Source organism: Symphalangus syndactylus, chromosome 14 (assembly GCF_028878055.3).
Source record: "Symphalangus syndactylus isolate Jambi chromosome 14, NHGRI_mSymSyn1-v2.1_pri, whole genome shotgun sequence".
NCBI classification, from domain to species: Eukaryota; Metazoa; Chordata; class Mammalia; order Primates; family Hylobatidae; genus Symphalangus; species Symphalangus syndactylus.
The window spans coordinates 55,636,361-55,777,786 of record NC_072436.2 but is presented as its reverse complement, the minus strand read 5'-3'; the positions used below and the strand labels follow the sequence as shown (position 1 = coordinate 55,777,786).

General features: G+C 47.3%; 5 protein-coding genes across 7 annotated transcripts in view; 2 read left to right on the top strand and 3 right to left on the bottom strand.

Annotated features, from left to right (window-relative positions):
* STARD7 (StAR related lipid transfer domain containing 7) overlaps positions 1-12,313 on the bottom strand; it is a 24,040-nt gene extending 11,727 nt beyond the window's left edge. Inside the window, exon 1 of the mRNA XM_055241313.2 lies at positions 11,388-12,313. Within this exon, the coding sequence (XP_055097288.1) occupies positions 11,388-11,677 (290 nt within the window). The 5' untranslated portion in view covers positions 11,678-12,313. The remainder of the gene's footprint in view (positions 1-11,387) is intronic.
* Positions 12,314-61,748: 49,435 nt separating this feature from the next.
* Positions 61,749-76,359, bottom strand: TMEM127 (transmembrane protein 127). 2 transcript variants are annotated; one of them, XM_055241315.2, is made up of 4 exons: positions 76,228-76,359; positions 75,497-75,848; positions 65,236-65,400; positions 61,749-64,214 (listed from the first exon to the last, which is right to left on the bottom strand). In XM_055241315.2, exons 2-4 carry the CDS (start codon positions 75,738-75,740, stop codon positions 63,907-63,909), a joined length of 717 nt encoding a protein of 238 aa, XP_055097290.1. In that variant the 5' UTR covers positions 75,741-75,848; positions 76,228-76,359; the 3' UTR covers positions 61,749-63,906. The 2 variants fall into 2 exon arrangements, with proteins under 2 accessions (XP_055097290.1, XP_063473776.1); XM_063617706.1 differs by lacking the exon at positions 76,228-76,359 and having other exon boundaries at positions 75,497-75,866.
* A 163-nt stretch (positions 76,360-76,522) lies between these two features.
* Positions 76,523-82,307, top strand: CIAO1 (cytosolic iron-sulfur assembly component 1). The gene is made up of 7 exons (XM_055241314.2): positions 76,523-76,848; positions 77,676-77,824; positions 77,980-78,091; positions 78,191-78,279; positions 78,809-79,010; positions 79,626-79,713; positions 81,779-82,307. Exons 1-7 carry the CDS (start codon positions 76,710-76,712, stop codon positions 82,017-82,019), a joined length of 1,020 nt encoding a protein of 339 aa, XP_055097289.1. The 5' UTR covers positions 76,523-76,709; the 3' UTR covers positions 82,020-82,307.
* A 3,664-nt stretch (positions 82,308-85,971) lies between these two features.
* Positions 85,972-116,268, bottom strand: SNRNP200 (small nuclear ribonucleoprotein U5 subunit 200). Its single transcript, XM_055241297.2, has 45 exons — positions 116,087-116,268; positions 115,400-115,563; positions 113,842-114,013; positions 112,200-112,392; positions 111,677-111,732; positions 109,998-110,096; positions 109,484-109,636; positions 109,272-109,371; positions 108,956-109,092; positions 108,008-108,091; positions 107,734-107,907; positions 107,267-107,404; positions 106,465-106,620; positions 105,399-105,569; positions 105,069-105,262; positions 104,725-104,848; positions 103,502-103,651; positions 103,144-103,254; positions 102,422-102,553; positions 102,066-102,254; positions 101,593-101,790; positions 101,023-101,175; positions 100,833-100,913; positions 100,459-100,542; positions 99,360-99,466; positions 98,936-99,054; positions 98,504-98,658; positions 98,186-98,375; positions 97,847-98,020; positions 96,104-96,264; positions 95,275-95,502; positions 94,730-94,921; positions 94,452-94,630; positions 94,118-94,269; positions 92,731-92,839; positions 90,365-90,473; positions 89,730-89,919; positions 89,468-89,632; positions 89,158-89,279; positions 88,728-88,871; positions 88,460-88,636; positions 88,002-88,162; positions 87,825-87,906; positions 86,498-86,590; positions 85,972-86,396 (listed from the first exon to the last, which is right to left on the bottom strand). The coding sequence occupies exons 1-45, from the start codon at positions 116,129-116,131 to the stop codon at positions 86,253-86,255; spliced, it is 6,411 nt and encodes a 2,136-aa protein (XP_055097272.1). The 5' UTR covers positions 116,132-116,268; the 3' UTR covers positions 85,972-86,252.
* Positions 116,269-135,781: 19,513 nt separating this feature from the next.
* ITPRIPL1 (ITPRIP like 1) lies at positions 135,782-140,990 on the top strand. Of its 2 annotated transcripts, XM_063617691.1 has the most exons (3): positions 135,782-136,050; positions 136,232-136,334; positions 137,130-140,990. In XM_063617691.1, exons 2-3 carry the CDS (start codon positions 136,325-136,327, stop codon positions 138,785-138,787), a joined length of 1,668 nt encoding a protein of 555 aa, XP_063473761.1. In that variant the 5' UTR covers positions 135,782-136,050; positions 136,232-136,324; the 3' UTR covers positions 138,788-140,990. The 2 variants fall into 2 exon arrangements, with proteins under 2 accessions (XP_063473761.1, XP_055097283.1); XM_055241308.2 differs by lacking the exons at positions 135,782-136,050; positions 136,232-136,334 and adding an exon at positions 136,683-136,796.
* The last annotated feature ends 436 nt before the right edge of the window (positions 140,991-141,426 follow it).

Sequence of the window (141,426 nt, the reverse complement as noted above, 5' to 3'; positions counted from 1 at the left end):
GAAGATCACTTGAGCCCAGGAGTTGGAGGCTGTAGTGAGCTACAATTCTGCCACTGTACTCCAGCCTGGACGATACAGTAAGACTCTGTCTCTTTTTGTTTGTTTTTTTGAAACAGAGTCTCACTCTGTCACCCAGGCTGGAAGAGAGTGCCATGATCTGGGCTCACTGCAACTTCTGCCTCCCGGGTTCAAGTGTTTCTCCTGCCTCAGCCTCCCCAGTAGCTGGGACTACAGGCACGCGCTATCACGCCTGGCTGATTTTTTGTATTTTTAGTAGAGACAGGGTTTCACCGTGTTACCCAGGATGGTCTCATCTCCTGACCTCATGATCTGCCCGCCTCGGCCTCCCAAAGTGATGGGACTACAGGCATGAACCACCGCGCCCAACTACACTGTCTCTTAAAAAATAAAATAGGCTAGGCGCGGTGGCTCACGCCTGTAATCCCAACACTTTGGGAGGCTGGGGCAGGCGATCACCTGAGGTCGGGAGTTTGAGACTAGCCTAACCAACGTGGAGAAACCCTGTCTCTACTAAAAACACAAAATTAGCTGGGCATGGTGGCACATACCTGTAATCCCAGCTACTCGGGAGACTGAGGCAGGAGACGCGCTTGAACACGGGAGGCGGAGGTTGCAGTGAGCCAAGATTGTGTCATTGCACTCTAGCCTGGGCAACAACAGCGAAATTCCCTCTCAAAATAAAATAAAATAAAATAAAATAAAATAAAATAAAGCCAAGCACAATGGCTCACACCTGTAATCCCAGACTTTGGGAGGCCGAGGTGGGCGGATCACCTGAGGTCAGGAGTTTGAGACCAGCCTGGGAAACATGGTGAAACTCCATCTCTACTAAAAATACAAAAATTAGCTGGGCATGGTGGTGGGTGCCTGTAATCCCAACTACTCGGAAGGCTGAAGCAGAAGAATCACTTGAACCCAGGAAGCTGAGGGTGCAGTGAGCCAAGATCACACCATTGCACTCCAGCCTGGGCGACAGAGTGAGACTCCATCTCTAAAATAAATAAAAAATAAAATACAGTGTTTGTTATCTGGCACGTAAATAGCCCTCAAATGTTAATTATGAAGGTTTATGGTTTTAAAATGTCAATTGATATCTTTTGTCCGTTTTTTATTGGGTTGTCTTATTATAAGTATATATATTTTTCCCCTTTGTTTTTAAATTGATAAATTCACATACCATAAGATTCATTCTTTTACAGTGTACAATTCTGTACTTGTTAGTATATTCACAAGGTTGTGCAACCATCACCCCTAATTCCAGAACATTTTTCACCCCCAAAAGAAACCTCTATCTATCATTAGTCACTTCTCATTCCTGCCTCCCCCCAGTCCTAGGCAGCCACTAATCTACTTTCTGTCTCTATGGAGTTGCCAGTTCTGGACATTTCAAGTAAATGGAATCATATGATATGCAGCTTTTGTGTCTAGCTTCTTTCACTTAGCATACTTTCAAGTTCAACCATGCTGTACTTTATTCCTTTTTATAGCTGAATAATATTCCACTGTATGGATAGATCCCATTTTGTTTATCCATTCATCAAATAAAATTTGTTTCCACTTTCTGGCTACTGTAATACTGCTGGCCGGACGTAGTGAGTCCTGCCTATAATCCTAGCACTTCGGGAGGCCAAGGTGGGTGGATCACTCTGAGGTCAAGAGTTCGAGACCCAGCCTGGGCAACATGGCAAAACCCCGTCTCTACTAAAAATACAAAAATTAGCCAAGTGTGATGGCAGGAGCCTGGAATCCTAGCTACTTGGGAGGCTGAGGCAGGAGAATCGCTTGAACCCAGGAGGCAGAGGTTGCAGTAAGCCAAGATTGCACCACTTCACTCCAGCCTGGGCGAAAAGACAAAACTGTCTCAAAGAAAAAAAAAAAAAAAAAAAAAAGAATACTGCTATGGACATTTGTGTACAAATCTTCATACAGACATGTTTTTCAATTCCCTTGGGTAGATTCCTAGGAGCAGATTTGCTGGGTCATGGTAATTATGCTTAACTTTTTAAGCAACTGCCAAAATGTTTTCCAAACAATTGCACTATTTTATATTCACATCAGCAATGTCTGAGGATTCCAACTGCTCCACATCCTTGGTTCCAATTGCCCCACTTGTTATTGCCCATCTTTTTTATTCCAGCCAACTTGGTGAGTGTGAAATGGTATCTCATTGCGTCTTGACTGGTATTTCCCTAACCTTTTCAAGTGCTTATACTATTCTTGATAGTATCCTTTGATGCATAAAAGTTTTTAATTTTGATGTTTAATTTTTCTTTGCTTGTTTTTGGTGTTATAGCTAAGAAACCATTGCCTAATCCAAGGTCATAAGAACTTATGCTTATATTTTCTTCTAAGAGTTTTATAATTTTAGCTTACACTAGGTCTTTACCCCATTTTGAGTTAATGTTTGCGTATGATAATGAGGTAGGAGTCTAAACTCATTCTTTTGCATCTGCTTCTCCAGGTGACCCAGTGTCATTTGTCGAAAAGACTATCCCTTCTCCAGTGAACTATCCTGGCATCCTTGTTGAAAACTGACCACAAATGTAAAAGTTTATTTCTAGACTCTCAATTTTATTCTAACAATCTAGATGTCTATCCTTATGCCAGTACCACAGTGTCATTACTGTAGCTTTGTAATAATTTTTGAAATTGGGAACAGTGAGTCCTCCAAACTTTGTTCTCTTTTTTCAAGACTGTTTTGGCTATTCTGAGTTCCTTTCATTTCCATAAAACTATCAGAAGTGGCTTGCCAATTTCTGCAAAACTGCCTAGGATTTTGATAAAGACTACACTGAATTTGTAGATCACTTTAAGTGGTATTGCCATCTTAGCAATATTGTGTTCTAATCTAATCCATGAACACGGGATGTCTTTCCATTTATTTATGTCTTTTTAAATTTATTCCAATGATGTTTTGTTGTTTTTAGTGTTACAGTTTTAGTTGTACACTTGTTAAATTTATTCCTATGTATTTATTCCTTTTGATGCTACTGTAAATGAAACTGTCAATTTTATTTTCAGATTGTTCATTGTTAGTGTACATAAACATGACTTCCGTGTATTGATCTTGTATCCTGCAAACTTGATGAACTCATTTATCAGCTCTAATAGCTTTCTGTAGATTCCTTACTATTTTCTATATATAAGATCATGTCAGATGCAAACAGAAATAGTTTTATTTCTTCCTTTCCAATGTAAATTACTTTCATTTCCTTATGTTGCCTAATTTCATTGGTTATGACCTCCAGTACAATGTTGAACAGAAGTGGTGAGAGCAGAATCCTCATCTTGTTCCTGATCTTAGGAGAAAAGCAGTAAGTCTTTTGCCATTAACTACACTGTTAGCTATGTTTTTTGTAGATGCCTTTTATCAGCTGCAAGAAATCTCCTTCTATTCCCAGTCTGCTGAGTGTTTTCTTTTTTAATCACAAAAGGAGGTTAGAATTTGTCAAATACTTTTTGTGTTTATTCAGATGATCACGTAGTTTTTGTCCTTTTTTCTATTAATATGGTGTAATAAATTGATTTTTGTATGAAGAACCAACCTTGCGTTCCTTAGATAAATCCTACTTTTCATGGCATATAATCCATTTCATATATTGCTGAGTTCAGTTTGTTAGTATTTTGTTCAGGACTGCGAAAGTTGTGTGGTTTTTTTGTTTGTTCTGAGCCCAGGCTAGAGTGCAGTGGCATAATCACAGCTCACTACAGCCTTAACTCCCCGAGCTCAGGTGATTCTCCCACTTCAGCTTCCCAAGTAGCTGGGACTACAGACAAGCACCACCACATGCAGCTAATTTGTTTTCTGTATTTTTAGTAGAGATGGGGTTGCACCATGTTGCCTAGGCTGGTGTTGAACTCCTGGGCTCAAGTGATCCACTAGCCTGGGCCTCCCAAAGTGCTGGGATTACAGGCGGGACTCACCGGCTGCAAAAAGTTTTAAAACATGAAAAACACCACCACATATTGTACTATGTATCACTATTGCATCATTCAGGGGTATATACATATGTATAAAAACATAAGGAATTATAAACAATAAATTGGGATAATGGTGACATCTTGGAGAAAAATAAGAATACAACTGGAAAAACGTACAGAGGAAGCCTAAGTATACTTGTAATATCTTATTTCTTAAAATAGCTGTACTTGCAACACTCGTGTTACTATTTAAACCTTTTTTATATATCTGAAACATTTTATAATAATAATTTTTTAAAACTTGGCTTGTATTTTTCCCATAACCTCTTTTTTTTTTGAGACAAAGTCTCACTATGTCACCAAAACTGGCCTCAAATTCCTGGGCTTAAGAGATCCTTTCACTTCAGCCTCCCAAGTAGCTGGCACAATAGGCGTGTGCTACCATACCCAGCTTCTCCGTGCCCCCCCCCCACCTCACCCCACCCTCTGCAACCTTTAACGAAAGGTTACAGATAAGAAACAAAAATTGCTGGCTGGCTGTCTTATACACTCTATTGCAATTCAAGACTGCAGAAGACCCAAATTACTGCTACCCTGTCTGAAATGCCTTTTCACCCTTCCAGCTTCAAAAAATCACAAGGGTAACTGCTAGGCAGAGTTAACCATATACACCGATTTTTATTCCTTTACACAGGCATATTACACTATAATTAATCTATCTTTATATCTGCTTTCCTTACTAAACTATAAATTCCTTAATAGCCCAGATTCAGTCTTTTTCATATTTGTAGTTCCAGCTCCTAGCATGTCCTGGTAAACATTACATGTCCTGGTAAACATTACATGAATAAATTTAGTAAATCAAAAAATAATAAAATGAAAATAGGCCTCAGTAATCCAAATTTTTATTAAAAGATTGCATTAAGGCCTGGGGCAGTGGTTCACGCCTATAATCCTCAGCATTTTGGGAGGCTAAGGTGAGCAGATCACTTGAGCCCAGGACTTCAAGACCAGCCTGGGCAACATGCAAAACTCCACCTCTACAAAAAAAAAAAAAAAAAAAAAATCACAACAATTAGCTGGGTGTAGTGGCATGCAACCGTAGTCCCAGCTACTGAGGAGGCTGAGGTGGGAGAATCACCTGAGCCCAGGAGGTTGGGGCTGTAGTGAGCCAAAACCACGCCACTGCACTCCAGCCCGGCAACAGAGTAAGGCTCTTAAAAAAAAAAAAAAAAATTGGCCAGGTGCAATGGCTCACGCCTGTAATCCCAGCACTACAAAAAAAATTAGCCAGGCATGGTGGCCTGCACCTGTAATCCTAGCTACTCAGCAGGCTGAGGCACGAGAATCTGTTGAACCCGGGAGGTGGAGGTTGCAGTGACTTGAGATTGTGCCACTGCACTCCAGCCTGGGTGAGAGTGAAATTGTCTCAAAAATATATATATATTGCATTAACATATTGCTGCAAAAGCCAAAAATTCACAGTGGCAATCCAAGATTAAAAGTTTAGAGCAATTCAAAATAATGGCAAGTCTAAAGATTTGTGTTCTAGTCCTGGCTCTACAGACAACCCGCTGTGTGATCTTATTTTATTTTACCTTTAAAGTCATTTTACCTTTAAAGTGAGGACGTTATTTCTTGAAGTCCTATTAGTTCCAAAATTGAATTTGCTGAATTTTAAGCTTTGGACTTAAATGAAAATATTTATATAGGGGAACATTTGTCATTTTGACTGCCTGAAATCCCTTTCTATTTGGAGAGAACCCAAATAGGTGAATGCAGCCCCCCTCCCGCCCACTAGCAGTTGAAGCACAGCTCCTAATTTAAGTGAGGTTAGAGACTTCTAGAAGGGGCTTTGAATCTTGAAGATAACACAAAGGCACAGGATCTTGAGGGAGCTGAGAGTCCAGGGGTACAACCAATCTGGGGGAAAGAATGCCAGCAACACTGCCCTAAGTAGATTATTCCTGTTGCAGGTCTTGGTCAACCTGTACTCTGGCCTTGTCAATATTGAGTGACCTAACACCCTTTTGATTAATTCCTTTTTGGCTTAAATTAACCAAGACCAGTTTCTTTGTTACAACCAAGATCCCTGACCAGCTGCAAAACCATAGAGAAACAGAGAAGGAACCTTAGGGTAGGCATTTGGATGTTGCAGAAGAGAAAGCAAAAGCAAAACCATAGCTAGATTTGCTGAGAACAATCAGGCACCATAGGGCATCGATTACAGCATTTTTGAGGACTATAAAGCATCCTTCAACAATAACTAAGCACAACTCTTGAGTGTCATTCTTTTAAAAAAAATTTTTTCATTGCCCAAGCTGGCCTCGAATTCCTGGGCTCAAGTGATCCTCCAGCCTCCCAAGTACAGGCACGTGCCACAACACCTGGCCCGAATATCATTCTTGCCACATAATAAAGGGGATCATATTTCCACTGGTGGAATGCTAAAACATCAGAGGCTCATTAAAGAATTACATAGTTAATAAAGTTTTAAGAAAATTATTAACTATAGGCAACATTTTTTCATGACCTTCTAAGAATCAAGGTGGTTCAGAGCATCTGACCCACTGCTTAATCAAGCTCTCCTATATAATTAAAGGTTACTAGGTGGCTTTGACTAAAATTATGAAAAGGGACGGAAATGTCTTGTGGAGACACAGTATGAATGCTAGAGCAAGACTGCTTCACGAAAATGTAAATGATCAAGTTATTTTGTCCCAAGGTTTGAAGGGTCTGAACTTCTAAATGTTGACATGACAAGACCCAATTAACATACAGGAGCACAAAGTCACTCACTATCATGTATGTGGAGAAAAGGAAAACCTCTCCTGATACATCTCTTTAGCCTGCTGTGCCAAATCTTGTTTGGATGGGATGGGTGGCTAAACCTTCACATCTTAAGAGGCTTAAGAGAGGACAGAAGGACAAAAGAGATTATTCCCAAAATAGTAAAATCAGCAGATTAGAAAAAGGATCAGGAAAAGAGAGACCATGGCTTCCTTTCTCCAAAACGAAAATCATTTCAATATCTGAAAAAGGCTGGACTGAAAGCTATAGAAACTGAAGGCAAACAAACCATGAAAACAAAGTAAGTGAAACAACATTTGGTTCATCTAGGGGTCCTGCCCTCAGCATGGAGCTTGGTGTAAGGCTCCAAAATTACTTAAATGAAACCATCCCTACAATTAGGAATTTCAGTCAGACAACAGCCTCACTTCACATAATCCTGCTCCTCTTCAAATTCCAAGTTATTGTCAAAGGCAGGGTCTACTGATACAGCACACACCTAGAAATAAAAGACATAGCAGTCAGGCGCAGTGGCTTATGCCTGTAATCCCAGCACTTTGGGAGGCCAAGGCAGGCGGATCACTTGAGATCAAGGGTTGGAAATCAGCCTGGCCAACATGGTGAAACCTTCTCTTCTAAAAATAAACACACAAAATTAGCTGGGCATGGTGGGGCACGCCTGTAGTCCCAGCTACTTGAGAGGCTGAGGCAGCAGAACTGCTTGAAACCAGGAGGTGGATGCTTCAGTGAGCTGAGATCATGCCGCTGCACTCCAGCCTAGGCAACAGAGCAAGACTCCATACCCGCCCCCCCCTTCCAAAAAAAAGACATAGGGCTAGGCGCCTGGCTCTCAGCACTTTGGAAGGCCAAGGTGCGAGGATTGCTTGAGGTCAGGAGTTCGAGACCAGCCTGGCCAACATGGTGAAACCCCGTCTCCACTAAAAATACAAAAAGTAAACAGGCGTGGTGGCACCCCCGCTGTAGACCCAGCTACTGGCAAGGCTGAGGCACGAGAATAGGTGGAAGCAGGGAGGCGGAGGCTGCGGTGAGGCGAGATCACACCACTGCACTCCAGCCTGGGCAACAGAGTGAGATTATGTCTTAAGAAAAAAAAGAAAGAGTCTGGGCACTGTGTCTCACGCCTGTAATCCCAACTTTTTGGGAGGCCGAGGAAGGTGGATCACGAGGTCAAGAGCTGGAGACCAGCCTGTCCAACATGGTGAAACCCCATCTCTACTAAAGATACAAAAAATTAGCCAGGTGTGGTGGCAAGCACCTGTAATCCAGCTACTCAGGAGGCTGAGGCCGGAGAATCGCTTGAACCTGGGAGGCAGAGGTTGCAGTGAGCCGAGATCATGCCAACGCACTCCAGCCTGGGTGACATGGCGAGACTCTGTCCCGGAAGGGGGCAGGAGGGGAGGGGAGGCGAGGACAGGACAGGACATCAATTAGCTCACTGCAGTTCTGGGGCAACTAGTTAATGGTAAAATAATGAAGACAACCTCAAAAAATTGAGGTCTAATTTTATGTAGCTCTGAAGATCTAACAACGGGTTTAAGGGTTTACCAGTAAGATACCCTGAAGTGACAATGGCCCAAAAAAAAAAAAAAAGTTCCTTTAAGGCAAAAGGACTTTATGCGGATCATTTATCTAGTCAATAACACACTGAAGTTTAACATATCCTGAATGCCCTGAAAGACAGAGAAGAGAAAATGGCCAATTTTCTTTATGCAACTTTAATGGCACTTATTTACTCAAATTTCTGGAGCAATGAACTGTAACTTTTAAAAAACTATGAGGAGGTTAATGGAACATTTTCCCCTAGCCTTTCATTTCTTAACATCCTTCCTCTCTTTGTTCCTGTAACTTTTCTTTTTTAACTGTTCCAAAGCAATGAAAAACATGACTACTGTATTTTTCCATTAGATTCACCCTGGAATCACAGAATGCCAGCTAGCACCAAAAACAGCAATCCCAAGATTTTTTTGTTGTTTAATTTAAGACAACTGGGTACTAGAGCAAGTATTAAAAGATCTGATTTCTACATCTGGCCACAGTAGCCAGTCAAAATCACTTCTCAAATTTTCTTGCTGTTGCTTGATTAATAAGACGCTATTTGGTAAGATGTTCTTAAGCACAAAAGACGAGAAGATAAGTTATGCTTTGTCATTCTGAAAAGGACTCAAATAACATAAGGAAAACATGCCACTTTAAGGCACACATTCAAAAAGACACCCTGCACATTCCACCTGCTTAACCAAAACAGCAATGTTAGAATTAGTTTGTGCCAGGACAAGTTGGTACAGAATCAGCACAGATGAGCCAAAGGCTGTGATTTAGGGGCCATGTGACAATCATGCTCTTTTTCCATTAACAATGAAAGAAATGCACTTGAGACACACTCCAACTGTGCTCCATTATGGAAGCTACCCAAAAATCCTCTCACTAGAACAATATCCAAGATGTTCTAATCTAGCTATGACAACCTCAGCAGTGCCTACTTTCAAGCAAATAGAATACTTAAACACAAAGCAAATGAGTTAATCTGTACCCAGAATATTTTAATAAAATATAAACATGACAAGCTATCAAAACAAAGACCTAAGGAACCACTGTGCAACCAAGATGTAGTTGTTGAATAGCATATTTGCCTTCCTATCACATTAAAAAATATTTTAAAAAGAAAAAAATCCTCAACATGAACAACATGATCAAATTTTAATTATATGAAAAACCAAATTCAAGCATGAACCAAACAATGAAATGTTAAATGAGGGCCTTTACTATAACAACCCTAAGGAGGGTCAAAGTGCAGCTTGAAAGTGTTCTGGAGTTCATCTGAACTCCTGAAATTCCAAAGCTGGTTAACTCAGAGCAGTCCCTCTTGAGGAGCTGGATTAGAACCAAGAGTATTTCAATTGCCTCCAGGTTTCAGGGACAGTCTGACCAGAGGCTCAGTCATGAACTGGTCTGATCTCTCTGCCATGGTAAATACTGACTAACTCAAATGCTTACTATGTTCATTTCCTATCTTTTTTCCCCACTAACTCTGTTTAGCACTGCTAAACAGAGGCTCCAGGATCTATTAATGTCATCCATAAAAATGCATAAAATAAGCCAAAGAGTGTCATCTACTATGTAAGCCCCAACACTATTCAACTCGCACCCCCCAACTCTCCTTTCCTCTCTTTTGTACCCAGTAGCCCTTTTTCTGGTCTTTCTCCTCTTTCCCCAACAATTCCAACTGGAGATTTTCCTCTCAAACTTAACTGTGGAACAAGGATATTTCATCATCAAAACTGAAAATTCAAAGTTAATGATAATTTTTCAACTTAAAAGTGGAACACGGGTATTTCATCATCAAAAATGAAAATTAAAAGTTAATGATAATTTTTCAACTTAAAAGTTTTCTTACTATTCTTTTATTTCCCACGCCCAAGAGACTTTGATTATAACCAATGGCCAAGTAGCAAAAGAATACTAATAGGAACTAGGCAAAATACCTATCACGCTTTGATAGCTTAAATTTTTTTGTGAATAAGGTTGTTTGTGGTTATGATTTTAAGTTGCATTTATAAAAGTTATCTTTCCTGCTAGGAAAAGTATTCCCAGTTCTTAAGATAGACTTACATTTACCCACAATTCATAGTGTGGCACAAATAGCTGCCTGGCATCTGGGTGTTACACCTCCCACACAGGCCATGGTATAAACTTTATTGGGGTATTTCCATTTTTAACCTAACAAAAAACGTGGAATAACAGGTTGTTTCCCTGTGGAGGAAACATCAAGAATAAACAAGCTGGTGTGGAATCTGCGGAGGGAGGGGATTGTCTCCGGTTCCCGAAATCACGGCAAAGTACTTTCTGTGCAGGGAGGGCACAGTTTAAGAATATCTGTTGCAAAGAAAATACAAACACAAGGTAAACCAAAAACCAAAGCAAAATTTTCCCATGACATTACCTGGAAACTACAGTCTCAGAACTACAGATTAACAAAAGTAATCAGTGGTACTGGGTTTTTCAGTTTTGATGACCACAGCATGACTTCATAGTCTAATGGGACACTATTCTCAAAGTTCTAGTTAACGTCGCAAAAATCTGACCTAATTCTTACAGGTTCAAATGTCTGGGCTGCTGGTTTGTGTAACCTGGACAAAATCCCTTCCAGGCTCTCAATTCCGCCACGAGTCACGATGACAGAGGGCTCTCCCGGCTTTTCTCACAGGCCTGAGTCCCATCTGGATTGAAGTCATTTTGCAAATAGCAGCCCACCACCCTCAGGCCAAATTTAAAATTTGTTTTGAATTTGCACCTTTCTGGTTGTGTTAAAGATTACAGATTACGTGAACAATGGCCTCCATGCCTTCGATATCTAATTGATTTCTACAGTGTTGTTTCTTTACTGTCTTGCTCGCCCCACTCAGTCTCCCTCCTACACACCAGCCTACACACTTTCAGTTCTATTTTATAACCCGACAAATGCAAATTGACACATAGAGGCAAATAACAACGCGGTTTGCTGAAGCAGGTTCAACCGACTGCATCGCCAATTAAAAGACCACCGGGTAAACAAGGGCCACCGACCACACGGCAGGCCCCAGGGTTCACAAGTCCCCCCACCCCGCGGCCCAGAAAGAGCTCGCCGCAGCGCCCACCTCTGCAACTCCTCCTCCTGGATCCTCTCCTCGTCCCAAACGAAGACGCCGGCGAACGCCGCCATCAAGGCAGAGGCATGGCCAGGACGGCCGTGCAGCCGGCGCCAGAGGCGGCCGAGGAGGACGCGGCGTGAGCTCTCGGAGTAGAGGCGGCCGTAGAGCTGCGCGATCTGCTGCGCGCGCCGCACGCGCAGGCCCGTGACGAAGCGGCACTGATTGGCCAGAAGCGCCAGCAGGCCCCCGCCCCGCGTCCCCGCCAGCCAGGCGGCCAGCAGCCTCCGCGGGAACATGCCGCCTCCCGCAGGGCCCGCCGCGAGCCTCCGGGGCCCAAGGAGCCAGTCCGAGGCGGCGCAGGCGGTGGTCCGCAGCGTCCCCCTAACTGGCCGGCCACGAACCCGTCTCACGGTCCTGCGGCCAGGAGCCGCCGCTCATCTCTCTCTGCAGCCACCGCTGAGGAAGAGTCCCCTCTGAGGGGAGAGTCGGTCATGGCAGCAGACGCCGGGATGGCTCCGCGACCGCTACACCAGGCACTCCTTGGCCCGGGCAGCAGACCAGTCAGCCCTCTGCCTCCTGGGCGACCTCCGGCGGGCGGCCGGGGCCGGGATGCAGGGCACGCGGACAGAAACGAGACAGACAGCTCAGGCCGGGCAGCACGCAGGCTCCCGCGCCTTCCGCTACTGCCGCACGCGCCGCCCGCGCGCACCCTACCCTTTCTCCGCCACCTAGGCCCTGATTGGGCGCGACCTGGGCTCCTGGGTGCTCATTGGCGCCGCCAAGTGCTCGTCACCGCCCCCTCCCGCCCCTTCATGCTAGCGCGGAGGCCGCCTGCTAGCAAGGTAGGTGGCCTGGCGGCGAGAGCCGTCAAGGGCGCCTTGGAGAGTGACCCCCGGACCCCGCTGTCGCCGCCGCCATCTTCCGGCCGTCCCGTCCCAGCCCCGCCCCGCGGAGAAACCCGGCCAGGTTCCTGTTAGAATCCTGCCAGGTGTTAACTTGTTTGAGTCGGGCACGCTCGCCCCCTTCTTTATTAGAGTGCAGGGTAGGGGCGGGGCTCCGCAAGTCTCTGCAGGGGCTGGGGGCTCCCAGTGATAACCGCCATTGCAGAATTACAACTGAGATAGTGAAAGAGATCTGACCTAACCAACTCCATCTTGCTTCTATCCTTGTTCATTCCTGAGCTTAGGCGAACTAATTTTGGGAGGAACTTAGTTTATAGTTTAAAACAAAGAGGATAACAGCCCTTTCCCAAAACAAATCTTCTTATCTGGAAACTAGACTGCCTTTGTAGGACTAATAAGTTAGCCATAAGATTAGAAATTATGGTTTAGGAGTCATGCAGCTGGAGGCTACAAGATCATGATCCTCCCTAGACTGCTCTTAAGAACAGTGCTTGAGATACTTTGCTGACCCCACACTTGATGGATCCTGGCACCAGCCAGATGGATAAACTAGCTCATCTGACCTTGTGGCCCCCCCACCCAGGAACCAACTCAGTGCAAGAGGACAGCTTCAATTCCCTATTATTTCATCTCGACCCAACCAGTCAACACTCTGGACTCGCTGGTCTTCCCCCCCGCACCAAATTATCCTTAAAAACTCTGATCCCGGAATGCTAAGGGAGACTGATTTGAGTAATGTTGAAACAAACTCCAGTCTCATAGTGGGCTCTGCGTGAATTACTCTTTATTGCAGTTCCCCTGTCTTGATAAATCAGCTGTGTCTAGGCAGTGAACAAGGTGAACCCATTGTACGGTTACAAATGTGAGGGTTCGTCTGGGATACCCCTTGTGGTTACCTGTCCTTGGTTCGGTAGCCCCCTCTCTGGTGACAGATCCAGAGGCCAGCCTAAGTGGCCACATAGTTCTCTTGGACTAGGGGCTGACTCTGGCACCATCTCTGCCAGTGGGGCACTGCTAGCCCAATGTGCATGGACTTAATTGCAATGGATAAATAGTCCTGGGGAGACATCCCATAACTGTAGCCCTGTCACAGGGTGTCTGTAGCTCCATGGCGGGGCGCTGTAGCCAGGTCATGGAGTGTCTGTAGCTACAGTCCCATCATGGGGTGTCAGGTTGGTGAGTATCCTAGGTGCTGCCAGTGCCTCCTTCCTTCTCCAGACTGGTTCTGTAGCCACATGGTGGGGTGTCTGTAGCTCCACCATGGGGTATCTGTCTCAGTTTGGCTCCTGGGTCATCTCAGTTGGCTCTCCCTAAGTAGGAAGAGTCTTGGTTTGGGAGACTTCTCACTCAGGAATATTTCAGGGAGATTTGTCAGATGGAGAATAGGAGGATAGTTTGGAAGGGGTACTCTCGGAGTTCTTGGTTAGGGACCTTAATTTGGAAGGCCTTCTGTCTGTCTTGTCTTTGTGCGTGTGTTTCTATATATGGAGGGGATCTCTGAAGGAATTGCTGACGGAAGTCCAGCAGGCCTAACTTGGAGAACACTCCTTATTTATCTAGTCACATTCAGTGAGCCCTGAAAGAAGTTTAACAGGCCTGATTCGGAGTGACTGCTCAGAGACCACCCATTGAATTCACGATTCAATGACCCACCGTGCCTGGCCCTAAAATGATTTTTTCTTAGAAAAAAGAGCTCTAGGCCAGACGCGGTGGCTCACACCTGTAATCCCAGCACTTTGGGAGGCCGAGGCGGGCGGATCACAAGGTCAGGAGATCCAGACCATCCTGGCTAACACGGTGAAACCTTGTCTCTACTAATAATACCAAAAATTGGCTGAGCGTGGTGGTGGGCACCTGTAGTCCCAGCTACTTGGGAGGCTGAGGCAGGAGAATGACGTGAACCCGGGAGGTGGAGCTTGCAGCAGTGAGCTGAGATGGCACTACTGCACTCCAGCCTGGGCGACAGAGCGAGACTGTCTCAAAAAAAAAAAAAAAAAAGAAAAGAAAAAGTTGACTTATAGAGCCAATAAGCCAAAAAATTGACTTATAGAGCCCCTTGGGAAATCTGGCCTCATACTTTGTCAACATAGTCCCTGTACGAGGTTCTTGACCTGTGGCAAGTAAAGAATGTCACTTTCTAACAGGCTCAGGAGACCTAAGTTATCTTGACACCTCAAGAGGAGAGGAATTTACCCAACTCGTAGGTATTCGAGGGTACAAACCCATGGCTGGGCTTGGCTTTAAAAAGGTCTTATCTGAGATTTCTCATGGAACAGAGTTCCATCAAAGCCAATTTTAAAAGCCTATGTGAAGGCCAGGTGCAGTGGCTCACACCTGTTACTCCAGCACTTTGGGAGGCCAAGGCAGGCAGATCACAATGTCAGGAGTTTGAGACTAGCCTGGCCAACATGGCAAAACCCCGTCTCTACTAAAAATACAAAAAGTTAGCTGGGCGTGGTGGCAGATATCTGTAATCCCAGATACTTGGAAGACCGAGGCAGGAGAATCGCCTGAGCCTGGGAGGCTGAGGTTGCAGTGAGCCAAGATAGCACCACCGCCCTCTAGCCTGGGCCACAGAGCAAGACTTCATCTCAAAAAAAAAAAAAAAAAAAAAAAGCCTATGTGAAAAATAATTATTCTTGCTTTGCTTTATGCAAATCATCAGGCCAAGTACAATAAGACTACGGTTTATTTTGTAAACAAATCAGTTGTATCATGATTTGTTTTTAATAAAAATGGGAACTGAGAGAAAAATTATGCTTCAGAAGAAAAACTGTAGTACACCTTTTGTTAACTGTTCTTGAGTTTTTTCTGCAGTTTAAACTAAATCCTAAATTCTTTATGGGCTACAAGTTCCCAGACTAATGCTTTTAAATCTTCACTTTTAAAACTGGGAACTGCACTCCTTACCCTATTACTCATTATTTCCCTTATAGTAGTACACTGTTCCCTTAAACACAGTACTAAAACTATAGGTGACAACACTAAGGCCTTTGCCATGCAAGCCTTGGAACCCCAGTCAGGCCTGCAGGAGTACACTCAGACAGTTGCAAAGTGGTTCCACTCCTCTCACCTTGGAGTCAACACGTACCCCCAACTACACCCCTGGTTAGCAGGACGAAGTTAAGATCTTTGCCCTTTTTCCATCTTCATTAACAACACCTTAAGATAAAGGTGTTATAAACCCAAAGGGAGGGATTTAAACCACCATTGCAAAATTATAACTGAGACAGTTAGAGAGATCTGACCTAACTAACTCCATCTTGCTTCTAACCTCCAAGTTGTCCTTGTTCATTCCTGGGCATAGGCTGAACTAACTTTGGGAGGAACATAATTTATAGTTTAAAACAAAGAGGGTAACAGCCATTTCTCAAAACAAAGGTCCTTCTTGCCTGGGGACTAGACTGCCTTTGTAGGACTAACAAATTAGCCACAAGGTTAGAAGTTAAGGTTTAGGAGTCATGCAGCTGGCGGCTACAAGATTCTGACCCTCCCTAAACTACTCCTAAGATCAGTGCTTGAGATATTTTGCCGACCTTGCACTTGATGGATCAGCTGGCACCACCCAGATGGATAAAATGGCTCATTTGATCTTGTGGCCCCCAACCAGGAACCAACTCAGTGCAAGATGACAGCTTCAGTTCCCTATGATTTCATCTTGGACCCAACCAGTCAGCACTCTGGATTCACTGACCTTCCCCCACCCACCAAAGTCTCCTTTAAAACTCTGGGTTGGGGCCTGGCGCAGTGGCTCCTGCCTGTAATCCCAGCACTTTGGGAAGCTGAGGTGGGCGGATCACCTGAGGTCAGGAGTTTGAGACCAGCCTAAACAACATGGCGAAACCTCGTCTCTACAAAAAATACAAACATTAGTCCGGCATGGTGGTGGGAGCCTGTAATCCCAACTATTTGGGAGGCTGAGGCAGGAGCATCGCTTGAACCCAGGAGGCAGAGGTTGCAGTGAGCCGCAATAGTGCTATTGCACTCTAGCCTGGGTAACAGAGCAAGAGTCCGTCTCAAAAAAAAAAAAAAAAAAAAAAACTTGGGCCAGGTGCAGTGCAGTGGCTCACACCTATAATCCCAGCACTTTGGGAGGCCGTGGCAGGCAGATCACTTGAGGTCAGGAACTTGAGACCAGCCTGGCCAATATGGCAAAATCCTGTCTCTACTAAAAATACAAAAATTACCTGGGTGTGTTAGTGCACCCCTGTAATCCCAGCTATTAGGGAGGCTGAGTGAAGCAGGAGAATTGCTTGAACCTGGGAGGCAGAGGTTGCAGTGAGCTGAGATCACGCCACTGCACTCCAGCCTGGTCAACTGAGTGAGACTCCATCTCAAAAAAAAAAAAATTATCCCCTAATGCTCAGGGATACTGATTTGAGTAATGATGAAACTATGGTCTCCCGCACAGTGGGGTCTGTGTGAGTTACTCTTTCTGTATTGCAATTCTCTTGTCTTGATAAATCAGCTCTGTCTATGCAGCAGGCAAGGTGAACCCATTGGGTGGTTACACCAGGGTGGGGCAGGGGGCAGTGAAGACACCACTGGTGAAGGGGGACTCCTCAGGACTTCGACGCCTGCCATCAAAACCTTCCTCGGCCTCCCCTCCTGGCTCTCCCAGAAGCACCCCAAACATTCCTCTCTGCTAACTCCTCAGTCCAAGAATGGACCCGTGTCACAACCTGAGCGCCCAGGACAGTCCAGAGGGAGTCACGTGGGCAGGTGGCCTGTCGCAGTCTGCAAATATGTCAGCCTTTTGGTAAAAGGGCAACAGAAAAGAGTTTGTTGGGGCAGATGCCCTAGGTCAAGTAGTAGCTGTCCCTCTCTTTTTGACCCAAAGGTGACAGTGTTGGAAGGTAAACAGATTTACTCACCCGTGAGCAACCTGGCTAAATGATCTCAAAGTGTGTTAAATTACTATTCTGTATCCAACCTCATTAAAACAAAGCTGCTAAGTTGTTTCCTTACCTTTTTAAATCTTACATTTAAGTGCCTTATTGACAGAAGAAAACATATTATAAACTGTCTTGGTGTGAAATGGACTGGTGGTTCCAAGGCATTTAGGAATTTTACTAAAGAGTTATGCGATTTTAGACATTCTTAATAAAAGTAACTGTTTCTCCAAAGAGAGATTATGCTTTCCTGGGAACCAAAATTTAGGTCTTTCGTATCCAGCCTGTCCGATTTTAGTTTGGATTAATGAGGTTTTATTTCATCTGGAAAGCAGTGAAGAAGAAATGTGTATGTAACAGAAAGTAGTATTTGACACCGTGTTTAGCCAAGGTTTTTTTTTTGTTTTTTTTTGGTTTTTTTGGAGGCAGAGTCTCACTCTGTTGCCCAGGCTGGATCTCGGCTCCCTGCAACCTCTGCCTCCCGGGTTCAAGCAATTCCCATGGCTCAGCCTCCCAAGTAGTTAGGATTACAGGCCCATGCCACCATGCCCAGCAAATGTTTTGTATTTTAGTAGAGACAGAGTTTCACCATGTTGCCCAGGCTGGTCTCGAACTCCTGACCTCAGGCGATCTGCCTGCCTCGGCCTCCCAAAGTGCTGGGTTTGCAGACATAAGCCACTACACCCTCTCTCTCAAAACATTTTTTATATATGCTTTTATTTTTCCGTGATTACAAACACAGCTGAATATCAAATGCACAAAGTAAGAATTATATGGGGAAAAAAAATCAGATACGTTCATATATATATCACCTTTTCAAGGCTATTTCCATCCAGAATAACCTTGGTTTGCCAGGGCCAATAGAAAGAAGTCACAAAATCGCCTCTAGTCAAATTTGTGTGTTTGCTTTCCTCTATAATTCCAATACCTCCACCATCAACAACTCGAGATAGCTGCCAAGGTGTTACACAATCAGTGCCAGTGTCTTCATTCATTCCACAACGAAGGCTGTCACCTCACACTTGGAAGATTGCACAGCGGCCAGGCAGAGGCGCTTCTCACTTCCCAGACGAGGTGGTCAGGCAGAGGCGCTCCTCACTTCCCAGACGATGGGCGGTCGGGCAGAGACGCTCCTCACTTCCCAGACAGGGCGGCCGGGCAGAGACGCTCCTCACTTCCCAGACGGGGTGGCCCGGCAGAGGCCCTCCTCACTTCCCAGACGATGGGCGGCCAGGCAGAGATGCTTTTCACTTCCTAGACGGGGCAGCCAGGCAGAGGCGCTCCTCACATCCCAGACGATGGGCGGCCAGGCAGAGACGCTCCTCACTTCCTAGACAGGGTGGCGGCCAGGCAGAGGTTGTAATCCTAGCATTTTGGGAGGCCAAGGTAGGCGGCTGGGAGGCGGAGTTTGCAGCGAGCTGAGATCACGCCACTGCACTCCAGCCTGGGCAACATTGAGCGTTGAGTGGGTGAGACTCCATCTGTAATCCCCGCACTTCGGGAGGCCGAGGCGGGCAGATCACTCGAGGTCAGGAGTTGGAGACCAGCCTGGCCAACACGGCGAAACCCCGTGTCCACCAAAAACAGAAAAACCAGCCAGGCGTAGTGGCGTGTGCCTGCAATCCCAGGTATTCGGCAGGGCGAGGCAGGAGAATCACGGGAGCCCGAGGCAGGGAGGTTGCAGTGAGCTGAGACTATGCCGCCGCACTCCAGCCTGGGCAACAGAGGGAGACCGTCGAAAGAGAGAAAGAAGGAAGGAAGGAGAGAGAGAGAAAGAGAAAGAAAGAAGGAAAGGAGAGAAAGAGAGAAAGAGAAAGAAAGAAGGAAATGAGAGAAAGAGAGAGAGAAAGAAAGGTGATGCAAGGAAGGAAGGAAAGCTCTAAAAACATTTTTAAAAGGAGCCAATGAGGCCTGCGCAAGCCCCAACCCATTGGTGGTTTGGGGTTGCTATCTGCCTCATAAAGCAGAGTGGAGGGTTTGTCTTTTGGGAAGACAAAGTGTCTTCTTCTCTAAAAAAGCCTCCTACATAGTTGGCCTTGGCATCTGCCAGGAATAGAAGGGCAGGGCTTGAGGCTTCCTGAGTCTGGGTTTTCAGTTGAGGTCGAGGGTGAATACAGTGATTGTAACCAGAAAACCCGGAGTGGGGTGGAGTTACCTCCGGAACTCATCACTGTTAACTCAGCCTGGACTTTGTGACAGTTAGAGAAGTGGATTTCTTAATAATAATTTTTTTAAAGGAGCACTTTGGCCGGGCGCGGTGGCTTACACCTGTAATCCCAGCACTTTGGGAGGCCAAGGCAGGCGGATCACCTGAGGTCAGGAGTTCGAGACCAGCCTGGACAACATGGTGAAACCCCATCTCTACTAAAAATACAAAAATAGCCAGGTGTGGTGGTGCATGCCTGTAATCCCAGCTACTTGGGACGCTGAGGCAGGAGAATTGCTTGAACCTGGGAGGCGGACATTGCAGTGAGCCGAGATCATGCCATTGCACTCTAGCCTGGGCTACAGAGGGAGACTCTGTCTCAAAAAAAAAAAAGGAGTAATTTGTGGGTTTGATTTTATATGTACACATAAGTTTTCTACCAATATCCTATAAACCAAACGAATCCTCAGAAACTCCAGCTGAGCCTCTCTAATGCAGCCATTTTCTCCATCTCTACTGCCTGTTTCCCATCAGTACGTAAACATAATCGAGTTCATCTTCAGAAAAGGCTTTGGGGATAAAAGTCTTTAAAAAGAGGCTTTAACTCTTCCCCTTTCTAGATACCACTTCTCTTTCCACAGCTAAGGTTTTTTTTTTTTGTTTTTTTTTTTTTGAGACGAAGTCTTGCTCTGTTGCCCAGGCTGGAGTGCGGTGGCTTGATGTTGGCTCACTGCAACCTCTGGCACCCGGGTTTAAGCGATTCTCTTGCCTCAGCCTCCAAAGTAGCTGGGATTACAGGCACGTGCTACCATGCCCTGCTAATTTTTGTATATTTAGTAGAGATGGCGTTTCAGCATCTTGGCCAGGCTGGTCTTGAACTCCTGACCTTGTGATCCACCCGCCTCAGCCTCCCAAAGTACTAGGATTACAGTCTTGAGCCACCGCGCCCGGCCTAGATTTTTTTTAAAAACAATGGCATATACAGGTGGCCCTTTGTATTTGTGGGTTCTGCATCCAGGGATTCAACTAATTGTCGATGGAAAATATTTGGGAAAAAAATTGCATCTATACTAAACATGTACCCACTTTTTTGTCATTATTCCCTAAACCAGTGGTCCCCAAACTTTTTGGCACCAGGGACTGGTTTCATGGGAGACAGTTTTTCCACGGACGGAGTAGGATGGTTTTGGGATGAAACTGTTCACCTCAGATCATCAGGCAATAGTAAGATTCTCATAGCAACCTAGATCCCTAGCATGCACAGTTCATAATAAGGTTCGCTCTCTGATGAGAATCCAGTGTCACCGCTGAACTGACAGGAGGCAGAGTTCAGGTGGTAATGCGCTGTGAGCATCCCTCCCCTAAACAATACAGTATAACAACTGTAGAGCATTTACGTTGTATTAGTTATAAGGAATCTAGAGATGATTTAAAGTATATGGGAGGATGTACATAGGTTATGTGCAAGTACTGTGCCATTTTATATCAGGGACTTGAGCATCCACAGGAGGTCCTGGAACAAATCCCCCGCAGATACCAAGGGACGACTGTATGTTTCCTGCCTCTATTTCTGTACCTCCCTATCATTTCTTCCTGTTTAGAAATTAAAAAATCAATTTGTTGACAGAATTCTGTCACTTTTTTTAAGGTTCTAATAGTACCGTCTCAGATGATCTCCCTTCAAATCAACCAGTTTTTTTTTTTTTGTTTTTTTTTTTGAGACAGGGTCTCACTCTGTCACCCAGGCTGGAGTGCAGTGGCTCGAGCTCTGCTCACTGCAACTTCCGTCTCCCAGCTCAAGCAATTCTCCTGCTTCAGCCTCTCAAGTAGCTGGGACTACAGGTGCATGCCACGAAGCCTGGGTAATTTTTTTATTTTTTTGTAGAGACAAGGTTTTGCCATGTTGACAAGGCTGGTCTCGAACTCCTGGGCTCAAGAAATCTACCTGCCTCAGCCTCCCAAAGTGTTGGGATTACAGGCGTGAGCCACGGTGCTCCACCTGTTATCAACAAACTTTGTTTACTTGTGTATCCCCAGAACAATGTTGAAAAATTATATCCCCACTTTGCATTTTTTAAGGTGATCCAAGATTATGAGTTTAGATGATTGCACATTACAGCATTTCTGGATTGTTGTAAATATTATTTTAAAATAAAGTTGTCACATCATTTTCAAATGTATCCAATGGAATCTGTATCATAGCAGTTTAGTACCTATCATTATTCTTTTTAACTTTCTTTTTTTTTGTTTTTTTTTTTTTTTTTTGCAGTTGCAGGATTTAATAGAGTGAAACAGAGCTCCCATAAAATGGGAGGGGACCCAAAGGGGGTTGCCGCTGCCTGCTCAATTGCCTGGGTTTATATCCCAATCGTTGTCCCTCCCTCTGTGCTCTCAGGCAATATATGATTTGACTATTTCTTTACCTCCTGCTTTAGCCTCATTTGTATTTTAGTGAACCCTCTTTACTAGCTGATTGGTAGGGTGTGAGCTGAGTTACAAGCCCCATGTTTAAAGGTGGGTGCAGTCACCTTTCCCAGCTAGGCTTAGGAATTCTTAGTCGGCCTAGGAAATCCAGTTAGTCCTATCTCTCAGTCCCCCTCTCAACAGGAAAACCCAAGTGCTGTTGGGGAGGTTGGCCGACGGCCGCTCTGCTTCCTGCTGAATTGGGGCATAGTAGGGGCCGTGCTGTTGAGATTTCCTCAGGAGGGGTGCCTTCAATGTCATTAACATCGGAGCATGGGCTAGCAGGCCGATCCAGGGGTCCACAGTAGACCTTAGTCACGGACTGCATCTGGGGCTCCATTTGAAGAATGATTTGTAGTTTTACAGCTTCGATTCTGGAAGAGACAAACTTAACAAGGAGGTTAAAGATACAGGGATTGAAATGTGTAGCCTGAAGTGCAGGGGCATATGGGTGTGGACAATAAAAGTGGGGTTTCCGCAACTTTAGAAAAACTCCTATATGGTGGGGCATCAATATTTCCAGGAAGCTGCATTCTTCATAGAAGCTCTTGGTAAGGGGAGCTACTGGTAGTACAGCGGCATACAGGGGGTGCAGTAAGACTGAAAAATTTGGTGAAGGGTTTTAAGTAATTTCCATTGGTTAGCTGCAGGCAAAAGTATTTTTCCTTCTTCGGTGGCTAGCCATCCTGAGGGGAGGAAACAATGTCCTCATGAGGTTCCCCATTCTATTTCTTCTGCTGAGTACTGGGGCTTGGTTTCCCGGAGGGGATTACCCCATACTAGGGGTCCTTCTTATAAGCATTTCTAATGGAGGGTCCTGCCTTCTGGATCTTTGGCTTTAATATCCACTTGGCAGTTCCCTTCTATTTCCCTTTCCTTTCTGATGACCCTGGCAGTGTAAGACTGCCACCTCTTTAGGTTTCTGTACAGCCAAGAATAATCTCCTAATGGCTTCCTGATGTTTGACAGGTGTTCCCTCGGAAATTAGGAATTCCCTTTCTCTCCATATTGCTGCGTGGGCATGGAGGACTAGGTAAGCGTACTTAGAGTCTGTATATATACTTACCCTTTTATCTTCTCCTAATTCTGGTGCCCAGGTGAGGGCTGTTAGTTCTGCCAGCTGAGCACTAGTTCCTGGAGTGAGGGGATTACTTTCAAGTATTCCATTATCACTGACCACTGCATACCCCGCTTTTCAAAGTCCTTTTTCTACAAAGGAATTTTCATTAGTATACAACTTGAGGTCGGGATCAATCAAGGGAACCTCTAGAAGGTCCCCTCGAGCGGCATAGGTTTGAGCAATCACCTGTTGACAGTTGTGTTCTATCTTTATTGTTTGGAAGAAATGTGGCTGAGTTAAGAGTTTCACAAGTGTGCAGTTGCAACACTGGCCCTTCAAGTAATAGAGCCTGATATTTAAGCAAACGGTTGTCTGACAGCCACAAGTCTCTTTTAGCAGTGAGTATGCCGTTCACATCATGAGATGTCCACACAGTAAGATCTCTTCCGTGTATTATTTTAACTGCTTCAGATACTAAGACTGCTACTGCCACCACTACCCGTAAACAGTGAGGCCAACCCTTTGCCACTACATCAGTTTCCTTACTCAGTATGTCACAGGTTGCAAGCTGGTCTCTTGGACCTGTGTAAGGACTCCTAGAGCTATTCCTGTTTTGTTTTGTTTTGTTTTGTTTGAGACGGAGTCTTGCTCTGTCACCCAGGCTGGAGTGCAGTGGCACCATCTCGGCTCACTGCAAGCTCCGCCTCCTGGGTTCATGCCATTCTCCTGCCTCAGCCTCCCAAGTAGCTGGGACTACAGGTGCCCGCCACCATGCCTGGCAAATTTTTTGGATTTTTAGTAGAGACGGGGTTTCACTGTGGTCTGGATCTCCTGACCTCGTGATCCTCCCGCCTCGGCCTCCCAAAGTGCTGGGATTACAGGCGTAAGCCACCACACCCGGCCACTATTCCTGTTTTTTTTTCTGTGACATATAAAGAAAAGTCTTACCTTGTTGGCAAGCTTAACACTGGGGCTTGGGTTAGGGCCTTCTTTAGGGCCTGGAAAGCTGCTTTTGCTTCAGGTGTCCATCTTACTAAATGGGTATTGGCTTTCTGAGTTTCCTTAATTAGTGTATATAATGATCTGGCTGTTTTGCCTTACCTGGGAATCCATATTTGGCAGAAGCCTGTTATGCCAAGGAACCCTCTTAGTTGCTTTAGGGTTTTGGGATGAGGATAAGCCAGTATAGGCTGGTTACGTTCCTTATTGAGGGCCCTGGTGCCTTTGGGTAATTTTAGCCCTAAGTATTTAACCTGCTGTGAGCAGAGCTGAGCCTTTGGTTTGGAAACCTTGTAGCCACAGGTGGCGAGGAAATTTAAGAGTGCTTGGGTGGCTTGATGGCACAAGGTTTCTGAACGGGCGGCTAAAAGTAAATCATCCACGTACCGAAGGACGAGAGTGTCCAGGTATCAGAACTGGCTGAAGTCTTGGGCTAATTCCTGGCCAAATAGATGGGGGCTATCCCTGAACGCTTGGGGTAAAACAGTCCTATGTTCAGGTGTATAATGGCCCCTGCTTTTGCTAGGGAGTGGGGTGTTCAGGCATAATTAGAAAAGCATGTGAAAAGAATAAATTTTCCCCAGTCACAACTTAGTGGCTGGGAGAAGTATCTAGTGACTAGTTGTCCTAGGACCCCTCGGATAGTGACAGATCTGGAGGACAGTTGTCCGGGACAGGAGAATAAGACTGAGAAGGCCGCACCAGTGTCCAGGAGACAGTTAACCTCCTGGCCCTCAGTGGTCAAGCATACCCAGGGCTCTGTGAGGGTGATAGCATGGGCTGGCACTTGCCCTGGGCACCCTCAGTCCTGCTGCTTGGATCATCTGGTTAGTGGCTTCTGACTCAGAGGACCTTCATCCCCTGGGGCAGTGGGCCTTCCAGTGATTCCCTTGAGATAAGGGGCATGGACGAGGGGGTGGCTTATTTCTATTTGGACAGTCTTTTTTAAAGTGTCCTTGAAGACCGCACTGGAAGCAAGCCCTATTAGGCATGCGATTTGCCCAGCCTTTCCATGTTCCAGAGCCTCCAAAGTCTGCTTGCCTGAGGGCCATGACTAAAGTGGTGGCCTTTTTCTTATCCCGTTTATCCCATTCCACGTGCTCCTCCTGATCTCTATTATAAAAAACCAAGGTTGCCAAGTTCAATAGGGTTTCTAAGTTTTGCTCTGGGCCGAAGGTGGACTTTTGAAGCTTTTTTTCTAATGTCTGCAGCTGAATGAGTGATAAACTTATCATTTAAGATTAGTTGGCCTTCAACAGAGTCAGGTGACAGAGAGGTATGCTTCCTCAATGCCTCCCTTAGTCTCTCCAGAAAGGCAGTAGGATTTTCTTCCTTTCCTTGTGTTATGGTGGACATCATTGAATAATTTATAGGCTTCTTCCTAGTTTTCCTTAGTCCTTCTAGCATGCAAGTTAGTAAAGGTCTGTGGCACCAGTCTCCATGTTCTGACTCTGCGTTCCAATGAGGGTCTACACTGGGAACTGCCTGCTGGCCTGTGGGGAATTGTTCTTTTTCCTCTGTTGTCATCCTATCATTGACCTGACCGAGATACCAGAGATCGCCAAACTCTCAGGCTGCAGTTATGGTGGCACTTCTCTCATTTGGGGTTAGTGTCTGATCTAGCAGTAACATTATATCTCTCCATGTCAGATTAAAGGATTGTCCTAACCCTTGTAAAACATCAATATAGCCATCAGGGTTATTTGAGAATTTACCTGGGTCTATGTTAATTTGCTTTAAGTCTGACAGGGAATAAAGGTACATACACTCTGACTGGGCCGAATTCTCCAGAATTCATCTTAGGGGCATTTTTGCCTTGGGGTGAACGTTTCCCATCTGAAAAAAGAACATAGGGATGCCAGCACCCCTAGTCATTTTCTAATGAGCGTTAGTCCTAGAGCGTCCTCTATGGTCCTAATGCTTATCCTTTCCAGGGTGTAACCACCCATGGAACTCTGCTTATCGAATTAGTTATGCTCACCAATGTAGCAGTCCTGCACCTGTTTTCCCACCTTTCTTGACTGCAAAGAAAGAGGTCCGGGCTGCCGGATTCTAGTGGTCCTTTACCAGTGTGCCCAACATTGCCCTTGCGCTCAGGGTGAGTTCTAGAGCTGGGCTGGGTTCCTGAGTATTTCATAACAACATGCATTCCCTTAAACAACAGTTCTTATGCAAATTCGTTTCAGAGAGGGTGTAGGTAACCTTTTGAGTAAGGATTGAGATAGAGTTTTTTGATTCTGTAAGTACTTTAAGGCTTGGCTGACTGCAAACAGCTTGCACATTTGAGCAGACCAATTATTAGGCAATTTTCCTAACTCTGCTTCCACAAGAGTCTCCCTATCAATTACTGAATACCCATTGTGGTTTGTTTCTCAATCATCCGGGAGGAGCCATCTATAGTCCTGTCCTGAAGGGAGTTCCTCCTAGGTCTGGTCGGACCTTTGTATGGTAATTGAGATTTAAATCCCCTATCAGGAAATCTGCTGGGTTAAGGGAATTTTTAGTCGTTAATGTTAAATCACCTTTTTCTAACAGAATAGCCCCATACTTTAAGATTTTTGAGTTAGTAAGCTACCTTTTTGCTTTTTTGACTTAGAATAATTCTGAACTGGTGAGGTGTGCTCACAGTAAGGTTTCCTCTAAAAGTTACTTTTCTACTTTCTTCTGTTAGCAAAGCAGTTGCTGCTACAGAGTGAATGCATTTGGGCCATCCATGGGTTCCTGGGTTAAGGATTTTTGGTAGGAAGGCTACCGGTTGTCAGTGGTCTCAGTGTTTTCAGGCTATCCCCTTGTTTACACTGACAACAAGGTAGTATTGGAGTGTTATAGGGTCACAGAGAAGACCTTCAATTATCAATTACAGGCTTTAAATTTATCCTGGCTTTTAAAGGAATAGGGCACACTGTTTTTTCTTTACTACTTCTGTCTCTTTTTTTCCCTCTCTCCCTCTCTTCTCTCTTTTCTCTCCCTGTCTCTCTCTATATATCTCTTCTCTCCTTGACTTACTCAATTTGCTTTCATTCTGATCTATTATGTTGTCATAGACCCAGTTCCAGTTGTTAAAGTACTGGGACATCAGTTCTAAGGCCCTGGCCAAGGAGCCAAGGCTTGGAGATTGCATTGCAGAGGGGTAAGCTGGGTAGAAATGGGTGGAGGAGAGCATCTTACACAATGGGAGAGCAATCCTCCTAGCCATTTACAAACTTGGGGCCTTGGCAAGGGTGGTAGGGAATGGGTCCCACATAACTGCCCATGTTGAGAGCTGTATGCCTAAATTGGGAGGAACACCAGGAACAAAACTCCCTGGGTTCATAGCCTAGATGCTTAAGGACACAGCGTAGAGCTTCCTTAGATCCCTTTAGAGATACAACTTGCTCTAATACTTGGGAGAGGAAATGAAAGTCTGAACCATTAGTACCTAGGAGGCAGGGATCAGAGGAAGTAGATTCAGAGGTAAGGAGAATTTTGGGGCTACACTTTCAAGAAAGTCGTGGTCGGGACCCAGGAGGTATGGGTCAGAAGGAAAGGTAGGGGTACACTTGTACGCATGGATGACTGTTGAGTAGAGACTTCTGGCTGCGCCATGAACTCAACCGGCTAACGCCGGGAGTTTGAGATGACAGCTTTCTGCCTCTAGTAGGCCCTCGGCTTCCCCAGGAAAATTGAAAGCAGACTCTGGTTCCAGGCAGACCAATGCTCCCAACCCAGAAGAATTGGAGGTTGTTAGAAAGCCCTTTCCCAGACAGCCTCACACCTGAGTCTTAAGTCTGGCGGCCACACTAATCGTTTTTAACTGGCCGACAGGTGCCTGGTATTTTCCTCCAATTCTAAGGAAGCATAGGACAGAATAGCAAGTGAAAGTGGTCCAATATTACTCACCGCTTCGGAGGTCCCTTCGTGGTCACCAAAATGTTACCGGGGGGGGGGGGGGTGGTCCTTGTTCTTAGAGCTCCAAAGATGGCGGTGGGCCGCTTCCAAGGTGGTGGCAAGCCTCATTTTCTCTGACCTGGGGTTCTTGGCCTCACAGATCCCAAGGAATGGAACCTTGAGCCATGCGGTGAGTGTTATAGCTCTATTAGAAGCTGTGAGTCATGGAAGAGAACCGTGGAACCCAGTGACTAGTGTTCAGCTCAATTAGGACAAACCCGGGCACTTAGCCGTGCAGGAACAATAGTGAGCCTTTAGCCTGATCAGGAGAGGCAATGGGCGCCTCACTGAATCAGAAGCACAGTGGACACCCTGCTGGATCCGGAGGGCTGGAAGTCAGCAGCAGGTCTGCGATGGTGGCAAACAGCAGTGGGTGGACAGTGAGCGAAAGGTCAGCTCGAGCCGTAACAAACACAGACCAGAAGAGTGTACGGTTGCAAGATTTAATAGAGGGAAAACAAAGCTCCCATAAAATGGGAGGGGAACCAAAGGGGGTTGCCCTTTTTTAACGTTTTTTAAGAGACAGGGTCTCGCTATGTTGCCTAGGCTGGTCTTGAGCTCCTGGGCTCAAGCACTCCTCCTGCCTTGGCCTCCCAAAGTGCTGGGATTACAAACATGAGCCACCACACCCAACCCAAGTCATTATTCTTTTTTTAAGAGTTGCTAATTTTACTTTTCACCTTCATCTGCTTACCCCACAGAATTTTATCCTAATGAAGTATATGTACACCATAAATTCTTTTGTTCTTTTTGTTGAGACAGAGTTTCGCTCTTGTTGCCCAGGCTGGAGTGCCATGGTGTGATCTTGGCTCACCACAACCTCCACCTCCTGGGTTCAAGTAATTCTCCTGCCCCAGCCTCCCGAAGCTGGGATTACAGACATGCACCACCACGCCTGGCTAATTTTTTGTATTTTTAGTAGAGACAGGGTTTCTGCATGTTGGTCAGTCTGGTTTTGAACTCCCGACCTCAAGTGTTCCACCCGCCTCAGCCTCCCAAAGTGCTGGGATTACAGGTGTGAGCCACCATGCCCAGCTGGCATGATCTTGGCTCACTGCAGCCTCCACCTCCCAGGTTCAAGTGATTCTCCTGCCTCAACCTCCTGAATAGCTGGGACTACAGGTGTGCACCATCATGCCCGGCTGATTTTTGTAATTACAGTAGAAATGGGGTCTCACCATGTTGGCCAGGTTGGTCTCAAACTTCTGATGTCAGGTGATCTGCCCGTCTTGGCCTTAAAGTGCTAGAATTACAGGTGTGAGCCACTGTGCCCATCCATAAATCTTTATTAATTCCCCATCATATGCTCCTGTCTCTCACACACAAAATAGAAATTCAATTTTTAAAAAAATTTCTTATAAGTCTCTAAGGGTTGATTATTTTTCTGGACTGAATTTTTATTTCCATTATTAGCATACAAGATTTTTTTTTCTTTTTTTATTATTATATTTTAAGTTTTAGGGTACTTATGCACAACATGCAGGTTTGTTACATATGTATACATGTGCCATGTTGGTGTGCTGCACCCATTAACTCGTCATTTAGCATTAGGTATATCTCTTAATGCTATCCCTCCCCCTTTCCCCCACCCACAACAGTCCCCGGTGTGTGATGTTCCCCTTCCTGTGTCCATGAGTTCTCATTGTTCAATTCCCACCTGTGAGTGAGAACATGTGGTGTTTGGTTTTTTGTCCTTACGATAGTTTGCTGAGAATGATGGTTTCCAGCTTCATCCATGTCCCTACAAAGGACATGAACTCATCATTTTTATGGCTGCATAGTATTCCATGGTGTATATGTGCCACATTTTCTTAATCAGTCTATCATTGTTGGACATTTGGGTTGGTTCCAAGTCTTTGCTATTGTGAATAGTGCCACAATAAACATACGTGTGCATGTGTCTTTATAGCAGCATGATTTATAGTCCTTTGCGTATATACCCAGTAATGGGATGGCTGGGTCAAATGGTATTTCTAGTTCTAGATCCTTGAGGAATCACCACACCGACTTCCACAATGGTTGAACTAGTTTACAGTCCCACCAACAGTGTCAAAATGTTCGTATTTCTCCACATCCTCTCCAGCACCTGTTGTTTCCTGACTTTTTGATGATCGCCATTCTAACTGGTGTGAGATGGTATCTCACTGTGTTTTGATTTGCATTTCTCTGATGGCCAGTGATGATCAGCATTTTTTCTTTTTTATTTTATTTTCTTTTCTTTTATTTTATTTTATTTTATTTATTATACTTCAGGTTTTAGGGTACATGTGCACAATGTGCAGGTTTGTTACATATGTATCCATGCGCCATGTTGGTTTGCTGCACCCATTAACTCGTCATTTAGCATTAGGTATATCTCCTAATGCTGTCCCTCCCCCCTCCCCCCACCCCACAACAGTCCCCGGTGTGTGATGTTCCCCTTCCTGTGTCCATGAGTTCTCATTGTTCAATTCCCACCTATGAGTGAGAACATGCGGTATTTGGTTTTTTGTCCTTGCAATAGTTTACTGAGAATGATGTTTTCCAGTTTCATCCGTGTCCCTACAAAGGACATGAACTCATCATTTTTTATGGCTGCATAGTATTGCATGGTGTATATGTGCCACATTTTCTTAATCCAGTCTATTGTTGTTGGACATTTGGGTTGGTTCCAAGTCTTTGCTATTGTGAATAGTGCCGCAATAAACATACGTGTGCATGTGTCTTTATAGCAGCATGATTTATAATCCTTTGGGTATATACCTAGTAATGGGATGGCTGGGTCAAATGGTATTTCTAGTTCTAGATCCCTGAGGAATCGCCACACTGACTTCCACAATGGTTGAACTAGTTTACAGTCCCACCAACAGTGTAAAAGTGTTCCTATTTCTCCACATCCTCTCCAGAACCTGTTGTTTCCTGACTTTTTAATGATGGCCATTCTAACTGGTGTGAGATGGTATCTCATTGTGGTTTTGATTTGCATTTCTCTGATGGCCAGTGATGATGAGCATTTTTTCATGTGTTTTTTGGCTGCATAAATGTCTTGTTTTGAGAAGTGTCTGTTCATGTCCTTTGCCCACTTTTTGATGGGGTTGTTTGTTTTTTTCTTGTAAATTTGTTTGAGTTCATTGTAGATTCTGGATATTAGCCCTTTGTCAGATGAGTAGGTTGTAAAAATTTTCTCCCATTCTGTAGGTTGCCTGTTCACTCTGATGGTAGTTTCTTTTGCTGTGCAGAAGCTCTTTAGTGTAATTAGATCCCATTTGTCAATTTTGGCTTTTGTTGCCATTGCTTTTGGTGTTTTAGACATGAAGTCCTTGCCCACGCCCATGTCCTGAATGATATTGCCTAGGTTTTCTTCTAGGGTTTTTATGGTTTTAGGTCTAACATGTAAGTCTTTAATCCATCTCGAGTTAATTTTTGTATAAGGTGTAAGGAAGGGATCCAGTTTCAGCTTTCTACATATGGCTAGCCAGTTTTCCCAGCACCATTTATTAAATAGGGAATCCTTTCCCCATTTCTTGTTTTTGTCAGGTTTGTCAAAGATCAGATAGTTGTAGATATGCGGCATTATTTCTGAGGGCTCTGTTCTGTTCCATTGATCTAGGTCTCTGTTGTGGTACCAGTACCATGCTGTTTTGGTTACTGTAGCCTTGTAGTATAGTTTGAAGTCAGGTAGCGTGATGCCTCCAGCTTTGTTCCTTTGGCTTAGGATTGACTTGGCGATGCGGGCTCTTTTTTGGTTCCATATGAACTTTAAAGTAGTTTTTTCCAATTCTGTGAAGAAAGTCATTGGTAGCTTGATGGGGATGCCATTGAATCTATAAATTACCTTGGGCAGTATGGCCATTTTCACGATATTGATTCTTCCAACCCATGAGCATGGAATGTTCTTCCATTTGTTTGTATCCTCTTTTATTTCATTGAGCAGTGGTTTGTAGTTCTCCTTGAAGATGTCCTTCACATCCCTTGTAAGTTGGATTCCTAGGTATTTTATTCTCTTTGAAGCAATTGTGAATGGGAGTTCACTCATGATTTGGCTCTCTGTCTGTGATTGGTGTACAAGAATGCTTGTGATTTTTGTACATTGATTTTGTATCCTGAGACTTTGCTGAAGTTGCTAATCAGCTTAAGGAGATTTTGAGCTGAGACAATGGGGTTTTCTAGATATACAATCATGTCATCTGCAAACAGGGACAATTTGACTTCCTCTTTTCCTAATTGAATACCCTTTATTTCCTTCTCCTGCCTGATTGCCCTGGCCAGAACTTCCAGCACTATGTTGAATAGGAGAAGTGAGAGAGGGCATCCCTGTTTGTGCCAGTTTTCAAAGGGAATGTTCCAGTTTTTGCCCATTCAGTATGATATTGGCTGTGGGTTTGCCATAGATAGCTCTTATTATTTTGAGATACGTCCCATCAATACCTAATTTATTGAGAGTTTTTAGCATGAAGCGTTGTTGAATTTTGTCAAAGGCCTTTTCTGCATCTATTGAGATAATCATGTGGTTTTTGTCTTTGGTTCTGTTTATATGCTGGATTACATTTATTGATTTGCGTATGTTGAACCAGCCTTGCGTCCCAGGGATGAAGCCCACTTGGTCACGGTGTATAAGCTTTTTGATGTGCTGCTGGATTCGGTTTGCCAGTATTTTATGGAGGATTTTTGCATCAATTTTCATCAAGGATATTGGTCTGAAATTCTCTTTTTTGGTTATGTCTCTGCCAGGCTTTGGTATCAGGACGATGCTGGCCTCATAAAATGTGTTAGGAAGGATTCCCTCTTTCTCTATTGATTGGAATAGTTTCAGAAGGAATGGTACCAGTTCCTCCTTGTACCTCTGGTAGAATTCGGCTGTGAATCCATCAGGTCCTGGACTCTTTTTGGTTGGTAAACTATTGATTATTGCCACAATTTCAGAGCCTGTTATTGGTCTATTCAGAGATTCAACTTCTTCCTGGTTTAGTCTTGGGAGGGTGTATTTGTCGAGGAATTTATCCATTTCTTCTAGATTTTCTAGTTTATTTGTGTAGAGGTGTTTGTAGTATTCTCTGATGGTAGATTGTATTTCTGTGGGATCTGTGGTGATATCCCCTTTTTCATTTTTTATTGCATCTATTTGATTCTTCTCGCTTTTCTTCTTTGTTAGTCTTGCTAGCGGTCTATATTGATCTTTTCAAAAAACTAGCTCCTGGATTCATTAATTTTTTGAAGAGTTTTTTTGTGTCTCTATTTCCTTCAGTTCTGCTCTGATTTTAGTTATTTCTAGCCTTCTGCTAGCTTTTGAATGTGTTTGCTCTTGCTTTTCTAGTTCTTTTAATTGTGATGTTAGGGTGTCAATTTTGGATCTTTCCTGCTTTCTCTTGTGGGCATTTAGTGCTATAAATTTCCCTCTACACACTGCTTTGAATGTGTCCCAGAGATTCTGGTATGTTGTGTCTTTGTTCTCATTGGTTTCAAAGAACATCTTTATTTCTGCCTTCATTTCGTTGTGTACCCCATAGTCATTCAGGAGCAGGTTGTTCAGTTTCCATGTAGTTGAGCAGTTTTGAGTGAGTTTCTTTTTTTTTTTTTTTTTTTTTTGAGATGGAGTCTCGCTCTGTCGCCCAGGCTGGAGTGCAGTGGCGCGATCTCGGCTCACTGCAAGCTCCGCCTCCCGGGTTCACGCCATTCTCCTGCCTCAGCCTCTCCGAGTAGCTGGGACTACAGGCGCCCGCCACAACACCTGGCTAATTTTTTGTATTTTTTAGTAGAGACGGGGTTTCACCGTGGTCTCGATCTCCTGACCTCGTGATCCACCCGCCTCGGCCTCCCAAAGTGCTGGGATTACAAGCGTGAGCCACCGCGCCCGGCCGAGTGAGTTTCTTAATCCTGAGTTCTAGTTTGATTGCACTGTGGTCTGAGAGACAGTTTGTTATAATTTCTGTTCTTTTACATGTGCTGAGGAGAGCTTTACTTCCAACTATGTGGTCAATTTTGGAATAGGTGTGGTGTGGTGCTGAAAAAAATGTATATTCTGTTGATTTGGGGTGTAGAGTTCTGTAGATGTCTATTAGGTCCTCTTTGTGCAGAGCTAAGTTCAATTCCTGGATATCCTTGTTAACTTTCTGTCTCGTTGATCTGTCTAATGTTGACAGTGGGGTGTTAAAATCTCCCATTATTATTGTGTGGGAGTTAAACAAGCCAGACGTGGTGGCTTATGACTGTAATCACAGCAGTTTGGGAGGCTGAGGTAGGCGGATCACGAGGTCAGGAGTTCAAGACCAGCCTGACCAACATGGTGAAACTCCATCTCTACTAAAAAATACAAAAATTACCCGGGCATGGTGGCACGCGCCTGTAATCCCAGCTACTCAGGAGGTTGAGGCAGGAGAATTGCTTGAACCCAGGAGGCGGAGGTTGCAGTGAGCCGAGATCATGCCACTGCACTCCAGCCTGGGTCACAGAGCGAGACTTCGTCTCAAAAAAAAAAAAAAAAAAAGACTAAAACGACATGTATATGTATCTCAAATGTCATTAAAAATCATAAAATTGTGTCCATGTGTGGTGGCTCACGCCTGTAATCCCAGCACTTTGGGAGGCCAAGGCAGGCAGATCACAAAGTCAGGGGGGATTGAGACCATCCTGGCTAACACGGTGAAACCCTGTGTCTACTAAAAATACCAAAACTTAGCAGGGCTTGGTGGCGGTTGCCTGTAATCCTAGCTACTCGGGAGGCTGAGGCAGGAGAATCACTTGAACCTGGGAGGCAGAGGTTGCAGTGAGCCGAGATCATACCACTGCACTCCAGCCTGGGCAACAGGGTGAGAGTCTGTCTCAAAAAAAAAGTTATAAAAATATGTTGGAGACTTCTCATAATGAGATAGGTAGAACTGATCATTCTTTTCAATTAGTATTATTAGTTGAATATTATTAGGCTAGAAAATACAGTGTTGGTCATCAGATCTCCTATTTTTCATTTTTATTGAGATAACACTAAGAAAAGTTACATAAGTAAGTCCTTTGTAATGAAGGATGGTTCTTTAAATTTTGTGTGTGGATACCGTATTGTTCTATTGTCAACTTGGTCAAACTAGGTATTTCCCAGAATTCTCCTCCACATATACAGTTGGCCAAACAGAAACTTGTTTGGAAAGCAGAAATGAAACAGGGCCATTATACTATTGGAAACTCTGCAGTCAGATGGAGTGATAAATAAAGGCAGAGGTAACTGGCTCATTCCAGCTTGTACTGACTCTTCTCTGCTTTAGTTCCAGGACTTCTTCCTGTATTACGAGCCTAATGACCAGCAAGGGCCCCAGACCCACAGAGGGAACAGCTTCTCAAACTTCTCTATGACTTTCCAACTCCTTGTCCTCAACTCAAGGAGTCAGTTGGCCTTCACTTGGGCTCTCTCTTCCTATGCTGCGAAAGGAAAACTCTCCAGGCAGTCAAGGGGGTAATCATAGATTCACTACCACAATTACGCTGTGAAACATTACATTACCATCATTGTGAAAAGTTCCCTGTACCCCTTCGCAGCCAGTCCCTTTCCCCAACCCCTGGCCTTTGACAGCCATAATCTGCTTTCTATCACTATAGTTTTGCCTTTTCTAGAATTTCATATGAATGAAATCATATAGTATGTTGTATCTGGCTTCTTTCCATTAGTGTAATGGTTTTGAGATTCATCTATTTTGTTGTATCAGTAGTTTTTTGCTTATTATCCCATTGTATGAATATATTGACATTTGTTTATCCATTTGATGGACATTTGGATTATTTCCAGGTTGGGTTGCTATGAATATTTGCATGCAACTCTTTCAGGTAAATACCTAGAAAAGGAATTGCTAGGTTGTATGGTGTTTCACTTTTTTTTTTTTTTTTTTTTGAGACGGAGTCTTGCTCTGTCTGTCACCCAGACTGGAGTGCAGTGGCGCTGTTTTACCTTTTAAGAAATTGCTAACCTGCTTCCAAAGTAGTTTTACCATTTTGTATTCCCACCAGCAGTGTATGAGAGTTCTGATTATTCTGCATCCTTGCCAGTACTCCATATTGTCAGTTTTTAAATTTATTTATTTATTTAGAGACGGAGTTTCACTTTTGTTGCCGAGGCTGGAGTGCAATGGTGTGATCTCGGCTCATGGCAACCTCCGCCTCCTGGGTTCAAGTGATTCTCCTGCCTCAACCTCCCAAGTAGCTGGGATTACAGGTGCCTGACACCACATCCAGCTAATTTTTTGTATTTTTAGTAGAGATGAGGCTTCACCATGTTGGCCAGGCTGGTCTCGAACTCCTGACCTCAGGTAATCCACCCACCTCGGCCTCCCAAAGTACTGGGATTACAGGTATGAGCCACCACACCCAGCCTTATAGTAGTATTTCATTGTGATTTTTCTTTTGGTTGGTTTTGTTTTGTTTTGTTTTGTTTTGTTTGCTCTGTCACCCAGGCTGGAGTGCAATGGTACGATCTCAGCTCACTGCAACTTCCACCTCCCGGGTTCAAGCGATTCTCCTACCTCAGCCTCCCAAGTAGCTGGGATTGCAGGCATGTGCCACCACACCCAGCTAATTTTTATATTTTTGGTAGAGACAGGGTCTCTCCATGTTGGCCAGACTGGTCTTGAACTCCTAACCTCAGGTAATCCACCTGTTTCAGCCTCCCAAAGTGCTGGGATTACAGGCGTGAGCCACTGTGCCCGGCCTCATTGTGGTTTTAATTTGTACTTCTTTGTTGAGTAGTCTTGCTAAGCACTTTTTCATGTGCTTATTGACCATTCGTATCTCTTTTATGACTTGTTTTTTGAAATATTTTGCCCATTTTTAAATTTAAAAAATTATTTTTTATTATTTAAATTGTTTATATATTCTGGATACAAGCCCTTTATTCAGATGTTTTGAAAATATTTTCTCCAGTTCCGGGCTTGCCTTTTCATTGTCTTACTTGTGTCTGAAGAATACGAATATTTCATTTTGATGATGTTCAGTGCATCAAAAAAAAATTTTAATGGTTTTTGTCCTATCTAAGAAATCTTTGCTTATCCAAACATCACAGAGGTCTATGTTTTCCTTTAGAAATTTTATGGTTTTCATTTTTACACTTATATCAATGATACATATTGAGCTAATTTTTGTATATGATATCAGGTAAGGATGGGAGTTCATTTCTTCCCCATATAGATATCAAGTTGCTGTGACATAATTTGTTGAAAAGATTGTCTTTTTCTCCCCATTCTAAAGGCCTTTGCACTTTGTTGAAACCCAGTTCACCATATATGTGTGGGCCTACTTCTAGACTGTTTCATTGATCTGTATGTCCTTATGCCAGTTTCACCCTATCTTGATTAGTGTAGCTAATAAAGTAATTAGTGTAGCTATAAAGTAAGTACTGAAATCAATTAAATATAAGTCCTCCAACCTAGTTCTTTGTTTTGCAATATTTTTTGCCTGTTCTGAGTCCCTTGTGTTCCCATATACATTTTAGAGTCACCTTGTCAATTTCTACCCCAAAAAAATGCCTGATGGGATTTTGATTGGGACTGCATTGAATCTTTAGATTAATCTGGGGAGAATTGATGTCTTAGCAATATGGAGTCTTCCCAATTCATGAACATAGCATATCTCTTATTTATTTATTCCTCCATTTAACTTTCTCAGCCATTTTTTTAGCTTTAGTGTACAGGTCTTGCATGATTTTGTTTAATTTATCCTTAAGTGTTGTTCTGATTTTTGGTCCCATTGCAAGTGGTATTTAAAATTTTTCAATTTCCAATTCTTCAATGCTAGTATATAGAAATATAAAAGTTTTTTTTTTTTTTTTTTTTGAGACGGAGTTTTGCCCAGGCTGGAGAGCAATGGTGCGCGATTTCGGCTCACCACAACCTCTGCCTCTTGGGTTCAAGTGATTTTCCTGTCTCAGACTCCCGAGTAGCTGGGATTACAGGCATGTGCCACCACACCCAGCTAGTTTCATATTTTTTAGTAGAGACAGGGTTTCTCCATGTTGGTCAGGCTGGTCTCGAACTCCTGACCTCAGGTGATCTGCCTGCCTTGGCCTCCCAAAGTGCTGGGATTATAGGTGTGAGCCACTGTGCCCAGCCAAAATATAATAGTTTTTATGTTGACTTTGTATTCCACAATCTTTCTTTCTTTGTTTCTTTCTTTTATTTATGTATTTATTTATTGATTTTGAGACAGGGTCTCACTCTGTCACCCAGACTGGAGTGCAATGGCATGATCTCAGCTCACGCAAACTCTGCCTCCCAGGCTCAAGCGATTCTCCTGCCTCAGCCTCCTGAGTAGCTGGGATTACAGGCGTGTGCCACCATGCCTGGCTAATTTTTGTATTTTTAGTAGAAACAGGGTTTCACCATATTGGCCAGGCTGGTCTCGAGCTCCTGACCTCAAATGATCCACCTGCCACAGTCTCTCAGTGTGCTGGGATTACAGGCATGAGCCATTGCGCCCGGCTGTCCCACAATCTTCCTATTAGTTCTAATAGCTTATTTTGATAAATTCCTTAGAGTTTTTTACATACACAATTATGTTTTCTGCAAATAAAGACAATTTTGCTTCTTCCTTTCCAGTCTGTATGTATGAGTCCATTTTCTGTTGCTTATAACAGAATACCTGAAGTTGGGTGATTTATAAAGAAAAAGAAGGTGATGGTGACACTAAAAGTTTAGACTTCACCACTATGCAGTATATTCATGTGACTCAACTGCACTTGTATCCCTTACATTTATACACATTTTTAAAGGGAAAAAAAGAAAAAAGATTTGTTTCTTATAGTTATAGAGGCTCAAAAATCTAAGGTCGAGAGGGCATATCTGGTGAGAGCCTTCTTGCTGATGGGGACTCTACCGAGTCCTGAGGTGGCCACAGGGTGTCCCATGGCGAGGGGGCTGAACATACTAACGTGCTATGCTCAGGTCTCTCTTCCTCTTATAAAGCCACTAGTTTCACTCTGATGATAACCCATTAATTAAGTAACCCTTTAATATATTGATCTATGAATTAATCTATTCATGGGGGTAGAACCCTCTTGATCCAATCACCCTCAAAGGCCCCACCTCTCAACACTGCCGCATTGGGGATCAAGTTTCAACATGAGTTTTGGAGAAGACATTCAAGCCATAGCACTGTACTTGTTTCTTTTTCTTGCTTTATTTCACTGACTAGAACCTTCAATACAAGGTGTGGTGGCACATGCCTGTAATCCCAGCTACTCGGGAGTCTGAGACAGGAAAATCACTTGAACCCAAGAGGCAGAGGTTGTGGTGAGCCGAAATCGCGCACCATTGCTCTCCAGCCTGGGCAAAACTCCGTCTCAAAAAAAAAAAAAAAAAACTTTTATATTTCTATATACTAGCATTGAAGAATTGGAAATTGAAAAATTTTAAATACCACTTGCAATGGGACCAAAATGGATAGAAGTAGGGAGAGTAGACACCCTTCACTTGCTCCCAGTTTTAATGACAAAGCATTCAAACTTTTACCCTTTTCCAATCATGTTCCTCTAATGTGGACCATCTCTCCTTCTAGGTAAAATGAGCAACCAGATCCACCACTCAAAGTTTTGCCCACTCGGAAGATTTCCTTTGACCAATGTTCTCAGGACCACCTTGAGTGGGGTTATAGCAATATGTGATGCAGAAACATCTGTAACAAGGAACCAGACTTGAATTTTTTTTTTTTTTCTGAGGCAGGGTCTCACTGTCACCCAGGGTGAAGTGCAGTGGCACGATCACCACTCACTTCAGCCTCAACCTCCTGGGCCCCAGTGGTCCTCCTGCTTCAGCCTCCCAAGTAGCTGGGATCACAGGTGCACGCCACCGCACCCGGCTATTATTATTATTATTATTATTATTATTATTATTATTTTGTATAGATGGGATCTTACCATGTTGCTCAGGCTGTTCTCGAACTACTGGCTCAAGCAGTCCTCCCGGCTGGGCCTCCCAAAGTGCTGAGATTATAGACGTAAGCCACCGTGCCCAGCCAGACTTGAATTTTTTTTTTTTTTAATTTTTACCTCCTTGGTCAACTGGTGATAGGGGATTCCCCATGAGGCCATAGATGTGGGTTGAGAGAGAATAGGCAATGTAGCAGAAGTAGTTACGCAGAGAACTTACTTCTGCATTTAGGACCTGCTCAGACCCAATCTCATTTATACCATTTCCATTTCATAATGACTCCATCATTAAGTAGATGGAGTGCAACCTTCTGGCTTGATGAGTCATATAATACCCAATTTAATTTATCATTAATAAATAATGATATTTAGGCTTAGCTCAGGACACTGATAATTTGGTGGCCCACAGCCAAGGGCTTTAGTGTCCACTAGGGCCAAGTGACATGCTCGAAGCTGTATCTCAAAAGAATAGTTACCTGCAGAAGATAGTATTGTGTTTCTTCTGATTTCATCTTGAGGCCTCTTTCTGGAGAGTGGCTGTAAATTCTAGCCCTGTCCTGACTCCAGGGCCCCAGGGCCATGGATGTTTGCAGTGCGCCATTGACAGGATACTTCATTATCTGGCAGATGGCCTAATTCCTAAGTGTCAGACCCATGACCAGGTGTCTGTCTCACAGGAAACTTGTTGATACTGGCAGACGCCTGTGTGGCTCTTGTCTGACTTGTGTCCAGTTTATTCCTACCAAGATAGCCATTCTGTAGGAGAACCCTCTATGGAATGAGAGTTGGGTTCAGGTGTGATGGTCAGGTGAGTTGCAGAGGAGGCAACACAGCAAAACACATGAAGTAACAGAAGCAGTGTATTGCTTACAGATTTCTTACAGAGAAGAGGACAGCATGCCTCTCAGGGCCAGTGGGGAGAGGAGAGCCGGCCAGGACATACGTGCTTAGCTGGGGAGCGGGGAATGAGAGAGAAAGCAAGGGGCCTGAGGGCTAATGTCTGTATTGGGTCCAGGCCATTACCCAAGCAGGTTTCCTGAGAGGAGTTTTTGTTTTTTTGTTTGGTTTTTTTTGGCGGGGCGGGGGGGTGGTTTTTTGTTTTTTTTTTTTGGTTTTTTTTTGAGACAGAGTCTCACCCTGTCGCCTAGGCTGGAAGGCAGTGGTGCCATCTTGGCTCACTGCAACCTCCGCCTTGAGGGTTCAAGTAATTCTCATGCCTCAGCCTCCCAAGTAGCTGGGATTGCAGGTGCCCGCCACCACACCTGGATAATTTTTGTATTTTTAGTATTGACAGGGTTTTGCCATGTTCCCCAGGCTGGTCTCAAACTCCTGACCTCAGATGATCCTCCTGCCTTGGCCTCCCAAAATGCTGGGATTACAGGCATAAGCTGCCATGCCCAGTGGGTTTTTGGTTTTTTGAAACAGAGTCTCATTCTGTTGCCCAGGCTGGAGTGCACTGGCGCTATCACAGCTCACTGCACCCTCTACCTCTCAGGCTCAAGCAATCCTCCCACCTCAGCCTCCTAAATATCTGGATCACAGGAGTGCGCCACCATGCCTAGCTAATTTTTAAATTATTTTTGGTAGAGACAAGGTCTCGCTATGTTGCCCAGGCTGTCTCGAACTCCTTGTCTCAAGCAGTCCTCCCAACTTGGCTACTCACAGTATTGGGATTACAGGCATGAGCCACTGCGTCTGATAGGAGTTCTAATTGGTAAGTTTAGAGCAAGCAGGCACAAGTACCATGGGGTCATGCTGTGACTCAGAGGTGGTCACTGCAGCATGTCTGGGCAGTCCATCTGGGGCGAGGGGGTTGGTGGAGCAAGTCACGTAGGTAGTATCTAGGTGTGCACAGGGAAACGGTCATCAGGAGGTGGTTGTATAAAGCAGGTATCTAGATTGATCACACTGAGGAACTAGGAGGAGGTGGAGAGCTGGAAAGTGTGCCAAGGGTGACTGAGTCCTGCTTTTTATACGAGAAAGCCTAACACTAACCTATATTTAAAACGGATGCTGAGGCAACATATAATTACAAAAATTTCACCACGTGCAATGGCTCATGCCTGTAATCCCCACACTTTGGGAGGCCAAAGCTGGAGGATCACTTAAGTCCAGAAGTGTGAAACTAGTCTGGGTGACATAGCAAGACATTGTCTCTACAAAAAAAAAATTTTTTTAAGTTAGCCAGGCATGGAGGCACACGCCTGTAGTCCCAGCTATGTGGGAGGCTGAGGTGGGAGAAAGGCTTGAGCCCAGGAGATCGAAGGTGCAGAGAGCCATGCTTGCACCACTGCAGTCCAGCCTGGTGAGATAGAGTGAGACCCTATCTCATAAAAAGAAAAGAAAATATCCTGAGTCACAAATGCCCTGAATACACCTAACCTACAGGATATCATAGTTTAGCCTAGCCTACCTTAAACATGCCCAGAACACTTACATTGGCCTACAGTTGGGCAAAGTGATCTGTCCAGACAGCCCACCATAGAGTATTGGTCATCCAGCCTAGTGATTCTGTGGCTGGCAGAGCTGCATTCAGCTGCCCAGCATCACGAGAGAGCGTCGCACCACATATCACTCACCTAGGGAAAGATCAAAATCCATCATTCGAAATACAGCTTCTACTGAATGCACATCGCTTTCACATCATTGGTGAAGTAAAAAAATTTAAGTTGAACATAAATCAGGGATTGTCATGACAATGTCATCTTTTGTTCTGGGCCCCACTCAAAACTGATAGCCTTTTAGGTTATTCAGAAAATGGGTCAGAGAAGAACATTCAAATGAGGTATACATTGCCTCCAAAATCCAAACCCACTGGGCATTGTGCCTCTTTCTTAGTGGTAGTAGGGCCCAGCTTAACATGCCCCAGACCATTAGGCCCCCCAGAAGTTTCACTGAATGTTTGTGGGATTTATTTCCCACCCTCTGGCACACATATGTCTCGTCAAGGTGGCTAGAATAGTTACTACTTCTAATCAGCATATTATCAACACATTAGACGAATGTGATGTCCTGTGGAGTAGAGAAGAGGACAAGGTTTCCGCAAACTAGATGATGACAGATGACTGCGAATTGATACAGTCCTGAGTTTGGATAACGAATAGGTATAGCTAGCCCTGTCAGCTCAAAGCAAACTGCTTTTGATGATCTTTACTAAAAATTACTGAGGAAAAAAGCATTCATCAGATCAACAGCTGCATACTTTGCTCCAAGGCATGCATTGATTTGCTTCATGAATGAAGGCACACTTAGAATAGCAGCTGCAATTGGAGTCACAACCTAATTGAGTTTATAATAATCCACGCCATTCTCTTGGATCCATCTTGGATCTGCACAGGCTAGAGAGCTAAGCTGAATGGAAATCATCAGCTCTGTGTCTTTCAAATCATTTATTAGTGGTGGCACTAATTTCTGCAATCTCTCCAGGAATGCAGTGCTGCTTTTGGCTCACTGCTTTTATAGGTAGAAGCTAATATTTATATGGTTTGTCTTTTTTTTTTTTTTTTTTTGAGTGGAGTTTCGCTCTTTTTGCCCAGGCTGGAGTGCAATGGCACTATCTCGGCTCACTGCAACCTCCGCCTCCCAGGTTCAAGTGATTCTCCTGCCTCAGCCTCCCAAGTAGCTAGGATTTCAGGCATGTACCACCATGCCCAGCTAATTTTGTATTTTTTAGTAGAGATAGGGTTTCTCCCTGTTGGTCAGGCTGGTCTCGAACTCCCGACCTCAGGTCATCCACCTGCCTCGGCCTTCCAAAGTGCTGGGATTACAGGCGTGAGCCACCTCGCCCGGTGTCCATTTTTTTTCAATTCAGCATAATTTGTATTGTCTCTGAAACTTATCTTCCTCATCTGTGAAATACAGATAATGATGCCAGCCTTAAGTTGTGTTCAGAGGTTGTTGTAAGACTCAAATGAGATTGTGTAAGTTAAAATACATTACAAACTATAGAACCCTCTATGGGGTATAAGGAATAAATGCTAGAATTATTATTACCTCCTTCCATCCCCTCTTATATAGAAAATTTAGATTATAGTCTCCTTGTTACTATTTCAATCTATGTTTTTTGTTGTTGCTTTTGTTGCAAGTACTTGGAATCCACTCAGAGTAGTTTAAGCATAAATATGGAATCGAATTTGAAAGATCCAGGAGTGTCTCAAGAAGCTCAGAATTCACAGGCAGGAAAGGCACTTGTGCATCATGAGGTGGTAGAAAAAGGAACTGAAAAGGCATTGGGAGCTGTGGCCATGAGAGTGCGCTGCTCACATCTCTGAATGCAGGGAGCGTAACATGGCCGCCTGCTGCTGGGCAATGAAATTCTGTCACTGCATTTGCACTGAGACCACCCTTCCTGTGAGCTGCTCCCACCCAGTGACTGAGTGCAGGCCTGCCATACTAAGGCAGGCCCATTTCTGGGATATGGGGGACTCCTCTGACAGGTGGCTTTGGCAGAAGCACACCTCATCAGCTCTTCCAGAGCTTTCTTAGAAGTACACTACATTCTAAGCTGGGCATGGTTATGCACGTGTAGTCCCAGCTACTCAAGAGGCTGAGGTCGGAGAGTTGCTTGAGCTCAGGAGTTTGAGGCCAGCCTGGACAACAAAGGGAGACTGTCTCTGAAAAAGAAAGAGCTACACTGCGTTCTAACACCTCCTCAACCCAGCCCTCCTCCCTTCCCGTCTCCTCGCAGGGGCTACAGCTGCATTGCAGCTCTCCCAGGCTCTTCCAGCTCCTTCCTATTCCCTTCACAAGTGTTTTCCCAGCACATCTCTTGCACATTTAGTCCTATCTGGGCATCTTCTCAGAGGACTCAAACCTTAGGACAGGAACCTAAGTAATTCCTCTTTTGCAACTCCAAGTCTATGTGGACTCTTATTTTCTTTCTACTTTTCTACTTCCTTTCTGCTTTACTCTTTCACCCAACCCCTGCCTAATCTTCTCAGCTTTTCCATTTATATAAAGAAAAATGTCTGACCCAGTTTCTAAATTTACAAATCTTTCCAGTTTGAGAACTAATTGACACTGATGTCTTTGAATCCTCACTTCAAGCTCCCAAAAGAATCAAGTGCCTTCACTTGGATTAGGAGCTCATCCCTGGTCCGGTTGTGGTAATTATGGCCAAGGAGACAGGTCTCATGATACAGACAGTATTAATGAGATTCACATCTCAGCTGATGACCTGCTTTGTTTAATGAGAAAATGGAAGCAACTCAGGCTAGGTGCAGTGGCTCATGCCTGTAATCCCAGCACTTTGGGAAGCCAATTCACTTTGGGAATTCCAGGATCACTTGAGCCCAGGAATTTGAGACCAGTCTAGGCAACATGACAAAACCCTGCCTCTACCAAAAATAATTTAAAAATTAGCCAGGCAGGGTGGAGCACTCCTATGATCCCAGCTATTTGGGAGGCTGAGGTGGGAGGATCACTTGAGCCCAGGAGATTGAGGCAGTAGGAGTCAGTGAGCCATGATCTCGCCACTGCACTGGGCAACAGATTGAGACCCTGTCTCGGAAAAAAATAAATAAATAAATAAACAATTAGACCAGAACTGCCTCATTTTCCCACCACCAAATCTACCAGCCTATACCTGGACACACACTGCCTTTGTTCCTTTTAAAATGAAAGCCCACCAAATGAGTGTGCTCCTTGGGGTGATCTGTTATTCCACAGTAGACAACTAATACAACCAGCCAACATAAGAAAGAAAAGGCAGACTGGGTACAGTGGCTCACACCTGTAATCCCAGCACTTTGGGAGGCCAAGGCAGATGGATCACTTGAGGCCAGGAGTTCAAGACCGGCCTGGCCAACATGGTGAAACCCCATCTCTACTAAAAATACAAAAAAATTAGCCTGGCATGGTGGCACACACCTATGGTTCCAGCTACTTGGGAGGCTGAGGCATGAGAGTCATTGAACCCGGGAGGCAAAGGTTGCAGTAAGCCAAAATCGCATCACTGCATTCTAGCCTGGGCAACAGAGCGAGACTCTGTCTCTAAATAAATAAAAATACTGCATCCCAGGGGAATGGCAGAGATTAATGCCACCTTAAAGAACAAAGGATGCAGGGGTAGTGCCCCCCCTCGAATCTCCATTTAATTCACCCAACTGGACCCTATGAGATCCAGGTATGTCCTGTAGTGTGAAAGTAGACTACAACAAAAGAACCAAATATCCCAATTGCAGCTACTGTGCCAGATGCATCCATGATAGAGTGGATTTACATAGTCTACACAGTGTAAGGGAACTGACCACTGATGTGGCAAACGCACGATTTCCCATCCCCACCAAAAGGAAGATCAGAAACAGTAGATTCACTTGGAATTGATAAAAGTATATATTTATGGTTTTCCTACAGGGCTGTGTTAACTCTGTCAAAATACAGTCTAAAAACATGAGAACTGTCTGAATATTTCTTAGAACTTCATATTAGTTCCTATGTTGATGATATCATATGCATCTTGGTAATGAGGCCAGACGAGCAAGAAGTGTCAAGTACTTTGGGTGAGACACATACACTCTAGAAAGTGGAAGAAACGTCCTGTGATATACAAGAGCTTGCCTCATCAGTGAACTTTTTAGGAGTCCAGTGATCTACGCGTGCTGAAACATTCTAAAGCAAGGAACAAATTACTGCAACTCATACCTACCACAAGGAAGAGGGAAGCACAACTTCTAGTAAATCCATTCATATTTTAGAGGCGGCATATTCCACAACTGGGAATATTGCTTAACCTAATACCTGGTAACACAAGAGGCTGCCATCTTTGACTGGGGGGCCCAGAATAGGAGAGGGCTCTGCAGCAGGTCCAGTTGCTTCAAGTGGCAGACCCTGCAGTCTTGATGTTTTAATTGATCCTCATCATTTCTCTTCCTCTACTGTCCATTTTAGATTCCCCTTAACCTCAGGAAGCACCTCTGCTAAGGATCTGGTCATTCCATTATATTACAGTTATCCAAGGTAGAGTTTCTAGCAAGCCCCAGCAGGACAATTATAATATAGGTCTTCAGGGTTCTGGAGCAAGACCATACTATCTGCAGCAGAGAATTAGACACCTTTTGAAGAATAGCTCCTGGAGGGCTACTAAACCCTGGCAGAGATGGAACATTTCACCAAGGGGCACCAAGTGACCATGTGTCTAGAACCGTTCGTTATTAGTTAGGTTCTGCCTATCAAACTCACCAAGACATAAAGTTGAATGGGCCTAGCCATAATCCATAGTAAGATAGAAATGGTATGTCCAGAACTGAGCATGAACAGAGCTACACAGTCTGGTGGCCTAGACACACGTCACCTGCCAGTGTAGCACCAGTGCTTCTCCCTCAGCTCATGCCTGTGGTTGCACAGGGGGCAAAGTCCCTTTATGATCAGCTGACAAAAGAGGAAAGCCTTTGCTTTTTCTTGATTCACAGATGGGTCAGACTGGTATGTGGGTGCAAGCCAAAAATGAACTGTGACTACAATACAGCCCACCACAGGCTGATCTTGACAGACAGTGGCAAGGGAAATCCCCCCAGTGGATCAGTCCTCTCAGTGGTGCATCTGTTCATCCACTTCATATGGAAAGACATGTAGCCCAAGGGTACACTTTATATTCATTCATGGCTACTAGCAACTGCCTTGACGGGTTGATCAGGGCTCTGGAAGGAGAAAGATTAGAAGATCAAGGACAAGGATGTCTGGGACAGAGGCATGTGGATGGACTATTTGAGTAGCTAGGAAGTGTGAAGAGGACCACCAGAGAGCATCTAACATGAAAGAAACACCAAACAACCAGCTAGACAGAATGATTTAGCCAATTTCATGTCAGCCAGATGCCATCAGCCACCCCAGAACTGACACAATGGGCATGTGAAGGAACAACTATGGTGGCAGGGATGGGGACAAACACATGGACCAAATAGCATGGGCTGTCACTCACAAGGGCTGATGTAGCTACTGCCACTGCTGAATGTTCAGCCTGCCAGCAATGCATCAGTGCTGATCCTCGGAAATGGCAGTAGCTCTCAAAGTAAATAAGTAGCCACTTGATAATAAGTTGACTACAGTGGGTCCCTTCCATCCTAGAAATGGCAGAAATTTATTTTGACTAGAATGGACACATGGTTTACCTTTTCTGCCTGCAGGGCCTCAGCCAACGCCACTATCTGAGGGCTTCCTGAGTGTTTTACCCACTGACATAGGATCCCACGTAACATCACATCAGACCCAAGGGCCCATTCATTGCACAGCAAAGGAGGCATGACAATGGCACGTGACCATGGGATCACTGGTCCTGTCACATTCTGCACAACCCAGAAGAGACTGGCTTGAATGAAGAGAAGAAATGGGTTGTTGAAGGCATAGCTGAGATGCCAGCTCAGAGACGATGATACCAAGTAAGGAGGGGGCACCACCTTCCAGGGCACAGTGTACACTCTAATCAACAACCAATAAGGCGCTATGTCCCACTGGGAGGAATATATAGGTCCAGGAACCAAGGGGTAGAGATAGGAGCGGCTTCACTTTACATTAATCCCATTAGGGTATTTCTGTTACCACAACTCTAAGCTTTGAGGGTTTTAGGTTCTGGTTCCCAATAAGGAAATGTTTCCATCAAGGGATACAGCAAACGTACACCAAGGAACCAGTAGGCAAGAAGCAGGAGCCACCATCCTGGCAGAAGTAGTGGACCCTGCCCACCAGGAAGAGATGGGGCTGCAGTTGCACAGTGGGAGCCAGAAGGAATATGTCTTTGTACACTCTTGCCCCTTGTTGATGGTAAATGCACAGGTGCAGCAGCCATGGCCTGAAAAGGGTATGGTGGCCAGGGGCTCAGCTGAGGTGCTTCCTGCAGGGAGGAGAATCTAAAATGGATAGAAGCCGAGGCGGGCCCAGTGGCTCATGCCTATAATCTCAGCACTTTGGGAGGCCGAGGCGGGAGGATCACCTGAGGTTGGAGTTTGAGACCAGCCTGGCTAACATAGTGAAACCCTGTCTCTACTAAAAAAAAAAATTACAAAAATTAGCCAGGCGTGGTGGCATGTGGCTGTAATCCCAGCTACTCAGAAGGCTGAGGCAGGAGAACTGCTTGAACCTGGGAGGTGGAGGTTGCAGTGAGCCGAGATGGTGCCATTGCATTCCAGCCTGGGCAACAGAGTGAGACTCGGTCTCAAAAATTAAAATAAAATAATAAAATAAAATACATAAAATAAAATAATAAAATAAAATGGATAGAAGTCCGGGTGCAGTGCTTCACACCTGTAATCCTAGCACTTTGGGAGCCTGAGGCAGGAGGATCACTCAAGCTCAGAAATTCAACATCAGCCTGGGCAACATAGTGAGACCTCATCTCTTAAAAAAAATTAATTAGTTGGGTGTAGTGGCACATACCTGTAGTTTCAGCTACTCAGGTGGCTGAAGCAGGAGGATCACTGGAGCTTGGGAAGTGGAGGCTGCAGTGAGCTGTGATCACACCACTGCACTCCAGCCTGGGCAACAGAACAAGTCTCTAAATAAATAAATAAAGATAAAATGGATAGAAGAGGGAGATGAGGAGTATTGGTGAGGCCTCAAGAACAGCTGCAGTGGTGGGGGCTGTGGTCATCTGATGAACCATTAGTTTGTTCCAGAGAAAGATGAGCTGCCCCCAGAACTTACCCAGAGGAGTGGATCTGAGTGGCACGAGAAGCTGTGGAGCCCCGATACACAATCCAGATCCCCCTCAAGACAGAGGCTCTGCCCCAGCTGCTGGGAGGATTGCTGGCTCACAGCCCTCCTCAGCAATTGCCCCCAAGTGAAGACAGCTTCCCCACCCAATGTCCCACCACCCCTCTGGGGACAGTATGCACCCAGTGACTGGCTGAAGCTGGGTTACAAAGGTCTGGCCCCTCAGCTCAGTGTGGGCTGGGGGCATCTGAAGCTGGGACAGCCATGAGACTTTTCTAACGCTTCAACACCCTCCATGGGTTCAGCTGAGGGGTGTGTCGAGACTGCCTTGCAGCCCAGCTTCTCGCTCTGAGCAAATCTGCTTCCTTCCCTTCTCCTGTAGGTGCTGAACCTGAGCAGCCCCAGTACACTCCCTGCATGCGAATCTCCATCTCAAAGTCAGCCTCCAGGGAGCCCGCCCTGAAACAGATTCTGTCATGGAACTCGACAGAGTATCCTGGTGTGGATAACCAGTGTTGGGAGTTAGAGCATGGACTCGCTCCACCTGCACGGTGCTGGAGCTCTGCACACCCCCTCTGCAGCCATCCCTCGCTGCTGTCCCTTAGCTGACGTCCTTGCCCTCTGTGTATCCTTCCTCATGGCCTGCAGGTTTCAGATCCCAAGCTACAGATCATGTCTTCTAGTTTGGGCTCTGGCAGAGAGTTCAGAAGCACCTGTTTATTATCTTAGCAGCAGCATGTGTGGAAATCATTTCTCATTACAGCAGAGGGCAGGCATTGTGCAGAGGGTTAAGTGGGCCTGCTTGAATTTGGTTGTTGTTAGCTCTCATGTCTATGCCTTGGTCCCTTTCCCCGCAGGACTTGGAGAGCAAGCCGTTTGAGTCTGATGCCACCCCTGGGCTTCAACTATCATGCCAAAAGGCAGCAAATAAGTGCCTTTTCTTCCCTTCAGAATACATGGACAATCCAAAGCTCTATTCGTCTATTATTCAGAATGAAAAGTGTTTACAATATTCGTCCTCTTACTCCTCAGTATGTGAGACTGTTCCTCATAGCAGGTTATTTCTTCCGAATTCAAAAACTCCTCATGGAAGCATCTGTTTTTGTCATCAAGGAGGGGGCTGTATGTGGAATTGCAAGGCCAAAGACACCTCGGGTCAACTCTTCTCAGGACGAGATCCGAGTCGCCAGTGAGAACACACATTCAGGCAGCCTCCACCAGTGCCCTGCCTCAGGAGCGAGGCTCCCTGCTTCATGTGGGCAAGAGTTGCCCCTGTTTTCCCAGCAGGCAGTCGGGGGTCTGGAGCCTAGGAAGCAAAGTGAAGCACACACTCCTGCTTCCTTCCTTCCCTGCAGTTGACGAGTTTCTGGCTCAGTTTAGGTTAATATCATCTCTTCAGCCTGGCCCAGTTTACCACTATGGGAAGGAGCCCAGCAGCAGGGGCTGCCAGACCTGGAAATAGATCTGCTCATTGCAGTGTGGCAGGTGCAGAGGAACAGAGCCAGCTATAGCTGGAAGAGAATCTTAGGGCACAGAGTTGCACAAACATGTATGAGCAAGTCGAGACCCAAGTACCAAGCTGTAGAGTTACTGCACCGTAGCAACCGAGGCCAGGAGGCAAGGCAAGAGGGCAGTTATTACAGAGAGCCATGGGGCAAGAGTGGAGCCACCTTGACAGTGGGGGTGACCAGAAGCCACATCTAAGAGTGTTGGCCCAGAGTCTCTGCATTTCCTCCTGCTCAGGACCTTAAGAGAGGCCCATCTTAAATGCCACTGTCTCCACGAGCTTTTGGAAACCTTACCGGTTTCCTCCCACGTTCAGGGAGCTCCACTAGGGTAACATTCCTGCCTTCTCTCCACCCCTCTATTACTTTGCCCCAGGGAAAATAAAAGATGACTGCTTGGATAGGTAGGTGGGAAGGGGAAACTGGTCCTGCGTAGGCCAGTGGGCCCCTCCATCGCCTTGGGGGTGAGCCGCATGCAGGGTACAAAATCCCACTGCTCTGGCTGAGGGGGCTGCACTCCTGCAGGACTAAAGGAGGCTTTCTGTGGTTGAGGGCTGCCCTGGCTGGGCGGGTGAGGCTGCCTCTTAGTGGGATTTGCATTAGCAGCTCACTTAGTTCACAGGTCTAAAGCTATGTCCTCCAGCCCAGCCCTCTAGCAGTAATAAAGAGGATATTTGGGTTCCTGTTGCCACTCCTTTGTTTTATTTCTCAGGGCCCTCAAAGACACCCCAGAATAGATTTCCTGTCCCCTTCAATCTTGCCCTTCTTTGAGTCCCCATTGCATTTTGTGGTATATTTCTAGCATGACCTTTCATTCTTTCAGTAATTACCTCCTTATTTCCTTCCCCCCTTGCATTTAAAAAAATTTTTTATAGATGAGGTTTCACTCTGTCAACCAGGCTGGAGTGCAGTGGTGCAATCATAGCTCGCTGCAGCCTTAAACTCCTGGGCTCAAGCAATCTTCCTGCCTCTGCCTCCCAAGTAGCTGGGACCACAGGTGCACATGACCATGCCCAGCTAACTTTTTTTTTCTTTTTTGTAGAGACAGAAGTCTTACTTTGTTGCCCAGGCTGGTCTCAAACTCCTGGCTTCAAGCAGTCTTTCCACTTTGGCCTTCCAAAGTGCTGGGATTACAAGCATGAGCCACCATGCCCAGCCTCCTTCCCTTACTAGCTGAGAACTAAGAGAAGACACTCTGGAGACAGGAGGAAACAATGACGATGCCACATGATGAATATACATAATGGAGGGTGAAGACAAGGCTCCGTCAGGGGCACCAACGAGGGAAACCCAGTTCTGTGGGGAAGGTATGGGGTGGCTTCACAAGCCCAGTGTCTGCTCCCTTTGTGGGAGACGTGTTGTTTCAGCATCCATTTCCCCTTCTTTTAGGGAAAGTGCTTGAATTTCCTTTTCATGGAACCACCCACCTCCCTCTCATCCATGCATTCTATTCCCAGCATCAGGGGTAGACAAGTGACTTCAGGCTTGGCCAATTAAGGTTCTGACTCTTGGTCAAATCGGAGTGAATCCTGAGTCATTTGTAAACTCCAAGGAAAGGGCTTGCTTTGTTTTCTGTTGAATGCAGTGCTCTGAGATAGCCGGAAATGAAGTTGCTTTCTTGCCACACTGAAGGCTAGAGAAGGGCCTGGCCAGGAAATGATGCCAGTGATCAGGGGTGGAGCTGGAAGAGGGGGAGCGAGGAGGCCCAGACATCTTGGGAACCCCGAATTCACCTCAGGATTTAACTTCTCCTCTGCTCAGCCAATAAATTCCTTTCTTCCATGACTAATTTGAGTTGAGTTTTTAGTTTTTGCAACTAAAACAGCACTGACTAATACCCCCTTAGGTAAGATTAGAGCAAGAATTTCCAATATCTGTTTTCTTCATCCTGAAATTTGGTGAGGATATCTAAGGTTCTTTTGTCTTTTAAAAGAATTCTGTTGCAATGGAAAGTATCAACCCATATGTTTCCATTTCTCCAGAATGTTTTAGTGTATATCTACGGGGCACAAACTTATCTCTGTAGGCCCTCTGCCATAGTTGCTCTGTGCCACTTGATAAGGGGCTGGTATCTAGTATAAAGAACTCTTAAAACTCAGCCGGGCGCGGTGGCTCATGCCTATGATCCCAGCTCTTTGGGAGGCCAAGGCAGGCAGATCACCTGAGGTCAGGAGTTTGAGACCAGCCTGGCCAACACGGCGAAACTCTATCTCTCTAAAAATACAAAAATTATCCAGGCGTCGTGGCTCACTCAAGACTGAGGCAGAAGAACCACTTGAACCCAGGAGTTGGAGGTTTCAGTGAGCCCAGATGGCACCATGGCACTCCATCCTGTGTGACAGAGTGGCACAGGATGGCAAAAACAAACAAAAGCTCTTAAAACCCAACAATGAAAGACAACCCAATTTAAAAATGAGAAAAGGGCCAAGTGTGGTGGTAATCCCATCACTTTGGGAAGTTGAGGTAGGTAGATTGCTTGAGCCCAGGAGTTTGAGACCAGCCTGGGCAACAGGGCAAAACCACATCTCTACAAAATACAGAAAAGAAAAAAAAAAAATTAGTCGGGTGTGGTGTTACACACCTGTAGTCCCAGCAACCCGGAGGCTGAAGTGGGAGAATCGCTTAAACCTAAGGAGATAGAGGCTGCAATGAGCTGTGATTGTGCTACTGCACTCTACCTTGGGCAACAGAGGAAGACCCTGTCTCAAAAAATAATAATAATGAAAGATGGGAAAAGAATTTATTTCTTTCCTTCTTCTTTTTTTTTTTTTTTAGACAAGGTCTGGCTGTGTCCCCCAGGCTGCAGTGCAGTGGTGTAGTCTTGGCTCACTGCAACCTCTGCCTCCCAGGTTCAAGAGATTCTCCTGCCTCAACCTCCCGAGTAGCTGGTACTACAGGAGCAAGCCACCACACCCAGCTAATTTTTGTATTTTTAGTAGAGACGGAATTTCACCATGTCGGCTAGGCTGGTCTCGAACTCCTGACCTCAAGTGATCTGCCCACCTCGGCCTCCCAAAGTGCTGGGATTACAGGTGTGAGCCACTGAGCCTGGCCTTTTCTTGCTGCTGTTGTTGTTTTTTGTTTTGTTTTTGTTTTGAGACGGAGTCTCGCTCTATCACCCAGCCTGGAGTGCAGTGGTTCAATTTCAGCTCACTGCAACCTCTGCCTCCTGGGTTCCAGTGATCCTCCTGCCTCAGCCTGCTGAGTAGCTGAGACTACAGCCGAGACACCACCACGCCTGGCTAATTTCTTTTTTTTTAAGTAGAGATGGGGTTTCACCATGTTGGCCAGGCTGATCATGAACTCCTGACCTCAAGTGATCTGCCCACCTTGGCCTCTCAAAGTGCTGGAATTACAAGCGTGAGCCACTGCACCTGGCCTTTTTTTTTTTTTTAAATAGAGATGAGTACAATGGACTTTAGGGACTCAGGGTAAAGGGTGGGAAGGGGGTGAGGGATAAAAGACTACACACTGGGTACAGTGTGCACTGCGTAGGTGGTAGGTGCACCAAAATCTCAGAAATCACCACTAAACGACTTATTCCTATAACCAAACACCACCTGTTCCCCAAAAACCTATTAAAAAAAAAAAGAAAACTCACATAAGTAAATAGAGGCCAGCGGCAGTGGCTCATGCCTGTAATCCCAGCACTTTGGGAGGCTGAAGTGGGCAGATCACCTGAGGTCAGGAGTTTGAGACCAGCCTGGCCATCATGGAGAAATCCCGTCTCTACTAATAATACAAAAATTAGGTGGGCGTGGTGGCACACGCCTGTAATCCCAGCTACTTGGGAGGCTGAGGCAGGAGAATCGCTTGAACCTGGGAGGTGGAGGTTGCAGTGAGCAAAGTTCATGTCATTGCACTCCAGCCTGGGTGATGAGTGAAACTCCGTCAAAAGAAGAAAAGAAAGAAAGGAAAGAAAGATGTGGTCTGGCTGTCTTGCCCAGGCTGGAATGCAGTGGCTATTCACAGGTATGATCATAGTGCACTGCAGCCTCAAAACTCTTGGGTTCCAGTGGTCCTCCTGCCTCAGCCTCCTGTGTAGCTGGTACTACAGGCTACAGCTAAACTGCTCAGTTCCTCAGTCCTTCTTCATCTCCCACAGTGGATACAGAGCGTGGCAGCCCCCTCTCAGGAAGTCATAGATCTTTATGGCTGACAGGACTGTAAAGTCACCCAGTTCGGCCCCTCATTTATATATAGGGAAACAGTCCTATAGAGAAGGCGTGCCTTTTTAAGTCACACATTTGAGCAAATAAATAATTATCTCCTCACACATTTAAGATTGCTATTACATCCTTTTCTCTAGACCTTTTCTTTTAACCTTTCATCCACTCAGAATGCTTGCCTGGACGACCCTCTCCAATTTCTCAATATCTTTCTTTTTTTTTTTTTTTTTTGAGATGGAGTCTCGCTCTGTCACCCAGGCTGGAGTGCAGTGGCGTGATCTCTGCTCACTGCAAGCTCCGCCTCCCGGGTTCACGCCATTCTCCTGCCTTAGCCTCTCGGAGTAGCTGGGACTACAGGCGCCCGTCACCGCGCCCGGCTAATTTTTTGTATTTTTAGTAGAGACGGGGTTTCACCATGGTCTCGATCTCCTGACCTCATGATCCGCCCGCCGCGGCCTCCCAAAGTGCTGGGATTACAAGCATGAGCCCCTGCGCCTGGCCTAATTTTTGTATTTTTAATGGAGACAGGGTTTCACCATGTTAACCAGGCTGGTCTCAAACTCCTGACCTCAAGTGATCCACCCACCTCAGCTTCCCCAAGTGCTGGAATTATAGGCGTGAGCCACCGTGCCCAGCTCAACATCTTTCTTAAGTGGGCCCAAGGTTGGGGGAAAAATCTCACCATAGAGATATTTGTTAGATATCGAGCATGTGCTGAAGAAGGCATCTGTGATGGTTAATTTTATGTGTCAGTTGGACTGGGCCATGGGGTGCCCAGATATCAGCTTGAACATTACTCTGGGTCCATCTGTGAGGGCGTGGGGCAGGATTGGCATTTATGTTGGTGGAGCAAGTAAAGCAGGCTGCCTCCCTAATGCGGGGGATCCTCACCCATCAGCTGAGGGCCCAAATAGAACAAAAGGCTGAGTTGGAGGGCGCCTCTCCTGCATGACCAACTTTCAAGTGGTGACATCAGCTTTCTTCCTGTTTTTGGACTTGAACTGAAACATCAGCTCTTCCTGGATCTTGAGCCTGCTGGCCTTCAGACTAGAACTACACCCTCAGCTCTCCTGGGTCTCGGCTTGCCGACTCACCCTGCAGAACTTGGGACTTGTCAGCCTCTGCATTTGTATGAGCCAATTCCTTATAATGTCTCTTTCTGTATATATACATATATCTCCACATCTTATTGTTCTGCTTCTCTGGAGAACCCTGAGTAATACAGCATCATTCCAAGATCAGCAGAATGCTGAGGAATTACTGCAAAGGGCACCTGAATAGCAGCACATGCTCTCAGTACCCCCGCCTTCCGTTGTCTGCCGTTGCCTGCTCCCTCCCCACCCTTTGGGTTGATTTCAGGATAGAGATATGGGGATGGGACTGGGGTTGGGTGTGCAGTTACCCAGAATAGCCAGGATGTGTGCACACTGTGACCCAGAAGCATCAAGCACTGCTCAAGCTGCTTGGAAAAGAAAACAAAGTCAGGAAAGTGAGGAGCTGGGTGGGCACTGGAATGGAGCAGGAAGAAATGGGCAAGGGTAGGAGAGAAGCAGAAAAAACAATCCCTGAGACAGAGCTGGTGTAACCAAGGCTCTGTTTCCCCCACCGTTTGAGAGTGGGTGAGCCTGACTTCAAGGCCCAGCTCTGTTCAAAGATAGGACACTGATTTTCTTCAAGAAGGCAGAGCTGGTGAGTGGCCTCATGTCTTACCATCATGGAAAGGGGAGGGCTGGGGGGGAGTGAAGGGGCAGCCAGGGCCTCAGAGTGGTGTAGGCCTCACCCTTGTGCTCACATGTCCCAAGGACTGCCAGCTGTGCCACCTCTGAATCCCAGACCCATGTAACCATCCTCTACCTGGACCACAGGAGGAAGCTCCACGTTCTTTGCCACGGTTCAGGGTAAGGGGCATGATCTAAGTTGGGCAAAAGAGAGTCATCCTGGTACCTTAAAAAAGAGTCTAGGGTGAGCCCCAGTCTGCTGGTGGCCATCTTCACCACCTTTGGGGAGAGATGGCCTGAGCAGACACACAAAGCAAAGAGGTGGAGAGAAACCGTGTCTTTGTGTCATTGTTTGAGTCCCTGGACCCAGCCAAGTCCCCCAGACTACCCTAAACTTTTCAACTGTGGAAAACAATAAATTCCATTTAGTTAAGAAAGTTTCAGTTCTGTGTCTTGCAGCTGTGAGCATTCTGACAACCTTGATGTTCCAGGCCCTCCTGAGCTAGGTCCATGAGCTAATTGCTTGCCCCGCACCTCCAGTGGGAAGGAGCTGCTCACATCAACTCAGTGTTCCCCAAAGCCACGCCCTTCTTTTCCTGCTTTCACACCACTGACTACACCATGCTGTCATGAAGGCCTGCTCCTTCTCCAAGGCCCAGATCAAGTCTCTCCTTTAGGAAGTGTTCCTTGGCTGTCAGGTTTGGGTGTTATCACGTTTCCTCTTTCCTGGTGGCTGGATTGAAAGGCCTTAGAGGGCAAGGATCATATGTGTTAGAATCTCTGCATCCTCCACAAGGCACTTGTGTTCAGTGTATTTGCTGAATAAATGTCACATAAAAAAGCATGACCCAGCCGGGTGTGGTGGCTCATGCCTGTAATCCCAGCTTTTTGGGAGGCCAAGGCAGGCGGATCACCTGAGGTCAGGAGTTCAAGTCCAGCTTGGCAAACATGGTGAAACCCCATTCTCTACTAAAAAATACAAAAATTAGCCAGGCGTGGTGGTGTGCGCATGTAATTGCAGCTACTCAGGAGGCTGAGGCAGGGGAATTGCTTGAACCCAGAGGTGGAGGTTGCAGTGAGCCAAAATCACACCACCACACTCCAGCACTCCAGAGTGCACTCTGTCCACTCGCAACAGAGTGAGACTCCGTCTTAAAAAAAATAAAAACAACAACACATGACTCCTGGCCTAATGGACTGATAAGGTAAATAAGAAGAAAGACACAGGCCTGTACACATAATAGAAATTGGGTGTGTACCAGCCTGGGCAACATGGCAAGGCTCTGTCTCTGCAAAAAATAAGTTAGCCAGAGGTAGTGGCTCACACCTGCAGTCCCAGCCACTCAAGTGGCTAAGGTGGGAGGATCACTTGAGCCTGGGAGGTTGAGGCTGCAGTGAGCCATGATTTCAGCACTACACTCCAGCCTCCAGACAGAGCAAGATCCTGTCAAAGAAAAGAAAGCAAAAAGAAAAGAAAGGAAAGAAAGAAGGAAGGAAGGGAGGGAAAGAAAGGAAAAAGAAAGTGAGAAAGAGAAAAAAAGAAAGAAAGAAAGAAAAGGAAAGAAATTGCATGTGTGTACATGCCAGCAAATTTCCCATACCCTGTTAGAATATGAGGAAGCAAACAGATGGAAAGAATCAATAAGGGGGCAGGGCGCAGTGGCTCACCCCTGTAACCCCAGTATTTTGGGAGGCCAAGGCAGGCAGATCACCTGAGGTCAGGAGTTCGAGAACAGCCTGGCCAACATGGCAAAACCCCATCTCTACTAAAAATACAAAAATTAGCTGTACATGGTGGTGCATGCCTGTAATCCTAACTACTTGGGAGGCTGAAGTTGGAGAATTGTTTGAATCGGAGGTTGCAGTGAGCCGAGATCTTGCCACTGCATTCCAGCCTGAGCAACAAAGTGAGACTCCATCTCAAAAAACATAAGTAAAAATGAATGAGACATTCTTCCTTTATTAAAATAAAACCCATCCACCACCCCAAGGTTATTCCAGAAGGAAACTCCACCAATAGTGGTGGCACTAGACATATACTAACAGACCCCCAAGAGGGAAGTAAAGCCCATGGGGGCATCTGGGGCTACATGGTCTATCTCACCACACAGGGAGGCCCTTTACAAGGCTAGCTGCCATTTTCTACCAAGACAGAAGGACAGGAACCTTCCAAACAGGGCAGCCTGCAGGCCCTGCACCTTCAGGCCCCATTCTCAGATACCCGTACAACCCCTTAAGCCAGACGGACTCACAGCTGTCTCTGGAAAGTTCTTCGTTACCTGACTCTTTAGACACATGGTTGGCTGGAGGGGCCTCTCCCTCACCTTGAACATCTTATGAAGCCCCTTGCCACACACTGTGTTGCTGTCCCACTCAGCTGAAAGACTGGCCAGTCCCGCATAAACCCTCCAGCTCTGAGATCAGCCAATCTTCCCTGGACACTGCTATCTCCCCCAGCAAAAGAGCCAAGAATTTTCCCCAAAGCTTATGGTGAGGAATCGGTCGTGTGTGTGTGTGTGTGTGTGTGTGTGTGTGTGTGTGTGTGTGTGTGTTTGAGATGGAGTCTCACCATGTCGTCAGGCTGGAGTGCAGTGGCACGATCTCGGCTCACTGCAACCTCTGCCTCCCGGGTTCAAGTGATTCTCCTGCCTCAGCCTCCCAAGTAGCTGGGACTACAGGCACCCGCTACCACACCTGGTTAATTTTTGTATTTTTAGTAGAGACGGGATTTCACCATGTTGGCCAGAATGGTCTCGATCTCCTGACCTTGTGATCCGCCCACCTTGGCCTCCCAAAGTGCTGGGATTACAGGCGTGAGCCACTGCACCCGGCCAGAACTGATCTTAATTCTCAAACCAGTGACCCTAATAAAGTGTCTTCATTTCAGGTGGGCTCATTCAAAACGACATTTTCAGGCTGGGTGCAGTGGCTCACGCCTGTAATCCCAACCCTTTGGGAAGGGAGGCAGAAGGATTGCCTGAAGCCAGTAGTTTGAGACCAGCCTGGGCAACATGGTGACACTCTGTCTCTACCCACCCCCACAAAAAAGACATTTTCTCTTCTCCACGAACCCCCTGCCTCCCATTAAAATGTCACCCCCCCAAAAAAATGCAGAGGAAGAGGTAAGATTGCAGACTATTTGAAAACAGGGGCATGAAGTTTGTCAGTTCCCTTGTGTCTCCCCACAGCATCTGTGTTCCATTAGTGTAGTGGCTGACAGCGTGGATATTTCAGGCGAGATGCCAGCTGAAGACTCTCTAGTCATCTGGGGAAAGCCGCCCTGCCCCAGATGCACCACCTCTTCCTGTGTCCCAGGGTCCTCTCCTTACGGCCCTTCACATCCCATGGCTTCTCGTCTGTGGGCCCCTCTTCGCCTGTGCAGTTGATGCCACCTTCCAGCTACCATGTGACAGGTGGGCAGAGACTGGGGCTCCCGCATTCCCAACTCCAGCACCTGGCTGAGACACTGGGCCCTGGGATTGACTGTGACTGCCCTCTTCCCCTTTGGCAGGTCCCGTCTCCCACTTCCAACACCCTCACTTGAGGCCAGGCAGACTCCTTCCTACTGTCACCAGTCATTAAAATAAGGCTGCATCCCTCCCTTCCCTTCTCAAAATCCTTCCAGGGCTCCTTCTGCTGTTAGTGCCTTAAATGAGCACCCCTCACCTTTCTAACCTCGGCTCTTACCACGTCCTGGCCACCAGTGTGCTTTTGCTCTTGCCATTCTCTCAGCAGGAGTGTCCCTACCCCAGTTCACTCCCACATCAAGTGTGGCTCAAGCTGTGTCGTCCAGGAAGCCTTTTATTTATCACTCAGGTCAGAACTGGCTCCCTTCTGGGCACAGCACTTTTCCGAGCCAGCCGCCCACTTCACTCTGCCTTTCTGTGGACAAGTCCATCTCCTGAACTAAGGACATAAAATCCTTCCAGACAGGGTCCTGTCAGTCACTGTGTATTTCATGGTGCCTAATGGTGCGTTGTCTGAATGGACATGAGAGAGAACACACTCCCAGCTTCCAAGAAAGATGTGTATTCTCCCTAACAACAACAAAAAGAGACCTAAATGGGCTGCTCCCTGAAGAGAGCCCTCAGCTCTTTTACCGTGATGCACACTTGGGGCTGGGTGTAGGCTGTGTGACCGAATGTATGAAGGAAGAAGGAATGGAGAGAATGTGGGCAATCAAGGCCTGGCACTGCCCTACAGGAGGCTTACAGGTCACACTCCCAGAACTGTCTCTATCCCCATGCCTCTCCTAGTAAGATTCATTGCCTATGATTTCAAAGAAAGTGCAGTTTCTAGGGAGTGAAGGAAAACGTGAAATACAGAAAGAGAGAAAAACACACAAATTATTAAATAAAATTTTAAAAATAGAGGGAAAAAAAGTGTAGTTTGTTCTGCAAGCCACAGCCCAAAGAAGTCTATTTCCTCCCACAGGATGGCTAGAGTTCAGAAGCCGCGTTCTCTTCTATAGCTCACCAGAGGACGCAGCCTGAAGAGCTCAGGGTTTTAAGGTAGGGCCTTGGGCAAGAGTCAGCTACTATTTCTAGCTGTTCTAGAAAGACCTAGAAACTTCCTGTGTGATTAGGAAGCTCTGGGGGTGAAAATGCCATGCACGGAGCTGGCCCATGCCAAGTCCCTTCTAACTATTTTAAATTACATCTTTGGCCAGGCACGGTGGTTCATGCCTGTAATCCCAGCACTTCGGGAAGCCAAGGTATGTGGATAACCTGAGGTTAGGAGTTCCAGATCAGCCTGGCCAACATGGTGAAACCCTGTCTCTACTAAAAATACAAAAAAATTATCCGGGCATGGTGGCGCACACCTGTAATCCCAGCTACTCGGGAGGCTGAGGCAGGAGAATCGCTTGAACCCAGAAGGCAGAGGTTGCAGTGAGCTGAGATCATGCCACTACACTCCAGCCTGGGTGACTGAGCGAGACTCTTGTCTCAAAAAAAAGAAAAAGAAAAAAAATTACAGCCTCATCAATGTCTCCTGCTTCTCTGAGATGAAGGGAACAAACCATATCAGGAAAATTGTGACAGAAAAATGACAGGCAGCCATTGTCATTTCCATTGTTATTCGTGGTTTCTGGTTTTTTGGTTTTGTTTTCCTTTTTAATTTTTTTCTAGAAAAAAAAAAACACAACCAGGGGAATTTATATGACAAACTATCAGTGTCAGGATGGCAGAGGAAAAGAGAAAGAAGAGGAAGGCCAGAGACATGGGGAGTGAATAAAAAGTGGGTTCCAGATCGTGCGGAACAGTCCACAGGGTCATGTACAGGTCCTCAGGAGATGACCGCTCCCTTTGGCATGCATGTCCGGTGCCTGGTCTTCTGGTCTGCCTGCTCAGACACCCAAGGGCAGAGAAAGCTGGCCACAAGTAAACCTGCCAATGACAAACTCAGGACTTAACAGACTTAGTTCAGCTCCTTGGCTTTGTGCTCAGGCATCACATAGCAGGCAGCCGGCAGCCTTTCTTGCCTGAGAGAAGAGTCCAGAAGAGCAGGAGAGTCACTTTTGAACACACTCTGGCATCACAGCAGTGAATTGCAAGCAGCCACCGGCTCGTGTGCAGATGTGGCCCTCGCCACCCATGCAGGCATCTGTCCAGACATCCCCAGTCAATCTGGCCAAAGGATGGGACATGACAGTCCCTTTCTAGCCACAGCTTCATAGTGTTGTCCATTCTCCAGTCTTGCTCAAACTATCACCTTAAAGGTTGGAAGAGATTGGAATCCATTTCCTTTTCAGCTCAGCAATGGACACTGATTCCCAAGAAGCAAGTAACTTAACAAGGACAGGTTGGCCATCTGGATCTACACTGAAGGTCTTTCAAGTTTCATCCACTTTATGCCCAGAACTCAGGGCAGAAAATTCAGCCAGACCCAGAGCAAACAGGGTGGCCAGAGTGATGGCTGAGCAAGAAAGTCTCAGCAGCACACTGCAAGACCAGAGTACATTCAAGACAGGAGAGGGCATGCGGCAGGCTGCAGTCCCGAGTCAGAGTCTAGGGCAGCACTGGGTCTGAAGGACACAGCCCGGCCTGCTGGGCTGATAGGGTGGGTCTGACGCCTCACGTGACGGGGCCCCACTGGTTGTATTTCTATGTGGAGGGTGGTGGGTTCCTGCCCTGTTGTGGCCCCTGTTCCTAAACTGAGGCCAGGTTCCATCTCAGTGCCGCAGTCCTGAGGAGCACCACGCTGGCCCGCCAGCCAGGCCACAGTCCTCAACCCCTCTGGGTTCTACGAGAAGGCCTCCGGGAGCCACCGTCACTGGGAGGGAAGGGGCCAGGGAAGGGAGGCTGCATTCTACTGGGAGAGACTCGGGGAGGGACTACCACGGGCTTGGAAGGAGCTACAGCCCCAAATATTGCAGAGCCAAAAGGAATGGGATACATGTCTAAAAAGTGACAAGTCTTGTCCCTATTTTAAAAACAGAATATTGTTGCTGTTGCCTGGTTTCGTTTTTTTCCTTTTAAAACCACTCACATTTAAAAGGTGAAGGGCTGGGAGATGTAGTCCCCTTCACTCTGGTCCTTGATAGGCACCAGGGGGCCTCAGTCTCACGCTGGCTCCTGCTTTCCTTGCCTGGGTTCCAGCCACATGAAGCAAGGGCAGAGAGGGTAGCAACTGCTCTGCCTTCCCAATAGCGATTCCCTCTCCCCATAAAACCAGGGCACACATGAGAAGAAGTCCAAAGAGTAAAGTGCACAGAACTCCCCGGAGCAGGTGGCCTGGGGGCGGGTCACTCCGAGAAGGACGGGGTCTGGGGGGCATCAGCCCAGAGCTACAGCTGTGGAGCAAACACTGATCCCTGTGAAGTGAGCCTGCAGGGCACAGTCCCCTTTCCCTTGGGCCCTTTGACACTTCTTTCTGGGACTGTCCACTCTCAGCAGCTCTCCAAGGAAAGTCTCGGTCCCAAAGATATGGCCCATGCTGGAGGAAACTTGGATGACCTTCCCTGGCTGGTAATGACTCGTGAACATGAAGGGGGCAGCATGTGGCAGGAGGGAAAGAGTACATTATAGAAAACCAGTGGACCTCCGGTTCTGAGAGCAGGGATACTTGGATGACCCTAAAGGCAGAGTATCTCCTGGGGAAGGTTTGGAGAAGATGGTCAGGATCCTACCAGTGAGGCCTGCTGGGGAAAGGAGCTCCTCTGGGTGCAAGAGGAGCTGCAGAGTTGAGGGAGGGGCTGCTGAGGAAGAGAGCCCAAGGCTGGCATTAGGGTGTGTAGGCAGGGGGTGGCTGGAACTGGTTGATGACCTCATATTCCGCCGGGTAGGGTTCGTTCTCCTCCATCTCTGAGAGCAGCTCCAGCGCCTGCTCCTCTTCCTCTGTGGGGTAGTGGCGCAGGAGGTTGGCTGCCGTGGCCAGGATTGAGGCTCCACCAGCTCCTGCCACCAGGTAGAAGCTAACGGCGAAGGTGACATAGACCTGGGATCCATGGTACTTCTTATGCTGCTGCTGCTGGGCCAGGATGAGTTCAGAAGCCCAATAAGAAAAGCCAATGACGGTGGCACACTGCAGGACTAGGGGACAGAGGGACATCACAGAAGGGGAGTTAGTGAGCACTCCACAGCTAGGATGCTTGAGGACCCAATCACAGCCTCTCTACCCAAACCCCATTCTCAGAGAACCTGCCTGGCCCCAGACTCTGCAAGGAGGAGCTCTCTTGGCCATGGGATTCCTGGCCTGAGGTTGGGGACAGCAGTCTGACCTCATCTAGGCCAGTCAGATTCTCTCTGTCTTAAGGAGCAAATAGGGTCATGCAGCTTGGGAGCTGGAGTAGGCACACCACAATTCAAACCAACACAGCAGTGCAGGCATGAGGGAGGAGAGCAGCTACATACAAGAAAAGGCGGGTCTGGCCGGGCGCGGTGGCTCAAGCCTGTAATCCCAGCACTTTGGGAGGCCGAGGCGGGCGGATCACGAGGTCAGGAGATCGAGACCATCCTGGCTAACACGGTGAAACCCCGTCTCTACTAAAAATACAAAAAAATTAGCCGGGCGTGTTGGCGGGCGCCTGTAGTCCCAGCTACTCGGGAGGCTGAGGCAGGAGAATGGCGTGAACCCGGGAGGCGGAGCTTGCAGTGAGCCGAGATCGCACCACTGCACTCTAGCCTGGGGGACAGAGAAAGACTCTGTCTCAAAAAAAAAAAAAAAAAGAAAAGGCAGGTCTGTAGGGAAGCAGGAAGGTGGAGAGGAAAGAATCTGACCAGGAGCTCCAGGGGAGACACGGGAGATTGCCTGGTTCCTTCTTCACTTATATCAGTTCTGAGCTTCAAATGCCATTTTAGAGAGCTGTGAGCTTCCTTGTGGAATTTCTAGCAACATTTCCCCTCTACAGCTGGGCTGAGTGACCCTGGCAAGTTAGCAGCTAGACTGGAGCAGGCTGCTGACACCCTGACACTCTGGGAAAGACTGGAGCTTGGCACATGAGCTCCTGAAGGGTGTCTACTCAGAGAAACCAGAGCCCCCACCGGCAACTCAGACAGGATGCCCCCGCCCTGTAGCAGTTCCTCCCCCAGTGTGAGCAGGCTCACGGCTTACCCGTGAGGATATGGGCGAAGGCATAGCGACGAGTGATCTTCAGGGCAGGATGCTTGGGCCCAAAGACATCCAGAAGGAAAGCGGAGAGACTACACAGGATGCCCAGGAAACAGAAGGCGGCGATGACCCGCAGGAGCAGCACTGTCTGGGGATTCATGCAGAAATCTGTAGGGGGAGAACCAAATTTTCAGGGCCCCAAGTAACATCTGGTGCAGAAAGTCCCCACCTAGAAGGAGTTTGATTCCCCTCCACCACAGTCCTGGGAGCCAGGGCAGTTCTGGAGGACACTGTCTTAGCCCCTGCTCCTAGGTGGTCTGCATGGGAGCTGGAACAAATTCCACATTAGCAAACAGAAGCCCTCTGGGTCACTGCTCTCCTGTACCTCAAGTCCTTCTCTTTCCAACAAGACTAGCCTAAGTGCAGGATTCTACTTCATTGTGTGTGCCATGCCCTTCTAACCATTTTTAAAGACACTGACAATTAACTTGACATGTTAATGCATTCTGCTAAAGGATACTTTGAGCTGGCAGGAAAAGCCTGACTTTGGAGCTGAGACAGCCAGAGAGGCTAAGACCATACAGGTCAATTAATGCTGATTCTCCATTTACTCACTCATTCATTCCCTTTTTGTTCCAAAAAGAAGTTAAACTTGAAGATACTATACTAAGTGAAATCAACCAAATGTAGGACAAATATTTTATAATTCCACTCATATGAGATACGTAGAATAATCAATTTATGAGACAGAAAATATAATGGTGGTTGCCAGCAGGTAGGGAGAGGGGAGAACAGGAAGTTATCATTTAATGTGCACAGAGGTTCAGTTTGAAATGATGATAAAGTTTTGGAAACAGATAGTCATGATGCATGTGCTTAATATCAATGAACTCAACACTTAAAATGGTTATTAATACTTTGGGTGGCTGAGGCAGGAGGATTGCTCGAGGCCAAGAGTTTGAGATCAGCCTGGGCAATATAGTGAGACTCCGTCTCTTTGAGGAGAAAAAAAAAAAATTAGCTGGGCATGGTGGTGCATGCCTATAGTCTTAGCTCCTTAGGAGGCTGAGGCAAGAGGACTGCTTGTGCCCAGGAGTTACTGTAAGCTATAATCACACCACTGCACTCCAGCCTGGATGACAGAGAGAGACCCTGTCTCTTAAAAAAACAAAATATTGGCCAGGTGTGGTAGCTCACACCTGTAATCCCAGCACTTTGGGAGGCCGAGGCGGGCAGATCATGAGGTCAGAAGATCGAGACCATCTTGGCGAACATGGTGAAACCCCGTCTCTACCAAAAATACAAAAATTAGCCGGGTGTGGTGGCATGTGCCTGTAGTCCCAGCTACTCAGGAGGCTGAGGCAGGAGAATCGCTTGAACCCAGGAGGTGGAGGTTGCAGTGAGCCGAGATTGCACCCCTGCACTCCAGCCTGGTGACAGAGTGAGATTCTGTCTCAAAAAAAAAATGTTGGCAGGGCACGGTGGCTCACACCTGTAATCCCAACACTTTGGGAGGCCGAGGCGGGTGGATCACCTGAGGTCAGGAGTTTGAGACCCGCCTGACCAACATGGTGAAACCCTGCCTCTATTAAAAGTACAAAATTAGCCGGGTGTGGTGGTGCATGCCTGTGATCCCAGCTACTTGGGAGGCTGAGGCAGGAGAATCACTTGAACCTGGGAGGTGGAGGTTGTGGTGAGCCGAGATTGTGCCTTCACACTCCAGCATGGGCAACAAGAGAGAAACTCCATCTCAAAAAAAAAAAAAAAAAGTTAAAATGCTAAGTTTTATGTTATGTATATTTTACCACAATAAAAAAAAAGTAAAATAAAGAAAAGAGGACGAAAGAAGTTGCAGCAGTTTAGAGAAATGTGCAGCTACAAGAAAGTATTACATAGATTAGGAAAGTCGGTAGACTATATCATCACATTTAGTTTAGCTCCCTCCCTGAACTCTACGAGAACAAAAGAATTCTTTTAAAAGGCAACCCACACAAAAAGAAAGGGAGGTATAAAACAAGGTTCCCAAAACTGGAAAGTAAAGGGACAAAGACCTACCTAAAAGGGACTCAGCAGACTGGGCAGAGCTGGGGACAAGCCATCAACAGGAAAAGCTAGGAAGCCACCACATTTATACCACAAAAGCCCCAGAAGCCTTGGACAGTGCCAACGCGCACACGTCAAGGGCATAAATGAAGGAAAAGGAAGAGGCTGAAAGAAAAGACACAGCACTCAAGGGGTTCCTGGGAGTCATGGTGCAGGGAGAGCCCATGACAACAACCACACAGCAGACACACACAGCAACTTGTATTTCCCTCCAGTACTTTAGCCATTCTTTAAAAAAACATTTCAACTAGACGACACTGCTGGGCGCAATGGCTCACGCCTGTAATCCCAGCATTTTGGGAGGCTGAGGCGGGTGATCACCTGAGGTCAGGAGTTTGAGACCAGTGTGGCCAACATGGTGAAACTCCATCTCTACTAAAAATACAAAAATTAGCCGGGCGCGGTGGCGTGCGCCTGTAATCCCAGCTACTCGGGGGGCTGAGGCAGGAGAATCGCTTGAACCCTGGAGACGGAGGTTGCAGTGAGCTGACATCGTGTCACTGCACTCCAGCCTGGCAACAGAGCGAGACTCCATCTCAAAAACAAAAAACAACAACAAAAAAAACTAGACGACACTGTCTGTCTCCTTTGATAACTATGCAAACTGCAAAAGCTCCCAGAAGCATAGGGTAGAATAAAGGCTGAATCAAAAAGAAACCAGGCCGTGATTAAGTATTTTAAGCTTTAATAAAAAGTGGAAATGGGGTCGGGCATGGTGGCTCACGCCTGTAATCCCAGCAGTTTGGGAGGCCGAGGTGGGTGGATCGCCTGAGGTCAGGAGTTTGAGACCAGCCTGACCAATATGGTGAAACCCTGTCTCTACTAAAAATTTAAAAAATTAGCCAGGTATGGTGGCGTGCACCTGTAGTCCAAGCTACTCAGGAGGCTGAGACAGGAGAACTGCTTGAACCTGGGAGGTGGAGGTTAGTGAGCCAAGATCACATCACTGCACTCCAGCCTTGGTGAGAGAGTGACTCCATCTCAAAAAAAAAAAAAAGTAGGAAATGGGCCTTAACTTCCTCTCCTTCTTCTGTTACAGGCACTGGCAAGTTCTTCTTTTATTTAGGCCATGGGTCACCAAGTGATTTGGGAAAATTTGGAAAGGGCTGGCAAGACTCAGGCTATATAGTGTCCTTTCCTGAACTTGATCTCAGGCTGAGAGGGTGTGGGGCGTGATCATCAATCTCTAGGGCATACCCAAATCACTGGGGCACTGTCTGAAAGCATGTTCCCAGGTCCCCAGAGAGTCTGAGTTCTAGGTCTGGAGCAGGGCCTAGGAATCTGGATTTTAACAAGCAGCCCAGGTAATCCCCATGCAGGTGATCCAAGCCCCACACTTCAAGAAACACTGGTTCCAGACCTCAGAGAAAGGTGAACTGATGGGGGAAAGTCCAGGAACCTGGGGAGGGGACCTAAACCCAGCAAAGCTGACACAGCCCAACAGATGCCAGCATCACAGGTTCTGGGTAGAGAGAAGCCCTGGGCCTCTGGGATTGAGCATGTATACCCTGCCTCAGGCTCAGAGTTCGCCCGGCAGAGGCTGGCTGGGCCCAGACAAGGCTCATACACCTCTGTCTGGCTTTGGGTCACCCACGAAGCAGCCCTCAGAGCTAATTGTCATGATCTCTTGTCTGCTGACCACCTGTTTTGGGCCCAAGCACCCAGCCTGGGTAACTGTCTACTGCCAGAAAGCCTGCCTGTGCGTGAGCCCTGCCAGCAACTGGGACCAGCCTTCACTGAACCCAGCCCTGCAGAGCCATAGTGCATGGGGCCTCACTGAAAGAAAAGCTCTAGGAGACAGGGGCCATCTCCTGGCTTTATTTTAAATCTTATTAAAACTAAGAGAGTTCTTCTTGGGGTCCACATGGCATGTGGCAGGGATGGGGCAGTGTTCTTATAGTGCTTCCAAGAATAACCTGCCAGAGGTCACATGCTGCTCTGCAGCAGGCCGTGTCAGATTCCACTCACACTACTAATGAGGCCTGGCACTTGGAGTAAGAAAAGTAATACGTGGGGGCTTCAAGGAGCCTGTATTGTTTCTTTGGCTGGATGGTGAGCACAAGGATGTTCATTTGATTATCCTTAAAAATATACATCCATGACATATACTCCTATTGTCTTATGTTTCATTATACATGAGTTTTAGTAGTAAGGAGACACGTACATGATAAAAAGCTTCTGAGAGGACGTTCCTCCCCTTGCAGATGTCCACCTGCTCCTCTCCAAAGGCAAATATTGTTGGAGGGGCCTTGTATACCCCTCCTGGAACAGCCTGTGCACACAGATGGGTCAAGTGCCCCCCTGGGGGATTTACCACACAGCTCAGATGAGGAGTCGGGGGCTCCAGAAGGTGAAGTGGCTTCCTCCAGGCCACACGCTGCAGAGCTAGATTCCAAACCATGATCAGGCTCCCCTACACTGTGCTGCTCAGAATCACCAAGTACCAGAGTCGGCCACTGTATTTTTTCCCTGGAGATAATCAATCAATTCCTACAGAGCTGTGCATGAATGAGGGGTCAGAAGCTAACAGGAATACTGTTGGAGCCATCCTCAGAGCCAGCTGCTAAGCTCACTAGAGGAACAGCTTGAAGCAATGAAATCTCTCAAAGAAGCAAAAAAGGTTTGGGTCATTAAGTCCTCATATGGGGAATTATTGGGCAAAACCTGCCAGGCATGGTGTCTAAGCTCCTGCAGCACTGCAACCATCAGAGCCTGCTCTAGGAAGTGGTCAGGACACCAGAAAGGCTTGGGACCTGGCACCGAATCCTAGCTCTAGCAGAGACTGTGTTACTTTGAGCAAGTCCCTTGAGTGCACTGGACCTCTGTTCTCTCATCTATCAAATGAAAACAATAACATCTGCCCCACCCACCACCAGGGCATGCTGGGTCAGCTGACACCGTGCCCATGAAAGAGCAGCCACCTGTACTGTTATTAACCAGAGGTTGTTTCAGCTGGGCCAGTGTGTCACCTCAGCATGCCTTTCCTTCTTCCACCAAGACTTCCTTGACCACACATGTCAGCCCGTGTGGACCAAAGCCTACTAAAGCTAGACTAAGGGCCTACCCTACAAGTGTGACAATATGATAGAGAGAAGAGACTTTTGACCTAAAACTCCAATAGGTTTTGTTTCAATGTAACTAACTGCCTTTCTCCACTCCAAAGCTGTGAGTTAACAGATACCCCAGGGGCCTGCCCCATGTGACAGGTGGACTTTCCTCAGAGGGTCTCAGAGCACACCGGAAGAACAGGCAGTTATCCTAGACAGGCTTGGAGCCCAGCTCAGAGACTCTTCTGGAGTCAGTATCTCAATGTCTTTCTCTCCTCCCTTCCTAGACATCGGTACAGCAGGGAAGGCAACAAGCACCTGCTCCCATGAGGGGATTGCTAAAGAAAACCCCTGAAGGTTATGTATGTAGGATGTTATTCGAGAGAGAAATGGCATGCAAGGCAGGACCCTAACTTGAAATTCAAGCCAGTGGTGTAGTCCACGATGCCCTGGCTAGACACAGAACACCTCCTATCCTCCAGCTGTGCTCTGGCCTGTTGATTTTGGTAAACACTGCTTGGCGGTGCCCTCTAGTCATCAGGGAAGCAGGCAGCTGTAATAGGATCCCATGGAACTGACTTTGCTCAAGGTCACTGGTGAGTCACCCGGCTAGATTTGTTTTGAAGGTCCTGCCTCTTCCTGTCTATCTGCCCATTGCTCTAACCATACCTGACCCAGTCTGCAGGCAGAAAGGCTTAAAGGGACTTCTGTCCCGCCCTGCCTCCCTCCTTGCTGGAGTCCCTGTGAATTAGAGACACTTCCCCAATGCCCCAATCCCTCTTTATGCATCTGTGCAATCTGCTCAGCCTCTCCTCACTGTGACCTTTTTAGCTTCCAGAGAGGCCTGTGACACAGGCCTCTTAACAGAGCCCTCTAGTGCCCAGCCAGGTTATCCCACAGATACCAACAGGCCCCGCAGGACCTGGCAGTGTCAGCTGCCTCAGTCACCACCTGTCAGGCACACAGGCTCTCCCTGGAAGGCCCTTGATCTTCCAGTGGCTGCTGTCAATTGTGATTCACCTGACTTCTACTCCCCAACTTCCTCATTCTCCAAAGATGCTTCCTGGGGCTGTTGCCAGTGCCCTTTGGTGGCCACACTTGAGAGGCAGAAAGGATCAGAAGAAATGACTATCTGCGGCCCCTCTTTCTGGGGCCTAGAGGTGTGAGCCTATCTCCACCCAGGGCCAGGTTGAGAGCTGTGTGAGAAGCAGGCACCGCTTGCAGGGGCAGCGGAGAAAACCCAGGATGAGGTCTTTTTTTTTTTTTTTTTTTAGAGAAAGGGTCTCACTCTGTCATCCAGGCTGGAGTGCAGAGGCACGATGATAGTTCACTGCAGCCTTGAACCCCCAGACTCAAGTGATCCTGCTGGCCTCCTGCTTCAGCCTCCCAAAGTGCTGAGATTACAGGAGTGAACCACCGCACCCAGCCCAGGATGGGGTCTTTGGAGCCAGCCCTCATTGGCTAAAGCCTCTGAAGCTTTGTGAATGACAACGGGAGAGTGGCTTTGCCCTGGGATCACCAACTAAAGCCTCAACACTGAGGTGATGAAGTTATGACAAAAAGCACAGCTTTGGCTGGGCTTATGATAAAACTCAACTAGAAGAGGAAAGTGATAAGCCTCAGGCAGCTTTGAAGGGAAATAAACTCGGAGCTCACTAAGGTGTTGCGGTAAGAGTATGGACTTTGGAGTCAATGTCCACTCGGATTAGCTGAGCAAACTACCTAGCTTCCCTGAGCTGGGACCTTTGTGAAGTGGGGCTGATAACAGTACCTACCAAATAAAGATGCTGTTTAGGAGGAAAAAAGCAGGCATGGGGTGTGCTTAGCATAATGTCAAAATGTGGCACTCAGGCACGGGCTGAGAAATGGTAAGGCTGCTCCAGGGCCTGCTGGCTGCCCGACTCCCATCACCTGCAGAGACCTGGCAGGGTCTGTTCTCCCTCTGGAAGTATCTATATGTGGCCAGGAGCAGTGGCTCATGCCTGTAATCTCAGCACTTTAGGAAGCCAAGGTGGGTGGATCACTTGAGGTCAGGAATTTGAGATCAGCCTGGTCAACAAGGTGAAACCTCATCTCTACGAAAAGTACAAAAATTAGCCGGGCATGGTAGAGTACCTGTAATTCCAGCTACTCGTGAGGCTGAGACAGGAGAATTGCTTGAACCCAGGAGGCAGAGGTTGCAGTGAGCTGAGATGGCGCCACTGCACTCCAGCCTGGGTGACAGAGCAAGACTCTGTCTCATTAAAAAAAAAAAAAACAACTCTATATGCACCACATCTGTGCTCGACAGCTCTGCTCCCTCCTGAGATGTGGAATACTCCAGGCTCCCAGGTCAGGACATCTGTTAGGCCCCGAGGATCAGCACAGTCACACAGGATACTACATGTCTGAAGGCCCACTGGGTACCAAAAAACCAATAGGCAAAAAAGGGAGAGAAGACGCAATCAAGGACCTCTGGATTCCTTACTGATTCTTCTGTGATAGCTCATGAGGCACCACTGCCAACTCTCCTATTAATGGGCACAAAGTGCTCTTAGGAGATGGTCACAGGCAAGCAAGTAGAAACTATACATGGGTTAAGATCTCTAAATATGTGAGCAAATGTAATGTAAAGGTTAAGAAAACATGCTTCGCAAAAGACAAAACAGAGCCTGAATAATTTCTTTTTTCTTTTTTTTTTTTTTTTTTTGAGATGGAGTCTCACTCTGTAGCCCAGGCTGGAGTGCAGTAGTGTGATCTGGGCTCACTGCAACCTCACCTCCCAGGTTCAAGCGATTCTCCTGCCTCAGCCTCCTGGGTAGTTGAGGCACCAGCCACCAGGCCTGGCTAATTTTTGTATTTTTAGTTGAGATGGGGTTTCACCATGTTGGCCAGGCTGATCTGACTCCTGACCTCAGGTGATCCATCCGCCTTGGCCTCCCAAAGTACTGGGATTACAGGTGTGAGCCTCCAGGCCTGGCCTGGCCTGAATAATTTCTTAGAAAGGGTAAATACACATGTGAACAAAGAAGAACCTGCACCAAGAAATTTACTTTTTTTTTTTTTTTTTTTTGAGATGGAGTCTTGCTCTGCTCTGTCGTCCAGGCTGGAGTGCAGTGGTGTGATCTCTGGCTCACTGCAACTCCTCCACTTCCTGGGTTCAAGCGATTCTCCTGCCTCAGCCTTCAGGGTATCTGGGACTACAGGTGTGTGTCACCACACCCAGCTAATTTTTGTATTTTTAGTAGAGACAGGGTTTCTTTCACCATGTTAGCCAGGCTGGTCTCCAACTCTTGACCTCAGGCAATCCACCCGCCTCGGCCTCCCAAAGTGCTGGGATCAGAAGTGTGAGCCACTGCTCCTGGCCTTTTTTTGTTGAGATGGAGTTTCACTCTTGTTGCCCAGGCTGGAGTGCAATGGCGCGATCTCAGCTCACTGCAACCTCTGCCTCCCGGGTTCAAGCGATTCTCCTGCTTCAGCCTCCCGAGCAGCTGGGATTACAGATGCCTGCCACGATGCCCCGCTCAAAAATTTACTGTTATTTTTAACATGCCTTCGACAAGGATACACACCAAAGTGAAATAATTATGAGATTGTTCCTTATGACAGCTGAAGTAAAACAAAGGATAAAAACCATAAATGACACAGCAGCATTTTATATTGGCATCAACAGATGTGGGGTAGTCCCAGCTCTGCCACCCCCAACTGGGTAGCCTTGGGGAGATCCTTCATTTTTCTGAGCCACAGCTAAGCATACCCCATGCGGTGCTAGATTTTGAAGATCTAGCTTTCTAGATCTGATGGGTCTAGTGGTGGGAAGGTGGTATGTGTGCTTCAAAGAAAGCAAGTACAGGGCAATGTGCTAAAAGAAAAACCACCAAGACTCACTCAAGCTTAATGCTCTTTGTGCCATTAGCAACATGACAGAGAAAAGGCTGCATACAAGGCCTCTGTCATGTGCATAACTTTGGCTTTAATGAGCCAACCCAGCAAAGAGTACCATTAAGGTGAAATCTGGAAACAACCAGTTGTCCCCAATCTTCTACAAAATCACGCTACAGCTTCTAAAACTCAAGAGAGATGCAAAACAGTAACAGAACACTCAGAGAAAGGCAACATTTGGCCACAAGGATGAGGCTTTTCAGCCTAGACCTGCAGAAGCAGAGTATGGTCCAAGGCACAGCGGGGAACTTGGACCTTTTCGCCAAATCCCAGTGCCTGAATTCTTCAGGAGGTAACACGCAGATATCTAACAGGAAGTGCTTCTGATAGGCGGTGCAGTAAACATCTGGAATGCATCACAGCCAGGGAATAGCACAGAGAGGATAGCACAGAGAGGATATAAGACCTTCAAGATGGCTCAAAAGACCTTGGGGTTGATGAACTATGCTGTTACTAAGGACTGTTTGGGGTACATTGATCATTGTTAGGGTAAAAAGCAGGTGACACAGTCCAGTCCTGTCCTCACACTTCACAATTTTTACTGGAGGCAAGACTGGGCAGGATAAACTATGGGGCCCATAGGACCCTCGCATAGTCTGCTGTCTATCTGGCCGGAAAGCATGATGATGAACAAAGCAACCTTGCCTCTGTCAGGCACACTTATAATGGTTCCAAGAGCCACATTCCAACTGTTGTACTGCGGGTGGCAATGGAACGGTCTTCCGATTACCTAAAATGCCACAGATTCCCTTCTTCTTTAATACGCATCCAATTACCATGGAACTCTAAGATATCTTTTAAAACCTAGTCATATTAAAAGTTCCTTTTTCTCCATCTATCAGTCTGCCCCAAAGAAGCTTTTCCATATCTCACAGGCTCCTTAGAAGGGGCCAGCTAACTTTGATACCTAGCACCCTTATCTTTTCTCGATACACAGCGTCCTTCCTCCAACAGAATCCTAAAATAGCAGCAGTCCGGATTAACATGGCTGTGAGGAGTAGGTGCTTAGCTGAATAACATCAGAATTAATGAGGGGCCGGACCCCAAACAGAGCCACCTGGTGGGCATGAACACCAGGCAGTTATGGGGCCGTTTCCTTCAGCCAAGTGTCTGGTCCCTGGCTATCTCTGCTTCAGCCAGAACACATTCTGTCCCCCACCGAGGCCTAAAGGGCCAGCGCGCAGCACCCTCACCTTTCAGCAGGTCCGGGTGCACATAACCCAACACGTCGGAGACCCCCAGCTCCTGGCGCGAACAGGTGCCTCCGTGGATGTGCAACCAGGCGGGCTCGGCGAGGGCAGTGCACAGCGCCGTGATAGACAGGGCGCCAGGCAGGGCCGAGGCCAGGCTACGCTCCGGCTGCTTGGGCAGAGCGCTGCCTCCCGGGCTCCTCCGCCGGCGCCCGCCGGGCAGCCCTGCGCCTCCGGGGGCGTACATGCCCGGGGCCGCCCGCCGTCGCTCCGCAGTCGCTGCTGGTCGCCGCCGACCTCCGCGGGGCGCGCAGAGCCTGACAGTCCGGTGAAGGATAGCAACGCTCCGGGTTCGCTGCAAGTGAGGCCGGCACTGGGCTGTCAGGGTTGACACCAGAGGATAGCGGGGTGGGACCCAGGGCTGACAGAGACGGGGAGGGCTGCGGGGATTCGGGGGGCGGAGACAGGAGACTCCGGAATGGGACTGCGGGACGACAACCGGAGAGGGCCAGGGGCCAGATGGGGTCTGGGCAGACTCAAGTGGCGGGCGGAGGGATCGGGGATCGGCTACTGCTAGAGCAAAGACCCAGAGTCAGGGTCTCGGCCAGAGGATGCTGAGGGGCGGAGGACCGGGCTGGGCCGCGGGGATCGGGGACCCGTGATATGGGACCGGCGGTTTGGGGTGCGACCTGTGGGCAGAAAAGACCCTCCCCACGCCGCCCATTGTTCCTCACCAGTCAGCAGGCCCCAGGGCTGGGATGGTGCCGCTCAGCCCAGTCACCGGCTTCTCGGCTGCCGGGGACCCAGCGTTCCCAGGCCTCAATCCCTCAACGCCCGGACAGACCCGGGTACGATGCACTTCCGACTTCCTCCTCCTCTGCCTCCGCCTCCTCCGGCTCCCCGCCCAGTCCCCCGTGCGCGTCACAGCCTGGGCGCGCTGCCGGCCCTGCGCAGGGCCTCACGGGACTGGTAGTTCGAGGCGGTCCCGCGATGCTTTCCCTGCCGAGGTGAGGGGAGCGACTACAACTCCCATAGGGTATCGCGGTCGCAGCAGTTGGGAGTTGAGTTCCCGGGGTGACCCAGGTCCTTCGGCGGAAGCGGGAGCCTCTGTCGGCAGCAGAAGCCTGGAGTGGGCGGTGCTCAGACGCGCGCAGTGAGACACGCTGTCTGCGCAGCGGACCCTGCCCGCCCCCACCTCCCCGTGCGTGAGGCCGCCATGAAGGACTCGCTGGTGCTGCTGGGCCGTGTCCCGGCGCACCCGGACTCCCGCTGCTGGTTCCTGGCCTGGAACCCCGCGGGGACCCTGCTGGCCTCGTGCGGCGGCGACCGGAGAATCCGCATCTGGGGCACGGAGGGTAAGGCCCAGCCTGGCTGCGCGGCCCTCGGCAGTGAGGGCTCCGCCTGCGGGTAGGGCGGGCGCTCAGCCTGCAGGGGAGGCTGAACCTGTTCCTGGCGGAGGTAGAGTCGGATGTTAGCCACCCCGAGAAGGGCTTTACAGGCAAAGAAGTCTGAGGCTGTTGGGAGGAAAAACGTCAGCAGACAAGCTGAAATGTCAAGGGAATTGTGTTAGCTGCTGAGGCAGGAAAATGGGAAAAGAGAGGTGTTAGGAAAGTGGCCTTCAGAGTAACTTGCGACTGGATTGTCACATTTTATCCCGAGGGCATTGGGGAACCAATAAGCAATTTTAGATCAGATTTGTTTTAGAAAGATGCCCCAGAGGTTGGGCGCGGTGGCTCACGCCCGTAATCCTAGCAGTTTGGGAAGCAGAGGCAGGTAGATCACCTGAGGTCAAGAGGTCGAGACCAGCCTGGCCAACATGGTGAAACCCCGTCTCTACTAAAAATACAAAATTAGCTGGGCGTGGTGGCGGGCACCTGTAATTCCAGCTACTCGGGAGGCTGAGGCAGGAGAATCCCTTGAACCCAGGAGGCGAAGGTTGCAGTGAGCCGAGATTGTGCCATTGCACTCCAGCCTGGGCATCAGAGCAAAAACTCCGTCTCAAAAAAAAAAAAAAAAAAAAAAGACTCCAGAGGAAGTAGATTCAGTTGCATCTTTGTAAAAGCTGTGAAATACACTCCCTCAGCTTTCCCCCACTAGCTTGACTCCAGTGCTAGCCCCCGATATTGAATGGCTTCATGGTGCTGCACCCAGCTCCAGAGCCTGGCCTGCGCTCCACCTTTAGGTGACAGCTGGATCTGCAAGTCTGTCCTTTCTGAAGGCCACCAGCGCACCGTGCGGAAGGTAGCCTGGTCCCCCTGCGGTAATTACCTGGCCTCTGCCAGCTTTGATGCTACCACTTGCATTTGGAAGAAGAACCAGGATGACTTTGAGGTACCCAGGCTGGTTGGGACCAGAATTATTGCCTGTTTCCTCCCCAGGGCTGGTTCAGGAACCTGAGCCAACCTGCGCCAGTTGTGCTGTACCCATGGGAAGGGCCTTAGGGGTGTTAGCTGCTGTTAATTCTCATTTTCCTTCCCCTTTCACAGTGTGTAACCACTCTCGAGGGCCATGAAAATGAGGTCAAGTCAGTGGCTTGGGCCCCATCTGGCAACCTCCTGGCCACTTGCAGCCGAGATAAGAGCGTTTGGGTCTGGGAAGGTGAGTCCAGGTCCCTCCAGGTGCATTGGGAACCACCCGACAGCCCCCTCCGTGTCCCTGACAGGGTCAGCTCTTGGGTCCCCTTTTTCTCTCCCACAGTTGATGAAGAGGATGAGTATGAATGTGTCAGTGTTCTCAACTCTCACACACAGGACGTCAAGCATGTGGTTTGGCACCCAAGTCAGGAGGTAAGAGTCAGGCAGGGTCTCTTGTGGGAAGGGCTCTGGTGTGCAGGCTTGTGCCCAGCCTTCCTCTGCTTTTCAGCCTTAATCTAGCTTTTACAGAGACCTTCATCTGTGAACAAAAAACATTAGTCCCTTTATAAAAACAGATCCGGCTGCGTGTGGTGGCTCACACCTATAATCTCAGCACTTTGGGAGGCCATGGTGGGTGGATCATCTGAGGTCAGGAGTTCGAGACCAGCCTGGCCAACGTGATGAAACTCCATCTCTACTAAAAATACAGAATTAGCTGGGCATGGTGGCACATGCCTGTAATCCCAGCTATTCTGGAGGCTGAGGCAGGAGAATCGCTTGAACCCAGGAGACGGGGGTTACAGTGAGCCGAGATCGTGCTGTTGCACTCCAGCCTGGGCAACAAGAGCAAACTTCGTCTCAAATAATAAAATAAAATAAAAGCAGATCCCCGGGACTGACCTGTCCTTTACTTCCTGGGCCACACAGACACATGTTGGGTTTCCTTTCCCTCTTCCCCCAGCTCTTAGCTTCTGCCAGCTACGATGACACAGTGAAGCTGTACCGGGAGGAAGAGGATGACTGGGTATGCTGTGCCACCCTTGAGGGCCATGAATCCACTGTATGGAGCTTGGCCTTTGACCCGAGTGGCCAGCGCCTGGCGTCTTGTAGTGATGACCGTACTGTGCGCATCTGGCATCAGTATCTACCAGGCAATGAACAAGGTGAGATCCATTAGTAGAGCTAAAGAAGACCCATCTCTCAAGAGGTTCACAGTCTGCTAAGACACGTACATGAGTCAGAGCAAATTAGGGTAAAAGGTAAGATGTGCCACAAGAGGGCTCTGGATAGAGTGCTGGAAGAATCAGGAAAGCTTTGTAGAACGGGCCGTTTCATCTGAATTTAAAAGGGTATGTAGGATTTTAACATGAGAATTTTACGTGAGAATTCAAGTGAAAACTCAACAGTGTGAGTAAAGATGATGGTGGGAATGCTTAGACTTACGTGAGGGGTGGTAATTCATTTAAATGGGGCATAGGACATCTAGGGTTTGGAGAGGAATAAAGTGGGTTGGGTCGGCTGGTGGGTGGCCTTTACAGGCACACAAAGTAGTTACATACAATCTGCAACAGAACAGGGACGTTTCCTTCTCCGAATTCTGCTTGAGAAAGGCCAGTCTGGCTGTAGTGTGTAAGGCAGACCAGTGGGGATGGGGACATGAATGGAGACGCGGACTCATAGTCAGTTGAAGATGAGGGTGAGGGAAGGTAAGTTAGGTTCTCCTTTGAGGTGCCCAGGACATAGGAACGTCTTAAGGATAAGAGAAGTCTGTCTTGCAGGGGTGGCATGCAGTGGCTCTGACCCCAGTTGGAAATGTATCTGTACTTTGTCCGGCTTCCACTCAAGGACCATTTATGACATTGCTTGGTAAGACTCCATCCCCCACCCCCATCCCATCCCCATAAATCAGGGATTTTAGAGAAGGCATGCCCTATGCAGTCCTCTGCAACCCTGGGGGAGTGCTTGGGAATTGAGGGCAGCCACCCCCATTCCTTATCAGGCCTGACTCTACCATGCTGGTTTAGAGCTGGCTGGGCTGGCATTCACAGGAGCAGAGAACAGTCCCAGGCTGTGAGGGCAGCACCAGTGCTAGGGGTTCACACAGCTCGTGCTGTCCAGAAGTTATTATTGAATCTGTGCATTCATGGCTGAGGTTTTTGGGTTTTTTTTGTTTGTTTTTTTGTTTGTTTTTTGTTTTTGAGACAGTCTCACTCTGCAGCCCGGGCTGGAGTGCAGTGGTGTGATCTCAGCTCACTGCAAGCTCCGCCTCCCGGGTTCACGCCATTCTCCTTCCTCAGCCTCCCAAGTAGCTGGGATTACAGGCACCCGCCACCACGCCTGGCTAATTTTTTGTATTTTTAGTAGAGACGGGGTTTCACCGCGTTAGCCAGGATAGTCTCGATCTCCTGACCTCATGATCCACCCACCTTGGCCTCCCAAAGTGCTGGGATTACAGGCGTGAGCCACTGTACCTGGCAGTGGCTGAGGTTTTTATGGGTAACACTGACTCTGCCCTTGTGGAAGCTGGAAAAGCTGCACTATTCATATAGAAGAGTAGGTCAGAGGGTAGTTCTGGCCCTGAGAATTGATCCCTAGGAAATCCAAAACAGTGAAAAAAACTGAGCACTTAAGCTTGCTTTATATTAGCAAACATTTGGGAATCACCTATTCAACAAAAGTGAACTTAAGTAAATTATGGTAGGACTCAGCTTGTTATATCATTGTTTAAAGAAAGGGGTTAAGAATACTTTATGATGGGGCCGGGCGCGGTGGCTCACGCCTGTAATCCCAACACTTTGGGAGGCCGAGGTGAGTGAATCATGAGGTCAGGAGTTCAAGACCAGCCTGACCAACATGATGAAACCCCATCTCTACTAAAAATACAAAAATTAGCTGGGCGTGGTGGCGCGCACCCAATCCCAGCTACTCAGAGGCTGAGGCAGGAGAGTTGCTTGAACCCGGGAGGCAGAGGTTGCAGTGAGCCGAGATTGTGCCACTGCACTCCAGTCTGGTGATAGAGCGAGACTCTGTCTAAAGAAAAATAATAGTTTATGATGGCCGGGCCCCATGGCTCATGCCTGTAATCCCAGCACTTTGGGAGGCTGAGGCAGGTGGATCACTTGAGGTCTGGAGTTTGAGACCAGCCTGTCCAACGTGATGAAACCCTGTCTCTACTGAAAATACAAAAATTAGCCTGGCATGGTGGCACATGCCTGTAGTCCCAGCTACTCAGGAGGCTGAGGCAGGAGAATCGCTTGAACCTGGGCGGGGGAGGTTGCAGTGAGCCAAGATCATGCCACTGCACTCCAGCCTGGGCAACACAGCGAGACGCCATCTCAAACAAAAAAATAGGCTGGGCGCGGTGGCTCACGCCTGTAATCCCAGCACTTTGGGAGGCCGAGGCGGGCGGATCACGAGGTCAGGAGATCGAGGCCATCCTGGCTAACACGGTGAAACCCTGTCTCTACTAAAAATACAAAAAATTAGCCGGGCAAGGTGGCGGGCGCCTATAGTCCCAGCTACGTGGGAGGCTGAGGCAGGAGAATGGCGTGAACCCCAGGGGGCGGAGCCTGCAGTGAGCTGAGATCACGCCACTGCACTCCAGCCTGGGCGACAGCGAGACTCCGTCTCAAAAAAAAAAAAAAAAAAAATACTTTATGACATGGGAAACTGCTTATGCCAAGTGAGGAAAGTGCAGTTCATAATTGCATATCGTTTTTTAGGATAATCATAGTAGGGGAAAGAACTAGATTGCAGCATCTGAAGATGTAAGTGGGTGATATTTGTGACTCCTTATTAGTTAAGGAAACATTTTAATAAGAGGTTTTTAGCTGAGTCCTGAAGTTAGGGAAGAGAACAGGCCAGGAACTATGGAACAGGTCTCTCTGGCCTAACTAGTCAGGTATACCCACTGATGTCACTTTCCTTCCAGGTGTCAGCTGACAGGGGCTCTGGCCACAGCTTGTGGGGATGACGCGATCCGCGTGTTTCAGGAGGATCCCAACTCGGATCCACAGCAGCCCACCTTCTCCCTGACAGCCCACTTGCATCAGGCCCATTCCCAGGATGTCAACTGTGTGGCCTGGAACCCCAAGGAGCCAGGGCTACTGGCCTCCTGCAGTGATGATGGGGAGGTGGCCTTCTGGAAGTATCAGCGGCCTGAAGGCCTCTGAGCTACCTCAACTTTGGACAGAGTAATGACTCCCCAGAAAACATAAGACTTTACCAGCCCCTGAGACGACCAGGAGGAGCATCCTTGACCTTCATTTAACTTGGCTCACTTCTCTTCAGACTTGGGTAGAAGTGTGGAGCCACAGAATTGCTCTCCTTCCCCTCCTTTTGACACGATGCCTTCAGTAAAGAGCTACAGAACATCAGTACATTGTTATACCACAGATTTTTCTTGCATTAGGGCACAGTGTTAAATTTTTTGGAGGTAAATATACTATTTATAATCACTATATGTGTCTCAGGACTTTCTGAAGTTGCAAGACTTAAATAATCCATCTGCATCCCAAGTCCTATTTTATAAGGATATTCATAAAAATTCCATGGTGAATCATTGTCTGAAATAGGTCCTGCCTTCCCAGTTTCTGTGTAAGTCTTTGCATTTAAGACATCCAATCAATAATGAAGGAAATTTTTTTCTTTTTTTTCTTCTTTTTTTTTTTTTTTTTTGAGACGGAGTCTCGCTCTGTCGCCCAGGCTGGAGTGCAGTGGCGCAATCTTGGCTCACTGCAAGCTCCGCTTCCTGGGTTCACGCCATTCTCCTGCCTCAGCCTCTCTGAGTAGCTGGGACTACAGGCGCCCACCACCACGCCCGGCTAATTTTTTTGTATTTTTAGTAGAGACGGGGTTTCACCGTGGTCTCGATCTCCTGACCTCATGATCCGCCCGCCTTGGCCTCCCAAAGTGCTGGGATTACAAGCGTGAGCCACCGCGCCCGGCAAGGAAATTTTTTTCTGAATGTAGGTTTGAGGGGCACCTCTGCTTTCCCTTAGAAACCCTCATATACCTCCTGCACCGTTGTTATGCTGTGATGGCAACTGGGGATAGAAAAAAATGGGGAAAGACAGGAACCCTAAAAGGGAGAGTTATTACTGGCCACAAGCCCTATATTCTCAACAGGGATGCAAATTGGTTCTTCAGTAAGGATAAAAAAAAAATCAAGACAGTTGTTTGTGGCCCTCCTAAGGCCCACAACACATATAGTGTGGCTGTGATATTCCATTTTCATGGCAGGGAGTGATCAGGAAGAAGGCTCCCTAGGGAACTGGCAATGAAAACCAGTTGAGAAACACTGCCATCAGCAGGCAGTTTCAGGCTCACTCAAGTCTCTTTGACAGTCACTTCTCAATGGGTTCTAATGTGACAATGGCCTCCAGAACTACAGCCTTCCCTTAAGTTTAAGCTGTGACCTTAGATTTTAGAAAGATAGTGGGGCGGTACCTAGAGTAGTGGTTCTCAAAGAATGTAGTCTGCAGATCCTGGGAGTCCCAAGACTCAGGATCTGTGAGGTCAACTGTTGGCACTGCGGCATGAATCAAGGTGGTGGCAGCAAACTTCCAGTAGTTTTGACATGTCCTTGATAGAACAAATAGCAATGGTTAACTATTAAATGTTGACCTAGCCAGCGCAGTGGCTCACGCATGTAATCCCAGCACTTTGGGAGGCTGAGGCGGGCGGATCACCTGAGGTCGGGAGTTCGAGGCCAGGCTGACCAACATGGAGAAACCTCGTCTCTACTAAAAATACAAAATTAGCTGGGCATGGTGGTGCATGCCTGTAATTCCAGCTACTCAGGAGGCTGAGGCAAGAGAATCGCTTGAATCCGGTAGGTGGAGGTTGCAGTGAGCCGAGATCACACCATTGCACTCCAGCCTGGGCAACAAGAGTGAAACCCTGTCTCAAAAAAAAAAAAAAGTTGACCTTGAGAACTTAAAATATTCTGAGAAAATTGGAAGCATGCTTCATACTTCATACTGCTGTGCACTAAAGTATGGGTGCCTTGAGGAAAAGCAGTTACACAATTGAGTTGCAAGCTGAATTGACTGTTCAAGGCATGCCCTTTAGAGTTGAAAGAACTAGCAGATTACGGTATTTAGACTTGAATATTTGGCTGATACTTTCAGGAAAATGAATGGAATGAGCCTCTCACTTCAAGGGAAACAACTGATAGTGTTGCCAATGACAAAAGAGAGCTTTCAAGCAAAAATTAGAATTTCTGAAAATCTGTACTCCACCATGAGCTTTATTGTTGAGGATATTAACAAATGTGATTTGTATAATGAAATGCATTTCATTTGGAAGAATTCAATGAACCATTTTTCCAAGTGACCAGTACATGATGTTACAAAATCATGCATGGCTCAAAGATTCATTCAAAAGTGTAAGGCCAGTGGATTTTAATGTATTAACAATATAAGTGCATTAAGTTTTCGGAGTCCACATTGCCTTTAAGAAACTATGACTTGTAGTAAGCTGGGCGCGGTGGCTCACGCCTATAATCCCAGCACTTTGGGAGGCCAAGGCAGGTGGATCACAAGGTCAGGAGTTCAAGACCAGTCTGGCCAATATGGTGAAAGCCCGTCTCTACTAAAATTACAAAAATTAGCTGGGCGTGATGGCAGGTCCCTTGTAGTCCCAGCTACTCGAGAGGCTGAGGCAGGAGAACAGCTTGAACCGGGGAGGTGGAGGTGGAGGTTGCAGTGAGCCGAGATCGTGCCACTGGACTCCAGCCTGGGCGGCAGAGCAAGACTCCATTTCAAAAAAAAAAAAAAAAAATCGCTTGTAGTCTTGGTGTGGTATCAAAGAATAGCCACAATTAGCTGAAAAGGCTATTTTAAAAACTTTTCCAACTGCATATCTGTGTGAAGTCAGCTTCAACAAAAAACAGTTTGGATGTAGAAGCAGCTGTAAGAATTCAACTGTTTCTTATTATAACAAGATACTAAAGAGACTGTAAAATGCCACCCTTGTCCTTGGATTGTTTTGGAAGTTATTCTTCATAAAAAATGTTAACGTGGGCTGGGGGCATGGTGGCTCATGCCTGTAATCCCAGCACTTTGGGAGGATGAGGTGGGCGGATCACTTGAGCTCAGGAATTCAAGATCGGCCTGGGCAACATGGCTAAACTCGGTCTCTATTTAAAAAAAAAAAGTTAACATTATGATTTAAAAGTGCATTAACCTTAACCTAGATAATAAAAGTTTTTTGGGGCAACCTCCAGAACTGTGAAAAATAAATTTGTTATTTAAAAAGAAAAAAAAAACCTCTTTGAGTTTATTAGTTTTTAGTAGTGTAAAGAGGTCCTAAGACCAAATCATTTGAAAGCTGCTACCCTGAGGAAACTGCCCTTCAGAATCATCTTTCAATTTTGTGTGCATTTAATCTAAAGAACAGAAGGTAAGAATTTGAAGACAGTCGGAAGATCTGGATTAGAAAACCTGTTATATTAAGACTGGGTCACATCCAGCTGGTACATTTCGTGCCCTTTTTTTTTGTTTGTTTTTTTTGAGACGGAGTCTCGCTCTGTCGCCCAGGCTGGAGTGCAGTGGCGCAATCTCGGCTCACTGCAAGCTCCGCCTCCCGGGTTCACGCCATTCTCCTGCCTCAGCCTCTCCGAGTAGCTGAGACTACAGGCGCCTGCCACCACGCCCGGCTAATTTTTTGTATTTTTAGTAGAGACGGGGTTTCACCGTGGTCTGGATCTCCTGACCTCGTGATCCGCCCGTCTCGGCCTCCCAAAGTGCTGGGATTACAAGCGTGAGCCACTGCGCCCGGCCTTCGTGCCCTTTCTGATGCTGCCTCCCAGGAGCAGACACCGCAGATTTCAGAACCCCCATCTAGAGAAACCCCTAACCTGTGATCTAGCTTCCGAGGCTCAGTGTTGGTTCTTGTGGTAGTGCTGATGTGTGGGTACCACTGAGGCCAGGCCACAGTCGCATGTTCCCTCCTCCGGGCTGACTCAAGGCTACAGGGGACAGCACACCTAATGAGCAGGTCTGTCCTCCAGACGTACTCATTACAAGCACGTTCCTGGCTAAAAAAAAAACCACATCTTTTTGGCCATGCCCTCAGGATAGAGAAAGAAAACTTTTAATTTGGAATCACTGCAAAGACGAATGGTTTCTACAAATTATTTTATTAGAATGTCAGACTCAAAAGAACTACCAGGAACATGCCTGAAAATGCTATATATGATTTATGCTTGACCCATGACATCTGCTGTCACTGGATCCAGAGTGAGCAAGGGAAAGGAAGTGGAGGTGGGCGGGGACAGCACCAGCCCTGGCTGGCCAGACCTGAGGCCCATAGACCTGGTCCCCACAACCAGGATCCCTACAATGTACACATTCCTAATTCAGGCTCTACTCTCCTTTACCCAAAAGTAAATGCCTCGGGACTCAATCTGAATCACTGTCCGTCTCAGCTTCTTTCACATCCACGCTGAATTTGTACTCCTGGTCACATCCCATGTAAGCGTCACTCATGAAGTACAGAGTGTAGTTGTGGGCACCAGTGGCTGGGGCCACAAAGTCCAACTTCACCTAGAAAGAGCAGGCAGAAATCAGGATGAGCATGGACACGAGAAGCATTCTCACCCTTCCCCCATGCCAGAACAAATGCTGGGGCCAGTGGACACACTCACCTTGGCCTTCTGCTGCAAGGTCAGCCTCTTGATGGAGATGAGGCTATTGGACTTGGCGTCTCCAATCACCACCCACCAGCCCTCTTCACGTTTCTGCAGTGATCCAAAACCAAGAATTTCAGCATGTAAAACTTGATGACCATAGGCAACCATGAAAATGGTACAGTTACAAAAGAAAACAAAAATCAGATAGCTTTCCAAAGTTTCTTCCCGAAATACAATTAGATATAACATTTTAATACTATCAAAAGTTGTCTCAAACAGACTTAATTTTTTAAGTAGATGAACTCATTTGTTGGTTCTGGCTCATTTCCTTGTGCCAAGGTACCTTCTCCCACTTAGTACCTGCCACTAAGTCCAAGGTACTACTATTAGAGGTCTAGTCTTTGAGGCCTAGTAGCTTTGAGTTCCTCAGAGATACTTTTAAGTACAAGGCAAATCTGCCAGATGAGAAAAAGCTTAACAAAGAGCTGAATGTGCAGAGATGATCCACAGCAGGCCTTGCAGCCCTGTCTACGGGCCACCCCACTGTCACAAAGACCAAGAGTCCCAGTTAAAAGCACTCTTTACTCAGAGCCTATGAAACAATTAGTTTACAGAATTAAACATGACAGTATCTGGTTTCTGCTGTCAACCTTCAATTATTCTCCCATATAAAGAGAACCAGAATTTATTTCTGGTGGTAAAAAACCAAGCACCCAGAAGCACAGTAAGTGGCAGTGAGAAAAAAGAAGAAACAACCAGGAAAGCCCAAGTGTCCTGGAGCCATCGGAGTTAGACAAATGCATCTTAAATAGTCAGGGAGATGGACAACACGACACAACTGACGGGCTTAACAATGACCAGTCATCTAAATTGTGTGTGTTTTTTCTTTTGAGACGTCTCACACTCGGCTGGTGTGCAGTGGGGCGATCTCAGCTCGCTGCAGCCTCCATCTCCCGAGTTCAAGCAATTCTCCTGCCTCAACCTCCCGAGTAGCTGGGACTACAGGTGCCTACCACCACACGCAGCTAATTTTTGTATTTTTAGTAGAGACAGGGTTTCACTATGTTGGCCATGCTGGTCTCGAACTCCTGACCTCATGATCTGCCCGCCTCGGCCTCCCAAAGTGCTGGGATTACAGGCGTGAGCCACTGCGCCCGGCCCTAAATTGTTTAAGCAGAAACAAACAAAAAAAAACCCATAGCCTCAAGATTAATTCTCAGCCTCGTGAGCTCATTATCAGTCTAAAGTTTCCCTCCCTCAGGGACAGTGTGCCCTTGTACCAAGCACCTAGCCAGTGGATAGGGTGAGTTGACACTTGGCAAAGCCAGCTACCAGGACGCACCTGCGGGAAGAGAGGCGCAATGACAGGGCCTGTGACTTCTTCCTCTCGCTCCAGCTGCACCAGCACCACAACTGGCCCGCCACTGCAGGGGGAGAGGAGGGGCGCACATCAGCAATGGGGCAGTGGGCTCACAGCATACTATCATGCTGTGCCCAACAGGCACCACCTCTGGCTTACCTGCGGATGCTGTCCTTATCTACCACCTCATAAGATAGTTCGATATTAGGGTAGCGGTTACAAAAGCGAGCCACATCTGCAATCTGGCTGTCAGTCAGCTGAAGCAATGCATTCCGTTCTTCATCCTCCATCTCCATGATGTCGAAAACACTCTCCACTCCCTACAGTGAGTATTCAGACGTCAGGAAAGAGAGAACACAGGTCAAGAGCAAATGACACAGGCAGCAAAGAGCTGCTAATTTTACCTCCTGCACTATCCAGTCATCTAGATAAAACAGCTGCAGAAAGAACATGGCCCGCAGTTGGCAGCCTCTCTAGCATCTCAACAGGGAGCACCTTTGGAGGAACCATAACTAAAAGTTTAACTTACTGAGACTCACCTCCCGCAACCCACCCTCGGTCCACAACACTAGGCTCTCAGGCTCACCCACCCGACCCTCTAGGCTGACCCGGCTCACCTTGTCTGTGCAACGTTTGATATGCTCAGAGGTGAAGTGTGGCAGCTGCTTCAGGTATGAGTCCTTGGACCACATGGCTTGGGTGACCATCTGGGCCAGTTCCATAGCTGCCAGAGCAGGGCTGAGCCACCCATTGCTGGAGAGGACATCCACGCAGGCCTGGATGAGCCGGATTGCCTGAACAGGAAAAGGTGTACAAAAGTGGGCGGAGTTGGAGCTGAGATGTTTAGAGCACCACTGGCCCCTCTGCCCCACACCCACACTCTACCTTACTAAGGATTTCCTCCGTATCTGACTGCAACTCAGCACTCAGTTGCATGCGGGACAAGTGAGCCTGCAGGAGCAGGTTGGTCTTGACGTGCGGATCATTGAACTTAGGGTTATTCAGCTTGTGGGGGACCTTCTGAGCCAACTACAAAGTGGAAGAAAAATAGCTGGTGATGAACAGGTGACCTTGCCTGAGACCAGCTCAGGCCAAAACACCACGTGGCCCAGGCTCACAAATCCCTTCAACACCCTGAGGCATGTGGGTGGTAATGGGATGGAGATGGGTGTCAGGGAGGTATGGAGGGGGGGGACATATGGCGGGGGTCAGGGGATGCGTATGGGGGTGTTGGTGGCAAGGATGCCATGTGCTCTGGGCACACAGGCCAAGTTTGTTGTTCCCAGAATGTTCTCCTGAAGTCTGCCGTCCTCACCTGCCTCAGGAGGTTGTCTTCATGGTGCCGGATGGGAATGTTCTCATACTCTGCTGCATTGGAGATGATCTCGATAAGCCCTCGCACCTTGGTCTTGGCATTGAGGGACATGCTGAAGAGCTCTGACAGAAAAAAGAAATGTGAGAGAAGCTAAATGCAGGCAGAGAAGGAGCAGAACTGCCTGGGCTCCCCTGCTGTCCCCTGCAGTGTCATCCCGCTGACAAACACAGGCGAACCTCTCATCCCAGTGAGCTCCTGACCCATGTGAGAAGGTTCCCACAGACAGGACACGGGCCATGCCGGGCCTCACCAATGGTGGTGTAGTTGATGTAATAGTAGGCGGCGATCATGCCTAGGTTCAGAGGCGCCACGTCCATCTCGTCCTCGATGCTGATGCACTTGGACTGCTCCAGGTCACTCAGGGTCTGCTCCACCAGCTCTGACAAGTGGTCTGACAAGTGACGATGGGAGATGCCTATGGAGGTGAGAGGAGAGTGGGGAGCCTCGAGAAGATGCCCAGCAAAGACTGTGAGAACCACCAAAGGATCACGTGTGCTCCCAAGCCCACTGACCCTGCAGGTTGTAGTAATTGGGGTTCTGTGTCATGCGGCGGTACAGAAAGGTCCAGGTGAGATAGTCCACAGCATCCTGCTTGTTCTCAATGGTCTTGGTGACGATCTCAGCGTTGAAGTGGTCATGCATACAGTGGTCCAGGTGAGATTCTACTGGCAATGGCTCATATAAGAACTTCTTGAAGAAATCCTGTGGGTTGGAGAAGGAGAAGGAGTAATAAAGAATTAGTGACAACACAGTCACAAAGGGCCAAGGGCAAATCAACAGGGCATGGTCCCTCTGTGAGACCTAACTAATACCAAAATGGAAGAAGTCACACATTTAGAAAGTGCATCACTGATGACAATACGCAGTGGGAACAGAAGTACAGCAAGTTACGAGGGCAGAGCAGTGAGCAGCCCAATGAGGGAGGGAACCAAGTAGAGGGTGAAGACCTCAACACGTGGAGCCAACGGCAGCAGCAAAACCAAAAGGCAGCAAAATTCCACGTGGGTGGCAGGCTCGTTACAAAAGAATTGTGTAAATAAGAGAGGCAGAAGTTAAGAAACTAAAGTTACTGAAGACATCTATCAAAAGATTAAAGAATCCATTCTGAGGCTCCGGATCCAAGAGGCTACATGAGTCCAGGACTGACCTTCTTGGAGCCCTGACACATGATGACACAGCGCCCCTCATCGTCCTGCAAAGGGCGGTTGGCGTGGCCCACCATCTGAAGCACGTCGTAGATGGGGTAATCCACATAGCTGGTGACAGAAGCAGGGAAAGAAGGAAAACCCACCTTAACACAGAGACCACGCTGAGGAGGCCCAACTCCCTTCACCAAGTAAGAGTAAAATGTAAATACAGGGAGACATGGTCAAATCACAGCACGACTCTGTTTATGAATCTCTGCACTTAGAACTAGCTTCACTGGCTGGCCTGTACATCATTTTAGTATTCAGTGTAAGGGCCATGAATTTGCTGCTCAAGTGCCATGAACTGAGCTACAAAACTATCTAATGCCAAAACCAAAATAACTCCCTATTCGAGGATCAAATATGTAAGTCAAACTTCCCAAACTTTTCTCCTTTAATTAAAAAAATTATTATTGTTTCTATTTGTTTTTTGATACAGGGTCTTGCTCTGCTGTCCATACTGGAGTGCAGTGGCACAGCCACGGCTCACTGCAGCCTTGACCTCCTAGGCTCAAGTGATCCTCTCACTTCAGCCTCCAGAGCAGGTGGGACTACAGGTGCATACCACCACACTTTCCAAACTTCATAGCTGTGTATTTCGTGAGTCATCAAGTCACCTGACTTTAACCCTACCTAGAAGCAGGTTCAAACATTAAAAATGAACCCGTAAATAAAATTCATTTCAAACTAATCTGCATTTCAGGAAAAAGTTATTAAGTGTTGGGCCAGGCACCATAACTCATGCCTGTAATCCCAGCACTTTGGGAGGCTGAGGTGGGTGGATCACTTGAGCTTAGGAGTTCAAGACCAGCCTGGGCAACATGGTGAAAACCCATCTATACAAAAAAAAAAAGCAAAAATTAGCTGGGAGTGGTGGCACATGCTGGTAGTCCCAGCTACTTGGGAGATTGAGGCAGGATGATTGCTTGAGCCTGGGAGGCAGAGGCTGTAGTGGGCTGATATCATACCACTGCATTCCAGCCTAAATGACAGAACAAGATTGTCTTAAAAGAAAAAAAAGTATGCAGGCTTTTTTCTGAGAATGATTGACTCTTCTAACTTTTTTTATTTTTGACATGGAGTCTCGCTCTGTGGCTCAGGCTGGAGTGCAGTGGCGCTATCTCAGCTCACTGCAACCTCTGCCTCCCGGGTTCAAGCGATTCTCCTGCCTCAGCCTCCCAAGTAGCTGGGATTACAGGCGCGTGCCACCACATCAGGCTAATTTTTGTGTTTTTAGTAGAGACAGGGTTTCACCATGTTGGTCAGACTGGTCTCGAACTCCTGACCTCATGATCCGCCTGTCTTGGCCTCCCAAAGTGCTGGGATTACAGGCATGAGCCACCACACCTGGCCTTTTTGTTTTGTTTTGTTTTTGTTTTTGAGATAGGGTACCACTCTGTTGCCCAGACTGGAGTGCAATGGCACGATCTTGGCTCACTGCAACTTCTGCCTCCTGGGTTCAAGTGATTCTCCAACCTCAGCCTCCCAAGTGGCTTGAACTACAGGCGAGTGGCTTGAATTACAGGCATCTGCCATCAAGCCCGGCTAATTTTTGTATTTTTGTAGAGACAGGGTTTCGTCATGTTGGCAAGGCTGGTCTTGAACTCCTGATATCAGGTGATCTGCCCACCTTACCCTCCCAAAGTGCTGGGATTACAGGTGTGAGCCACCACACCCAGCCTTTTTTTTTTTTTTTTTGAGTTGGAGTCTCACTCTGTTGCCCAGGCTAGAGTGCAATGGTGGGATCTCAGCTCACTGTAGCCTCTGCCTCCCAGGTTCAACTGATTCTCCTGCCTCAGCCTCCTAAGCAGCTGGGATTACAGGCACCTGCCACCACACTCAGCTAATTTTTGTATTTTTAGTAGAGACGGGGGTTTCACCATGTTAGCCACACTGGTCTTGAACTCCTGACCTCAAGTGATCCGCCCACCTCAGCCTCCCAAAGTGCTGGGATTACAGGTGTTAGCCACTGCACTCAGCACTCCTCTAGCTTCTTACTTGTCACTATATAGATGTATGACCTTGACCAAGTCACTTTTCCTCATCTACAAGATGTTTGAGGTTAATGACACAACGTCAAACATTCCTCCTGGCTCTAACTTCCTACCTCTCCCAACTGCTGAATATGGAAGCACAATGACTAAAAAGCAAATGTGAGCCTAGGTATTGAGACATAAAACTCTCAAACACTTGGCTCTGGTGGCATCTCAGCTATTAACTTCCCTAACACCTTTTCTTCATCCTAGCTTACTTTCTGTGTATCTGCAGATTCACATTCATTTTAGGAAGGAGGTCTGTGCTAACACAGAGCACCAGTTGTACTCACGCGTGGATCTTGCCATTGTAGTACTGGGTGTCCATGATGATTACCAGGTGCGCAGCCACATTCATGCCCCAGCAGAGACTCCGAGAAGCCACCACCACCTGGATAGCCCCTGAGCAGTAGAGGGGAGAGGAAGGCTGAGGGCAGGGGTCTCTGGGTGAAGCAGGCTCACTGCCTCATGGGCAGGCCATGGCTTACCCTGTGCTATGTTTCAGAACTCATAGCAAGGCTGGCTAGGAACAAGGTCTAACATGAATGAGAGCTAACACATTGCTATGAGGTAGCTCCACGCTGCTGGTGCCTTGCTCTGGGACTATCCAGGAGAAAACAAGTCATCGTAGAACAGAACCCAAAGCCCAGGAACACCAAGGCAAAACTACTGCTGATGGACTGCTCCTCTGACCAGAAAGTGCTAACACTCATGTAGCCACAGGCTGGCTCAGCCATGCCAGCAAAACAGAGATCACTCTAAGCATGCCCCAAACAGGCAGATTCAAGGGCCAAAGAGTGACAGGAAGTGATTCTGGCAGGAGGATCTCCAATGAGGCTCCAATAAGCCGTGTTAAAATGTAAATCTTTGCACAAAATGCCACAGGGCAACAAGGGACAGTGGCCACCAAGAGTGAGCTCAAGGGAGAATCAACTCTCCTCTGTGCTAATCTCTAAAGTCTAACTATCTTGGTGAGATGGTTTGGATCTGTGTCTCCACCAAATCTCGTTGAACTGAAGTCTCCAGTGTTGGAGCAAAGGCCTAGTGGGAGATGACTGGCTCATGGGGGCGGAGTTCTCATGAATGGTTCAGTACCACCCACCCTTGGTACTGTCTAGTGAGTGAGTTCTCACAAGATCTGGTTGTTCAAAAGTGTGTAGCACCTCCCCACTCACTCTCTCGGTCCTGGCTCCTGCCATATAAGATGCCTGCTTCCCCTTTGCCTTCCCTGAGGCCTTCCCAGAAGCAGATAACACCATGCTTCATGTACAGCCTGCAGAACTGTGAGTCAATTAAACCTCCTTTCTTTATAAATGACCCAGTCTCAGGTATTTCTTTATAGCGATACAAGAATGGACTAATATACTTGGGGAGTCTGGTATCCATGGAGAATCAGCAGTCTGGTGGCCAAAGGTCCTGGACTCTAGAAAACCAGGTTCTGAAATAGCACAACCTGATGTGTCTGCCTGTTTTCTCACCTGGCAAGTAGGGATAGTGTTTGTCTCACCTGCCTCATGAGGTTCTTGGGAGGATCAAATGAGTTAACAGCCAAGTGTCCTAAACAGTATTTTGAAAATGTCTAGTATGCTGTAGAGAAAACACTGCCACCCGCACCTCTCAAGTTTAACACTACCACTTGGTGATACCCTTGCTATGCTCCCCTTCCGTGGCCTGACTTACCTGAGCTGAAGAGCTGCTCTACCAGGCGTCGCTCCATGGGGCTGAGCCCCTCATGCAGGTAGCCCACCCCATTTAGCAGTGTTTCCTTGAGAGTGCTGTCACTTAGCTTCTCCAGGTATGGAATCAGATCCTTCTCGGTGCAGTGCAAGAACCTGTGCGGTACGGGCACTGGCTCAGCTCAGAGTGGTCCAATTCCTGGCAGACACCTTGCCAGCTGTGCAGAACCCGGCCCCGAGCAACATGGGCTAACCCCACCCTCATAAAGAGGACACCCTTGGAGTAGGCCAGCCTCACTTAACCTAACCCCAACCCCCAGAAGCCAGGCCCCGCCCACCTCTGCCGTTGGATGTCTGCCGCACAGGTGGTGAGGATGTCAATGGCAGTGAGGCGGGTCTGCTTGCGAGACGGGACAAAGACAATGACAGGCTTCTTGGGCGAGTGCTTGGTGATAGCATGGTACACAGGCTTGGCCATGGAGAGCAGGCGGGTTTGTGTATGGCTGATGTTGAAGCCCTGGCGACCGGGAAGAAGAAAAGACACCAAGGTTATCAGACCTGGGTCACTCAGGATCTATGTGAGACCCCACAGACGGATGAGGAGAGTGGGTCCTACCTGGATGTGCAGCTCCAAGGGGACGGGACGCACATTGGGATGGAAGTTGAAGGTGGAGGTGGCACTGCAGCCCAGCCAGTGGGCCACATCCTTGGCATTGGAGAGCGAAGAGCTGAGTGCCACAATTCGAATGGGCCGCTCAATCTGGGAGGAGATGTAGCGCATTCGGGAGCAGATCACTTCTAAGACAGGCTGGAAAGAGGGAGGGAGGGAGGGTCACTGCAGGCCGAGGCTCCCATCCTCTGCCTGGAGGTCCCCTTTGTGAGCAGCCCAACAGCCTCAAAATGACCTCATTCTTCCTTCTAACTAGGAGCTCTCACGTCTTTGGTTCTACCTCCTCCACAGCAGCCAACCTCCACTAAACAATACTGTTTTCCTAAAGTACTACCAAAAAAGTTAACATTGTCCCTTTGGAATAGGGCAGCAGGCAGAATCCTTTGGGGAGAAGCCCCGAGCCTCTGTCCTCAGACCCAAACATTAGGCCCAATGCCAAGGTCACTTGGTCAGTCCCAGTCCCTCATCTGTGCTGCAAGGTCACGCCATACCCCATTCTCGCCCCCGATAAGGTGGACCTCATCCACCACGAAGAGGTTGATGTTCTGCACGTTCTTGCGCTGCTTCCATCGCCGGGAAAGTATGTCCCACTTCTCAGGGGTGCTGATGATAATGTTCCCTTTGCCTAGCAGCTTCAGGTCTGTGCTGGTCTCGCCTGTCAGGAGTACCACCTTCTTGTTGAGCCTGTCCTGGAACTTCTCATACCAGTCCATGTATACCTGGCAGGCAGAGGAGGGAGGCAGAACAACACTAGGTCATACCAGGCATCTTTCACTTACATGAGGAAAACCTGAGATGCCAAACAGAGAGACCTGTTGACCTGCAGATCTCAAGCTACATTCTAATCCCACAGCAGCCTCTATGCGATGCGATGGGGCAGCTTTTTCTTTTTTTTTTTTTTTTCTTTTGAGATGAAGTCTCGCTCTTTTTGCCAGGCTGGAGTGCAGTGGTGTGATCTTGGCTCACTGCAACCTCTGTCTCCCGGGTTCAAGCAATTCTCCTGCCTCAGCCTCCTGAGTATCTGGGATTACAGGCACACGCCACCACACCCAGCTAATTTTTGTATTTTTAGTAGAGACAGGGTTTCACCATGTTGGCCAGGCTGATCTCGAACTCTTGATCTCAGGAGATCTGCCCGCCTCAGCCTCCCAAAGTGCTGGGATAACAGGTGTGAGCCACCACACTTGGCTGGGGCGGCTTTTCTTTAATACACAAACTGAGGAAATGACCCTGCAAATTTCAGGGCTTAGAAAGCCTTTATACGGAATCACAGATGCAATGCTTCTTGGGAAATTCACATGACACAGCGCCACATCATACCTGCTCTGCCAGGGCCTCCATGGGGGTGATGTACACACAACGCCCCTCCGAGCTTTGCAGCAGCATCCGCAGGATGGCAAACTCTGCACAAATGGTCTTCCCACTGCCCGTGGGGGCCCCCACAAACACGTTGTCGTCACTGTTGTACACAGTGTTAAACACTGGAAACCAACAGAAAAAAGCAGTGTGAGTATCAAGAAGAAGAGACGGACTGGGACGTGGATCACTTGTCAAAACAAAGGACAACATAAGAAATGAAGTCAGGCAGTTCTGGAGTGCAGACAGAGGAGCTATGGCATCCAAGCCTCTAACTCCCAGCCGGCCCTACTGTACCCCCTCACCTGCTCCCACTTAACAGTTAAAGGGGAAGAGGCCAAGATCAAGAGCCCAGGTCCCCTGGAGATGTGTAGGATGACAACAAAAGCAAAGCAAAAGAAGCCACACATTCTTCTTTGCTTCTCAGGGACTAGGATGCGGGACAGAAAGGAACTGGATCCCTTTCTCTGCCCCTTCAACACTCTCCTGCATTTCCTAGAAATAGCCTAAGGTAGAAAGTAAGAGCCTTAGCCCTGGCATCAAGACTGAATTAAGCCGGGCGCGGTGGCTCAAGCCTGTAATCCCAGCACTTTGGGAGGCCGAGGCGGGCAGATCACGAGGTCAGGAGATCGAGACCATCCTGGCTAACACGGTGAAACCCCGTCGCTACTAAAAATACAAAAAATTAGCCGGACGTGTTGGCGGGCGCCTGTAGTCCCAGCTACTCGGGAGGCTGAGGCAGGAGAATGGCGTGAACCCGGGACGCGGAGCTTGCAGTGAGCCGAGATCGCACCACTGCACTCCAGCCTGGGGGGCAGAGCAAGACTCCGTCTCAAAAAAAAAGACTGAATTAAAATCCAAGTTCTACTATTTATCAGTTGGTTCAACTGGGGCACCCTCTATGCCTCAGTTCCTCGCCTATAAAATGGAACACTAATGGCAGTATCTCCAATAGAGATTCCTTTTAGGCTTGGTGGGAGGAATAAGAGAGAAAACACCAGTGACGTACTCAGCCAAGGACTGAGGAAACAGTGCCTGCACTGTGAATGTCCCCGTTATTTATCATGATGTGGGGGAGGAGGCCTCAGTGCCACCCCGTGGTTCTGGTTCAATACTTGAGCGCCAGGGGCAGGCCTCTAAGCCTCCTGGGCCCAAGAAATGACCATGCCATGTAAGGCCTTGCTCGGCCGGGCGCGGTGGCTCACGCTTGTAATCCCAGCACTTTGGGAGGCCGAGGCGGTTGGATCACGAGGTCAGGAGATCGAGACCACGGTGAAACCCCGTCTCTACTAAAAAATACAAAAAATTAGCCGGGCGTGGTGGCGGGCGCCTGTAGTCCCAGCTACTCGGAGAGGCTGAGGCAGGAGAATGGCGTGAACCCGGGAGGCGGAGTTTGCAGTGAGCCGAGATTGCGCCACTGCACTCCAGCCTGGGTGACAGAGCAAGACTCCGTCTCAAAAAAAAAAAAAAAAAAAAAAAAAAAAAAAAAGGCCTTGCTCTACTGCCCCTCCACAGTGACACATGCAGAGCAGCAAAGCAACCAAAGGCTTCTGACAAAGGAAAAAGTCCTGGTGGGTCCCAGGGGTCACACTGAGGAGCTCCCAGGCCTACCAAGTGCCTGAGCACCCCCACTCCCCTGCCTGCCACAGAACACATCTGTCTCCTGGTGACTTCAAAAGCCTCCAGAGGAGGGATGGAAACACTTACCCTGGGTCTGGATGGGATTGAAGAAAGGAAATTTATCTTGGTAAAGACTCTCAAAGGCACTGTTTCTCAGAGCAGACACGGGCAAGGGCTGCAGGTCCAAAAGTTCAGTTGGAGGTGGGTACTTCTCCGGCAGGATCAGGTGCCGGAAGGAGACAGGCAGCTGGGTCTCACAAGCTGCCAGAAAAGAAACAGGAAGGATATAAGCAGTGCTCTCTTTACCTCACTGGCCTCTAGATCCCCTCCATGAACACTGGAAACCTAGGCAGCATATGTATCACTCTGTCCCCAGCAAAGGCAAGCCCAGGACAAAGTGCAAGACATTCTTCTACTGTCACTCACAGAGCCAGCGGTCAGACACCACTCGGATGAAGTACTGAGGGGGCAGCGGTTCAAAGACAGGCACGAAGAATGTAATGAGGTGCTCGTCCTGGGCGTACTTGGCCTTGAGGAGAAAATACTCATGGTGCAGAATCACCTCGCTGTCCACGTCCTCCACCAGAATCCAGAAAGCCTCGGATGAACCATGCACCTGCCAACAGGAGCAAGGGTAAAAGGAATGTGAGTCAACGTAGACTGAGCGCCTCCAATCCAGCTCCTCTGCCTGGCAACATAGACTGAGCACCTCCAATCCAGCACCTCTGCCCAGCAAAGCCTCACCTTTTCATCCCACTGGAAGTCTGGCGTGATGGTCAGCTCCACCTTCAGGGTGGAGCGTGTGATAGGCTGCAGGTGCACTGACAACTCCAACTTGGGAAACAGATGGACATATTTGTGGATGGTCTTCCCCATCTTTGGCATGCGGATAAGCTCCCCTACGAGGAAATGAGAGTACTGAGGCTGCAGCCCAGCCTGCCTACTATACTGCAAACTGGGCCTGAGGGCCACTGTGGGAAAGGGGTAGGGTCTCCCTTTATGGTCAGTGGAGCCCAGGATTCCAAGTCCCTAGACCAAGGGCCAGCCTGTACTTCAGTGGGACTTGGGGAGTGAACACAGGATACTAATGCACAGGCCTAGGAACAGGAAGACTGCATAGGCAAACTGGGAGAGACACCCAAGCAGTGAGGACAAGGGCAAGAGCGTCCCACACACCGATCTCATTATGATTCAGGTCATACAGACGCTCAAAGGGGAAATTCTTCTTCTCAATCTTCTTCACTACTTCCTCAGGGAGTTTCCGGAACTGGCGCAGAGGACACATGGACTGCCACCTATCCAGGAAGGAGGCAAAGCTGTTGGTCCCTTCTGCAGGGATGTGACAAACCACCCACTTCATGGCTTCCAATAGTTTAGCAGTGACTACACAAAACATAGTCATTAAAGGCAGACACTGACACTGTGCCAGCCCTGGCCTCCACCACAGAGGGCCTTCCCTCTTCTCAATGTGCACCAAGGTTCAGGTCATACTTCCGATGTCAGGTCTGGAGATCAGATGCACCCTGAGGCTTTCCCATCAGACCCTTGGGTTGGGGACCCCCACTCATGATGACCAGCATCCAGCTCACTGGGTCCTTACATGCGTTTGTCGATCATCTTGCAGAGGTTCAGGGTCTTGTCTGTAAGCTGTGCCCAACCTCGGTTCAGGACAATTTCAAATATCGCTCGCATCAACCGGCCAGCAGACTAGGCAAAGAAGCAGCATTCCCACTGTTAAGTCTCGACTATCCCCAGGCCTAGTGAGCCACTCTACACGTGGTTTCATTACCTCCAGCTCTGACACAACCACCCACCCCAACTCAAAGGCAAAGTCCCCTCTGTCTTTACGCCTTTCTCCGTTCCATATAGTAGATGCTTGCCGAATGGGGAACAATTAGAAGAGTGCGGCTCAAGGTCACTGCACAACATTTTAACTTAACGTTCACTGCATGATTTTTTTTTTTTTTTTTTTTTTGAGATGGAGTCTCGCTCTGTCGCCCAGGCTGGAGTGCAGTGGCACAATCTCGGCTCACTGTAAGCTCCGCCTCCCGGGTTCACACCATTCTCCTGCCTCAGCCTCTCCGAGTAGCTGGGACTACAGGCGCCCGCCACCACACCCGGCTAATTTTTTGTATTTTTAGTAGAGACAGGGTTTCACCGTGGTCTCGATCTCCTGACCTCGTGATCCAACCGCCTCGGCCTCCCAAAGTGCTGGGATTACAAGCGTGAGCCACGCGCCCGGCCTCACTGCATGATTTTAAAGCTTTTGACTCATTTAGCATTTAGAGTTCTAGAAAGAGTTGAGGGTACCAGTGACCTGTTCTTAGAGGTAAAGATGAAGAGCAGCTAATAAAACCCTGTGCCATTTTTGGATTTATTTACGAGCTGTGCAGCAACAGTGGGAAATCACTACGCTGCTGGGAAGCAGACACTGTGTGCTGTGGCCCTTCCTGTCTCTCTGAGGGCCTGTGGAGCCTCGAAGCATTCCCTCTTAAGGTCTTACCTTTCCCACGTGCTCAAGATGTGTACTACAGAGTGGCTGCACCACACATGCACCAACCAACTACCCGGCAAGAGCAGAACTAAGCACTCCTCCCATCTCACTAGGGTCAGGCCTCCTTTTCCCAGGATGCACACAGCACACAGGGATTGAACTGTTCAGGCCCCTTCTCACAGCTGCCATACAACTCCGCCCTCACCTGTGTGACATACACCATGTCAGCCATCAGTGCAAAGCCCTCCAATTTCAGCTGTGAGATGAAGGCTTGCAGAAGAACGTTGATCTGTAAAGAAGCAAAATCAGCCAGCAGGAGACCAATCACTGAACAGTCCAAGAAAGGGAATTACATTTCTGCTCTGAGCATCCAGGTCAGGTGAGATTTTCTACAGGTCTTGATTTACAAATACTAAATAATTGTTATTTCATATAAAAAGAACATGCGAGAAGGCTGCAAAAACTAGGAGAACTGAGCAGGAAACTACAAATGAACCCAAATTCAAGGTTTATCTTTTAGAAGATTATGAAAACCACTTAATCCTCATCCTGATCAAAGCAAAGAGGAGAGGAGCTCACCTTGGCACTGGGTTCCTCAATGCTCTCCTTTACAGGGATGGGCACCCTCTCCAGCAACTTCTGCAGCTCCAGCTTCTCCTCCTGCCACAAGGAGGAAAAGGTCAAGGGAAAGCCTTGTGGCCGAGGAGGGACACCATTCAGTGACTTGGTGAGCACCAACTCCCCACCCCATCATGCTGCATAGGCTCACCTCTCTCACTGTGATGTTCTTGAACTCAGAGGACAACGAGAAGACCCTGAAAAGCTCAATCTCACTCAGGGTGGGCTTCAGCAGCTGGTTGTAAGTCTGCACTGTATCATTGGTGATGTAGTAGTGGCTGGCTATACGGCCCAGTTCTGTCACCTGGAGAGAAGGTAGACTCAATCCAGTGCTGACTATTAATGAGCTCCAACCTCTAACTGTAGACCATAAGTTACTGTCCTACAGGTTTTTTGTACTTTTTTTTGGTAAAGTGTATGACCCAATGTCATTATTGTCCTAATAGGACAACTGGATGAAGTCACAGCAGTACAACTGCCAGGCCCAGGCACATGAAGAAAAACAGCACAATAAGCTGACCCACAGTGAAATGATGTCTGCACAGACAAGACAGCTGAATTATCCACCTCAAGTTATGGGAAAAGCTACCCATTTTTCTGCTGTTCTAAGCAACAGGTGATTAGATAGGCAGTACTCACATCAAGAGAGCAATCTGAAAAATTTTCTCCTGGGCAACAACTTCTACTGAGACCTTTGCCTCAAAACCCTCACCCCACGCACCTGGAAGTTGCCCGTCTTCTTGTCATACTTGACCAGATTGTTCTTGTCCAGCATCAGGGCAGCTGTGTGAACCAGATCTAGTCGGCGCTGATCCAGCAGGGGATCTCCCTTGAGGTCATCATGAGAGATGCCATAGAGGGTTGGGGATCGCAGCATTCGGATATACAGGTAGGCATAGCCCAGCCAGTTCACCGCATCCTACAAGACACAGCTCATGGTTCTTAGCATGGAGAAACTCTTGATGTCCAAATGAAAGGCTCCCATGAATTGCTTAGAAATTAATTCCCAACTACCAGGATGCATATTACATCATATTCTTAATGTTTTTAGCTTTTCATTATTAAAAAGATCTAAACATCTTCTAAGATCTTGGTAACAAGGGGAACTATCTGCCATACCCAAGATGTGGGTGCAGGGATGGAGGGCCTCGGACGCTGCTGGCCCGCAGCACAACAGGCAGAGTCCTCCCCTACCTTGGCATTCTGGACATTTCCTAGCACGATTTCTGCGTTGAGCATGTCAGGAAGCTTCGAAACCATCTGGCTTTCAATAGGAAGTTGTTGATTGAGGAGGGACAGGTAGTACTGTAGCTCCCCATGAGATGTGATGAGTATGCCTTCGCCCTTGGTGTCATACTGGGGTCTTCCGGCACGTCCCAGCATCTAGATGAGAGACAGCAAACCAGGAATGCTATGGCAAGAGAATGTCTGATTTTGATGCAGGGATCTACATTACAGAACCAGGCCTCTGATCTGCTAGCTTTCCAGCATCCCTGCATTTCAGGCAAGGACACTGATCCCCACTGAGAATAAACTCAAAGGTTCTGTACCTGCAGAATGTCCAGTGCTCCCAGTTCTGTCCAACGCCCCTTCTCTGGACTGTACACCTGGGTGCCTTTGATGATGACTGTATGTGCAGGGAGATTCACACCCCAAGCTAGAGTTGCTGTGGAAACTAAAACCTACAGAGGCAAAACAAGGTAATGAGGAGAACAGATACCACCACCAGGGGTTAATATCCCTGGCTTCTCTAGGCAGTTGGCCTCAGAGCTTCTATCAGGACTAGCTGGTAGGGCGCGTGGGGTCCCACTACTTGTCAATGTGACACCAGAATAAAGAGGAAAGGTTTCCTTGGGTTCCTCATCTATTCAGGAATGAACATTTCAAAGTTCCAGAGGCACAAGTGCAGACTTGTATTAAACAACCTTAAAGTTACTAGAAAAGGTAAAACAGAGGCTATCCGGAAAGAGGGAACGACAGGGGCACGCATGCCCCCATGAGACACTGTTTGGAGCTATCTGAAGTCTCCAAAGTGCTTGCTTCACTATGCTTCTCAGACTGTCCTAAACTCACTCATCTTCCCTCATGCAAGGTGTGAAGAGTTGGGAGAGTAGCATAAGGTTCTATTTATTGTATCCACCACAACCCTCTGACCTGGGCTAGCTGGGCCAGAAGCAATAAAGTACCACAAGCAAACATGGCACAACCTTGACATTGCCTGTCTTCTGAAGTATGTCCCACCTGCTCCTCCAAACACTTTGCACCCCCTCACCTGAATATGTTTATCAGCAAAAAGATCCTCCACGAGTGTTCGGTCAACCCTGGTCATGCCTGCATGATGAATAGCAAAGCCATAAGGCAGAAGATCCTTCAGCTCTAGGTTCTGTGGAACAAAGAACCAGGGATGAGGCGAGCCTTCCTGTAGGACTCATCCAAGGACTAAGGAAATCTCTTCCCATGAGACCCTGCCCCTTAACTATTATGTGGAATAGTAATAATCACATCCAGACAATCAACCTTAACCCATGGGAAACAATAATACCACAGTAAGTCCTGGAGGAGCTGTCTGGGGCCTCAGATGGACACAGCTGCCAGGTAGGAATGAGAGAACCCAGCCGGCCCCTCCTCACCTTGCACTGCTCAGCTTCTGTTCGCAGGACTTCCGTGGAGGCTGAGCCCTCCCTCAGAAACAGACCCAGAGTGTCCTTTTCTAGGCACATGTCCCGGATGGCCCTGGCTGTCTTTCCAGTCTCCTTCCGGGAGTGGACAAACACCAGCACCTAAGGAGAAGCCACAGTTTGCCACAGTCACGAGACACTCACAGCCCCAGGGCACCTGCAGCAGGAAGCAGAAGTTGCACCATCACCATCAGAAGCCAAGGTCCTGGAGAGAAGCAAGGGCAGGAATGTGTGCAGGCTCAGAGGAAGCCTAAACATGGCTGGAAAGACTTTAAGGGAATGCATCCACCAAGTTCACAGTCCTGGAGCTGAGAAATTAAACCAACTTCAACATCCTATCTTGAACAGCAACTTTAAATAGACTACGACTACAAATTCAGGCCTCTCAACTCAGAATTTATGTTCAAGCACCCAACAAGAGTCAAAGCTGCATGAAAATGTGTCTGCAAAATAATAGCAAAAACATTACACTACTTACAAAAGGATTTAGGAAATAAGTCTGAGACTAGTACAGTGTTGTAGGAAATGAAGTCTTCCTAGTATTTAGTGCCAAGAAAAGATCTGTCTCTTCATATAAATTCATATGCTTCATCAGACAAAAAGAAATACAAAACCAGTCACTTTTCCTTATTTTTTGTCTTAGTTAACATTGCTCAACTCGACTTTCGATTTAAAAATTCTATCACACTGTCTAGTAAAAAGCCCTCTTCACTAGTTTTTCATTTTCCTCTTTTTATTGTCTTGCATTTTTGGTGTAAGCGACCCCAAATCTTCTATGGAGGGACCCTGGATAACGTGAATGCACAAAATGATTATCTGGGACTGGGGATTGCTTGCTGGGGGAATTTTTAATTCTCCAAACTCTCTAATAGTTGTAGGGCTCTTCATGCTATCTATTTCATCTGGGCTGAGTTTTGCTAGTTAACTGGTAGTTGTTGGAGAACTGGTCCATTTCTTCTGAATTTTTAAAGTTATGAGCATAAAATTACTCATAGTATTCCCTTATTATCCTTCCAGTGGCTATAGGTTCTGTAGTAATATTCCATTTCATAGCTGATATTGGTGATTTATGTTGTGTCTTCTCTCTTTTAATTTCTGTCAATCTTCCCCAATTATTGGTGAATCAAACATTCGAAAGAATGGGGTTCAAGAGTAACCATAAACTATAGGCAAACCTGATTTTTTCCAGCATGTTCCATGATTTTTTCATAGACGATTTCATTCATGATCTGGAAACGCTTGATAGCTTTTTTCTCTGTGATACCCACATATGTCTGTTCCAGAGGCACTGGACGGAAGCTAGAAGTTCAAATGTTAGACAAATGAGGCTTTGGCAGAAAATACTGCGGGAATAAACAGTCTTTTTCATTGCCCCAAGAGCAATATTCCTCCTTTATGATTCACACCACATCAAAACCCAAAGGCCCTTCTAAAACCCAACCCAGTAGCACTTCTTGGAAAAGGGGAAGGAGAGCAGGATGGTCACCTTGGCAGAACTTTGCCCAGTCTTTTCTGATACCTGTTGTCAAAGTAAAAGAGACCCTTGGCAGGGTCAACACGTAGAAAGGTGGCTACATCTTCGTAGTTAGGTAGGGTGGCACTGAGACCAATGAGTCGGACATCCTCTTGGGTCATCTCAATGTTTCGGATGGCCCTGGCCACCAAAGCTTCTAAGACAGGACCTCTGTCATCGTGGAGAAGATGGATCTCATCCTACGGAATTGGAGGACTAGTCATTACAAAGGCTAGTGCCTACAGAAAAGGCAGCAAAGAAACATTTCGCATGAAAACCCAGCAAACCCGCCTTGACGCAACTGGCCTCTATATTCTACGAGTGCTCCCAACTCACCAGAATGATGAGCCGCACCAGCTGGGTGTAGGTGCGCTCGCCACCCTTGCGGGTGATGATGTCCCACTTCTCGGGGGTGCAGACGATGATCTGAGTGGCACTGATCTCTTCTTTGCACAGCTGGTGGTCCCCAGTCAGTTCAGCAACAGTGATGCCATAAGTGGCCAGGCGCTGTGAGAGGAAAACTACATTAGGCAGGAATGCTTGAAGGGGCCAGGACACCGTGCTCTCTGTTTGGGCAACTGGAGTGTAGGGCATTGGGAGCAGGCATCAACCCATCAGGTGAATACAAGGCGAATCAGATCTTATGAACATATCTTCCTCAAACAAATCCAAATTTAACTCAGGCAAATAAAGCAGACAAAAGATCTCTGGGGGCCAGGCACGGTGGCTCATGCCTGTAACCCTAGCACTTTCAGTGGCCAACGCAGGCAGAATGCTTGAGCCCAGGAGTTCTAGACCATGGTGAAACCCTGTCTCTACAAAAAATATAAAAATTAGCTAATCTAGTTGTACTTGTCTATAATCACAGCTACCAGGGAGGCTGAAGTGGGAGGAGCACTTGAGCCTGGGAAGTTAAGGCTGCAGTGAGCCATGATTGTGCCATTGCACTGCAGCTTGGGCGACAGCGAGACCCTGTCTCAAAAAAAAAAAAAAAAAAAAAAAAAAGATCTCTGGGAACTCTGTACACAAGAGGAAGAAATGGCAACTTGTAGATAACAAGACCTACAATAACACCACTAGGTCTATTATCATCCACATCCATTTGATGTTTCATAAATACTTCAATAACACAAATGATACCAACTGCAGAAAATTGCCACGGAGAGGATGAAAGAAAGATGCTAACCCTTGCAAAAGATGGCTCAGGACATTCTTACTTCAGAAACTCTGTACCTGGGTTACGTTCCATCTTGGAAATGGGGAGAGAAAAATAAAAAATAAAAACAATCCCAGGAGGCATTCCAGAGATGCCCTAATACAAGAAGCGGTGAGGTCCAGGCCTGTCCACAACACTTTGATAGCTGTGCCCAGTATCCTCTGGAGGAAAGTTCTACTCCCTCACCTTTCCAAAGCTGCCCACCATCTCCTGCACCAAGGAGCGCATGGGGGCAATGTAGATAATCTTGAAGTCATCCACATTGATGGTGCCGTCCATGTTTATGTGTTTCCCGATCTCTCGGAGCATGCACATCAGGGCCACGTTGGTCTTCCCGGCACCCTACGGGAGAGGTCAGGGATGAGAACACCTATTCACCTGGTTATTCTCACTGTCCTAACTTCCATGTGCTTATTTCCCAAATAGAGACTAGAGCTTGTCCTGGGCACTTTATCCTACTATTTAACCTCTCTTCCATCAAAGGACAAAGAATTAGGGGGTGGGGGTGGAGACAAAAAACAATCTTGCAACGGAAACTCCACACCACATTCTTTTTTTTTGTTTTTTTTGTTTGTTTTTATTATTATACTTTAGGTTTTAGGGTACATGTGCACAATGTGCAGGTTTGTTACATATGTATCCATGTGCCATGTTGATTTCCTGCACCCATTAACTCGTCATTTAGCATCAGGTGTATCTCCTAATGCTATCCCTCCCCCCTCCCCCAACCCCACAACAGTCCCCGGAGTGTGATGTTCCCCTTCCTGTGTCCACGAGTTCTCATTGTTCAATTCCCACCTATGAGTGAGAACATGCGGTGTTTGGTTTTATGTCCTTGCGATAGTTTACTGAGAATGATGTTTTCCAATTTCATCCATGTCCCTACAAAGGACATGAACTCATCATTTTTTATGGCTGCATAGTATTCCATGGTGTATATGCTCCACACCACATTCTACAAGAAAAAAGCAGGCAGGGTGGCGCTTACAGTAGGAGCACACAGCAGCAGATTCTCATCCGTCTCAAGGGCAGCACGGTAGAGCTTACTCTGGATCCGATTCAGTGTTTTGAAGCCCTCAAACCCAGCCTGGGCATACTTTGGCAGCTTTTCCACTGGAAGCAGTTGCTAGAAGAAAAGAGGTGCCATCATATCATGTTGGCAGCATCCTTGAGCAGACTGTTATTGTGGGATTGCCAGGATTTTGTTCCCTGGCAATCTCTTTGCATAACTCTCCATTAAAGATTCCCTGGCAATCTCTTTGCATAACTCTCCATTAAAGGTCAGTCCAGAGATCAATATTGTCCCCTGGGCTCAAAATCAGAATGGGAAAATTCTGTTGCAGCTTTCACCCCTGAAATAAACTATATATGAAACTAGGCTACATTCTGGTCAACGGTTGAAACCCAAACCAGGAGGTGAACTGAGCAGAGAACTGAGGAAAGCAATTCACTTACTTCTTCTGAGCCAAAGGGCTTGGGCTTCAGAGCAGGCACATGCACCTCTTCATAGCCCTTACGCTGGCGACGGAAGGATCCATCAGGAAGCTGACAACGTTTATTGGCCATAAAGTGGCTCCCTTGGGTAAAAACCAGGTCCTCCAAGTCCAGAACCTGCCGTGGAGCCAGTGCCTGGGAATGTGAAAGACAAAAACGCAAAGGAAGTAAGCAAGCCAAGCAAGCGAGTTTTCCATCCATCAAGGCCTGGGAAATAAATTACCCTGGATCCTACCTCTCCACCCTGGTCGAGATCCATGGTTTCCAGATCTGTGTCCATTCGAGACTGACGCACTCGCTCTCTCCGGGACCTTTCCTCCTGTAGTGGACAAAGATAAAAATCACAAAAACAATTCATCAGTATCATAGGTTCTTGTCCTTTTCTGTCCCTGCTTAGCTAATACTTGAGTCACAGGTGCTGACTAGTAAGTCGTCAAACAGAAAGACAATGCTTTACATGGGGACCACCAGAATGATCAAAGCAAACAAACACTTTCAAAGGGGCAATGCGCAGTACAGGGATGCCACAAATAGACATTCTATAATTAAGTACAAAAGTAGCCGGGCGCGGTGGCTCACGCCTGTAATCCCAGCACTTTGGGAGGCCGAGGCGGGTGGATCACCAGGTCAGGAGATCGAGACCACGGTGAAACCCCGTCTCTACTAAAACTACAAAAAAACTAGCCGGGCATGGTGGCGGGCGCCTGTAGTCCCAGCTACTCCGGAGGCTGAGGCAAGAGAATGGCGTGAACCCGGGAAGCGGAGCTTGCAGTGAGCCGAGATTGCGCCACTGCACTCCAGCCTGGGAGACAGAGCGAGACTCCGCCTCAAAAAAAAAAAAAAAAAAAAGTACAAAGGGCTACCCCTGAGGGGTAGAAGTGTGGGTTCCATTAAGCAAGCATATGTGTTCTGTTACTCTATTTTAGTAAACACCATGTATTTACTGTGTAAATAAACAATAAAGGTCCCCACAGTGCTGGTGAAAGATAGCAGCAGGTCACTTGTCTCATGACCAAACCAATGTGGATGTGTTGATTCTAACCTGTATGCACTGATAAACCCCAAAGAATTTAGAGAAATTACTTTTTCAACTTCCACTTTTAACATGAATTTAGCTTCATGCTGCAATCTTCTAGCCACCGTTAGCTCAGAAATCAGACAGATAAACCAACCCAGTCCTTACTCGGATCAGATCCTCCTTCTCGGTTTCATGAAGCTGGTAGAGGAACTTGGATAGCTCTGGGTCAGCTTCCATCTTTCCCATAATCCTTTCCTTTTCAGCTTCACTTTGTGCACTGGCCAGCAAGGTACAGTATAAAACTATCACAACAAAAGAAACAAAGGAAAAGTGAGGAGGAGGAAATAAGGCAAAAAACCATCCTTAGGGTAGAAAGAAGAAAAATAAAAGAAGCACTTAGGCTGTGAAAACAACAGAATCTCTATGTCACACATGCACACATATGTACTCACTCTGCAGGAAGACCCCAGCATATACTCACTCATCATCCTGTGCTGCCGCAACACTTTAATGAAATCAAAGGTGTTGAAACCAAGCAGCAGAACCAGCTGATTCTCACATTCCCGATCATCACTGGCCGTCTGCAGAGAGAAGGTAACACCACCAATAAAGACAAAGCCATCTGCCACTTCATATGCTGTCCCCACGTGCTCAGATACACTAAATATACAACTATTGTCATCTTGGTCATACCTTCAAAATCTCCAATACTTCATCTGCCTTCTTCTGCGACACGATGGCATCATCATAGAAACGACTGAGCTGCCGCTGTAGCCAAAATGCATCAATATCCCGAGGGTGCAAATCCTTCTTCTTGGAACTCATCAGTTCACCTGAGGCTACGAGCTATAAAAGTAACCAGGCATTTAGCTCACCAGGTCTCTGCCAGCCTCGATCACTTTGCCACTACCCTGCAACCAAGTTCTACTTGCCACCCCACAGCCCACCTTCTTATGAGGACTTTCCAGAGGGAAAAACTCTGGAATATTGAGTTCAGAAGCACACCAGACTAAGATTCCATCAACATACATCTTTGGGAAGGAAGAAAACCAACTGAAATCTTAAGAAACTCTAGACACTAAGTGTTTATTATAGTTCACTCCAGCAAAAGGTGGCTCAATAAATGTAACAGGACCTGGGCACGGGGAAGAAGCACTAACACCCAGAAGTAACCTTGTAGCAATGAGAAAGAGCAAACTGAACTTACATTAGCCGAGAGGGTGCAGCGCACGACAGCCTCATCCCCTTCCATGTCATCATCAGATGCCTCTTCTCGAACCTCCCCGTACACATCTTCATCACCTTCCTGTGGAAATGGCCCCAACTCAACCATGATCTGGAGCTGATCCTGCATCACCACAGAACCTCTCCCTCAAGACACCCTAAATTAGCTCAATGGGTAGAGAAATGGCTTTGGGGTGAAATCGAGAGCCTATTGGAACCAAGGTCAGCCTTATTCCAGTGGACATAGAATGACTGCTTAGCACGACTTATTAGATGCATCTACTTTCTATTTCTCACCTTAGGCTGCTACAATGGCAATCAACTGGATCATAGCCTCTCTCTAATACACACACAATCAACACTCAAAAACAGTGATCAGCTAAGGAGAGAAGAGCTATACAGAGGCATGCCTGGGAAAGCAGGTGGTGACTCAGGAATGAAGAGATCACACTTAGCCTGCTCACCACTCTGTTTACTCATACACTGCACATTCGGCATACTTGGCATAGTGTCACAGTCAAAGCAGGTACTTCAATAATGAGCACTGTTAAATGAATGAACTGCTAAAAGCAAAGCAGTTTGTTGCTACTTAAAATCATCAAATCCTATTAACTATACTGTAGGAAGAGGCTTAGCAATCACCTATTGAAGTGGCCTCATTTTATAGAAGGAGAAACTGAGGCAAGATGACCTGCCAAGACACAGGACTCAAATTCAGAACTCTTGGCTCCTAGTCCTCTGACTCTCCCCGTGCGACCCCTTCTTCCAGCCCTGGTATATATACTGGGGCTCCATTTTCCCTTTCAGGAGCCACATCTACTCACTGAGAACTCTAAGGCACTCTGTAATTTTTTCAAAGTACCCCACTTATTCCTATTTAGTTATATTCAAGGAATTCTATTAGACAGTAAACATTAACCCCAGTGATTTAACCATGTACGAACCATGTCTGTGCTCTAGGGCAAATGTGCAATCTTTTAGTCGGTCACAGTAATGAAAAACGGGAAAATATTGTAATAAGGTTAAAATGCAGTAAAACATAGCAGATACATTCTCAATGAAAGTATTCACTGTACTTTATCTTTTTTTTCTTTCTTTTTGCTGATCCACTTGGTATATTTTAAATAATTATATTACGGCCGGGCATGGTGGCTCACACCTGTAATCCCAGCACTTTGGGAGGCCGTGAGGGGCGGATCACCTGAGGTCAGGAGATCAAGACCATCTTGGCTAACACAGTGAAACCTCGTCTCTACTAAAAATATAAAAAATTAGCCGGGCGTAGTGGCAGGTGCCTGTAGTCCCAGCTGCTCGGGAGGCTGAGGCAGGAGAATGGCGTGAACCTGGGAGGCAGAGCTTGCACTGAGCCGAGATCGCGCCACTGCACTCCAACCTGGGCGACAGAGAAGACTCCGTCTCAAAAAAAAAAAAAAATTATATCGCTTTACATTTGTTAGTTTAAATTTGCGATAGCAAAGTTAAAAGATAACTGCATTTTTTTTTTAAGCAAAAGAACATATAATGCCCAAGTCTGAAACCCATACAACACCATAAAATTTATCTGGTTTAAACTAGGGAGCTTCTTTACACTAGAAGGGGTCCCTTTACTGTAATCAACTTCAAAAACAAGAACGGACTGGGTCTGTTTGCTTTATCACTCACCTCCTCATCAGACTCAAACTGCACATTCACACCGTATGTCTCATCAATGTTGTCATCTGAAACAATGAAGGATTAGAAAAAGAGGACAGTGAATGGCTAGTAAAACAAGGCACTCTGGAGCCAATGTCCTCCCCAACTACCTCTCCTCAGGAAAGATCTAAGTGCTAAGGACACATACAGACACTTAGATGATCAACATGAGAGAGCCACCTATGCTGCCACTGCCAAGACCTTCTCCACCTGCCAGCCTTGGAGTCAGCCCAGCTCTGCTTGCCCAACCACTTGAGCCCCCAAGGCTCTGCCCACATTTTCTCATATTCCACACAATAAAAGGGTCTCAGAGTAAGGAACAGCTGCTGGAATCTAGGGATTCTGGTGTCCATCAATTGTAACTCTTCAAAAAACACAGAACAGATTATGGGAACTCACTGACATTAAGGTTTTTAAATGAATGATGCTAGAAGATGCATGTTTAGGGGTCAACAACCAGTGAACATGATCAGGACATAAAGAGCTCACTTACCCATATTTTGGATTTCCTTGTCTCCACCATAGTCTGTGATCTTTTTGCCCAGGTTCACTAGCACATGGTATCTGGTATCATCTGTTTGACCCAGCAGCAGGTCAATCTCCTTTCGCCTTTCCTTGTCCCGCAGCTTTTCATTTTTTAGAACAGCTAGAACTTCATCAGCGGCCCCACAAAGGATATCACGTGGCTAGTGTCAAGAAACAACCAACCAATATTGAGAATGATGACAGGCAAAACATCACCAACCAGGTGCATGTGGCGGCAGGATGTAAAGAGCCACACCTCTTCAAAACCTGCCGCGTACTAGGCTCTGACCTTTCTCATTAATGCTGATTTAAAATGCCACAACTAAAGGAAGACTTGTCTGTTTTTAAAAAGATTAGCTAGGTGGTCTCAAGCAGCAGGACACAGCTTCCACAACAGCTTGCCACGTCTCCAGGTGGTAGTCACTTGGCAGACCTCCTCTAGCTTGCCACACTTTTGTAATTCTTTGTCCTCACTTCCTCTAGCACCCACCTCAACAGAGCTCCTCAGACTCATAACGGTCCCCAATCTAATCACACATGTGTAATTGTTAGGAACATAGATTCTAGAGATAAACTATCTGGATCATATCTTGGCTCTGCCAAATACTACTTCTGTGACTTGGGAAAATTACTTAACTATTCTTGCCTCACTTCTCTCTTCTATAAAATGGAAAATGAATATTAACAGCACCTATTCATGGAGTTATGTGTGTGAGGGGGGGAAGACACGTGCTGTTCCACACAAATCGAGTGCTCAGTAAATATAAGCCACTTCTGCCAACCAGTGCAGCCCACAAGAGGATCCAGAGAAAAGGTTCAGTCTCCCAGCTGTGACCCTCTCCCTTTCTGACACATGGTCTCATCATCTGGCCACCTCGCTGAGAATACAGAAATAAAGCAAACTCGTTTTTTTCTATACTCTCACAACAATTAACACAGAAGGCTTCTGTGACAATTCCTCCCCACCAGCAACCAATCCAAAAATTGTGCAGTGGACACAAGCTGGGGGTCCTCAAATTCAATTCCGTTCCAACGCTAACTACCTGGAGATAGGGTCAGATCCCAGAGGCTGAGGACTCAGTCCCACAAGCCTGCCTCCCACTTCATGATGCCAGTCACAAGCACAGGTTGTTTGACCTGTGCTTCTCACTATACAGCTATAAATCGAGGTTTCCACAATCCCCTTTTGGGGTTCAACTAATTTGCTAGAGCAGATCAGGGAAACACTTATTTTTACTATAAGGCATATTACAAAAGATGCCTACCGAAAGACAACAGATGGAAGAGGTACACAGGGAAGGCATGTGGGAAGGGGTGTGGCGCTACCAGGCCCTCTCAGGTGACCACCCTCCAGAAACCTCCATGTGTGCAGCTATCCGCAAACTCTCTAAACCTAGTCCTTTTGGGGTTTTTATGGCGGCTTAATTATGTAGGCATGATTGATTCAATGACCAGCCTCCATTCTGAACTACCTAGGTGCTGCCAGCCATCAGTCAACTCATCAGCATACAGAAAGATACTTATCACTTCGAAGATTCCAAGGATCTTAGAAGCTGTATGCCAGAAAATGAAATAAAGACCTAATATATATTTCACAATATCACACTCACCTGGTCCCCAAGAGCAGCCTGGATGAAGCTGAGCAGCACCTCATAGGTCTCCCGGGTCTCTTTAGTTTTGGGCTTGTAGATGATGCCCACCATCTCATCAATGCCCTCCGACAGCAGAGTATAACCCTTCATCTTGTTGATGTCATGCCGGTCCTCATCACGCTTTCTTCGCCTAATGGATGAATGCAATGTGATATTGAATGGCAGAACCTTTTGTCCCTGACGGAAGACTGGATCAAGCCCACCCTCTTCTCCTCAGCTTCATGGCAAGAAGTTAATACCTGAAAACAGGTACCTGAGCCTCAGTAAATGATTCTGTTTGGCCTTAATCACTTGTAGGAGTATTTCTTTATGGGACACAGTGACAGAAAGAAAAATTCCCTATCATCTTCTCACTAGATGCACTAAACATTACAATGAGATTATGTTTCTCATTTAAAAAATACAACCCTTCGGCCAGGTGCAGTGGTTCACGCCTGTAATCCCAACATTTTGGGAGGCCAAGGCAGGCGGATCACCTGAGGTCAGGAGTTCAAGACCAACCTGGCCAACATGGAGAAGCCCTGTATCTACTAAAAATACAAAAATTAGCCGGACACAGTGGCGAGTGCCTGTAATCCCAGCTACTCAGGAGGCTGAGGCAGGAGAATTGCTTGAACCCAGGAGGTGGAGGTTGCCGTGAGCAGAGATCACGCCACTGCACTCCAGCCTGGGTGACAGAGTGAGATTCCGTCCCAAAAAAAAAAAAAAAAAAAGTACAACCCTTCATACGTTGTATGAGACAATTATATAATAGGATTTTAACTAGTTTTTCACCTCTCAAATGCATTTTCCTTTTCTAGCTAGAGAAACAAGCTCTAACAGAATCTACTGCTGTTGACTATCAACAAAGTATAACAAAACTGGAAAAGAAGATATAGCACACAGTAGAGATAATGTATTAACTCATTTCAAACATAACTACTTTAATCAAACTAAGCCTAGGAATTTTGGAAACTTCATCATAGGAAAGGGAGCAAGACACCAAGATATTCAAGATCAAAAGATAATGGTGAGGTAAAGGTAAGTTTTGAAATATATCCCCAAGAAATCTTAAAAAAAAAAAAAAAAAAAGAAAGGAAAAAAATGCAAACTAAGAAAGAAACCTATCTTTCATACTATGGATGCTTAAATTAGTTTGTAACAACAAAATAGGTAGGAAGTGGACAAGAGTAAAGGGAAAAAGCAGGGGTAGGAAGTTAATAATGGAAAAAAAGGAAAAAGAATTACTGGGACATAGGAATAGCAAGGGTCTTGAAAACACCCTGAAGAAAATTAAGATCTGTCTATGGATCAGAAACACACATGTAAGAAAAAGGTACCAACAAGTTATTTTCCACTTGAGATGCACTTGTTAAGGCCAAAAAATCTTTAAACTCTCCTGGTCTGTTTTTACCTTCACTAAATTGTTTTAATGCCACTGATCTTACACCAAGCACTCCAGCAAAAATGTTGCTCGAATGTTAAAGGGAAGAGACTTTGGATCTGAAGGAAAAAATAGTATCCCCTCGGCACTCACTTGGCTCTTCTTTCCTCCTGCATCTGCGGTTTGGTCCGCTGAGCCTTGTCTCCCATACGGGTGCCCTCCAGCTTCCCAACAAGGGACAGCACCTCTCCTGTGGGTTCATCCCGGCGGGTCCGGTCAATGAGAGAACGGTCAGCTTGGAGCACAAGATTCGAGTTCTGAAAAGATCAAAACATTATTGAAGCTTTGACATGAGCAGGGCCAATTCCTACTATCATAGTTACCCCAGCTGATGGAAAAATCGTAGTAACTAGTTGCTTATAATCACTAATCGTAATAAAAATATATTTTCCTTAAGAATTGCATGGTATAACGCTGTGCAGAAGCATACAGCTGAATAAGTCTTATGGGCTGTCGAATCAGCTAAACAATTCTTGTTCCTAACAGTGCCCATCATAACCCACACCTGTGAAAAGTGGTGAGTGGGTTGGGAGTGACGTGTGGAAGGGGGCAGGCTTAGCGTTGAAGGGACTCGAGAAACTCCTCCTAGAGAGATCTTAGCACTCCCCAGACCCCAGTAGGTTATTCACGTCATCGTATAACCCCCACCTTCACCCCGATTCCATTTCCCCTCCGTTTTCGTGGCTCTCCTGTAGGCCTTCAGACTGAAACTCCCTTTTTCAGCCTCCCCCTCCCCATCGGACTCCAGAGCCTGGAATCCTCCCCCGAGCCCAAACGCACCGCCTTGTACTCGTACTGCAGACTACGGGCGGTTACATCCGCCATAGCCGCGGCTGCTGGGAGGCTTCAGACCTCCACGCCTCCCTACCGCAAGCTGCAAACAGCCGAAATCTCCGCTCCCGCCGCGCCGGAACGACGCAGAAAGACGCACTGGGGAAGGAAAAGAAACGGGTTCCCTTCCGCTTCCGGGTCGCGCCCCAGAAGTGCGGGGCGGGGCGTGTCCGGGGCGTGTCCTTGGCGTGTGCGCGCGGCTTCCCGCAGCCTTCTGAGCGGGATGTGTGGGCCTAGTGCGTCTGGGTTCCCGAATCCCTAGACACCCCCGCACTCTGGTTCCGTCCGCCCGCTGGCACTAAGGACACAGGGCCCGTGCTCTCCCCGACCTCAGTCTCCAGCCTCCGGCACCCCTCACATCATAACGAATGCACGGCTGCTTAGCCCCTGTCCTGTCCCAAGACCTTTCCTTCTGGTTCCTTCCTCTTTGGCAACAGTCCCATGAGGTAGGCAGGAAAAGAGGGGCTGAAAACCCCATTTCCGTTTGAGGTAACTAAAGTACCCAGCGAGCAAGGTGACTTGCGCGTGTGTGTCTGTGTTTGTGTGTTTTAATGATTGGAGCCTTGCTTTGGGTTTCTCTTCTGTGTTCAACGATTGAAAAAGAAAGCTACTGTCCCCCACCCATCCCACCCAAACCTGTGCCTCCAAGACCCTCGTTTTCACCCAGCTGAACGAACAGGGCCGGGGCCCCCATTTGCTCCCAGTTGTCGGTAACATTCTATGGTAGGGCCCTCTCTGCCGCCCAGGGAAACCAGTGAAGGCAGGGCCAAATCCTTGGTGACAATGACTTAATTTTTTCCCCAGCTACAAAGTCTTCCCTGTCCCACATTCCCCACCACTTCTCGCCAGTAGAATGGCGCCTTATGGCTGAAGGTGACCTCGCTCCTCACTTAGAGCATGTTTGCTTTTGAGAAGATGAATGAACAGGAGGATGGGTGTTAAGCCAAAGGAATTCATCCTCAATAGCAGTCCCCTAGACCAGATTTGTTCTGTGGTGGTGTCGTGTTTGGCTTACTGTTGGCTCCTTCTTTAAAAATTGGGATAATTCATGCAAACTCTGGCTCTCCCCCATCAGTTGAGAAACTAGAAAATCAGCCACATGACACCTACACTGCTGCATGGCATTACCTGCTGCTGGTCAGCAGCTGCCAAGGTCGGAGAATAGACAAGTCCTTCGCACTGCTCCTGTTTTCTCATGCCTGCCCATCTCCTTATTTTTACTTGCCCAGCCCCTGTAGGTATGGAGTTTGCTGCTTTGGTGGGTGTTGTTTTTTTTTTTTTTTTTAATATCTTAACTCGTCTTCCCAAGGGACAGTCGAGTCCTCGTAGCTCTACTCCTCAGTGGCTGTGTGACTTTGAAGTAGCTAGCTACCTGGCCTCTCGGTGAGCACCATTTTCCTCATCCTTAAAACTGAGGCAATTGGCTGGACACGGTGGCTCACACCTGTAATCCCAGCACTCTGGTAGGCCAAGGCAGGTGGATCACTTGAGGTCAGGAGTTTGAGACCAGCCTGGCCCACATGGTGAAACGCTGTCACTACTAAAAATACAAAAATTAGCCAGGCGTGGTAGTGGGTGCCTGTAATCCCAGCTACTCAGGAGGCTGAGGCAGGAGAATCACTTGAACCTGGGAGGTGGAGGTTGCAGTGAGCGGAGATCAAACCCTGCATTCCAGCCTGGACGGCAGAGTGAGATTCTGTCTCAAAAAAAAAAAAATCAAGGCAATAAAACCTTCCTCCCATTGTGATTAAATGGGATAGTGTGTTTAAAAGCACCTAGCAAAGTGCCTGACTCAAGGTGGGGTTCACTGAAAGTTATTGAAATCTGAATCCTTAAGGCTGACTTTTATTCCATGATCAGGCTGTGGCCCACCCACCTGACACGAAAGGATCTCAAAGGTATTTCAGGGATTCCACTCTGTTTCTGTAGAAGGAGCATTCATGTTCACAGATGCAGCTGGGCTGTGGGCAAACCTGTGAAGCAAGAAAAAAAGGAAACTTTCCCCATCTTTTCTGTTCCTCTCTAATCAGGCTCTACCAAATGTAAATCTTGCATTTAGTCATTCAGATGGACTTGTAAGTTTCCATAGTATGTTAGAACTGGAAGGAGCCTTAGAGATGGAGTAATCTGGTTCCCTTATTTTCCACATGAGGAGACTGCAGCCCTGGAACAATCGTCACACTAAAATGTAAATAAGGAAGAAAATAATTATGATTTCGAAAAGAAAACAACAGGCTGGGTGTGGTGGCTTATGCCTATAATCCCAGCACTTTAGGAGGCTGAGGAAAGAAGATTGCTTGAGGCCAGGAGTTTCAGACCAGCTTGGGTAACATAGTGAGGCCCTGTTTCTACAAAAAATAAAAAAGTAGCCAGGCCTGGTAGTGTGTGCCTGTAGTCCCAACAACTTGGAAGGCTGAGGCAGGAGGATTGCTTGAGCCCAGGACTTCAAGGCTGCAGTGAGCTAGGATTGTGCCACTGCACTCCAGCCTGACCCACATAGCAAGAGTCTTCCCTCAAAAAATAAAAACAATTTTTAAATTAAAAAGATAGAAAAGAAAAATGACAGCCGTGCATCCTCACTCTGGGGAAGGGGCCCAGGGAAACTTCCTAGGCCAACTTGTTGAAAATGGGGGAAGGGGTCTAGTGAAGACAAGTCAAAGGAGTCACTGCCCCACATGAGAAAGGAAAGAGGAGCTGGGGTTAGACTGGGGTGTAGAAAAGGGAAGAGAAAAGTCTTCAGGAAGCAAGAGAGGCCCAGGAAAATGACAGTCAGCCAGGACCTAAAGGAGCCACAAGCAAAGAGAAATTTATTTTACTTTTTTTTTTCTTTTTGAGATGGGGGATCTCACTGTTGCTCAGGCTGGAGTGCAGTGGCACGATCATGGCTTACTGCAGCCTCAATCTCTTCAGGCTCAAGTGATCCTTCTACTTCAGCCTCCCAAGTAGCTGGGACTACAGGCACACACCACACCCAGCTAATTTTTTGTATTGTTAGTAGAGACGGGGTTTTGGCATGTTGCCCAGGCTGCTCTCGAACTCCTGGGGTCAAGCGATCCACCCACCTCAGCCTCCCAAAGTGTTGGGATTACAGGCTGAGCCACCTTTCCTGGTCTGGGCAAAGAATTTGAACAGACATTTCTCCAGAGAAAATATACACGTGGCCAATAGGCACATGAAAAAATGCTCAACAGCCATGCATGGTGGTTCACACCTGTAACCCTAGCACTTTGGGAGGCAGAGGCGGGTGGATCACGAGGTCAGGAGTTTGAGACCAGCCTGGCCAACATGATGAAACCCTGTCCCTACTAAAAATACAAACATAGCTGGGTGTGGTGGCGTGAGCCTGTAGTCCTAGCCACTCGGGAGGCTGAGGCAGGAGAATCACTTGAACCCGGGAGGTGGAGGTTACAGTGAGCTGAGAGCATGCCATTGCACTCCAGCCTGGGCAAAAAGAGTGAACCTCTATCTCAAACTAAATAAATAAATAAAAATAAAAATTAGCTGGGCGTGGTGGCACATGCCTGTAATCCCGGCCACTCGGGAGGCTGAAGCAGGAGAATCACTTGAACCTGGGAGGCAGAGGTTGCGGTGAGCCAAGATCATGCCATTACACTCCAGCCTGAGTGACAGTGCGAGACTCCTTCTCAAAAAAAAAGAAAAAAAAAAGGAAGTCAAACATAGAGTTACCCTATGACCCAGCGATTCTACTCCTAGGAATCTACCCAACAGAACTGAAAACATGTCTACACAAACATTTGTACATAAATGTCCATAGCGGCACTACTCACAATAGCCAAAATATTGCAACAACCCAAATGTTCATCAGCTGATGATGGATAAGCAGAATGTGCTATTTCTATACAATACATTATTCAACCACAAAAAGCAATGAAGTACTGCTGCGTGCCACAACATGAATGAATCTCAAAAACATATTAAGGCCAGGGACAGTGGCTCACGCCTGTAATCCCAACACTTTGGGAGGCTGAGATGAGCAGATCACTTGAGGTCAGGAGTTCAAGACCAGCCTGGCCAACATGGTGAAATCCTGTCTCTATTTTTTATTTTTTGAGATGGAGTCTTGCTCTGTTGCCCAGGCTGGAGTGCAGTGGCACCATCTTGGCTCACTGCAACCTCCACCTCCTGGGTTCAAGCGATTCTCCTGCCTCAGTCTCCTCAGTAGCTGGGATTATAGGTGCGCGCCACCACACCCAGCTAATTTTTGTATTTTTAGTAGAGACAGGGTTTCACCATGTTAGCCAGGCTGGTCTCGAACTCCTGACCTCAGGTGATCCACCCGCCTCGGCCTTCCAAAGTGCTGGGATCACAGGCGTGAGCCACCAAGCCCAGCCCCCTGTCTCTATTAAAATACCAAAATTAGCCAGGTGTGGTGGTGCGCGCCTGTAGTCCCAACTACTTGGGAGGCTGAGGCAGGAGAATTACTTGAACCTGGGAGGTGAAGGTTTCAGTGAGCCGGGATCCTGCCACTGCACTCAAGCCTGGACGACAGAGTGAGACTGTCTCAAAAAATATATATACATATATTAAATTAAGGCCTGCTGCAATTGCTCACACCTGTAATCCCAGCACTTTGGGAGGCTGAGGCAGTAGGATTGCTTGAGGCCAAGAGTTTGAGACCAACCTGGGCAACATAGAGAGATCCCTGTCTCTACAAAAAAAAAAAATTTAATTAGTTGGGCATAGTGGTGCACACCTGTAGCCCCAGCTACTCAGGAAGCTGAGGTGGAAGGATTGCAAGCCCCAGAGTTTGAGGCTGTGGTGAGCTATGATCTCGCCACTGCACTCCAGCCTGGGGCAAAGAGGGAGACCCTGTCTCAAAAAACAAAAACAGTTTTTAGAAACCATATTAAATGAAAGAAGCCAGTCACAAAAGACCACATATTATGTGATTCCACATATATGAAATGTCCAAGGTAAGCAAGTCTATAGAAACAGAAAGTAGTGCTTGCCTCGGGTAGGAGGTTGAGGAGGAGAGAGAGGGAATAACTACAAATGGGAACAAGTTTTCTTATTGGGGTGATGAAGATGTTCTAAAATTACACTATGGGGATTGGTGGACAACTCTGAATATATGTTAAAAACCACTGAACAGCATATTTATTTATTTATTTAGAAACAGGGTCTCACTCTTGCCCAGGCTGGAGTACACTGGCACAATCCCAACTCACTACATCCTCAAACTCCTAGACTCAAGTGATCCTCCTGCTTCAGCCTCCCAAGTAGCTGAGACAACAGGCATACACCACCATGCCTGGCTAATTTTTTTTTTTTTTTTGGTAGAAACAGGGTATTGCTATGTTGCCCTGGCTGGTCTCAAACTCCTGGCCTTAAGTGATCCTCCCACCTTGGCCTCCCAAAGTGCTGGGATTATAGGCATGAGCCACTGTACCCAGCCCAAACAGTACATTTTAAATGAAAGAATTCTTAGGCCGGGCGCAGTGGCTCACACCTGTAATCCCAGCACTTTGGGAGGCCAAGGCGGGTGGATCACGGGGTCAGGAGATCGAGACTATCCTGGCCAACATGGTGGAACCCCGTCTCTACTAAAAATACAAAAAAATTAGCTGGGTGTGGTGGCACGTGCCTGTAATCCCAGCTACTCGGGAGGCTGAGGCAGGAGAATCACTTGAACCAGGGAGTCAGAGGTTGCAGTGAGCTGAGATCGTGCCACTGCACTCCAGCCTGGCGACAGAGTGAGATTACATCTCAAATAAATAAATAAATAAATAAATAAAAGAATTTTATAGTTGATAGCTTTTATCTCTCTAAAGTTGTTTTTAGACAATTTTTTTTTAAACAGGGTCTGCCTGTGTTGCCCAGGCTGGAATGCAGTGACACAGTCTCAGCTCACTGTAGCCTCAACCTCTCCTGGGCTCAAACCATCCTCCCGCCTCAGCCTCCCGAGTAGCCAAGACTACAGGCATGCACCACCACACCCAGCTAATTTTTGTATTTTGGTAGAGATGGGGTTTCGCTGTGTTACGCAGGCTGGTCTTGAACTCCTGGCCTCAAGCAGTCTTCCCGCCTCCGCCTCTCAGAGTGCTAGATTACAGGTGTGAGCCACTACGCCCGGCCTGTTTTTAGACAATTTTTAATAGAGGATTATCCTCAGGAAGCTAAAGGACTGGGGGCACCCTGGCAGTTACAGACCCCTGGGATGGCATTAGTTACCAAGATGGGCTCAGAGCAAGGGCCTTTAGCTTCGTTTCAGTCCATGTGCTGTCTCTCTCCAAAGATGACCTTCTGAATTCACTACTCCCCAGCCCCACGCCTGCACAGGTTACCCAGACTTCTGTCTGGGTCCTGCATTTCTGTATCTAAAGACCTGTCACTTCATTTAATTACGTCTCAAATATTTGTATGTGCTCTGTGAGCACTTTTAGGGACTCAGAGAAAGACAAGGCATAGATAAGACCCTTGAGAAGTTAAAGTCTCACAGGAGAAGTAAAACTACAGATATGGTGGTGCACACCTGTGAGGCAGAGGCAGGAGGATTGCTTGAGCCCAGGAGTTCCAGGCTATAGTGCGGTATGATCATGCCTGTGAGCAGCCACTGCGCTCCAGCCTGGGCAACGTAACAAGAACTACATCTCTGAAAAAGAAAAAGCAGAATGCAGTCAGTGCCACAAGGGGGCACTGTGGGAAATCACTTCTGACAGGAGAGCCTGTGAGGCTTTATAGCTGTAATGCAAAGGGTGGCTAAGGATTTCCGTAGAGGCAGGAGGTGGGGGATTTCAAAGGGACAGAAAAAGAAGCATGAAGGCGGGAAGACAGAGGTGTATCTTGGGTACTGTTAAGAGCTCCATTAAGCTAACTGCAGGGCAAATGTAAAGAATGAAACAATGTGATAAGAGAGTGAGAGTCTGTAATCTCTCCATTAAAAAAAAAATGCCATTGTGAAGAGTTTTTCCTTTATTTAGGAGACAACAGGAAGCCATAGCATGTTTCTTGTCTGGGGAGTTTTATTTGTTTTCCACATCTTCATAGCATGTATTTGATTAGACAGAAGAACACTTAGATTAAGCAAAAATTTAGTGTATATGTGACAAGCATTTGTAAAGTTCCACTTTAGCATACATTAACTCATTGAATCCCCATCCAGCCCTGTGAAATATATTGATGTCCCCCATTTCACCAATGAAGAAATCAAGGCCCCAAGAAGGTATTTGACTTGTCTGGCCTCCTCTGCCACAAAGCCAGGCCTTCTGTTTTCACCCCCTATGCACAGGGGCGTCCTCACAGAGCTGAGCTTCAGGAAGGTGATTCTCACAGTGCTGGGTGTGGAGTCCTAACTAAGGAAAAGGACTCAGGCTGGCGGGACCAAAGGAAGGCAAAAAGAGAAAGCAGATAAGCCATGAGTCTGCCACTGCAGCCGGCCTATCTGGTGTGTTTCTAAACAGGCTTGTTCCCTTCCAGGTCTTCACTTTAGGAGGCAATGGTCTTTTTTAAGCAACAGGCAGTTTCATGAGGTGGTTAAAAGTATAGACTCTTCTGCGAGACCAGCTGGGTTCAAATCCCAGCTTCACTCCTTACTACCTGTGTGATCTTAGGCCTGTTTTTAGCTACTCTGGGCCTAACAGGGATAGTTTTACCTATGCCATAGGGTTGCCTGGCACCTAGAACTATGCCAGGAAATAGCAAGTATAAGGTTTTATCCAACAGCGCTGTGTTTCCTAAAACCATTTCTAAACACTCTGTGTTTGGAGGCAATTTTATGACTCACAAAGGAAAACTGCCCCATTCTTGGTCATATCTATCCTTTCTTATCCCAAATGATCTTACCCAACCTGATGGCCCTTCCACCCAGTAAACTTGGTTCTGAATGACTGCTGTTTCCCAAACTCCAGGCCTCATGCAGAGATAACAGGTTGCTAGCACTGGGTATATTTAATAACATGAGTAGGTTGGGTGGCTGTTCCCAGAATGCTGTCAGCTGGCCTCAAGTGATCCACCTGCCTTGGCTCCCAAAGTGCTGGGATTATAGGTGTGAGCCACCATACCCAGCCACCACCAACTTTTTAATAAGCCAGTAAGGCTGGGCACAGTGGCTCATTCCTGTAATTTTTGAACTTTGGGAGGCTGAGGCAGGAGGATTGCTTGAGCCCAGAAATTTGAGACCAGCCTGGGCAACATAGTGAGACCCTGCCTCTAAAAAACAGTTTTAAAATATAAGCCAACAGATGTGGATACAGTGCCCTCCATGCACTGGTGACTGTGCCTATTGTGAAGAGGGTCACCAAGCATAAGCTCTTCTTGGAGGCAGACACAGGCAACTGGGGGCAGGTTTAGTGAAAGCCTCAAGTGCGAATTCCTGCCAGAGCCCAACACAGGATGGGCAATCTTTGAGCTGATGGTGTTATCCTCAGTTCTCCATGCATTGTGCCTGGCACCCCACAGTTGCCTCTCATAATGGACATCTGCATTCTTCAGACAGATGACAAGTTGCCCACCCTTCCAACAGCAGCACAGTCTAGTGGCATTGTTTCTGGCCTTAGCCAGTGCTGCAGCACTGGGGCAATAAATATTTTGTTGCATTTCACCCTGATTATTAAATGAGTGGGATTCTTTTTGAGATGGGATCTGGCTCTGTTGTCCAGGCTGGAGTGCAGCGGTGCAATCATAGCTCACTGTAACCTCAAGCTCCTGGGCTCCAGTGATCTTCCCACCTCAGCCTCCATAGCCTATAGCTGAGACTACAGGCACATGCCACCATGCCAGGCTAATTTGTTGGTTTGTTTTTGTTTGTTGGTTTGTTTGTAGAAATAGGGTCTTGCTTTGCTGCCCAGGCTGGTCTTGAACTCCTGGCTTCAGGTGATCCTCCCACCTTGGCCTCCCAAAGCACTGGGATTACAGGCCTAAGCCACCATGCCTGGCCTGAATGGGTATTTTTAAAAATGAAAATTGGTGATATTAGTGAAAAAGCAAAGGTTTTATAATTTACTACAGTTGGAAGTCAATAAGCAGGCCAAAAGTAACAAACCTTTGCCACACTAGTTGGGGCTCAGTGGACTTAAGCCAATCCCTAATGTATTCGGTTGGAGAGTAAAATGAGAGTATGAACAAATGATTTGGAAATGTCATTGAAGAAAATATCTAAAAGGCAAGATGTAATTAGATATTCTATATATATATATATATATTTTTTTTTTTTTGTCTCAGGACAAAAGAAACTTAAGGGATCCCTTCTCCTTAATAGTGTTTAAGTTCTTTTTTTTTTTTTTTTTTTTGACAGTCTGGCTCTGGTGCCCAGGCTGGAGTGCAGTGGCACAATCTCAGCTCACTGCAATCTCTGCCTCCTGGGTTCAAGCGATTCTCCTGCCTCAGCCTCCTGAGTAGCTGGGATTACAGGCATGGGCCACCATACCCAGCTGATTTTTGTATTTTTAGTAGAGATGAGGTTTCACCATGTTGGCCAGGCTGGTCTCAAACTCCTGACTTTCAAGCGATCCGCCTGCCTTGGCCTCCCAAAGTGCTGGGATTACAGGCATGGGCCACCATGCCCGGCTGTGTTTAAGTTCTTATTCAACTAATACATGTCACTTTTTGTACATGTTCAGGAGTGTGATGTAGTGAGAACTGCCTTAATTTCTTTGACCAACTCGAATGATTATATAATTATTGGCATTGGTTGAGTTTATTATGTGCCAGGCATTTATCCTATTTTATTCTTAAGCACCATGTGAGGTCAGTGTTGGGAAAGGCAGTCTGCATGGTCCAGAGCATGCCTGTGTGTTCTTGCTGGGTGTGCCAGGAAGGCAAGACCATGGCCACACTTTCCTAGGCCCTTTCCCAGAGCTGTATGTGTAGTGGGCAACCTTGAGGGATAAGGTAATGTCTTCCATCAGGACAAAGAGAAGAATGGCCATAAAATAGGTAGTTTCCCTGAAATCAGAATTCCTTGTCTGCAATGCAAACCATTCCATGCATAGCATCCACCTGGGCCTCCCCATGTTGCCCCTGTGGGTCTTGAGAGAGCAAGGAGAATTGACACAAACAGGATGCTAGTGCTGATTGTTGTGCCATGAGTCATAAATTATTCTGTCTCTGACCCAGGAGTCTTATGTCTTCTGCCAGCATCCATGAAATAGCAACAGTAACTATCTTTTAAGTAGGGTAAAATTCCAGACTTTTGACAGTTTGGATGGAAAGGATTTAATGTTGTCATAACTATGGGGCAGCAAGCCTTGCAGCCACAGCCAAAAGGCAACATGATTGTGGGTGCTGAGTCACTGAGTCCCTAAAACTGAGACAAATGGCATCAGCAATGAGGATATAGAGCTTCCAGTGGACCGAAAGCACTGGAACGTGCAAAATCTTGTTTATTGGAACAGAGCTGCTCTCTCCCTTTGTGCGACTGATTCTTTGGACACCTCCCCAACCTCAGCTATGTTAAGGAAAAAGCTGAGTATGTTGGGGAACTTCACAGAAGGGGCTTTGTTACAGGAACCCGAGTCACCATCCTCCCCTGTGGCAGGAAGCGGTGCTAGGCGCAGCTGGAGTGGTTTTAGAGCAGCCTGAAATAAAAGACACCCAGTCCCTCAGGGCCAGAATCAGAGGAGGCTGTGGCCAGAAAAATCCCAGCTACTGGATGAGCCTGAGGACAAAGCCTAGGCAGGCAAACACAGCCAGAAACTAAAGGGCATCACAAACAGGAAATCTGTCGCCGGCAACATAAAGGGGTCACCACCTCAGTAGAAGCAGAGACCAGAGCCCTTAAAGAGTGAATGGATGGACACACAGATCCTCCACCCCCTCCTCATCCACATGGAGGGACCTCCACTCCCTCTACAACTCAGGGCCCCAAATTCTACATGGTTTCTGTGGAAGTAAGTCCTCATGCATCTAGTTTTAGTCCCTGGAGAGCTGGTCCCTTGGCCCCTGGATAAGGTGAAAATCCAGTAGGCACTAGAAGAGACTGCCCTTCCCTTGTTCCCCGCTATTTGTCCTTCCCATTCCCACTTAGTTCCTTTGTCTTTTCTCCATTCTACATGCTCTGTCTCAACGTGGGACTAAAATATGTATTGTTATTAGTTACAGAGTTATTGATTGAGTAAAGTTTTGGTTTCTAAACTTGCTCTCAAAATGCAGTTGCATTGAACATTTGATTTGCCTTTATTATTATTATTATTATTATTAAGACAAAGTCTCACTCTAACCCCGGCTGGAGTGCAGTGATGCGATCATAGCTCATTGCAACCTCCAACTTCAACTCCTGGGCTCAGGTGAGCCTCCTGCCTCAGCCTCCCAAGTGGCCAGGACTACAGGCACTCGCCACCATGTCCAGTTAATTTTTTTAATTTTTATTTTTGTAGAGATGTGGGGGAGAGGGGGTCTGGCTGTGTTGCCCAGGCTGGTCTCAAACTCCTGGGCTCAAACTATCCTCTGGCCTCAGCCTCCCAAAGTGATGGGATTGCAGGTGCAAGCCACCCTTCTGACTTGTCTTCCTTCAGAAAACACTGAATTGCTTGGTACTGTCTGGGTCTCCAGTACTTTATAAATAGGGATAATGTTGAAAAGACTAAATTAGTTAATACACATGAAACACCTACAATGGTGACTGCTGTTGTTGCCCTTCATTGAGGTGTGATCTGTGATGTAGTCTCTCCATCCTAGAACATCCCCAGCCCACGTCATGAACAGTTGGGCAACATCCCATGGGAAAGCCAAGGAGATAGGAAGCAATACCAATGCAGGAAAGAAAGCAAACAGCAGGGTGCCTACCATCCAGGGACCTCATGAAACTCTGGGGGCCCTTCCCAATTGCGTCTCTCTCTCATCTCCCTCAACCAGGGGCAACCACTTTCTTAACTTTTATGTTAGTCATTCTCATGCTTTACGGTTTTGCTATCTATGTATGAAATCTGAACAATAGACCAGCCTGGCCAACATGGGGAAACTCCAGCTCTACCAAAAAAACACAAAAATTAGCTGGGCATGGTGGCACACACCTGTAATCTCAGCTACTTGGGAGGCTGAGGCACAAGAATCACTTGAACCCAGAGTCAGAGGTTGCAGTGAGCCAAGATGGCACCACTACAGCCTGGGTGACAGAGTAAGACTGTCTCAAAAAAAGTCTGAACAATATATTGCTCAGTTTTGAAAAAGTTAGTAGCAAGCACAAACTCAGCAAAAAAAAGGGCTATATGGCCCCATTAGATGGAGGCCTAGGAGAGGAGAAGACAAGAGTTCTGCACTGGAAGCTGGCCTCAGCCTCCCTGAGAGCCTATAGGGGTCACTCCGGCTGTGAGAAGGCGAAGCCACAAAGCAGTTCCCGGAAGCACAAAGGTCAAGGCAGTCTGGCATTGGCAGCATTGCGGTATAGACCAGGACAGTTTTTTGGGAAGGAGCACAAGGAAGATAATTGCTTCTGTTTGAGACCGAGTTTGGCTCTTGTCACTCAGACTGGAGTGCAGTGGTGTGATCTTGGCTCACTGAAACCTCCGCCTCCCAGGTTCAAATGATTCTCCTGCCTCAGCCTCCTGAGTAGCTGAAATTACAGGCACCCAGCACCATACCCGACTAATTTTCGTATTTTTAGTAGAGACAGGGTTTCGCCATGTTGGCCAGGCTGATCTTGAACTCCTGACCTCAGGTGATCCGCCCACCTCGGCTTCCCAAAGTGCTGGGGATTACAGGTGTGAGCCACCGTGCCCGGCTAGATATTTGTTTTTAAACCTGGCATGGCCCAAATTGTCTTTATTCTACTCTCACACGTGTTTGATACTTTGGCTGAGTATAAAAGTCTGGACTGGATACCGTTTTCTTTCAAAATTGTAAAGGCATTTCTCTGTCATCTTTTTTTTTTTTTTTTTTTGAGATGGAGTTTAGCTCTTGTTGCCCAGGCTGGAGTACATAGTATGATCTCGGCTCACTGCAACCTCTGCCTCCCGGGTTCAAGCAAGTCTCCTGCCTCAGCCTCCCAAGTAGCTGGGATTACAGGCATGCATCCCCACACCCAGCTAATTTTGAATTTTTAGTAGAGACAGGATTTCACCATGTTGGCCAGCCTGGTCTCAAATTCCTGGCCTCAGGTGATCCACCCGCCTTGGCCTCCGAAAGTGCTGGGATTACAAACATTTTGCTTTCATCTTATTCTAGTGCTGTATTTAAAAATCTGGGTTGGCAGGGCACTGTGGCTCACACCTGTAATCCCACCACTTTGGGAGGCCAAGGCCAGCGAATTACTTGAGCTCAGGAGTTCAAGACCAGCCTGGCCAAGATGGTGAAACCCTATCTCTACTAAAAATGCAAAAATTAGCTCAGCATGGTGGTGCGCGCCTGTAATCCCAGCAGGTTGCAGTGAGCCAAGATCATGCCACTGCACTCCAGCCTAGGCTGGACCTGTTTGAGACCCTGTCTCAAACAAACAAACAAAAAATTAAAAAAAAAGAGAGAGAGAGAAAGAAATCTGACACCATTTGTCCTGATCCTGTGTATGTGATCTGTGTTTTTTTGTCTCCAGAAACTTGTGGAATCCTGTTTGACCTGAGTGCTCTAACATTTCATAATGAAGTGACTAAGTGTGAGTTTACTCTCATCCATGGGCTGGGCACTTAGTTTCAATCTGGAAATGTCTTCCCTTTATAGGATGCTTGCTTTATTATTTCTTTGACAAGATTTCTTCCTCTCCATTTCCCGTGTTCCTTCTGGGGCCACTAATCATCGAATGTTAGACCTACTGGGTTGGTCCTTGGCAATTTTCTTGACTCTTTCCAGCTCTTTACATTTTTACTCTTAATTTTGGGAGACTTCCTCAATTTTAACTTTCAGTTTCTATATGGAGTTTTATCTGTATTATCAAGTTTTTAATTTCCAAGAACTCCTTCCGGACTCTCATTGTATCGGGTCCAAATACGTCTTTCACAGTTATAAAACATTCAAATAAATATTTGTTGGGACTGAGCATGGTGGCCCACACCTGTAATCCTAGCACTTTGAGAGGCTGAGGCAGGAGGATTGCTTGAGCCTAGGAGTTTGAGACCAGCCTGGGCAATATGGCAAAACCCTGTCACTACCAAAAATACAAAAATTAGCTGCATGGTGGTAAGCATCTTTAATCACAGCGACCTGGGAGGCTGAGGTGGGAGGATGGCTTGAGCCTGGGAAGTGGCAGTTACAGTGAGCTGAGGTCACACCACTGTACTCCAGCATAGGTGACTCAGACCCTTTTTCAAATAAATAAATAAATATTTGTTGAACGGCATGAACAAGTGATTGGGACAGATGGTAGACGGAATCTACTTATATCTTTCAAATCCCTATTTAATCAAGAGCACCTATGTTTTATCCTCCCAACAGTACAAGTGCTACATTGAGAAGAGAAAGCAAATAATACGCATTGATATGCTATTCAGATTTTTTTTTCCTTTTTGTGGAGAACGGGGTCTTGCTATGTTGCCCAGGCAGGTCTCAAACTCCTGAGTTCAAGCTATTTTCCCACCTCTGCCTCCTTAAGTGTTGGGATTACAGTGTGAGCCACCGTGCCCAGTGCTATTCTTTTTTTTTTTTTTTTTCCTGAGACAGTCTTGCTCTTTTGCCCAGACTGGGGTGCAGTGGCACAATCTCAGCTCACTGCAACCTCCGCCTCCTGGGTTCAAGTGATTCTTCTGCCTCAGCCTCCCCAGTAGCTGGGATTACAGGCGCCCACCACTACACCCAGCTAATTTTTGTATTTTTAGTAGAGATGGGGTTTCACCATGTTGGCCAGGCTGGTCTTGAACTCCTGAGCTCAGGCAATCCGCCCGCCTCGGCCTCCCATAGTGCTGGGATTACAGGCATGAGCCACTGCACCCGGCCCAGATTTATTAAGCAATAGTGGTGCATTTCATGCACAGGTAGCAGCTAGTCTAGTAATAATTCTCCTCCACAAGTCATTGGGAAAAAGGCGGCAATTTTCTACTTTTCCTTTATGTTCAGAAGCATCAGCAATATACAACTCAATGTCCACACAGGTCTTTGTTACACAGCATGAGTCACAAAATGTTTGCCAACAGAGCAGGATAAGTTTTTGAGCTTGTAATAGCAAGAAACTGGTTTGAAGAAAATCTTGCCGTTATAAAATAAAGTGATTTTTTTGAAATGTGTTGTTGAGAGACATGATTTGTCATGTAGTTATTTATTGTATCAGTTATTTTGCCTGGTTACCCTGATCTCCCACCTCTAACCTCAAAACTAAACATTTTATTTGAGATCTGTTTATTTGCTTATCTGATTCTTGGCCATATATCTAATTTCTACATCCTCTTGGTCAGGATTTCGTGTGCATCTTAAGCTTGCTTCCTGTAAGTTATCCCCAACTGCCAAACATCTTATACAAAAAGAAGGTACAGTCTCTATCCCACCGCAAACTCTCCTATTTCTCATAGCTGAATCATCCTGTCACTCACTCATTTCATAACACTTAGCACTTGCAAACCAGGCATTAAGCTAGGTCTAATTTTGGTCTTCGCCCTTAAGGATCCCAGTGTGATGCTGTAAGGACCCAGTGAACACTGTTGAGCCCAGGAGCGAGGTGACTAATCCGTGAGCCAGGTGCTCTAAATATACAGTAAAGGGCCATTTAATTTTTCGCACCAACCTTAAAAGAGAAGGACTTTTATCACCATGTTTGCCAGATGAGGAAGCTGAGGCTCAAGGAGGTTCGGAACCTTGCCGGACCGAGTTGGCACTCCTGCCGAGACGAGGCTCTAAGCCCGGCTCCCAGAGCTCTTTCTCCCCCCATCAAGCTGCGTCCACGCGGTTAGGAAGCATCGCTTGGGCCTTGGGGATGGGCAGCGGCAAAGGAGAGCTTTTTCCCGTCCGATCGGGGGAAGAGCGCCCAGGGGAAAGGGGTTGTGGGTCCCGGCACGCGGCACTACGCTCCCCGTCCCCCGCCTCGTCTTTCTTCTGCTCGGCCCGTGGGGCTTCCGCTGCCCTGGGCTTGCAGCTGGGACTCATTTCCAGATCGGTCGAAGGCAGGTCTTCCTTCTAGGGACCGGTAGCTCAGAGGAAGGACCGGCGGCAACCGCTGCCCCGTCCGAAACTGCGTCTCCTTTTTCATTCTGAAATGAAATTCGTAGTTGGTTACAACGGGGCTCGCCAGCACGATTTACAAACAAGACGAGCGCTCGCTGCAATCACATGAAGAGAAAAGGAAAGGACTAATTCATAATGCGGTCACTAGAGCCTCAATATGCCCAGGGGAGCACCCGCCGAGCGACAGCGGGAACAGAGCATCGCGGACTCTGCAGGGAGTGTGGCCCCCCCGCAGGCGCGTGCACAGGCTCGCACTCTGGAGAGCCGCGCATCTCAGCTGTGCGCGCGGTCCTTGCCGCCCCAAACTCCCGCAGCGAACAACGCGTCCCGGGGGCGGCCCCGCGCTGCTCTTGGAGGCGGCGGAAAAGGCGCGTCCGTGGCTTGGGGGACAGAGGCGGGGTCGGGGGCGAAGGGAGGCGGCTCCTGGGGCCCAGAAAGCTGGCGAGGAGGAGGAACCTCCCCCCACCTCCACTCCCCCTCTCCGAACCGTGAAGACACTGCCCCGGCACAAAGCGTCTCTACCCGTTCTAGGCACACCTGTTTCTGTAGAAAACGTGTTTTGTGCTCACGAGGGAGGGCTTTGGGCACACAGCCCATTCATACGCTGGACACTGCATGTTTATTTGTGTGAAAAGAATACCTCCTTATTACTAGACACCTGCAATCAATCCCTCCACCCTCAGAAGATCACTGTAAATATTTAGGGATCCACCCTTTGAAACTTTTCCGAGGCATGTGATGCACAGACACACACACGTAATGGGAGTAAGCCATAGCATGTTTTTTTTTTTTCTTTTTTTGAGAAGTTTTATTCTGTTGCCCAGGCTGGAGTGCAGTGGTGTGATCTCAGCTCACTGCAACCTCCACCTCCCGGATTCAAGCGATTCTCCTGCCTCAGCCTCCTGAGTAGCTGGGATCACAGGCATGCACCACCACGCCCAGCTAATTTTTTTTTTTTTTTTTTGTATTTTTAGTAGACACGGGGTTTCACCATGTTGGCCAGGCTGGTCTCGAACTCCTGACCTCAGGTGATCTGCCTGCCTCGGCCTCCCAGAGTGTTGGGATTACAGGCGTGAGCCATCGCGCCCATCCAGCAACCACTTTTAAAACAAATCCTTAACCATGAACACACATTTTTAAGCACATGGTTTTACAGATGCTGGTGAAAATGGGGAGAAAAGGGAACTCTGATATGCTGTTGGGTAAACTAGCACAGCTGCTATGGAGAATAACATGGAGGTTCCTCAGAAAACTACAAGTAGAACTACTCACATGATCTAGCAATCCCATTACTTAAAATCTATCCAAAGGAAAGGAAATCATTATATCAAAGAGACATCTGCACCCTCGTGTTTATAGCTGCACTATTCAGAATAGCCAATATAGAATTGACCTATGTGTCCAACAATAGATGAATTAATAAGGAAAACGTGGTATATGTACACAATGGAATGCTATTCGGCCATAAAAAAAAATGAAATCCTGTCATTCTCAGCAACTTGGATGGAATTGGAGGATATTAAGTGAAATAAGCCAGGCACAGAAAGATAAACACCACATGTTCTCAGTCACATGTGGAACCTAGAAAAAGTTGATCTAATGGAAGTAAAAGGTAGAACAGAGGATGCTAGAGGCTGGGAAGGGGAGGGGAAGGTGGCGATAGGGAGGGATTTGTTAAAGGATTCGAGATTATAGCCAGACGGGAGGACTAAGTACTAGGGTTTCACACCACTGTAGGGTGACTACAGTTAACAATAATAGACCAGGCGTGGTGGCTCATGCCTGTAATCCCAGCACTTTGGGAGGCCAAGGCAGGCAGATTGCTTGAGCTCAGGAGCTTGAGAACATGGTGAAACCCCCACTCTACTAAAATACAAAAAATTTGCTGGGCTTGGTGGTGTGCACCTGTAATCCCAGCTATTTGGGAGGCTGAGGCAGGAGAATTGTTTGACCCAGGAGGTGGAGGTTGCAGTGAGCTGAGATGGCGCCATTGCACTCCAGCCTGGGTGACAGAGCAAGACTCAGTCACACACACACACAAAATAACAATAGTAATAATATATAGTTTCAAATAGCTAGAGGGAGGATTGAACCTTCCCAACACAAATAAATGATAAATGTTTGAGATGATGGATATGCTAATTACCCTAATCTGAAATTATACATCTTATGTATGAAACATGACTGTGCACCCTACGAATATGTACAATTATTATTTGTTAATTAAAATAATACAACTTTAAAACACATGGTCTTAAACATTATTGTTTTTGCACACTCTGAAGCATATATTTTGCATCCTGACATCATGTCATAAGTGAAAAGATAACAGAGACTTTTGTTATTACTGCTCCAAATGCATGAATGCTCAATAACCTGTGATCTATTTTTCGTAATTCACGTTTATAAAAAGTAACTTTGGAACTTCAGTCATTGTCAGCTAGCAGACAGTTTTTCCTGCTCCACGATTAAATAAGTCAGTATTTTTGGAAGTATTGTACAAGTTGTTTGGGAGCTCCCTACACATTGTCACTGGATAAGAAGACCTGAAACCCAGCCGTGTGTGATGGCTCACACATATAATCCCAGCACTTTGGGAGGCCGAGGTGGGCAGATCACCTGAGGTCAGGAGTTCGAGACCAGCATGGCCAACATGGTGAAACCCCGTCTCTACTAAAAATACAAAAATTAACTGGCCATGGTGGCACGCACCTGTGGTCCCAGCTACTCAGTAGGCTGAGGCAGGAGAATCACTGGAACCTGGGGCGGGGAGGCTGCAGTGAGCCGAGATGGCGCCACTGCACTCCAGCCTGGGTGACAGAGCAAAACTCTTTCTCAAAAACAAACAAACAAATAAAAACCCTGAAACTTGTCTTTCAGCAGAGGGATTTTAGTGAGTTAGTATCAAGGGGTCATCACTTCCTTTTCTCCTTGGATAACTGACACAAGACAGGAAGACTAAGGGCTCTTTCTGATATCTGAAGATCACTTTCAGGAAACCCATTCTGTTGGTGTTTCTTAAGGTGTGATAAAGCTTGTCCAGCCTCCACACTGTATAAAGTTCTCCTTTATACACCCTTGTATCAGCAGAGCTGCCCTGTAGGTAGGATTCTTACTCCCACGTGGCCAGTGAGTAGCAAGCAAGGCCCCAAGTAAGGTCTTTGGGTGCTGTCTGTTCTTTCATGAGAGTCACTTTGATATGAGAAAGGGGTTGGGGAAAGACGCCTGAGTCTGGGCATGGGCTGGGAGGGAAGCACATTTAGGGTGCTGAAACCACATCTTATTTCCTGTGCCATTTTGCTCAGGGCCAGCCCGAAGTGAGAATGGCTTTTCTCGGTCAATTCCTAGTTTTGCCACCATCATCCTTACACCCGAATCCTAGTAAGTCTATTCTCCACTGAACTGAGCTGAGTGCAGCTGACAGTAGGCACGGCGGTGCCCCATTTGCCACCCCAGGGAGGCCTAGCAGCGGCGAGTGTGTGGCCACGGCCCCTGCACTCTCCCAGCAAACCCACGGGGGCCTCGGTGCGGACAGAGACCCGGTGTGCAGAGGCCGCAGCCCCTGCACGCTGGGCCACGGGGGTTTCGGCGGGGAGGAGCTTGTACTGGGGGTGGGCGGGGAGGAGCCCGGACGGCGGGAGCGGCTGCGGCGCGCCGGCGCCCTCGGAGCCGCGTGCTGGGGGTCGTAGGGACCTACCGCGCTCAGCCAGACATTCAGGCGCTCGGACAAACATGGTCTATAACCCAGGAAAGGGGAGCAGGGCCACTCCCGCGGGCGGCCCCAGCGATGAACCGGACGCCGCCACCCTGCCGGGAAAAAGGCAGTGGCGGTCAGGCCGCGCTGTCTCTTTAAGACCGTGTTCCTACTAACACTGCCGGTGAGTAACCTGGCCCTGGGTCCCGGGAGACATCCCGAGGTGGGATGGGCTCTGGGCTTCCTACGGATAGATGGGTGAGAGTACAAATCTCTGGGCGTGGAATTTGGGGAAGTTATGAATGGGGGGAGGGGCGGGTTCCGATCTGAGCCAAAGCCCCCAGGTACCTTGTACATTTTAACAGGACTCCTGGAGAGGGCGGGGAGACGAAGCAAGGCCAAGTTCCAAAGGGATGAGAGTCCCAGCTGGCTTCAGCATCCACACGGCATAGTCCTTCATGAATCTTGGTAAGCGCGGTAGCTTGTGCATTGGGGTGAATGGCAGAAGCTCGGGCTTCACGGGTGGGTGGGGAGGCAGTGGAACTGACCACTGCCGGCTGTCAGGTAGGCCTTGGGCACCCGGTTCTGCAGACAGTTTTCTGAACTAAGAAGTGAAGCTAGCCTGCCCACCACACACGAGGTATCCACTAGCCCCTTAGGAGCAGAGAGGGCACCGTAGCAAGCAGCTGGTGGCACTGTGCCTCCCTTGCGCTCCCTGGGCAGAGAGGGAGAGGCTGAGTGATGAGGCTCACTTCATTTTGGGTGAGCAGAATGAAGACTGTGAAGTCACAGAGGAAGTGGAATGCTACAACTGGCTGCCGGGGCAGAGGAAAGTTGTCCCCCAGGCAGGCTCAGGGCTTTCTGGCTATGAAAGGGAGCCTCTGGGATCAGCAGGGCATATCTGGTGCTCATGGTTGACTGATGAGTCGGGTGAGGCCACCCTACCACAAGGGTCCCCCTCCCCATCCTACACAGGAATGAAAACAGTCCCATGTCCACTTTCTGGAAGCCTAAATACCACCCACACCATGTGGAAGGAAAGCAGGAGAGAGACTGAGTGGCACATCCTGTCGCCGTCTTTTCTCTCGAACCTCCTCCAAGGCCGACCACCCTTGCTGTGTCCAAGCCAAGCTCTGTGGGCTTTCTGTTCCTCCTGAGTAGTTGATTTTCAGAATTTGGGGTACCAGGGCTCTAGGGAATGTGAGCTAGAGAGCAGATGAGTCTGGAAGATGACCACTGACTCCTACTCTCCTACTTCTCCAGATGCAGAGGCCTCCATGGCTGTGATAAGCCTGCTGTTCTTGGCAGTGATGTATGTTGTTCACCACCCTCTGATGGTCAGTGATCGGATGGACCTGGACACATTAGCCAGGAGTCGGCAGCTGGAGAAGCGAATGAGCGAGGAGATGCGCCTGCTAGAGATGGAGTTTGAAGAGAGAAAGCGAGCGGCTGAGCAGAGGCAGAAGGCAGAGAACTTATGGACAGGAGACTCATCCAGCGACCAGTTAGTGCTGGGGAAGAAAGACATGGGGTGGCCGTTCCAGGCCGATGGCCAGGAGGGGCCTCTGGGCTGGATGCTGGGAAACCTGTGGAACACTGGCCTCTTTTGCCTTTTTCTCGTCTTTGAGCTCCTGCGACAGAACATGCAGCATGAGCCGGCCTTTGATTCCAGCAGTGAGGAGGAGGAGGAGGAAGTCCGTGTTGTCCCTGTCACCTCTTACAACTGGCTTACTGACTTCCCCTCCCAGGAGGCCCTGGACTCCTTTTACAAACACTATGTCCAAAATGCCATCCGTGACCTGCCTTGCACCTGTGAGTTTGTGGAGAGTTTTGTGGATGATCTCATTGAGGCCTGTCGGGTGCTCAGCCGCCAGGAGGCTCACCCACAATTGGAAGACTGCCTGGGCATTGGGGCTGCCTTTGAGAAATGGGGAACCCTCCATGAGACCCAGAAATTTGATATCCTGGTGCCCATTGTCCCCCCACAGGGCACCATGTTTGTCCTGGAGATGAGGGACCTGGCCCTGGGCCGCCGCTGTGGCTGTGTGCTGGTGGAGTCAGAATGTGTGTGCAAGCGTGAGAAACGCCTAGGGGACGTGCTGTGCCTGGTGCACCACCACAGGGACTCCTCGGCAGTCTTGGGGAAGTGTAGTAGCTCCATCAAGGCAGCTCTCTGCACCGGCTTCCACCTAGACGTGTGCAAGACTGTGCAGTGGTTCCGGAACATGATGGGCAATGCCTGGGCCCTTGTGGCCCACAAGTATGACTTTAAACTCAGTCTCCCACCGTCTACCACCTCCTGCAAGCTCAGGCTGGACTATCGCTCAGGCCGTTTTCTCTCAATCCACTTGGTCCTGGGGGTGCAACGAGAAGACACCTTGGTCTACCTGGTGAGTCAGGCTCCTGACCAGGAGCAGCTCACCGGTGTGGACTGGCCTGAGTCCTTTGTGGCCTGTGAGCACTTGTTCCTGAAGCTGGTGGGGCGCTTTGCCCCCGAGAACACCTGTCACCTCAAGTGCCTCCAGATCATTTTAAGTCTCCGGCAGCATCAGAGCTTACCCCATGGAGCATCCCGCCCCATCCTCACTTCTTACCACTTTAAAACAGCTCTCATGCACCTCTTGCTACGGCTGCCCCTCACAGACTGGGCCCACAACATGCTCTCTCAGCGGCTCCAGGACATTCTCTGGTTCTTGGGCCGTAGCCTCCAGCAAAGGTCCCTCCATCATTTCCTCATTGGTAACACTTTTCTGCCCCTGACCATCCCGATCCCTAAGACATTTAGGAATGCTGAGCCTGTCAATCTCTTCCAACACCTGGTGCTCAACCCCAAGGCACATTCACAGGCAGTGGAAGAGTTCCAAAACCTTCTGACCCAGGTGAAAACTCTGCCTCGTGCCCCACTGGCTGCAGCACCTTGATGTAAAGACCATTTAAAAAAAAACAGAGGAAGGTATTTCTAATTCCTTGGGCTATAAAAGTGTTTATTTTTTAGATACATCAGTGGTATATGTGACCTTCACCTTGCCAGTGGGGGCTATGATGAGACACCTTAAGGAGTGTGTGAGGTGGTCATGAGGATGGGCCTAATGACCCTGCAGGGCCTAGTCAAGGATGGGTCATCTGAGGTTTTCTTCTGCTAACTTTCATCATGACCCAAAGAAGGTCCAGGGAAACGGATGTTATGGGAGGATCTTGCTGCTCAGGAGGTGAGATCCAGAGGGGTACTGTGAAGTTGTGTTTTTGTATCAACACTGGAAGTGAGAGAACCAGAGAATACCTTTATTCCAGCTTATTCCTTTTTGTGATTGACTTTCAGTATGTTCCTTGTGAATTGGTTTCCTTGTTGAACTGTTAGCTTAATTCTCATCCGAGCTGGTGGCACTTCATTTTATCCCAAATACTGTGATGGGCAACTTCTCATATTTTAGGATCTAATTTTTCAAACCTTCACTATTTTGAAAACATAACCAAGGCCGGGCACGGTGGCTCACGCCTGTTAATCCCAGCACTTTGGGAGGCCAAGGTGGGTGTATCACCTGAGTTCAGGAGTTCAAGACCACCCCGGGCAACATGGTGAAACCCTGTCTCTGCTAAAATACAAAAAATTAGCCGGGCATGGTGGCGCGTACCTGCAGTCCCAGCTACTTGGGAGGCTGAGGCATGAGAATCACTTAAGCCCCAGTGGTGGAGGTTGCAGTGAGCCGAGATCGCACCACTACACTTCAGCTTGGGCTACAGAGTGAGAATCTGTCTCAAAAAAAAATATGTGTGTATATACACACACATATTATATATATATATATATAAAACCAAGATGTTTACATTCCCTTTTCTTAGTTTAGCCCTATTTTCATATGACAATAGAGTTTTTATGCATCTGAAAAAACTACTTAATTTATTCGCATTGATTCACAAATATTAAGTCAAAAGTAACCTGTCTCATAGTTGAGATAATGTATTTACTATAATAATGAAATGGCTAACATCTGATGACCTTTTTAGTGACTGGAGGCAACATTATAAAGGCCTTCACAAGGACAATCTTTTTGGGGGCTCTGAGATGAACAATTACTTTGTTTCTTGTGGGGAGCCACTTGTTAAGTGTAAAGAAGGTTTAGCTGCCATGTTTAGCTGTGCTTTTTCTGTCTGGTCATGCCTCCTTTGTATTTTTATTTTTTTTCAAAAATGACAAAGGGATTACTTGAATCGTGTTTGTGGTTTTGAAAGAGGGGTCATCACAATCCAAGCTCATTGCCAGGTTTGTATAGGAAAGGATTGGGAAGCAGTCCAACTCTAAAATTGTGATTCTAGAGATATAATTGGTGTATTTTTCCCTTTTTTCAAAACCATGGGATGCTGAGGAGGAGTGCTAAGAAATGCAACTATAGTTATGGGTGTGGTTGTTTTGGAAACGCCAATGCTGTTCTATCTGCACTGCCAAGAAGATCTGCTGGGGAGGGTAACCTGTCCCCACTGAACTTGACCTCAGCAGGGATCAGATGCTGGCCATTACGGGCTTCAGTCATAGAATACACACCCTCTCCTCCAGCAAAAATAAATTTAAAATGTCCCAAAGCCGGGTGTAGTGGCTCACACCTGTAATCCCAGCACTCTGGGGAGGCTGAGGTGGGCAGATCACACGAGCCCAGGAGTTCAAGACCAGCCTGGGCAACATGTCGCGATCCCATCTCTACAAAAAATTAGCTGGGCATGGTGGTGTACACCTGTGGTCCCTGCTACTCTGGAGGTTGAGGCAGAAAGACTGCTTGAGCCCAGGAAGTCAAGGCTGTAGTGAGCTATGATAGTGTCACTGTGCTCCAGCAACCTGGGCAAAAAAGTGAGACTATGTCTCAAAAATAAATAAATAAATAAATAAAATTAAAAAAAATAAGTTTCCCAGAAGCTGATGCCAGTCAATAGTTGGGGCTCCTAGTGCACAATAGCTACTGTGTTCCTATGTTGCCTGCATCTGTCAGGTACTGCTTTCAATGCAAGATGCAATCATGGTTGGTTCCCTGCTGGTGGGATTTTAGTGTTTTAGGAACATCCATATACTTTTTGTTTAGAAAATTATTTGCTGATGTTTTAAGTTAAAGTCAATAAAGGAGGCTATTTTCTGTATACATTGGAATCTATGCAGTAACACACTCAGCAGTTCAGCATTCTCACATGCCTGTTCCCAAGAAGTTCATGTTACCCTGATAGCTCCATTCGGTACATCCTGGTATTTCTCAGTGTACTTGGAACTAGTCTGCCTTGTGGTTTCCCAGTGGCATGGCCAGTAGCCAGAAAAGAATAAGCAACATCTAGGTGATTAATTTTCATGGTGCCCAAACCAAAATATCAGCCAAATTAGAAGATCTCAGTGGTTGCAAACAACGTGCATAAACTCTAAAAGTCTTCTCAGGTAGAAAGAAGGTGGTATGATTTCTAGGAGTGCATGGTTGTTTCTAGTCTAATAGATAAAAAAGAAAATAAAGGCCGGGCATGGTGGCTTATGCCTGTAATCCCAGCACTTTGGGAGGCCGAGGTGAGCGGATCACTTGAGGTCAAGAGT

What these genes read in the sequence shown, in the direction of transcription:
- TMEM127 (XM_055241315.2), bottom strand. Translation starts at nt 75,740, where the DNA reads ATGTACGCCCCCGGAGGCGCAGGGCTGCCCGGCGGGCGCCGGCGGAGG. An exon ending in GCACCCGGACCTGCTGAAAG is followed by an intron (nt 65,401 to 75,496) that starts GTGAGGGTGCTG and finishes CTCCCCCTACAG; the next exon opens with ATTTCTGCATGAATCCCCAG. An exon ending in CTTCGCCCATATCCTCACGG is followed by an intron (nt 64,215 to 65,235) that starts GTAAGCCGTGAG and finishes TCTGTCCCCTAG; the next exon opens with TCCTGCAGTGTGCCACCGTC.
- CIAO1 (XM_055241314.2), top strand. Translation starts at nt 76,710, where the DNA reads ATGAAGGACTCGCTGGTGCTGCTGGGCCGTGTCCCGGCGCACCCGGAC. An exon ending in TTTGGCACCCAAGTCAGGAG is followed by an intron (nt 78,280 to 78,808) that starts GTAAGAGTCAGG and finishes CTCTTCCCCCAG; the next exon opens with CTCTTAGCTTCTGCCAGCTA. An exon ending in ACCATTTATGACATTGCTTG is followed by an intron (nt 79,714 to 81,778) that starts GTAAGACTCCAT and finishes CTTTCCTTCCAG; the next exon opens with GTGTCAGCTGACAGGGGCTC.
- SNRNP200 (XM_055241297.2), bottom strand. Translation starts at nt 116,131, where the DNA reads ATGGCGGATGTAACCGCCCGTAGTCTGCAGTACGAGTACAAGGCG. An exon ending in AAGTATTGGAGATTTTGAAG is followed by an intron (nt 109,372 to 109,483) that starts GTATGACCAAGA and finishes TTCTCTCTGCAG; the next exon opens with ACGGCCAGTGATGATCGGGA. An exon ending in CAGAAGCTGAGCAGTGCAAG is followed by an intron (nt 103,255 to 103,501) that starts GTGAGGAGGGGC and finishes TTTGTTCCACAG; the next exon opens with AACCTAGAGCTGAAGGATCT.